A 144,179-nucleotide genomic window follows, 5' to 3' on the forward strand; every position below is an offset into this window, starting at 1 on the left:
TGCTGGCTGTTTGTGGAAATGAGGCTTCTCAGCTGTCGAAGAGAGTCCCTTCCTCATCTTGCACAGAGCCCCACCCACAGAGGAGACCAAAACAAGCTTTTTATGCCTCGTTCACTCTTCTCTGGTTCCAAATAAGAAATGTGCATTCTGTGTTCCTTCCAAGGGCAGCCCCAGAAGTGGGCAGGCGGGGGAGGTCAAGCACCCCCTCAGATAAGTAGTTTGCCCCACTGCCCCTCATTTCTGTTACATAAATGGAAACCCCTGCTAAAACACACACCCACATTTTATGTATGTATGTATGTATGTATTTTTACATTTATATCCCGCTCTTCCTCCAAGGAGACCAGAGCGGGGTACTACATACTTAAGTTTCTCTTTCACAACAACCCTGTGAACTAGGTTAGGCTGAGGGAGAAGTGACTGGCCCAGAGTCACCCAGCAAGTCTCATGGCTGAATGGGGATTTGAACTCGGGTCTCCCCGGTTCTAGTCCAGCACTCTAATCACTACAATGGGGTGAAGAGCCAGGCATAAGCATGAATTGTCCACTTTGCTAATCAGAGTTCACCTTGGTTTGCCTTTGGATGGGCAACTACATGTCTCCTATAAGATATTCCCCTTAGGGGATGGGGCTGCAGCTCATTGGGAGAGTATCTGGATTTAGGATTTAACCTTCTATTAAGTAAGCATGCTTAAGATAGCAGCCTTATTTTAACAACCACTTTATGATATAGCAATAGCAATAGCACTTACATTTATATACCGCTCTATAGCTGGAAGCTCTCTAAGCGGTTTACAATGATTTTAGCAAATTGCCCCCAACATTCTGGGTACTCATTTTACCGACCTCGGAAGGATGGAAGGCTGAGTCAACCTTGAGCCCCTGGTCAGGATCGATCTTGCAACCTTCTGGTTACAGAGCGGCAGTTTTACCACTGCGCCACCATATAGCAGTGAGGGTGAGCTACTTGTTCTACTTCTGGCACCTGTGCAGAAAAATTTCCCCTTTGCACCATATTATTCTGAGCCAGAAGGATATTCAACCCTCCTTTGTATTCTTTTCTAATTGACAGTTTCTTGACTATATAAAGCTCATCAGGAATTTAAGTTTGCTTGGTGCAGAAACATGCGGTAGGCATTCTTCTTGGAACTTTCAATGACCTGGCAAAGGAATTTGGAGAAATATATTGATGGAGACAACCTTCCTGTACTGACAAAGAAGGGAAGGGAAGGCATTAAATGCAGGGATAAAAGGGGAAGAGACCAGTGTTCTCTGTGATGAAGGCTGCATTCGCACGTGATGCAGAACTGGAGTTCAAGGGACCAGAGGTGGCCAAAGCTGCATGTCCAAATGCAGGAAACTCCGGTTCCATGAGGTGACTGACCCAAAGTTCTCTTTTTGTAACTCCAATATGAACCCTCAGGTTGTAGTGAGTTTTGTCATCCCAACTGCAGGTTAAATGCAACCTGCGTTCCATCTGAATTCGGAACTGCAGGCTGAATTCCCTGTGGACAGAGTTGAGGGAGTAAGTTCCTCCCTCCCTTTGGCCATGATTGGCTATTTGGGCTGTCCTTCATGCAACAAGGAAGCCTGCACAGCCAGTCCCCCTCCTCTCTGCAGTCTCACTTTACTGCAGGCTCCCTGCTCTCCTTTACATCCGAACTCAGACATGAGCGAGGTGGGGGATGGGGAACGGAACTGTGGGCCCATACGTGTGAATGTGGCCAGGGATTCCCAGATGTTGTTGACCACTGCAGCTGGGGATTATGGGAGTTGTAGTCAACCACACCTGGACATCCCTGTTACAGGGAACACGGTTGGAGACCTCTTGGTGCAGAGAAGTTCATTTATTACACATGTAGAGTATTGTAGCTCTCTGCCAGGGGCAGGTCAGATTCAGTTCTTTCAAGGAAAGACCAGGATTATCTCCCATGCCATCTCAAGGTTATTTTATCTGTACCTTGAAGTCTCCTTCCTGCTTCTGACACCGCAGAGTCAATATTTTCTCTCTCTCCTAGAAAACAGAGGAGAAATGGTGACAAGCCCTGTAGCAGAGTGTATATGAATTCACTACAGAGTACCTTGGCTACTTGTCTCACCTGAGCCTTCCTGTTTGGCTATGTGTGTGTATTATTTTGCTAAATGCATCGGCTTTCTAATGCTGTATCAGGATTTGTAGCCATTCCTACAATATTCAGGAGTCTTCATTTGTCTGTTATTGTTACTGTTGAATGCTGCCTAAAATGTAAAATAGATTCCATCAGCACAGGAGTTTCAAAACGGCAGGAACACATCGTAAAGTTTCCATTGGCTCTACTGTTTGGCCAGTAATTATTTTTAGCACCAGAACAATGGGCATCATGCAAATGTCATGTGTGGCAGCATGTTGATACACCCTTAGAACTGCATAATCTATGGTGCAGAGTGACTGTGAACGAAAGACACACATGCAGGCATAGGAGCGATGCACTGGCTAGGTGATTACAAGACTACAAAACCAATGATGCAGTGTGGCGGTAAGTTAAATATGCAGACACATTACAAGCCTTCAACCAAAGCAAGACATGTGGGCTGTTCTCATGATCAGCTTTAGGGTAGGAGAAGCCTCTGATCCTAATTTGGGAGCTATGGGCATTCTTGAGTGGCCACTGTGAAAATTCTACAAGCAAGGGAGGGGAGGGGAGAGGAGAGGAGAGGAGAGGAGGGGGAAATGATAGTCTGTGAGCTGGGTATGGAGGCGTGAGGTGTGGGGAGTGGCTTCCCTCCACCTTTACTCTGGAGCTAGATACAGCTCACTGAGCAAAGAGGCACCTTTCTAAGTGGTGACTCTCTTACGTTTAGCAGAGGGCAGAGCAACTGGCCCTGTCCAACCCTAGCACAGCATCCGTCCAGTGGAAGTTGCTGGTGTCTACCTTATGTTTCTTTTTAGAGTGTGAGCCCTTTGGGGACAGGGAGCCATCTTAAGTATGTATGTATGTATGTATGTATGTATGTATGTATGTATTTCTATGTAGACTGCTTTGGAAACTTTTGTTGAAAAGTGGTATATAAATAGTACATAGGAACATAGGAAGCTGCCATATACCAAGTCAGACCATTGGTCTATCTAGCTCAGTATTGTCTTCACAGACTGGCAGTGGCTTCTCCAAGGTTGCAGGCCGGAGTCTCTCTCAGTCCTATCTTGGAGAAGCCAGGGAGGGAACTTGAAACCTTCTGCTCTTCCCAGAGCGGCTCCATCCTCTGAAGGGAATATCTGACAGTGCTCACACTTCTAGTCTCCCATTCATTTGTAACCAGGGTAGACCCTGCTTAGCTAAGGGGACAAGTCATGCTTGCTACCACAAGACCAGCTCAAGACCAGAAGTAGTAATAAAAGTTCTGGGCTTGCTGCTCTTGCCTACCTCTGTACCCAGCTTGCAGATGATTATTTCCCCCTTCTAACCTGGCTTGTAGATGTAGAATTCTCACTGTGCTGATTCTCACAGAGCATACACCATTCCGAAATTAGGGTAGGTGGCTTCTCCTAGCCTAATGCCGATCATGAGAACAGCCCTTACTCGTTTAATCATGAGTTGGGTTTCCTTGCGCATCTTACATGCAGACCAATACCATTCCAATTCCCTCTTGTCTCGTTACCCTTGAGCCAGCAAAGGACTTTTTGGTGCAACAGAAGGATGGATAGTACGTGTCAGCTCACAGCGCTTTGTTCTGCTTAGGTCAGAAATCTGAGCTTTCAATTTGTACGCTCATAATCTTCACATCCTTACCTTTTATTCCTCTTCCCCTTAAAAAAGAAAAAGGAAAAGAAAGAAAGGAAAATACTCTTTATATGGGGGAAAAATGTGATCAAAGTGGGATTTACATCCCCAAATGACTTTAAATGTTCTCAGAGCATTTAAAGGCAGTTGAAATCATTTTTGTTACTCATGCCTGCCAAAGCTGTCTTATTACTTTGGTATATCCTGTCCTATGAAATGGGAAGTGGTTTTACAGACTTCCTTATATAGGGATGAGAGTTTTAAAAGTCTCAAAGTGATTTCCCCCACCCAGAAGTATGATAAGAAATTTGAAGCTGTGTTTACATACTTTTAACTTTGCATCCTTTTATGCAGGAGAAAAGCTTTCTTTCTCTCTGAAGGATAAACAATTAGAATCCTCTGAATAGCTTTATCGGGTCAGAGGAAGGGTCTATCAGGTCTCCAGTGGGTGTTGGCCAGTTGAAAACCCACTCAGTTCCCAAAACAGAAAACTGTTAAAGTAGACATTTCAGCTTCTGCTATTTCCTGCATTCACATGATGACACCACACTGGCTCACATCCTGAAGAACGAAGTGTACATATTTCAAGCGCCTATAGGCATGCAGTACTAGCCACTTGCTTCTCCCTGGGTCTTTGAGAATGTTCAGAGTACTCCCCATGCTCATGCTCAGTAAGACTGGAAACATGTCACTGGCCTTCAGCAATGTGTTTCCAGTCTTAGAGAGCAGATCCAGGAACATAGGAAGCTGCCTTATACTGAGTCATTGGTCCATCTAGCACAGGACTGTCCACACCGACTGGCAGCAGCTCTCCAAGGTTTCAAGCAGGATCCTTTCTCAGCCCTACCTGGAGATGCTGCCAGGGATTGAACCGGGGACCTTCTGCATGCAGGCAGATGTTCTGCCATTGAGCCATGGCCCCATCCCTTCAGGGGAATATCTTACAGCAGGCGGTGCTCACACGCAGTCACCCATCCAAATGCAAGCCAGGGAAGAGCCTGCTTAGCAAGGGGACAATTGATGCGTGCTAATTCAAGGCCAAGCCTCCGAATGGCACAGTGGGAAATGACTTGCCTAGCAAGCATGAGATTGCCAGCTTGAATCCCTGCTGGTACCTATATCGGGCAGCAGTGATCTAGGAAGATGCTGAAAGGCATCACCTCATACTGTGTGGGAGGAGGCAATGGTAAACCCCTCCTGTATTCTACCAAAGACAACCACAGGGATCTGTGGTCACCAGGAGTCTACAGTGACTCGACGGCACACTTTACCTTTACCTTTACTTTAAGGCCAGCTGTCTTTAAATCAGGCCTCCTCAGTTGCCACCCCTAGGTTGTGGAATGTGCTCCCTGTGGATATTATTTTCCCTGGAGGCCTTCAGGAGAGCCTTAAAGACCTATCTTTTAGCCTGGCTTTTAATGATGTCTAGTTTTTAATTTTAATGTGATTAATTTTTTTAATTAATTGTTTTATTATGTGTTTTTTATTTTGATGTAAACCACCCTGAGCCACTTTAGGAAGGGCGGTATATACATCAAATGAATAAATGAATGAATGAATGATGAAATAATGAGGTGAAATAAAAGTAAATAAATAATAAGCTTGATGTGCTGTGGAATTAATTGAAAAGATGGGTTCTCAGTATGGCATGTTGATCAGAGAGGTATGGAACCCCACAAATACTGTTCAGTGGAAGCACCCTCTCCCAGCGAGTTCCTTTAATTCAGTGCTGCAATGATTTACTGAAAAAATGTTATATAAATCCATTGAGAATGGAAGAAAATGAGAACAAAGAGAAAGTGATGAGAGCATCTGAGAACATATGGGCTCAGCCCTGGTATTCCATTAACGCACATTACTTCCTGCATGTGATTGGATTTCCCTGGCAGATGTCCCATGCCTTGGTGCATTCTGGAGTGGAGTTTGATGACCCAAAGCTGTTAGAGATGGGACTCAAATCAAACAGCAGCAGTGACTCTTGCCGCTAGCCACATAACTTGGTTTCAAGGGGCAGGCATTAGTCAAAATTAAATGATCTAGCAGATGGCAGTTTTCCAGCCGGAGCGGATGGGAGCCTCAAGACGTGTCATGGAGGGTAGGTTGACAGGAGCTTTGACATCAAATAGCAGAGGAGGGCATTGTGAGTGAAATATGACAGAAGGTGCTGCAGGTTAGTATCTTCTTCGGTACTTCAACCACGTCAAAGCTTCATGCCCAGGGCAGGAAACCTAAACCACCCGTCACAAATATCCACCATCCTCACAATCTGCACTGATTGGCTGGGCTTTGTGACAAACCCTGGTGGAAGGGGGCCAAACTGCATGCTTTGTGGAATTGGCTAACTCTGACCAAAGCTATGCCTGAAGATTTTTGTCTCAATACTTTCCCCCCAACATTTCCCCACAATATCAAGCCATAAACATCTCCAGGATTGCTTTCAGTAACCACCTGATGCTGATTCCTGGACATTACACACAAATCTGCAATGGAGGGGAGAGAGTAGAGCTGGTCTTGTGGTAGCAAGCATGACTTGTCCCCTTAGCTAAGCAGGGTCTGCCCTGGTTGCTTATGAATGGGAGACTAGAAGTGTGAGCACTGCAAGATATTCCCCTCAGGGGATGGGGCCGCTCTGGGAAGAAGAGCAGAAGGTTCCAAGTTCCCTCCCTGGCAGCATCTCCAAGATAGGGCTGAGAAAGATTTCTGCCTGCAACTTTGGAGAAGCCACGGCCAGTCTGTGAAGACAATACTGAGCTAGATAGACCAATGGTCTGACTCAGTATATTTATTTATTTATTTATTCATCAAATTTGTACACCGCCCCAAACTTTCATCTCTGGGCAGTTAACAATAGCATAAAACAAGTTAAAATAGATACAAAAACTTAAAACATGGCAGCTTCCTATGTCCCTATGACCTTTGAGAGCACTGGGGAGCGCAAAGAGAGAAGGCAGGATAGCACCTACCTTCTCCCCAGACGATCGGGCGTGGTCCTTGACATCATGGCTCATGAACCCACATGACCAGCGGTTTTGCGAGCCACATGGCATTCTGGAAGCTAGGAAAATGCATCCCAGCCTCCAGATATTCCACAATGCACCGTGTGACAAGCATGGGGTATTGGAGGATCCCCCTATGATTCAGGCATTCTAGGCTCCCAGCTCCGTCCTGTCTGAGCATTCACACAACCCTGTACCTGGGTAAAAGCATGCAGTTGCACCCTTTTACACAGGTAAATGGTCACATAATAATCCCAGGCTATATGGGTGGGCAGTGCCAGGATGGGCCTCAATCCTGGTGCTTCACATGACCAGCCCTACCCTGGTAGGGCTGCTCATGTGAACAGCCTTGTAGTCTCCCATTTAAATGCAAACCAGGTAGGACCCTGCTTAGCAAAGGGGACAATTCATGCTTCCTACCACAAGACCAGCTCTCCTCCCTAGACAGGCTCATCATAGGAACATAGGAAGCTGCCATATACTGAGTCAGACCATTAGTCTATCTAGCTCAGTATTGTCTTCACAGACTGGCAGTGGCTTCTCCAAGGTTGCAGGCAGGAATCTCTCTCAGCCCTATCATGGAGAAGCCAGGGAGGGAACTTGAAACCTTCTGCTCTTCCCAGAGCGGCTCCATCCCCTGAGGGGAATATCTTGCAGTGCTCACACATCAGGCCTCCCATTCAGATGCAGCCAGGGCAGACCCTGCTTAGCTATGGGGACAAGTCATGCTTGCTACCACAAGACCAGCTCTCCTCTCCATCCTCATCCTAATATCTGCCTGATATAGAGAATTCTGTTCCCAGTGTGGGTGGAATTTGTGCATCTCACTCAACGATGATCCTTTCATGAGGCAAAATGAGGCAGTTACCTCAGGTGGCAGATTATTGGGGCACCAGCAGGGTGGCAAGATGTTCACAGATGCCGCCATCAGAGCAGCTTTTGGGGACTGACCTGACCTTTGCAAGCTTTGCAAGAAGCATCTCTTCTCACATTCCCTGCAAAGCTTCCAAGAAGGATGAGGAGAGAAGAGGTGGCTGCTGGTAACCTTCCCTCCTCCCTGCCCCCTGAGTCACTTTCAGAGCTTGCAAGGGTTGGCTTTGAAAAGGGGGGGTCTCCCCCACTAGGGGCATGGGGAAAGACAATTTGTTTGCCTCGGGTACAGCAATCCCTTGGGCCACTCATGACCTTACCTGACCACAGGGAAGATGCAGTGCACGGCTTTGTGCTTTGACCATTATTATTTATTTATTTATTTATTTATTTATTTATTTATTTATTTATCTATCATATTTCTATACCACCTGATATGTACACCTCTAGGTGGTGTACAGCATTTAAAATATTTAAAAGTCACAAGAGAAAATACATGACAATAAAAACAATAGAATCTGATAGATATTAAAATAAGGTTTTAAAATTATTAAAATTAATTCTACTTAAAAGCCTGTGAAAACAGAAGGGTCTTGAGGTTCTTCCTGAAAACCAACAGAGAAGGAGATGCTCTTATTTCAGCAGGGAGCATATTCCAAAGCCCTGGGGCAGCCACAGAGAAAGCCCGGACATGGGTCGTCACCAAACAAGCTGGTGGCATCTGTAACCAGACCTCTCCAGAAGATCGTAACAGGCGGCAGGGTTCATGACAAAGGAGGAGCTCTCTTAAATAGCCTGGACCTAAGCCGTTAAGGGCTTTATAGGTAAGAACCAGTACTTTGTATTTCACCTGAAAACATATCAGCAGCTAGTGCAGTTCTTTCAAAGCCAGTGTTATGTGGTCCCTTCATGTTGTCCCAGAGACCAATCTGGCTGCTGCATTCTGTACCCACTGTAGTTTCCGGACTACGTACAAAAGCAGTCCCACATTACATAAAGGAACTCCCACTTTTGGGCATTCCACGGAGCTCTGTCAGTGCAGTCATGACCGACTGGTGCTGCTTTTAGTCACTGGGCCTAGAATAATGCTTGCTTTGCTTATGATTTCAAAACATTCCATGCAGTGACCCGCAGATCCCAGAGGGATCCTTCCGGGACTGCTCCGATCCTATGAAGCTTTGCATCAGAGCAGCTGCAACCTACTCCCACCGTTCTCAATGCTCTGACAGAGCTCCATATGCATGGAGCAGCCCACGCTGGCTGGTGCCAACCATGCTAACTGGCTGGTGAGTGGCTCAGAAGCAGTGAGCGTGGAGCCCTCTTCCATGGCTCATGGTGTGGCATGTCAGCCAATGGTTTTATACATTATAATGACTTCCTTGGACTTCCTTCCTTGGCCACAAAATATAGCAGGGGTTCTCAGACTTAGGCCCCCAGATGTTGTTGGGCTTCAAGTCCCATAATCCTGATGGGGGGGTTATGGGAATTGAAGTCCAACAACATCTGGGGACCCAAGTTTGAGAACCTCTGAAATATAGTGAAGCTAAAATAAATCATTTCATATTATCAGCAGAGTCGCAAGGCTCTGACAGCAGCTCACTGGACATTCGCTGGGGATAAAACCTCTCTTTGATCCAGAAGTCAGGCAAGATACCGTTGCTGTTTTTCTCTCCCAGAACAATCATGTTCTAACCTCTTGTGCCAGAAGTCAGCTAGAGAACGTTTGGCCAGAAGCCTGAAGTCCTTGGCTGATGATTGTAGGGGGGAAATTGTCACCTGGCTAGTCACAAAATGATCCCATGGGACCCACATCGGTGTTTGTTAAACAAGATCAGCTAATAGTTGCACAGCGGGACTTCAAAGAGGACCACAGAACCAACACAGGTTTTGTAGATGCCACATCTCCGCTGGAGCCTTGGACTTTGGATTCAAGAATTCAGACCTTTAAATATCTTGTTTACAAACCTCTCTAGAACAGATAGACGAGAAAAGCCAACGTGCAGGGGGTTGAATTTGCTGTTGACTACACTGAAGTTATTTCCAATTAAACTTCAGTGTAACCAACACCAGAATCAACTCTATACACATAATGCCAGCCAGTTGGAATTTTAGCAAAGGTACATGCTCTGCTGCTTTAATGATGTGAAATCTACCACACAATGGCTGCATTCACACATAAGGTGAAACTGGAGTTTAAGGGACCAAAGGCTGCCAAACCTGTACATCCAAATGCAGGACACCCTGGTGAAACTCCAGTTCTGCAGGGAGAGTGATCAGAAGTTTCCTTCTCCAAACTTCAATTTGAACCCTCATGAGTGAGTTTTGCTGCTCCAACCTGAGGTTTGCCACAGCCGGTGTTATGTGTGATTAAGGAACCACAGGCTTGGTTGTCTGGACCTGGAGCTGAGGGGAGGAAGTGTACCTGCACAGTGAAGTACCTGTGAAGTGTACCTGCACAGTTCCAAGGAAGATCGTCACAAGCCTGTGATATCACAGGCTTGCAACGATCTTCCTCTGAACTGTGCAGACCTGCCTTGTAGTTCACTACAGCCGCTGGGCCGAGAAGACATGTCCAGCAGTCACGCCCCCCCCCCCCCCACTGCTGCCGGAGGGGGGGAGGAGAAGGTCGGCTGCATGGCGGCTTTGGTTTTTTTTTTTAAAAAAGAACCACGTAGGTTAGCCGCGGTGGGCAGTTGCAGGTTGGCTGTAGGAGGCCCCCCAGACATTTGGAGATCCTTCAGACCTTGGAGGCCATGGACCCGGGCCCCAAGGTCTGGAGGATTGAACGCCTCTGTGCCTATGTGCCTGCTTCCTTTCCTGGACTCATGCTCTGGAACTCAGTTCTTGCCTGGTCTTGACAGTCTGTTGCTACTGTTCTTAGATTGCTGACTCTTGGAACTTGGCCTGTTTTGTATCACACACTTGCTTATAACCCACCTGGACCCATAGCCTACTCCCCTGAGTCCCAGAACCCAACCACCTGGGACCTGACAATGTGGGAAATGAACAGTTTGAATAAGCTGGCTTACTTGTGACCAGGTGCAATGGTCTCCGGGTTTTTCACTTGCTTATGAAAGCTGGGCTAGCATCAGGACTAACACTGCACTACTCCAAGAAGGTTGCACTACTAGTACAAAGATGCTCTGCTAACTCGTTCCTCTATGCTGAGAGCTTGCATTCCAGACTAGTGTTGCACTGGTGCAACAGGGTGCCCTTGTGTACCCTAGGGTACACCTCCGGCTGTGAAACCTTGAGGTGAGTCTCACGATTGGTGAGACTTGCTGGAGGGGGTTAGTGAGGAGAGCGAGACCAGGAAAGGAGAGCTGGTCTTGTGGTAGCAAGCATGACTTGTCCCCATAGCTAAGCAGGGTCTGCCCTGGTTGCATCTGAATGGGAGACTTGATGTGTGAGCACTGCAAGATATTCCCCTCAGGGGATGAAGCCGCTCTGGGAAGGGCATCCAGGTCCCAAGTTCCCTCCCTGGCTTCTCCAAGATAGGGCTGAGAGAGATTCCTGCCTGCAACCTTGGAGAAGCCGCTGCCAGTCTGTGAAGACAATACTGAGCTAGATAGACCAATGGTCTGACTCAGTATATGGCAGTTTCCTATGTTTCCTATGTTTCCCTCTCTCCTCACAGATGATTCCCAGACAGCTCTGGGCGGCCAAATTGGCCACCCACATGACGGCCGGCTCCATCACAGAGCCGGTGGAGGCTGTGGGGATTGGGGGCTGCATGGCCCCCAGAAGTTCAAGGATGTGCTGTGCGAGTGCGCGGGGCATCCTGGAGTGACCCCCGAGCCCGGGAGTCTACTCGTGTGTTGCTGCGGCACGGAGCCGTGGCACAGCAACACACGACAAAAAAACCTAGGTTAGCGAAGTGCTCGCTCCGCTAACCTGGGCTAAGGGAGGGTTTCTTCAGCAGGTGACCCGCTTTGAGGCAACTGGGCTCGCCTGCCAGCCTGGTGGTTCTCACGGTCTGCTAAAATTGGACTAGGCTCCCCTAGTCCGATTTTAGCCGATCGTGAGAATAGCCTCCTTTTCTTCAGTCCATATATGTTGCAGGGCATGATGCAAAGCTATCTATTATCCTTGTTGTGCAAGTAGACTGAGATTTCAAGACTGCGTAGCTCTGGGTCTCTGCTCAGCAACAGAATCTTCTTGTATGGGTGCATCTTTGTTCATTGCACTAGGGACTTGTTAGCCTGGAAGTTAATCTTTGGTTTCCGTTTGGCTCCGTTCATAGTCAAGAAACTGGCAGGCAATCATAAGCATACTGTCCAGAAGCAGTTATCATATTTTCATCAAGTCTATTATTAATGCAAGTATGTATGTCCTGCATGTTCCTTCTGTGCCATGGACTTCCTAGTGCAGAGAAAGTCGTATTTGATGCCCTTCAGAGAAGCCCTTCAAAACTGCTTCCACTGTCTTAATTTTATTCTGAGCTCCTTCTGCTGGTGCCAGAATCCCCCCCACCCCCCAGAGTAGTAAAAACAAATATTTCATTCATGACCAAGTAGCTTAGTCATCTGATTCTCCATACTGATGTGATGTTTGGAACAATGGCTAGCTACCTTTCTGTCTGCTCTTAGGAGATTGGTCTCTTTATAATCTCCCCCCCACTTTTTTTAATATCCTTGACTTTTATCCTGGAAATTGATTTGCTAAATGTACACCTGGCGTGTTTCCTCTTAGGGAAGAAGAAAGAAAGAAAGAAAGAAAGAAAGATAGAAAGAAAGAAAGAAAGAAAGAAAGAAAGAAAGAAAGAAAGAAAGAACCGCCATAACTACCCCTCCCCTTAGCCCAGGTTAGTGGAGCGAGTGCTCCGCTAGCCGTGGTTAATGAACAGTGTGTTGCCATGGCGCAGCTCCATGCTGTGGCAACTCATGAGGAGACCCCTGACTGGGAGGCTAAAAAGCAGCCTCCTGGCTTGGGGGTCGCTCCAGCATGCTCTGTGCACTCATGCAGAGCATGCTGGGACTTCTGGGGGCCACGCAGCCCCCGAACCCGTAAGACCCTGCCAGCTCTGTAACGGAGCCAGCAGTTGTGTGGGTGGCCAATCCGGCCACCCAGGGCAGACTGAAGGATCCTCTGCAGGGAGAGCAGGCTAAGCCCACTCTTCCCGCTTAACCCCATCTGGCGGTTCCCGCTGATCGTGGGAACTGCCTCACAGAGTCCTGGTTCACTCACACATTCAAATCTAGGTTTAATGTGAGTTACCGATATTGGTATGATTGTGTGAACCCTCAGCGAGGTGGTTTATGGTCCAAGATGAATCTGAGATTCCCAGCTTGGCATGGATTCACAGAATCATGCTAATGTCAGCAACCCACATGAAACCTTGGTTCGAGCAGTTGTGTGAACCAGGTTAGAACATTTTTCTTTTCAGATCCAGACACTGCCTCTATGGCATTCTTCACTATGGTTATGTAGTCACTGAGGCTGTTCTTATGAGCCGCCTTAGCCTAGGTTAGGGCAGATTAGCCTGGGCTAGGCTGCTCGTGTGGACTGCAGGGATCCATGAAGATCCCGGTGCTCCTGCCCACTTAAACCCTCTCCTAAGCCCGGCTCTTAGCTGAGGTTAAGGGAGCAAGCGCTCCCTTAACCTGGCTGCCAGGATTATGTGTTTTTGCAGGCTGCACACAGCCTGAGGAGACACAGAGACAGGTGCCTAGATCACCTGTCTGATGGGGGATCCTGTCAATGCCTCGTGCCTCCCCCCACCCTGAGCCCACCCACACTGTCGTGTGAATGGCCCCACTTGTTGACATCCTGACTAATGCTGCACCTGCACAGACATGTTGCACTAGCTAAATCTGGAGCTTGCGTCTCGAACTAGTGTTGCACTAACACAAACTTATTTGTGCTGCTGAACGAGGTATGCAACCTGTGGCATGCCTCGGATGTTTTGCAGGAAACGTTCGCACCATCACACAATACCAAACATCTCAGCGATTCAGTTTAGCTATGTGATATTCTTACACTAGAGTGACTGTGTTGTTCAAATGCAGCATTAGACAGTGGGGTGATTCACACGGTTGCCTCGGGTGGGCGGAGAGGGCGCGGGGCAGCGGGGGGGGGGAAGGCTGCTTTCACCTTATCTCACCCTCCACCCGCAGATGACCAAGCAGGTCCTCTTTGGCCTGCCTCCCGCACACCCACACGGAGAAGGGCAGAGGGACCCAGGCCTGGAACTGGTTGTTCCAGCCTCTGAGCATCCTTCAATGGAACACACAGCATGCACATTGCATTGGGGATTCCCCCCTCAGACGGGCACTCTATCTGCCCGTCTCTGTGACTCCTTGGACTTCACACAGTGGGTAGTCGGATAGCTGAGTTAAGGGTGCAAGAGGACCCTTAACCTCGGCTAAAAGCCCGTTTTGTTAAGGGGGTTAGGCAGGTGGGGAGTGGAGGGATTGGCGAGGATTCTACTGCTTCTCACGACCAGCCTAACTCTGCTTGGGGCAACCAGGGTTAGGGTGGGGGCAACCAGGGCTTGGGGCAACCAGGGTTAGGCTGGTCATTACAACAACCTCAGTATACCAGCTTTGTGTTCGTATATGATACATGACAGTTCCGTTGTGGGTCACAAAGGGTTCTGTATGGGTCCATTGTGTGGTTCCATCCACACAAGGTCCTCACCCCAATGTCATACAGATTTATTTTGTGACTGGTTAGAAAGAAACCAAACTAAGACATCATGCTGACGAAGACCAACAATCCATTGAACTAAGTATCCTGTCCTCCAGCAATGATAGCTATTAGCCATGAACTTCCAGGTTGAACAGGAGTCTGTCACTGAATACCAGTTGGTGTAGCAGGAGCAGAAGAGGGCTTATGCTTCCAGGTCCTGCTCATAGGCTTCCTGGAGGCAGCTGGTTGCTTATTGTGGGAAGTAGGATTCTGGGCAAGATGAACCTTTGGTCTGATCCAGCAAAGCTGCTCTTGTGTTCATAAGCACCACCTTCAACCTATATATGGGCTCAGTTGCACATCCTCAACACTTCATTGAGGATAGAGTTGGAGCATATATTGTGTCCACTATAGAGATGCCACTTAAAACAGTGGCTGGCATGGTGCATACTGTTATGGAGACAGTGTGCACTGCAGCAATGCTACTGTGGGCCTCGAAGGCAGCAAGGACACTACTGCTTGCACAAGTAGTGCCCCCGCGTTTTCTTCCATCCGGCATAATACAGCTGATGCTGCTTGCCATGCATCCTCCACCTCCTCACTGCTTTCCAAGGCCACAGTAGCGTCTCTGCAACAGAGACATGGCTGACATGCTGAGCAAGGGTATATCAGCCCAGTAATATTGCATGCGCCACCTAATGGTGCAGCGGGGAAATGCTTGACTAACAAGCAGAAGGTTGCCGGTTCGAATCCCCGCTGATACTATATTGGGCAGCAGCGATATAGGAAGATGCTGAAAGGCATCATCTCATAATATGCGGGAGGAGGCAATAGTAAACCCCTCCTGTATTCTACCAAAAGAAAACCACAGGGCTCTGTGGGCACCAGGAGTCGAAATCGACTTGACAGCACACTTTATCTTTACCTTTAATATTGCATGCACATGTTGCACAAGTTGTGCAAACACAGAGTGTGCACAAATGATGTCATGCAAGAGTAAGCCCATTGCAAATAATGGCTTACCCCTGTGTAATGTCATTTGCATACATTTTGTGTTTCCGCAACTCGTGTACACACATCACTAGTGGGCTGACATACCTTTGCATGGTATCTCTCAGCCTGTCTCCGAAATGGCATGATCATGTCGGTCAATTTTCCTATTGTGACTGTCACATCTGTAAGTGATCACCATGTGGACTGGTGCCATTACACCCCTAGAGGCACTGTTGACTGGGAATGTAGAGTCTCACATGATTGGTGAGTACCTGTAGACATCCATATCTGGGACAGGTATAAGTATCCATGAGCAGGCCATTTCAGCCCTTGCTTGCATATTATATGTTCTGATTTATATCCCTCACTGGAAGCCGTCCAGCAATGATGCAGAAGCCAGATATTACAAAAACACATTCACTCTTAAACCTGCCTCTAGGCACCATCCCCCTTGATCTACAGATGAGCAAAAGAAGCACAGCCAAGTGGATTGTGGGGAGTTCTAATCCTGTCTGAGCTACCGATTTCCTCTGTAACTTTGGGAAAGTCCCATGGCCGTTTCAACTTTTGTCAATCTAGCAGTAAAAGGGGATGTGGGGAACACTGGGACCTTCCTTCATTCTTATAAGAACCCTACAACCTCCAGCATTCACTGTATAGAATTCAAATGTGATGCCATGGTTTGCATTTATGACTTCAGTGATGTGCCCACAATGTTTTCTTAAGAAAACCTTCCAGGTTGAGAGAAGTTATTACTGCAATATAACCTGATTTCCTGCTTTCTGAACAACACAGAGACTTCTGCATTTGTACCTTTTGCAGGGAAAGGTGACATGTATATTCCCATTTTTGGTACTCTTAACAAAAGCCATTTCTAGCAGAAACCAGCTTCTTTCTCAGCACAAATGTGGGGTACACGACTCATCCATCCACCCTGTTCAGAAGTGGTGAACTATGAGTAAAACCTCAAGTCCTGTGAATTAAATGAATAAGACTTGGTTTGGTGCAGCAGTGGTCTCTGTTCCAGCCTATCAGGGATCCATGCTGTACTTGAAGATTGGAACTGCTTAGGGTCAATTCTCCAGACAGAAGTACACACTATGGCCACATTCACACATAATGGGGAACCCGAGTTGCAGGGGTCTGACTGTTACATCCAAACAGATGCAACTCTGATCCTGTCCCTTTTGCAATCTGAGGTTGCACTTCAGAGACTCCACTTTGAACCCTCAGTTTGTAGTGAGTTTTGCTGCTCAAAACTGAGGGTCAACGGAGCCTCTGTTGTGTCTGAATGCAGCATTGAAGCCTGCATTCAGCCAGACTGGAGTTGAGGGAGGAAGCTCCTTCCTATCTCCCTCCATGACTGGCTGGGTGGGCTGTCCTTCAAGCAAGAAGGAAGCCCGCACAGCCAGTTCCCCCTCTTCTCTGCAGTCTTGATGATGCTCTTCTTCTGCAAAGAGGATGCTCTCTCTGTCGTCCGAATGCAAACAGGAGAGTGGGGGTGGAGGACGGAGCGGAGCAGTGGATCCATCAGACCCGCAGTTTCGCATGACTTACAAATGGAGCCTGTATTTCACCTCGGGGTAATTATTAAAAAATAAGAATGTATCCCCTTGTGAGATCATCTCCTTGCCCCTTACCAAAGCAAGGCCATGTAATTTATGTCCTGATGTCATCACATTGTGTGAGTCTTTGCCTCACCCATTCTCTGTTATTTGGTTCCTACTGGTGAGGGGTGAGGGGGTGGGATGCTTGAGGTGCAGGTGTCAGGAAAGAGAAAGCAGAAAAAGAGGGAATGAGATGCACACAGGTAATTTTGGAGCCTGGACCTAAAGGCCTTTGGAGGCCCCACCCAATGCAAATTAAGCATCCTCATGCTCGGCTGGGTGACCACACCACCCGGGACAGACTAAAGAGGATTGTGGGGGACCCAGGGGCTGTGGAGGCCCTGGACTTTGGCCCCAAAGTCCAGGGGTAAGAGTGCCTCTGAATGCAACACAGAGATGCCATTTTTGGTGGCAGCCCTGTGTTGAGTATAACAAGTAGACCTATCCTCCTTTTACATACAGATTCAGGTTTACATGGAGATTTAGCCTGGGATCTAGTTCTAACATCAAAAGAATCCCTTGTGCTCCGTTACGCCAGAAATTTCCACCCGAGCCTGCTCTGATACTAGAATGGAGCCCAAGTGATAGAAAAGCTAGAGGATGATGGGAACTGAAGTGCAACAACATCTGGGGACCCAGCACTGGAGACCCTGAGTGCAGACAGTGCTGAGCTAGGTGAATGCTCTGACTCAGCCGAAAACCCACCCTAAATCTTTTAACTTGCATTATGATTTCCAGCTGCTTTTAATGTTTTACTTTGTCTTGTGTTTGCTGTAAACCACCCAGAGATGTGAGTTTGGGGCAGCATACAAATATACTACATTAAACAAATTTAAATTCAAATAACATATTTGGAAGTGAGTGCTACTATGGCCAGTGGGTCTTATTTCCAGGTAAGTAGATATAGGGTTGCAGCTTAAAGCAGGGGTAGGTACCCTCGACTCTCCAGCTGTTGCTGAACTACAACTCCCATCATCCCCAGCTGCAAAATGGAGTAGTTTGTACTTATTTGGGAATTGTAGTCCTACAAGAGCTGGAGAGCCAAGGTTGCCTATCCCTGGCCTAAAGGTTGCAGCCCTGATGGGGAGGGATAGATGCCAATTCCTCCACATGCCAAGTTCAGCATTTTTAACACACAATTGGCTGTCTGAATTGGCCCTGGAGATAGAGCCTAACCACAATCCATGGAATTCTACACACGCTGCAGTGGTCATTGTGACGTAAACTGGGGTCTTGAATCCAACTACAAGCCTTACGGTCTTAGTCTGAGAGCCTGTGGTCTTTGCTGGCATGGAGAAGAAACCACAGGATTATTGTGTCTTGAGAGAGGCAAAGCTCTCCATGTAAGCGGTCAGTGTATGTGGCGAGCTACTCCCACACTCTTTATTTGCACAGCTGTTAGCATTTACAACACTCACACTTTCAGTAAGGAGAGGGCAACTTGGCCAGGTTTGGTTGCTCTCGCAACTTCCATTCAGCACAACACACAGGACTTTGTTGTAAAAAGAATGTGTGGAGAGCACCTCGCACAATGGGATGCAAGTGGCCTCTTCCATACTGGGCATGTGAATGTTCATACCATGGGAGCCTAGTGAGGTTAATATGGAGATAACTCTTGCCATGCTTTTAAGGATACCACCAAGCTCAGGGTCTGACTTGTGGCCATTGTTTTGTAGCAAGTGGCCAATCTGTTGGGATTTCACAATCAGGCTTGGAAAAGAAAGGTGTTATGGCCCATTTAGTTGTCATTGGCTTAGCTGCTTGCTTGTCACAGAAGGGGTGGGCAGACTCAGGATAGAGAGGAGGGAATAAAGCCAGAGGGGCCACTATATTTCCCTCTGTATTGGTTGGGCTAGCTAGGAGTTTCTATTCTCCTTCCTGTTCTGGTTTGTTCCTTTTCTTAGTGTATAAGTCAGCAAGTTAGTCAGAGGGCTATAGGCCACCTCCAGCCTCAAAGGCAGGATGCCTGTGAGTACCAGTTGCAGGAGAGTAACAGCAGGAGAGCGGGCATGCCCTCAACTCCTGCCTGTGGCTTCCAGCGGCATCTGGTGGGCCGCTGTATGAAACAGGATGTTGGATTAGATGGGCCTTGGGCCTGATCCAGCATGGCTGTTCTTACGTTCTTATGTTCTGTACTGACTTCTGAGTGCCTTGGTCTCCCAAATAAAGTTCTCTTAAAAACCTGCCAGTGGTATTTGTTCTGTGCTCCATGAAGACAAAACACACTCTGCAACACTTCACACTCAGGTCTCAGGATAGAAACTCCTAGCTAGCCCAACCAGTACAAAGGAAACTATAGTGCCTCCTCTGGCTTTATAGTAGATTGCATGCAAACTGTTCAGGAAACTAAGACACAGCTGTTGCATATCCCAACATGAAGGAGGGCAGCGGAAACAGATCCTAAGCTCAATGCAGTGCTGGATTTAAGGACAAGCTATGGAACTTAATCCAGAATTTTCACTTGAGGCACAAATAACCAGGCTCAAACTATCATACTTTGGATACATTATGCGAAGACCCAGCTCCCTTGAGAAGTCTATAATGCTGCGGAAAGTTGAAGGAAAGAGAAGAGGATGACCAGCAGCAAGGTGGATGGACTCAATTACGACAACAATGAACGCACCACTGAGACACCTCAAAGGCCAAGCTGAAGACTGATCATCCTGGAGAGAATCTATGTATGTGGTTGCTAAGAGTCGACACCGATTTGACGGCACTTAATCAATCAATGTAAGCTACAAGCCACCTAATGGCACTGTGGGGAAATGCTTGACTAACAAGCAGAAGGTTGCCGTTTTGAATCCCCATTGGTACTATATTGGGCAGCAGCAATATAGGAGGATGCTGAAAGGCATCATCTCATACTGTGTGGGAGGAGGCAATGGTAAACCCCTCCTGTATTCTACCAAAGAAAACCACAGGGCTCTGTGGGTGCCAGGAGTCTAAATCGACTTGATGGCACACTTTACCTTTGCTTTATGTAAGCTACAGTTTAGGACCGCACACTATGAGGAGCCTCTGAATACCAAAAAATGACTAAATTTCAATCTTTACATAATTGGTTGAGCAATATGAATGGGCAAAAGACTCTGAAATAGACATTATTGTTCTGATAAGGCACAAATGTATTTATATGGCTATACAATTATGTATCATATTGAATTTCTAAATCCGTCCAGAAATAGCTGTGAGTTTTATCAAATTTTTATTTGACCAGGGTCAGCGCCCACCATCATGGTTATAGGCAGCATTCACTTCTTCAGACATGCTATAATCATGAGCAGCACAGCTGGAGGGTGTGAGTCGCACACTGGGGCAGGACTTCTGACCCATTTTATGATGCAATGGGGCCTTTCCAGCTTGACATTGCTTAGGAACTCAACATGGCATAATCGACGCATTTCAAGGATGATCTCTTTCTCAGGAAAAGTATACAGAGACCGAAATACAAATCTTCTCTTCTACAAATTATCAGCACATGCTCACTTCCCCCCAATTCCTACCTTGTGTTTTTTTGAAGCACACAAACAGGAGAGCTGGTCTTGTGGTAACAAGCTTCAATTTCCCCCTTTGTAAGCAGGATCCACCCTGATATGCACTTGAATGGGAGATGATGTGTGAGTACTGTAAGGGGGCCGCTCTGGGAACTTAGGAACATAGGAAGCTGCTATATACTGAATCAGACCATTGGTCTATCTAGCTCAGTATTGTCTACATAGACTGGCAACGGGTTCTCCAAGGTTGCAGGCAGGAATCTCTCTCAGCCCTGCATGCTTAATGTTCGAAGTTCCCTCCCTGGCATCTCCAAGAGCTGGGAGAGACTCCTAACTGCAACCTTGGAGAAGCCACTGCCAGTCTGTGCAGACAATACTGAGCTAGATGGACCAATGATGTGACTCGGTAGAAGGCAGCTTCCTATGTCCCTAGAAAATGGGAGTGCGCACAGTTCCCAAATGTAGGTAGGATGCTTCTCCTATCCTATTTATTATCATGTGAATGGTTTTAATGCCTGCATAGGACTTGTGTGTCCTTCCTAACCAACTCCCTCGGCCCAACCACCCTTCTTTCCAATCAAACCCAACTGCATTTATCTTTGTATTCCCATCATATTTTCAATCCCATTGCAATGCTAGGAATGTTTACTGTTGAGGGATGCCTTGGAGTCACACAGCATCTGCTAGGGTTGCTGGTGGCACTCAGACTTCTTGTTTTGACAGTGACAGTGATGAGGGGTATTTAAAGCTGAGTCAAAATGAGAAGTTACAGAGTCAACAAAAAATCTCAGTGGGCAGATTCCCCGGGGAAACCTAGCCCTCCTCAATGCAAAAGCCGTGCCTTTCCCCCCTGGGTAATCATGAGAGCAACTGAAAGGTCCAGCCTGAGAAGTGAGCGGGAGGAAGGAGGAAAGGGCTATTTACTGACAAGCTTGTGAAAACAAACAAGTTGGATGCATTGATCTAACCTCCTCCTCCTTTTGGCATTTTATATGGCGTGGGTATTTTTCCAGCTGTAGTTCCTATTTGAAGAGAATGCAGTAAGAACCTTTGAAGGGAAGAGGGAGCTTTGTGTGAGATTTCTGGTCATTAAAAACCAAATAAGCCAATAGCCAATGTCCTGACTAATGAAGCAGTCGTGCAAGGGGAGAAGTACCCATGTATCTGAAGAGTTCCAGACTAATGCTGCACTGAGTGTGTGTGTGTGTGTGTGTGTGCGTGCGTGTGCATAATGTCAATGACCTCCCTTTCTCCTTGAAGTCCTCTGTGTCACCTGAAAATGTGTCTCCCCTAGCACTGCATGACCCTCAGGGACATGTTTTCAGATGGCATCGAGTGCTTCCCAGGTAAGGAGAGGACATGAATGGCACGGAGCCAGTAGTGGAGCCAAATGAATTGAACTTTCCCGAAGCTTCATTAGTCAGAATGTCAGCCTGTGATACCACAAATGTTTGGGGCCTATATGAATTTGGGAGGAGGTCTGGCCTTGAGGTAGCAAGCATGAATTGTCCCCTTTGCTAAGCAGGCTGTTCCCTGGTTTGCATTTGAATGGGAGACATGTGTGAGCACTACAAGATATTCCCCTTAGGAGATGGGGCTGCTCGGGGAATAGTGTCTGCATGCTTGCATGCAGAAGGTTCCCAGTTCCTTCTCTGGCAACTCCAAGATAGGACTGAGAAGGACTCCTGCTTGCAACCTTGGAGAAGCCACTGCCATTCTGTGTAGACAATACTGAGCTAGATAGACCAATGGTCTGACTCAGTATATGGCAGCTTCCTGTGTTCCTTACTACAAACTCATATTGGTTTTTATACTCATTTCACTATGATGGGCATCTATTGTGTCTTGTGGGGCTAGGCAATGCCATTCTCACTGCTGCAAGGACTCACCAGGTGAACTAGGCATAAATAAAGCTCAAGGTACAAGCCAGGGTCAGATGCAAAAACGTCAGGTGCACACAGGTGGAAGGGAAATCAGATCTAGTCAAAGCCAAGGTCAGGAGCCAGGAGATCAGGTCAACGGGAGCAGGTAAGTCAGTTCGGTCACAGCCAGGGCCAGAAGCCAGCAGAACAGCTGTAGGCAAAAACAGGCTAAGATCTTGGGCAAGAATGTTGCTGTAGCAAAGACCTTAAGCAGACTGAGCCCTTTTCAAGAGAAGTGAATTCTGGCCATGCCCCCAGTCCGGAATGTAGAAATCGAAAAGTGCCCACACCAGGCGCGTAACAATGATAGGGCAAGGGGAGACAGTTGTCTGGGGGCCCCACTGCCTGGAGGGGCACCCCAGGGGCACCTCATGTGACTCCCCATTGCCCCCTGCCCAGCCCCATAGCCTCTCAGCCACTTGCCCTCTTCGCCGTCTCTCCTGCTTGTTCTGCTGGCCCGCAATCGAGGCAGCAGGCAAGCTGCAAAGAGCTCCTTTTCTCCCGCCTCTCAGCTGATCGGCGGGTGGGCGGGGCTTCCACGGAGGCCTCCGTGTAGGCCGCAGTGAAGCCTGAACTCGAGTAGGGCCCAAGCAAGCCAGGAAGGAGGAGGCAGCCAGAGTGTTCTCTGCAGCAGAAGACCCCTTGCTGCCCTGCTTAACCCAGACCAGCATTTGCCAGGTAGAGTGTGGTTACCTTTCCCGCCCCCCCCCCCATATATAGGGATCTGCTTGCCATAGGGCTTGGATATGGGGGTGGGGGGGAGGGACCGAGAAGTCTCTGAATATTTATTTTGAAACAGCTTGGAAAATTTGCTGACTTAAAAAAAACTATCTAAAAAGTCCTATAAGTGGCTTGTTTCATGGCAGAAAATTGCAAAAACTTCTGGAACAGTATTTTATTAATTTTATTTATTTATTCATTCATTTATAAATGCACTTATGTTCAAGTTGTTTTGCAACCCAGAAGGTCTGAGTGAGAACTGTGAAGCATGTGTGGTGCTTTTATTTTATTTTTCTTGTGTGTGAACTGCTCCCCAATAACTTGCAGGGACTTCAGGGTCAATCTGGCCAACATGTGAATGCAGCACCTCCATTCCAGAGGAGATGTGTCTTAAAGGGCTTTAAAAGCCTCCTGTGAAAAACCTCCTGCAATCAAACTTTACTGAATTTGTTCAGAATTCTGGGAAAACAAACATAGGCTCACCCTGCATGGTTGAAAGTCTCCTTTGCTAATCTGCAGCGAGGGGCCCATTTTAATCATTCATCTTTCTAGTGTGTTCTAGGCATTAAAAGTAATACAAATGTATAGTACTCAATGTATATCACTATATATTGTGACGTGTGTGTGTGTATTCAGTGAAATGTATTTGCAGGCAGCATACTTATTTTGGAATATCAGACTTAAATCCTTGGGGGCCTGGGGTGTGCGGAGGCCCTGGACTTTGGGGGGGGGGGGCATTTTAAAATCTTGTCTCTGGGCCCACTCCAACCTTGCTACGCCCCTGGCCCACACCTTATTCCTCAGTCTCTGGCTGTGGCGCAGGTGAGGTACGGCTTACTCTTCCTCTCCTGAGCAGCCGCCGGAAGAAGAGGAAGAAGAGGGTGAGGGTGCATCCTCAGGATGAAGGGGAGTTTCCAGAGGTACAGAGTCCCCAAGTCCTCTGTGGGGGACCCTCACATCCTGCTTCTTCAACCTTCTGAGTCTGGTTCAGGATCAGGCATTATTAATATTATTATTGTTGTTATTGTTATTGTTTACACAGGATAGGTGTTATTGACTGGTTTGTTTTATCCAGACATCGAGTCCTTTCCAAGGACCTGGGATGGATGAATTTTATTATCAATGTTGTTGCTGTTGTTACAGATATCATCGCAAAATATAGGCTGTTCCCAGTAAAGCTGCTTTTTGTAATTGGCTGGTGGTGATTTGGCCCCTATGGTGGCCCCTATGGTGTTGAGGTGCTCTTCAAGGTGTTTTGGAATTGCACCTAGGGCAGCAGTTACCACTGGGATTATTTTGGTCTTTTTCTGCCACAGCCTTTCAATTTCAATTTGTAGATCTTTGTATTTTGTGATTTTTTTCTGTTTCTTTTTCTTCTATTCTGCTATCCCCTGGTATTGCTATGTTGATTATTTTAACTTGTTTTTCTTTCTTCTCGACTACAGTTATATCTGGTGTACTGTGTGGCAGATGTTTGTCTGTTTGTAGTCGGAAGTCCCATAATATTTTTACATCTTCATTTTCTACAACCTTTTCAGTTTTATGGTCCCACCCATGTTTAGATACAGGTAGCTTGTATTTTTTGCAGATGCTCCAGTGTATCATCCCTGCTACCTTGTCATGCTTTGTTTGTAGTCAGTCTGTGCAATCTTTTTACAACAGCTGATTAGGTGGTCCACTGTTTCATCTGCTTCTTTACAAAGGTGGCACTTGCTGTTTGTTGTTGACTTTTCTACTTTTGCTCTTATTGCATTTGTTCTTAGTGCCTGTTCTTCTGCAGCCAGTATTAAACCCTCTGTTTCTTTCTTCAAGTTGCCATTCTTAAAACATTGCCAGGTCTTGGTGATGTCTGATTTTCCACTTATATTGTGCAATTAATAATAATAATAATAATAATAATAATAATAATAATAATAATTCGATTTCTATACCGCCCTTCCAAAAATGGCTCAAGGCAGTTTACACACAGAGAAATAATAAATAAATAAGATGGCTCCCTGTCCCCAAAGGGCTCACATTCTAAAAAGAAACACAAGATAGACACCAGCAACAGTCACTGGAGGTACTGTGCTGGGGGTGGATAGGGCCAGTAACTCTCCTCATGCTAAATAAAGAGAATAACTGCGGTAAAAGGTGCCTCTTTGCCCAGTTAGCAGGGGATAATATTGACCATGCAGTGGCTTATTTTTCCATTTTTCTGCTCAGTTCTTGACTTGTTCTTTCTTGTAGGGCTGCTTTGTTTCATTGGTGTTGAATAGTTTCTTGATATTGACCATTTGAAGTGCATCTTCTTCACTGTCCTTGATATATTCTGCAAGGCCTCTTTTCTCCTCCTCTACTGTTTGATGGACTTGCAGCATTCCTCTTCCACCTGAGCTGCGAGGGAGGTATAGCCTATCGACATCACTGCGGCGGTGCAGAGCATGATTGATGGTCATGATTTTCCTGCTCTTACGATCTAGTGTCTCTAGCTCTGCCTGGGTCCAGTCTATTATCCCTGCAGTGTATCTGATAACAGGTATAGCCCAGGTGTTTATGGCTTGTATGGTGTTCCCGCCATTGAGTTTGGACTTTAGGATTTTTCTAATTCTCCTGATGTATTCACTTCCAATTTTTCTTTTAACTTCAGTGTGTGCAATGTTATCAGCCTGGAGAATGCCCAAGTATTTGTAATGTTCTTTCTCTTCCAGGTTCTTGATCTTGCTTCCATTGGGTAGTTCTATTCCTTCTGTTTTTCTTATTTTTCCTCTGTTCATTATTAATGCAGCAGACTTGTCTAGTCCAAACTCCATTGCTATATCGCTACTGAATATACGGATGGTGTTCAGCAGTGATTCGATTTCTGACTGGGACTTTCCATAAAGCTTCAGATCATCCATGTACAGCAGATGGTTTATTTTACTTGATGTTTTAGATGTTTGGCATCCGAGACCTGTTTTGTTTAGTATTTGTGAAAGTGGAGTCATGGCGATTACAGACAACAGAGCGGATAGTGAGTCCCCTTGGAAAATGCCTCTTCTAATGCTAACCTGTCCAATTGTCTTGCCATTGATTGTAAACTGTGTAGTCCACATGCTCATTGCTTTCTTAATAAATATCTGAATGTTTTTGCTGACACCAGTTGTTTCTAAACATTTTAGTATCCATGTGTGAGGCAATGAGTCGAAGGCCTTCTTGTAGTCAATCCATGCAACACTTAGATTTGTTTTTCTTCTCTTGCAATTTTCTAAAATCATTTTGTCAATCAGCAGCTGGTCTTTTGTGCCTGTGGTGTTCAAAAAATTTACTTTCTGTTCAACTGGAAGCTGCTTATTGGTTAATTAGTGTTGCATCACTTCATCTGCTATTATTCCAGTTAATAATTTGAACATGGTTGGCAGGCAGGTTATCGGTCTATAATTACTTGGAACTGCACCTTTTGCTGGGTCTTTCATTAGGAGATGAGTTTTCTCAGTTGTTAGCCATTGTTCAATATCACCTCCTTGCAAAATGTGATTGAACTGTTTTCATAGTTGTTTATGAAAGCTTGTTAGGAGTTTAAGCCAAAAGCCATGCAGTTCATCATCGCCTGGTGCAGTCCAATTTTTAATTTTCTTTGCTCTTTCACTTATTAATTCTGGTGTTATTATTATATCTTGCATTTGTTGGTTACATTTTTTGACCTCTTTCACCCAGCCTGCTTTTTTATTATAATCTATTGGATTGTCCCATAGTTTCCCCCAGAATAGCACTGTTTCTTCTTTATTTGGTGTTTCTAGGTTTCTTGCAGTTTCTCCTTCTATGCTTTGGTAGAAATGTCTCTGATTTGCCTGGAATTGGAGGTTCTGCCTATGTTGTGTAGTTCTAGCTTTGTATCTGCTAATCTTCTTTGACACTGCTGTTATTTGCTTCTTTATTATTTCCAGGATTTCTCTAATTTTCCTTGAATCTAGGTGGTATTTTTGGATCAGATACTTCAGCTTCTTGTCTTTCATATCTTTCAATTTACTAGCATCTGACCTAAGCCTGGCGATTTTATTTTCTAATCTAATCTTCCATTTAGTTGATGTACTACTTTATTTTTTTACAGGTCCACTGATCTTATATCTGAGCTCTTGTGTTGTTATTGTTGCTGCACTGTACATTTGTTGGTTTGTTTCTTGCAAATTATTGGTTGTTATTTCTGCAGGTGCAGCATTGGCATCTTTTAAAGCCTGAGCAAGTTGTTTTTTGGCAACTGTTTTTAGAGCGGGAAGTTGAACCCTGGTGGTTGTTTGGTTCATGTGCTCAGTTATTTTTTGCTTTAGTTCTTGTTGCTTTTCTGTTAAACGGCATTTGGGTTTTTGAGTTGAAGGCAAAGGGGAGGTTGCCTGGTTTTGATTTTGAAACAGTTCAGCAACAGTGGCATCCTCGATTTCCAACACCTCCTCCACCTGCGCCTGAGCAACTGCTTCAGTTGGTGGTAATTCTTCTTCCATCTCTTGAGCCTGTGTTGCTCTTTGCAGTTCTTCCAGCTCAACTTCTGTGAATACTTTATTTCTTATTATGAATCTTCTCTGATCTGCTAGCCTTTGTTCTGTTATTTCTGTGTCTGGATGCTTCTCTTTCCAAATTTGGTACATTCTTTTAAAATAACCTCTCCTAGTTGGACTAGACTTGTAATAGCAGATCATTATTTCCTTGTTGGCATTTTTTGTATATTTTTTCCGGTTAAGTGACATTTCTTCCAGTAATGCTGCAGTCTCCAGCCCTGGTTGCTCAACTGAAGATCCTGAGTCCTGTTGCCCACTTGCCACCAGATGTCCAGGGACTCCAGTATCTGGTGCAGTCCTTGTTGACCCGGGCAACGACTGATCTGGTATAGATTTATTAAAGTTACGTCTCACCATATTGTTGATGGGAGAGGCACTCTTCGTCTGGCTCCTCTGGTGAGACCTGTCCAGTATGGTTGGACCTCTGGCATATCTCTCACCTTCCTCAGGGCATGCAAGCCCCACAACCATGCCAAGGTAGTGCCTCACGGGGGGTTGTTGTTGTTGTTGTTGTTGTTGTTATTAATTCGATTTCTATACTGCCCTTCAAAAATGGCTCAGGGTGGTTTACACAGAGATATAATAAATAAGTAAGATGGATCCCTGTCCCCAAAGGGCTCACAATCTAAAAAGAAACATAAGAGAGACACCAGCAACAGCCACTGGAGGCACTGTGCTGGAGAGGGATAGGGCCAGTTACTCTCCCCCTGCTAAATAAAGAGAATCGCCACTTTCAAAGGTGCCTCTTTGCCAAGTTAGCATGGATTTCCTCATCATGTCAGCCAACATAAATAATATGCTGATGTGCTGCTTTGTAACAGAAAGTTCACAAAGTGAACTCGGCCCAGTTTTAGCTAAATCATGTTCCTCCTTTAAACACAATAGCAAAGGGAGACAAGACCCTTCTAATCTCTTTGAATACAAGCCATGATTTCTGGCAACCAAATGACTCCCAGCTCAGAAATTCACCCTTCTGTGTGAGCTTAGAACCAATTTTCCAGTTAATTACATGCAAACTACAATAAGTTAACACTTGGTAAATGGTTTGAATGGTAGGCTGTATCCACCCTACCTGCATGTTACAGCAGAAACAATGAAGGGATTTCCCCCTGTAGTGATCTGAAAGCTAACACTTCTGTTGCAGACTTTCATATGAACAGAAGAAACTGTCTTCTACTCAGTCCAAGCTTTGTTCCATATAGTCTAGTATTATCTACATTGACTGGCAGTGGCTCCTGCAGGGTTTCCGACAGAAGTATTTCCCAGCTCCTACCTGGAGGTTTCTGGGATTGAACCCAGGCCCTTCTGCTTGTGCTACCGTTCTTCCTAGATATAGGCCCTCTCCAGAGAGGCTAAATCCCCGTTTGTCAGATGTACTTCATATAGGCCCAGTTTGGACGACACGGCAATCCCTGGTGACACTTACCTAAGGCTGGCATTTCTCATTGTCCAAATGTGTGGAAAACCTTCATCTGTGGTTCCACTGCTCCCTCCTAACCACACATTGAACCCTTGGCTTGAAGTTAGGCAGGTTGCTGGAACTGGAGCTCTGCTGACCCCATCATGCCATCCGAATGCGGCAACCTGGGGTTTGCACTGAAGCTCCTCCCATGACCACAGCCGCCCTCATTTTACAACCAATGGTTGCTGAGTGAGTGACATGCTTGACAGAAGGGGAAGAGAGAGGTGGATTGCTGGTGGAGCAATTAAACTGCAGCTGCCAGATTGTCTGCGGTATGATTCTTGGCTTCTGAGGTTAACCTCAGGTAAGCCTTCCCGTGGTCTTGGTTGTTGTCCAAATTGGGACGTAGGCTAAATTTGCAAGTAATGTGGAACCTCAGGTCAAAGGGATACATGGTTCCACTCCCCACCCCACCCCTGCTCTCCTGTCCAAATTTGGAGATAACGGAAAGCAGGGAGCCTGCAGTCAGGGAGACTGCTGAAAGGAGGGGGAATTGGCTGTACAGGCTTCCTTCATGCATGAAGGACAACTCGTCCAGCCAATCATGGCTGGAGAGAGGGAGGAGCTTCCTCCCTCCACTCTGGTTACAGAGAATGGAGCCTGCATTCACATGTAATGCCAGGAAACCCAAATCTAGGGTGTGAGCAGTGAAACTCACTACAAGCTGAGGGTTCTAAGTGGAGTTTGCGGAGCAGAACCTTGGGTCATTTTCTAAATGGGACTGGAGTTGAACGCTTTCAGACATACAGTTTTGGCAACCTCTGACCCCTCCAGTTTCCCATTACATGCGAATGTAGCCAGTGTCTTTTATGGTGCCATAGAGCTTCTTGTAAAATGAAGCCCTATTTCCGCTACTTATGGATAACCCCTTTCTGTATAAGGCCAATGTCTCTACCCTGCTCCAAATTAAACTATTGTTCTGTATAACACAATTTTTAAAAATGACGTTTATTTTGATAATATAGTTATGGAGGATAAAAGGGACCATTTGTGACACTAATGATCCTGTTGATAATTGTGCTATAAATTTTTAACCTGGGCATTTTTGTCCCCCAAACAATTGATCTCAATAGAATAACAGCTCTCCCCACGTCTTTCTAATCTCAGTGCCGAGAAAGCGAAATTGCAGCCTTCATTTTGCAGCTTATGACTGACATATTTCACTACATAATCAGATTGCTCCCGCTAAATTAATGTTGGCTCCATGCTGCCTCTTTCAATTTGCAGGCATTAATGAATAAATTTAAAACTACAGATGGTGGGGTTTTAAATTAGCTAAAGGAATAAACATATCTACATTCATAAATATATATCAAGTGAGAGCTTTATATTCTCCCTACAATGGGCAAGTAACGATGTTCCCATTAGCATTAATGGGAGCTAATGAAGGTGTGTTGTGAGCTGACTGCTTCCTTGCCAGGATCTGAAGAAGACTATAACCTTCTTTCTTTCTGTTTGGTTTTCATGATGGCTACTAAAATACAAATATGGGAATTTATTAATCTTATCCTTTTGTCCTGACTCATTCGTAAATTTCACATCTGCAAAGGCAAATTAAGCCTGGCATCCTATTATTTTTGAAAGTAATGTTTGCAGCTATCAGTGGAACTTCCTTATGAGTAAGCATGATTAGCATGGACAGTCAATTAATGACTGACATACAATGCAAGGGCATGTCTGTATGCAAGCTGTGCAAATTGCGCAAACAGAAAAATTGTGCAAATGATGCCTCCCAAGAGGAAGCCCACTGGAAATAATGAGTATACTCTTTGTAATGTCATTTGCACAACTTGTGTACATGCAGTGTTACTGGGTTGATGTATCTTTGTGCAGTATGTCAGCCACCATTCTTATACTCAAATGGCTAAAATGGCTAGATTTTGTGCAAAAAATAAACAACACAAGCCCACAGGTTTCTCATCTAAAACTACACACAAGACACATTCGGAAGTAAATCAGAATAAATCCAACCCAATCCAACTGCAATGAAAAGGAAAGTTCTCATATGAGTAAGAATGGAGCCATAGTGGCCAATATGTCACCGCTATAGTAGTGAGGGCTAGCATCATAGTTCCTAGGGCTTCCTACAGAACTTTAGAATCCATCACTGAAAAGGTAGCCACTGCTTCCCCTGGTTGTTTTGATCTGTCTCCTGCTCAGGGAGCAAAGCGAGGCAGAAACCTCCGGTAGCTGATTGCTGGGGCACCGGTGGGTCAGCCAGATGCCCCCTGCCATTGATTTCAGGGCAGCTCTTTGGGACCAACCAGCCCTTGCCAAGTATCCTTGGAGCACCGGCCCTTGTGCTCATTGCAAAGCTTCCAAGAAGCACAAGGGGAGAGGAGGAGGCAGCTGGCAACCTTCCCTCTTCCCTGCTCCCTGTGCCACATTCCAAGATAGGAACATAGGAAGCTGCCATATAGCGAGTCAGACTATAGATCTAGCTCAGTATTGGCTTCACTGACTGGCAGCGGCTTCTCCAAGGTTGCAAGCAGGAATCTCTCTCAGCACTACTGGTGGAGGGAGGCCAGCGGCAGCCCATGTCCGGCCGTCATGGTGGCCCTCCTCACCCACCCCTTGCATCTGACGTCAGATGTGGGTGGTTAGCCACGCCCCCTGTGTCTGACATCAGATGTGGGGGCATGGTCTAGCTCCCAAACAGGGCCATGTGGCCCGGTTCAGGAGCTAGATTAAGTCAGCACTGCGTTCACCACACAACCAGGAGTGACTCTCCGTGCCTTAAGGAAGGGAGAGCCGCTACTGGCCACACTGTGAATGCAGTGCTGGCCATTTAACTCCCGAATGGGGACACAGAGGCCCGTTCATGAGCTAAACCAACCCCGCCACCATATCTGACATCAGAAGTTGGGGGGGTGTCGGGGCCACGAGGCGTGGCCCCTGAGAGGCAGCAGCCCAGTTTTTTTGAACCCAGATGCCCAACGGTGGCTACGCCCCTGCTCAGTCCTATCTTGGAGATGCTTGGAGGGAACTTGGAACCTTCTGTATGCAAGCAAACATGCAGGTGATCTTCCCAGAGCAGCTCCATCCTCTTAGGGGAAGATCTTACAGTGCTCACACATCTAGTCTCCCATTCAAATGCAACCAGGGTGGACCCTGCTAAGCAAAGGGGACAATTCATGTTGCTACCACAACACCAAGGCAGCATTTTACACCTTGCCATGGGCACCGTAATAGCTCAGGCTGCCCCTGCTCCTTATGCTGTGCTGCGATCCGTTTCCATCAGCTCTGAGTGGTGCAGAGGCTGCAAGAGGGAAGAGCAAGTTCTGAGCAGACATGGCTGCATCTTGGCCAGGGGGCCAATCTTCTGGATTCTCCAGAAGAATCCAGGTAACCAGAGCTAAATTTGCAAAGCTCAGCAAGGAGCTTTCCCTCTTCTGAGTAAGCAGCACTGAGCAACTAGCAGCACTGACTAACTTGATTTTACTTTATTTTAACACATTATATCCCACTTTTCCTCCAAGGAGCCCAGAGTGGTGTACAAGGTTATGTTTATCTTCACAATAACCCTGTGAGGTAGGTTAGGCTGAGAGATACATGATTGGCCCAGTGTCACCCAGTGAGCTTCATGACTGAATGGGGATTTGAACTTGGGTCTTCCCATTCCAAGTCCAACACTGTAACCACTACACAGTTTTGTAGTGGACCTGATGGTTCTTTTCCCTAGATCTCCTCAGAGGCCTGATCCAGAGCCCATGCAATACTCCTCTTTTGCTTCTGAGTAGGCCAGATGGGAGGTGAGGCCTCATGGTATTGCTAGCTCTGAGGTTCAGCATGGGCGACCCATCCATCATCACCACTGCTCCTGAGATTCCAGTGGTGATGAAGCGGTAAGGATGTGAGGGTTCCAATGGCAGGGAGTAGAGAGGAAAACCTTTACAGGGGAAACCCCATTAAAAATTTTTAAAAATAAATAAATAACTCATCCTTTTGTGTTTCAATGCAGAGGTGAATGCATTTAAATGTCTTAAAGTTATTTAAAATTTCAGGTGAGGAGGATGTTAGCATGTGAATTAAAGATTGACCAGTCATCAAATTCGGTATCTACCATGCAGTATGCTGTAATCGTCTTTACATGCTTGTTAATTGTATAAGTATTCTCTGGGATGTTTATCTGGACCACTGTAACTGAGTTTCAGTCTGATAATTGAATCCATGCTAGTTGATTCTGTTGATGGGTCTAATAAAGGGACTATTTAGTTTTCCAAGAAGGCAAGCATTGCCTCTGCTTTCTGTGTGCTCAAGGATCACCTATATCATCAGATTGTTTCTCTTAGCTTTATTTTCAGAATCTTTAACTGGTTCGTTTAAGGGATGGGCAGTCCCAATGGTCAGCTAATGAATGTGGCACATAGTTTTCTCTCCAATGTTGGCAGAGTTCTGTATGTTCCAGATGGAACATGGCTAAAAGTGAGCACAAGCTAACTCAACTATCAGCTACCACCAGGACCCAGGCTTGTGCATGAGTTCTGAGCAGTTATGATTTAAGAAGTGTGTGAGGTCATTCACACAATCAAAAACTGTGTTCTACTTGGATTTGGGAGCTGTGTTTGCTCCCAATTTTGGTTTGTTTGGAAGCAAGGTAAGAGGAAAGCCTGGGTAGAAGTGATTATGGGGAAGCAAGATAGGAGGGAAAACTACCCGGGTTTTCCTCCTACTTTGCTTCCACACAACCAAAAATTGGGATCACACACAGCTCCCAAACCCAGGTAAAACCGTTTTTTAATTGTGTAAATGACCTCAGTGTGTGTGTGTTGTGTGTGTGTGTGTGTGTGTGTGAGAGAGAGAGAGAGAGAGAGAGAGAGATGACATAACCTATTTTAGTTCAGCGTCCAAAAATTTTAACCATAAACTTGAAGATTCATCAAAGCATTGCTCTGGCTTGTTTCTTCGTTTCTTGCTCTCTTTCTTTATATATATGGCCTCTCATGAAACAGTAGTTACTACATTGCTCTCTGGGGAAGCATATGCAAACATGACACCAAAGAGTCTCTTGGCTGCAATGCAACTACTTTTCATTTGAAATACGAACTTGGAATTTCATACAGAAAATAATCCATCTCTCTTCATTTCCTTATTTGTGAAATGCACACAAGACTGCTTGCTTTCGATATTAGATTGGAAAGGATATCCAAGACGACAGGCGCACAGCCTTACTAGTACTGTGCCAATTTTTTTGCTATATTCAGTTATCGATGTAGCATAGCATAATCTTTATTTCAGTCTTTGACCAGCACAAGTTGTTGATGTAAAATTCCCTTTGAGGACTATTGTCCAATAAATCTTGTGTGTGTGTGTGTGTGTGTGTGTGTGCATGCGTGTGTATGAGAAAAATGGTTATTGTGGTTTCATGGTTGATGCTCTTGTTTTGATGGGGAGGGCGTTGTACTATCTATCTATATAATTTTCTAAGGCATACCCATGGCTAATCCCATGTGTAGCAGCTCTCGCGAGAGTTCGTGAGCAGAAGCACCACGGTGATGGGGCAGTGGGGATTCCATATGCAGATAGGGAGGAGGAGCCTGTGATGGTTAAGGCCAGTTGGAATGCAACTGTTACTGGTCAGAAGATGTTCTTGATTGTAGAGGAGAGGAATCTCTCTATATAAAAGGATAACTGGCAGGGTCTGCGAAGAGAGTGGTTGTGAGGGAGGAAAGAGCCCCTTCAGGAGAAGGAGTCTGCTGTTGTGTGAATTAGATGAGGGAACAAGATCTGTTAACTCAGGAAGGGAGGGAGGGAGACAGAGAGCAAAGGGAGGGGAAGAAAGACGGAAAGAGTGAGTGGAGGAGAGAGAAAGAGGGGAAAAGAAGGGAGGGGAAGAGAGAAAGAAGGAAGGGCGAGGGACGGGCCTGAGCCTGTCAGTGGCCTGAGGGGAATGAGTGGCCATGGTGGCGGCGGCAGCAAAGAAGGGCCAGTCAACCACTGCTGCTGTTTGGGGCTACTGAGGCCATTGGCAGAGGCAGGCAGGCAAGGGATGGGCCAGAGTCTGTCAGGGGCCTGAAAGGAACGAGCAGCCATGGCAGCAGCAGTGAGGAACGGCCCGGTCAACCACTTCTGCTGCTGCTCCTGTGGGGAGGAGCAGGAGCGGGGTTTGGGGAGGATGAGGAGGTCTCTGGGGATAGGGAGCTGCAGCTTGGCCAATAGGCACCAGCAACGCTGAAGCTGTGACCAAGAGGGGTGAGGGGAATGGAGTAAAGGAATGGAGGAGTGACCAAGAGGGGTGAGGGGGATGGAAGCAACCAGATGGAGGAGGAGGAGCAGGAGTGCAGCTCAGGTGAGGGTGGAGAGATCTCTGAGGTGAGTGGGCTGTGGCAGAGGGTGAGGGGGCCAATCAAGTACTAGCACGCAGATGCTCTGCGTGGGTTAAGCTAGTAATTCCTATAGTTCTTCAGGTTCCTTTCCAGCATGGCAGTATCTCCTCTTCTTGTGTAGGTACTCTCCAAAAGTGGGCTCAGTTTAAAGGTATAAAGGAGTACTCCCCCCGCTCCTTTTCATGCCATGGAGTGTGAACTTGTAAACTATCTTGCCTGACTTTGCAGACATTCTTAGATCTGCATCTGAGATCCAATAACAAGAGCCAGTGTGGTGTTGTGGTTAGAGTGCTGGATGGAGTGGGTGTGAGGGTAAAATGGGCAAGGAACAGGGTGTAGCTACAGTCAAACCTGGGGGACAAACGTCCCAGGCCCCTGACCTAGGTTCAAATCCTCACTCAGCCCAGGAGCTCACTGAATAACCTTGAGCTATGGCTCAGCCTATCCTACACTGAAAGGTTGTTGTGAGGATAAAATACATGGGCATATGGGTATATCTGCAGTTGTACCTGCTGGGACAAAAAAAGAAAAGAAAATGGATGAGTAATATTAGCCCTGCTCTAATTTAAAATTGATGCATCAACATGATTAGATTATTTGGTCTCACCACATTGTGCAACATGGAAAAGAGATGCTTGAGAAAATGTAGACTTGCAGCAAATTTTGGTAAGGTTAACCACACTGGAAAGGTTAGCAAGACTCTTATTTCATAGATGTGTCACCTGTTTCCATTAAAAGCTTTGCTTCTGCTTTAAAAAAAAATATCTGGAAACATTTCCCCATGCGCTGGTGCCCTAAGCCATGCATCTGGGTACTCCATTGATGGTTCAATCTGCCAAGCTCCAATATTCCTCATGCGAAGCTACGTGACCATATAAGTTGTATAAGCATTTTAGACAGAGGTGGGATGTGGAATAGAGATTCTCCTGATGAACTTAATGGACAGACAGAGGGGCTATTCTGACAATCAGCAAAAACCGGGCTAGCCTCTGCTAGCCCGATTTTTGCTGATCGTTAGAACCACTGGGCTCGGCTGCAAGCCTGGTGGCTCTGGAGTGGGTAACTCGCTCAAGAACCCCTGGCCCCAAACCTGGTTTTTAGAATCGCAAGTAGCCGCGGTGCGGCTTCGCGCTGTGCCTACTCACGAGTAGACCCCCAGAGGGGAGGCAAAAAGCCACCTCCCAGCTCCGGGGGTCTCCCCAGTATGCCCTGCGTGCTTGCACAGGGCATACTGGGGCTTGTGGGGGCCGCATGGCCCCCGAGCTCCCCAGCCCCTGCCAGCTCCATCTCGGAGCTGGCAATCGTGTGGGTGGCCAATCTGGCCACCTAGGGCTCCCTCCCTGCTCATGAGCGGGGAGAGCGGGCTTAGCCCACTCTTCCCGCTCACCACCTCAAACCGAGAGACTGCAGCAAAATAGGGAACTGGCTGAATGAGCTTCATTCTTGACCGCAGGATGGGCTTGGTAGCCAATTGCAGCTTCCTCCCTTAAATCCCAGTTTCAGCAGAGTGGGACTCCAGTACAGCATTCACATGTAATACTGGCACCACCAAACTGCAGGTAGGGGCAGCAAAACCAGCTACAAACCAAAGGTTCAAACTGAAGTCTCAAGAAGGAAACCTCAGGTCTCTTTTGGGTCCAAACTGTGGATGCATGCATTCAGATGTACAAACATTTCAACCTGAGGCTCCTTCAACTGCAGTTTCACATTGCATGCAAATGGAGCAAATGCCTTCTCTAGGAACGGAGCAGGGCAATTAACTCTGTGTAGGCAGAAGCCATAAAATCTGGCAGTCTGCTTTGAGAACACAACATCCCTTGTATGATGACACATCCAGCTCTGGTGTTTCTGCTTGAGGTTCTGGCTCCTTTACTCAAGGAGCTGTCCAAGGCCTGTGTTTCTCCTGGATCCCTGCCTGGCTTAGCCTAGAACAGGGTATGTTCCAACAGTCAGAGGTCGGAATCAGGATTGCCCAGATCTGACTGGCTACAAGGGATGTGCACCAAACCAGTTTGCCAGGTTCAGTTCGAGTCTGAACTGGATTCGAACAGAACTGGTCATGCTCAGTTTTGCACACCCCTGAACACCCCCTGGTTTGGCTGAAATTTGAGCCAGTTCATGGGTCTGAACGTTAAAATTTTTTTTAAGGACTCACCGACTGCCGTGGCAGCAGAGGGGGTCTCTGAGGATTCCCTCTCCCCCTCATCGGCCTTCCCCCGGTCTCAAAGTGACTCGGTTTGGGCAGTGTTTGTTCTGGGCCTCTGTGTAGAGGCAGTGGCCATTTTGGAGGCCGTGGCTGCCATGCATGTGCAATGGACACCTGTGTGACGGGGTTTGCATCTCCTTTGCTTGTGTACTTCATGAGCCAGGCACACACATTTGGTCATTGGTACAATCCCAGGGGACTAACATTCATATTGATTTGTGGCCTACTGCCCTACTACTGCCCTAGAGGCGGAATATAGGTCATAGCATTCTTGCACGTACAGCTTTCTCTGTTTTGTCACCCCTTCTTTATCTCTACCCCCCCCCCAATGACTAGGGTAAAATTGTAGTCATTTTTGCACAAAGTATGGGGTCATGGTTAGGGTTAGAGTAGCAAGGATCAAATTGTTGTACTTTCTTTATGCAATAATCTTGGGAGGACATTCTTGCTCATTTTCATTTCCATCTCTCTGACAAAATTGACAATATTTTATAGTAGTTTTTGCATTTTTAAAGCTCTTAAAACACCATTTGCAAATTTGGCCTCTGCAGGCCCAATGGTCAGGGCAATAAAAGCATTGATAACACACCGAAAGCTGAAAATATTGCAATGCTATTGCCTGTTTTCCTTCACTAGGGCTGTAGACCCTGTCAAAAATCACAGGGAGTATTCATTCCCCCCAAATAGTACCAAGCACCCCAGCGGAGTCATGTACTAGTGAGATCTCACAGACTGGTCAGATGGCTGGCAAGGACCTTGTTTGATGTCTGTAGCATCACCTGCTGGCCAGCTCTTGCTTTCTGTAATACACCCAAACATTTCCCCATTCACTAGAAAAGTATGAAGTTCTTGGAGTGGGTTTATTCCCCCCAAACAAGAGCTGGCTAGCAGGTGGATTATCAAAATTGTGTAAGGTCCCTGCCGGCCATCTGGGAAAGAGGATGCAAGCTTATGGAAGGGTCTGGAGGCTGAGTAAACTCTTGCTTCCAGCTTGTGCACAGGCTCTTCCTGTCACATACAGGAATACCTCGCTATACACGGATCCAGCATCCATGGTTTCACGTGTCCGTGGTTGAGCAATTTACACCCGATCTCGGCATACACTAAAAAATCCAGCATAAGAGGGGTTACATTCATGTATCTGTGGCTAGGAGATGGCTGGAAATTACCTTGGAGGTCATTTCCAGCTGCCATTTTGTCAAACGGAGCCATTTTGTGGCTCGTCTTGTTTTTAAAAATGGGCATTGTTGGTTCACCGCAGGCCTGCAGAGCAGGTTAGGGCACTTTATCTCACCCTTTTTGACTGGTTTTCTTTGTTTTAAATGCAGTTTTTTATACCTCAGGGAACCGAACCCCCACAATCCCATAGACTTAGTAATCCAGTATTCATGGTTTCTGTATCTATGATAATTGTGAAGAATGGAACCCCTGTGAATATTGAAGTATTCCTCTACACTTTTTCTTTTAGTCTGTGTGCGGCCCTAGACCAGCTCACTTCCTCAATTAGAGGGTAAGCATCCAATACTTGATTAATTATGCTTTGAATTTTGCTGATATTGAAAGATGAAAGCACAGCATCAGTCTGAAAGCTTAAGCCACCACAAACCAGTTATCACTGAAATAACCTTTCTGACATTTTTCACTGAAAAGCCAGACATGTGAGTATACTCAGTAACTACTACACAGCAAACTAGGAGTGAGGCAGTAATGAGCCATTTGTTGGTTACAGTGCGAAGAGATCTGAAATGCCCCCTTGTATTGTTTTAATGAGACAGGATCACACATTGAGAAGAGAAACAGCACAGCTCTGTATAAGGAATTAAGCCAAGCTAAAATATGAATTGCCGTGTAGCTTGAAAATCTCAGGTGCGGGAGGGAGAAACTTGTTAGCAGCAATGTAATAATGAACTTCCTGCCATCGCTCTCTGCCAAAGCAATTTTCAGGAACTCAAATAGTAGTTGAGCGCTGCTAATCTTTCATTTATGCAAAAATAATAATAAGGAGCGGCAATTTGCTCTGCGGACCATCAATCCTGAAGTGAAGACAGCTTTTTAAATTGGTAACTGGCACTGCTGGTGGGTGGCGAAACTGCGCCCCTTCTTTAATCTAGACAGGGATCAAGGTTTGCAGTATTATGAATGTGATCAATCCCCTAGGGCAGAGGGTGTTGGGTGTCTGGATGTGGTCAGAGCCAAGACAGATGCAACAGAAGGTTCGGAAAAGGTCTCTATCAAAGGCAGATATATTTTAATTAATTAATTAATTAATTAATTAATTGTTAAATTTGTATACTGCCTTTCATTAAAACAATCCCAAGGCGGTTCACACAAAAATTAAAAACAAGACTACAAATATGACGCAATTAAAATATTAAGCTAAACAATAAAACAAATCTGACAAAAAACGATTTAAAATACAAGCCGTGAGATCGCTTACCATTGCTGAAAAACACTGAGGAGAAGGCTGGAATTTGCTTATTTTATTTACAGTATAAAAGGTAAAGTGTACCATCGAGTCGGTGTTGACTCCTGGCAACCACAGAGCCCTGTGGTTGTCTTTGGAATAATACAGGAGGGGGTGACCATTGCCATCTCCTCCCGCGCAGTATGAGATGATGCTTTTCAGCACCTTCCTGCTGCTGCCCAATATAGGTGTCTTCCGTAGTCTGGGAAACATACCTGCAGGGATTCAAACCGGCAACTTCTGGCTTGATAATCGTCATTTCCCCAGTACTGGTATTTTTATGTTGGTCATGGTAGTAGTGAGCACGTTGCGTTCACTACTATATTGAGAAATGAAAAAATGAGATCTACTACTACTACTGCTACTACTACTACGGCTACTACAGCTACAAATACTTATATACTGCTTTTCAGTAAAAGTTCCCAAAGTGGTTTACATAGAGAAATAAAAATTTCTTTGTCCCCAAAGAGCTCACAATTTGAAAAGGAAACAGAATAAAGGCACCAGCAACGGCCACTGAAGGGATACTTAGCTGGGGTTGGATAGGGCCATTTGCTCTCCCCCTGCTAAATATAAGACAATCTGCTCAGTTAGCAGGGGTAGCTGCTAACTGAATAGTCCTTGTGGTAGTGAGTATGCTAAGCTCACTAGGTAGTGACCCTCTGCTAAGCAGGGTCCATTCTGGTTTGCATATGGGTGGGTGATTACATGTGAGCATAAGAACATAAGAACAGCCCGGCTGGATCAGGCCCAAGGCCCATCTAGTCCAGCATCTTGTTTCTCACAGTGGCAAACCAGATGCCGCTGGAAGCCACAGGCAGGAGTTGAAGGCATGCCCTCTCTCCTGCTGTTACTCCCCTGCAACTGGTACTCAGAGGCATCCTGCCTTTGAGGCTCAAGGTGGCCCGCAGCCCAACTAGTAGCCGATGATAGACCTCTCCTCCATGAAGTTATCCAAACCCTTCATAAAACCATCCAGGTTGTTGGCTGTCACCACATCTTGTGGCAGAGAATTCCACAAGTTGATTATGTGTTGTGTGAAAAAGGACTTCCGTTTGTTGGTCCTAGATATCCCGGAAATCAATTTCATGGGATGACCCCTGGTTCTAGTGTTATGTGAGAGGGAGAAGAATTTCTCTCTATCCACCTTCTCCACACCATGCATGATTTTATAGACCTCTATCATGTATCCCCACAGTCGTCTTTTTTCTAAACTAAAAAGCCCCAGGTGTTGTAGCCTTGCCTCATAAGAAGGTGCTCTAGGCCCCTGATCATCTTGGTTGCCCTCTTCTGCACCTTTTCTAGTTCTACAATGTCCTTTTTTAGATGTGGTGACAAGAATGGTACATAGTACTCCAAGTGTAGTCGCACCATAGTTTTGTATAAGGGCATTATAATATTAGCCATTTTATTTTATTATATTTTATTTATTTCATTTTCAACCCCCTTCCCAATGATCCCTAGCATGGAATTGGCCTTTTTCACAGCTGCCACACATTGAGTCGACACTTTCAACGAGCTGTCTACCACGACCCCAAGATCCCTCTCCTGGTCAGTCACTGACGGCTCAGATCCCATCAGCATATACTTGAAGTTGGGGTTCTTCATCCCAATGTGCATCACTTTACACTTGCAGCAAGTGTAAGCTCATTTGCCACTTTGTTGCCCACTCACCCACTTTGGAGAGATCCTATAGGAGCTCCTCACAATCCATTTTGGATTTCACTACTCGAAAGAGTTTGGTATCATCTGCAAATTTGGCCACCTCACTGCTTACCCCTGCTTCTAGATCATTTATGAATAAATTAAAAAGCACTGGTCCCAGTACAGATCCTTGGGGGACCCCACTTCTTACTTCTCTCCATTGTGAAAACTCTCCATTTATCCCTACACTCTGTTTCCTGTCTTTCAACCAGTTAGCAATCCACACATGTACTTGTCCCCATGACCATTAAGTTTCCTCAGGAGTCTTTGATGAGGAACTTTGTCAAAAGCTTTTCGGAAGTCCAAGTATACTATGTCAACTGGATCACCTTGATCCACACACTTGTTGACACTCTCAAAGATCTCCAAAAGGTTGATAAGGCAAGATTTACCTTTGCGGAAGCCATGCTGGTTCACTCCCAGCAGGGCCTGTTCTTCTAGGTGCTTTACAATTTTATCCTTGAGGATGCTTTCCATCAATTTGCCTGGAACAGACGTTAAGCTAGCCGGCCTGTAATTTCCCGGATCACCCCTGGAGCACTATCTGCTGTAAGACATTCCATTTAGGGGATGGTCCTGCAGCTCAGTGGTAGAGTATGTAGGGCTGGAAAAGATGACTACTTGAAACCTTGGAGAAGCTGCTGCCAGTCAGTGCAGACAATACTAGGCTTGTTAGCAATAGCAATAGCAATAGCACTTACATTTATATACTGCTCTATAGCTGGAAGCTCTCTAAGTGGTTTACAATGATTTAGCTTATTGCCCCCAACATTCTGGGTACTCATTTTACCAACCTCGGAAGGATGGAAGGCTGAGTCAACCTTGAGCCCCTGGTCAGGATCGAACTTGTAACCTTCTGGTTACAGGGTGGCAGTTTTACCACTGTGCCACCAGGGGCTCTTCACATTACCATCTGGGGGTGGGTAGAAGGGCAGGACTTATGACTTCCAGATGACCAGAACTTCTGTTTGCAAACCGAGCACCCACACGACTGAGGCTCCAGCAGCAGACTTCACTGAAATCAGGAGCTGCAAGCCTCGATCTGCTGTGGATGGTCTTCCAAACACACTCCTGTTTTCCCAGCATGCACTACACTGCCAGATGCCTGGAAAAACTGAATGATGGCACCAGCTGCTCCCTACCAACTGCTCTGGCCACGGGAGGCAGGGCAAGGCATCTCCAGAGACAGGACGGCACATATCCTTTGGACGTGTCTGCCTAATTGTAGCTCTGCTCCTGCTTCAACCTAAAGCCTTATGGAAGTGGAAGTAACTGAGTGGAGAGGACACAGGCCCTGAGATGTGTGTTCTCTGAGGCCGATTCCCTTCCCCCAATGCTTCATTTAAGTTGCAAGGAGGAACTTGCCGACAAGAACATTCAGAGGCTATTCCCATGATCCCTGAAAAGGGATTGTGGGAACCACTGTGCTCGCAGGCGAGCCCGGTGCTCCCAAGGTGGCTAGCCCACCTAATTCCCCCTCCCCTTAAATGAAGTTAACGGAGCGAGTGCTCCGCTAACCTCATTTTTCTGCTCATGTGTAGCCATGGTGACACATGAGTAGACCCCCAACCAGGAGGCTAAAAGCAGCCTCCCGGGCTTGGAGGTCTCTCCAGGATCCCATGCGCACCCACACAGGGCATCCTCGAACCTTCAGGGGCCGCGTGACCCCCAATCCCCACAGCCCCCTGTGTCTCCGTGACGGAGCTGGCAGCCATGTAGGTGACCGATCTGGCCGCCCAGCTATGAGCGGCTGCTCTTCTGTGGGGAGACAGGGAGTGGGCTAAGCCCACTCTCCCCTCAGACCCAGAAGAAGCTCTTCTCACAGATCATGAGAAGAGCTTCACAAAGTAGCCCTAAACCATCCCTCCTGGGATTAAATATGTAGCAAACTCCAACACTGGGGAGAGGACTTCAGGCCCCTTAGATATCCATCTCCCTCCATCCATCCCAAAATGAATCCATAATGGTCCTGATCTCCAGATAGGGAACCTGAATGGGGTAGTTTGTGATGATGTCATCCACCCCAATTCAAGTTGGCAGATATCTGAATGCTTCAGACTGAAGTGGGCTAACTTGTGAGGATGGTAATTATCAATTAAGATTATAGTAAAAGGAAAGCAGGAAAATTAGTTCTTACCAGAACAACTTGTTTATCTGTGAAATTTTGGAGAGCATCTTTCGCTGCCCTGCTTTCAGTTCCCAGAACTTCCGATTTATTAGTGATACTGCAAATAGTAGTGAGTAAAAATGAAAATTAAAAATGGAAAGTAAAAATGAGTCTTGGCTTCAAACTGCCTCATACATCATGTTGTTTTCAGCTTATATATCATGATTTGTTTTCTTGAAAGTTGAACTGTCTATGAAATACAGGAGGGTTTTACCATTGCCTCCTCCCACTCAGTATGAGATGATGCCTTTTAGCATCTTCCTTTATCACTGCTGCCCGATATAGGTGTTTCCCATAGACTGGGAAACATACCAGCGGGGATTCGAACCAACAACCTCTGGCTTGCTAATCAAGTCATTTCCCTGCTGCACCATTAGGTGGCTTTGGGGAGCGGGTAGTAGTTATAAAAGCAGCAGTTGAAATTGTTTAAGTACTTCAAAATAGTCAACAAAAATAATTTGCTCCCTTTTTTCTAAAATGTATTAAATAGTGGCTGAACTACTTTTTTTTAGGTAGTCACTGGCAGATGCAGTTAAACTATCTATCTATCTATCTATCTATCTATCTATTTGATTTCTATACCGCCCTTCCAAAAATGGTTAACTAAAAACGGTTAACACTGAGAAATAACAAACAAATAAGATGGAACCCTGTCCCCAAAGCTCTCACAATCTAGAAAAAAAAACACTCCATAAGCTAGACACCAGCAACAGTCACTGGAGGGTAGGTAGGGCCAGTTACTCTCCCCCTGCTAAATAAAGAGAATCACCACGTTAAGAGGTGCCTCTTTGCCAAGTTAACTACTTGTAGAATAGTTTGTGCCCATCCGTAGGAGGGATCCAGAGAATGTTGTGGCAGGTATTGAGATTCGTCAAGACATTCTAGTAGTGTCTACAGATGCTTGAAGCCATGGAGAATGTAATTGCTTTTGTTTCTAGCATCCCTGGATGTTTCCACTATAATATGGGTTCCCAGCCTTGGCCTTTGTCCATCGTGGCAGGGAATGATGGAGGTTTTAGGTCGGCAACATCTGAGGACCCCAGAATAGGACGCCCTGCACTAATGCATAGGTCTGCACTTTCCTGGTGGTTGTTTAACTCCAATATGCACCCCAGCTGCATTGCTCTTACCCTGGGAAAGAGGCACTCAGGTCACTGAGTGTGTGCATGTCCAGGGGCACTCTTCCCGAGCCAAGGGCGAAAGAGAATCAGTAGTAGAGCGCCTGCTTTGCATACGGATGGCTTCAGGCTCAATCCCTGGCATCTCCAGGTAAGGCTGGGGGAAACTCCTCCTTAGAGGAGATGGACTAGAACTACCATACCATACCATACCATACCATACCATACCATACCATACCACACAATGAATATTTATATACCACTTTTCAACTAAAGTTTCCAAAGTGGTTTACAAACAAACAAACAAACAAACAAACAAACAAACAAACAAATAAATATGCCCCCCTGCCCCACAAAGGGCTCACAATCTAAAAAAGAAACAAATAGCAATAGCAATAGCACTTACATTTATATACCGCTCTATAGCTGGAGGCTCTCTTAGCGGTTTACAATGATTTTAGCATATTGCCCCCAACATTCTGGGTACTCATTTTACCGACCTCGGAAGGATGGAAGGCTGAGTCAACCTTGAGCCCCTGGTCAGGATCGAACTTGCAACCTTCTGGTTACAGGGCGGCAGTTTTACCACTGCGCCACCAGGGGCTCAAATGACAGACTCCAGCAACAGCCACTTTGGGGGGGGGGTGCTGTGCTGGGGGTGGATACGGCCAGTTGCTCTCCCCCTGCTAAATAAAGAGAATCACCACTTTTAAAAGATGCCTCTTTGCTCAGTTAGCAGGGGATGGACTAAATGGACCCATGGTCTGACTCCGTATGAGGCAGCTTCCTATGTAAACCTTGGAACCTGACCATTTTCATCGCAACTCGGCAGCCCAGTTTAGTTCTTGCAAGGAGCTCCCACATTCCAGTTCTAGGAACACAGGAAGCTGTCTTATACCACACCAGACCATTGGTCCACCTTTGCTTAGAACTATCTACACCGACTGGCAGCGGCCCTCCCCAGTTACAGGCAGAAGTTTTTCCCGGGCCTACCAGGAAATGGAGATGCTATCCGGAAGTGAACCTAGAACCTTCTGCATGCAAGCATGCAGATGCTCTTCCACTGAACTATGGCCCCATCCCCTAAGGGGAATGTTTACAGTGTACACATGTAGTCTCTCATCCAAATGCAAACCAAGGTAAATCCTGCTTAGCAAAGGGAACAATCCATGCTCGCTACCACAGGACCGGATCTCCTCCCTTTCTTGCAGCTGGGGATGATGGGAGTCGTAGTCCCGCAACAGCTGGAGAGCCTCAGGTTGGCCACCTCTGTTCCAGTTCTTCTTGAGCCCCCACCTTTCCTCTCCATTTCCCACAAGTGTCTCTCATCCTTTTCTTCTTCATGCCTTCCCCTTATGCCTGGAAGAGGCTGTCTGGAAGAAAGCAATCCAAGGCTATTGCATTGTCACACACACACACCCCCGACACACACCCCTCCCTAAAAGCCCACGTCTGCCTGGAGAGCTGGCAAATCACTGGGCTGCTCTGTGGCAAGTCCTGCTTCTTGCATTGATCACAGACTGTCTTGCTGCTGCCTCATATAAACAATCAATATGGAGTAAATATATAAATCATTGTGAGAACTTGTCAAGAGCAGCAGAAATGAGCCGGAGAAGCCACAGAGGACCATGTCATCACAGAGTAGTTTTCCACATTACCTGGGATGGTGGTGTGTAAATCCTTCTGCACTTTCCATCAAGAAGACATCTGACAAAAGTCAGGGTAGTGTGTGTGTGTGTTGTGTGTGTTTTGTGTGTTCCCCCCATCACTAGATGCAGACATTTCTAGAGCAGTCCTCTGATTAAAGGATATTTTAGTTGATTAATCCCTTGCTTTTAACTGATTAATCAATTGAATAAACTTAAGCAAATTTGCAAATTAAAAAACAACAACCAGGAATTTGAACTTGCAAGCCATGGCAGAGCTGTAGCTGAGCTGAGATTTCTTGTTAACTTCACAGCCTTGTCGGTGAGCAATGGAGGTGTCCTCCCTTTTTCTCAATGGGTTTTGGAGCCTTGAAGTTCGCTTCTTGTATGGCATCATTCTTACTGTACTGTAATCTTACTGTACTGCACACCTCAAATATCACCCTGGATATTCTGTGGGGCAATTAATTAGCTTAGTCTCAGGCAGAACTTTTGGGCCACAAAGAATGTGGGGCCGTTCCACTTTCAAACATTTCTTTTTATGGTGTCAGGGCTGAGAAGTAGTCAGAGCAGAGTCTGGAGCCAGGGGACAACCGAGGAGCCAGGAAACAAGGTCTAAACAAGGTCCTAATCCAGGAATTCTCAACTTTGGATCCCCAGATGTTGTTGGACTACAAGTCCCATCACCCCCAGTGATTGTGGCTGAGGAGGATAATGGGAATAGTAATCCTACAGCATCTGGGGACCCAAGGCTGTGAACCCCTGTGAAAGGAAGCCTTTATAAATGGAGCCAGTCCTGAACCTGGGAGCCCGTAATGGCCAGAAAATTGTTCCAGACTGCAGCCTTATAGCTTATGCTGAACAGCCCTGTGATGAGCTGAGGGCTCCTAGTTTCAGCCCTGATGACACCTAACATGACAGAAGATTCGGCACTTGCATTTGTCTTAAAGTAGAGCTGATCCCTGTATTTAGGGGAGACGACAGCTATTCTCTTGCTTTTCTCCCCACAGGGTTGGAAGTGGTATGATTCAGTTGGGAAAACAAAGGAAATGAGCTTGTGTATACCATGGACATCAGTGGCTCTACCCCTCCGCTTTCATCTCTCTGACAAGACTATAGTCTGTCTCCAGCCTGCCCTCCCGTGACAGGTTTGCTAATGATCCTGTTTTCTTCTGCTTTTCTTCTTCTTGTTTACATGATTTCTTTCTTTCTCTTTTTAAAAAGGGCAATGTAGTCTAAGATGATACAATTTGTCAGTCTCTCTGCTTGCTTCACAAAAGGCAAATTCATGGATGCAAAGAAGAGCATGGAGACACTATCAATGGAATTCACCCAAGACCATGGCTGGATTCTGCCAGTCACTCTCTCCAGCCCCCTGCCCCATCCCCAGGTGTGTCGATTTCTTCTGACATTATTTCCAGCTTCATTTTCTCCATGTATATTTCCCATGCCAGACTCTGGCTGCCCTCCTCTGGTCTCTCCATACCTTCACAGGCATCAGTGCCAGCGTCAAATGAAAAGAGAGACTGCTCCATGATAAGCAGAAGAATGAGAAACTGATGGACATCCCAGATGGAACCTACTGGGCTCTGTGGCTTTTTCTGACACAAGGAAAGAAAAATTATTCGGACCCTAAGGTGCTGTTTCAGAGTGGTTTGTGGGTTTTTAAAATCATTAATATTATATTTAAACACATACCAAATATTATTGACTGGATTTGGCACTTTAATTATCGGGCTCTTTCCAAGGGTCTAGGATAACTAAAGGAAAATTAAAGATAGCATCGTAGTATTTGTGCTGTCCCAAGTACTTTGGCCTTCTGTAGTTGATGTGTTGTAATTTTATCGATGCCCAAGGTGTCAAGATGGTGTTCAAGTTCTTTTGGTACTGAACCAAGGGCACCCACAACTATTGGCACCACTATTGTTTTCTTTTTCCAGAGCCGCTCAATTTCAGTCTGAAGGTCCTTGTATTTAGTTACTTTCTCCAATTGTTTTTCGTCGACTTGTCTATCCCCTGGGATTGCAGTATCAATTATCCGACCCGATTCTCCTCTATGACTGTTAGATCCGGCGCATTGTGCGCTAAATACCTATCCGTTTGTATTCGGAAATCCCAAAGGATTTTTGCCTCTTCATTTTCTGTGACCTTCTCTATCATCATCATCATCATCATCATCATCATCATCATCTGACATCCTAACTAATGCTGTGCTTGCACCATGAACAAAGTTGTGTTAGTACAAGAAGACTGCATGGTTGAGTTAAATCATGGGGATTTGGAGGGTTTTGCTCTTGCAATATTGTGCTATTGTGTGAAAAATTCTCTGCAAAATATATAAGGTGTGCCATACATTGTGCATTTTTGGCGCAAACACAAACATGTTTGCACTAGTGCAACATTAAAATGGATTGCAACTCCAGGCTTAGTACTGCAGCTTTGTGCTAGAATCCCCCTACCAGTGTTCTCTCTATTTTTTTTTCCTCATCTGTGTGTGAAATGAGTTTTGTTCTGGGAGGCAGTTTCAAGGCAGTGTGCATGCACTTGCATTCAGAGTGGGACCTTCTTAATTAAACCTGAGTGGGATCTAAAATTAACTGAGCGGACATCAAAAAACATGTGAGTGCATACACATGTGCACGCCTTAGAGGGAACACTGCCCTTTGCTAACGAGCTGGAAAGGCAGCTTTCGAAGTAATGATTGTCTTCTGTTCAACAGGGGGAGCACAAATGGCCCTATTCCACCCCAGCATAGCATCCTCCCAGTGACTGTTCCTGGGCTCTACTTTGTGTGTCTTTTAAGACTGTGTGCGGATAGGGAATCTTGTGATGGAGGTGTTGGCTCTGATTCCCGTTTCTTCTGGGGTGGGGGATTCTGGCAGCACGAGGTCATCTGGGGTCTGGCTCATAGGTTCTTCCCACCCCATCTCCTCACTTCAACTCCCCACTCCAACCCCCAATTGGGGAGGTCCTGGATCCAAAGTCACGGGCCGGCCCCTTGCCACAGTCAGAGGATGAATGAGCCGTAGCCACTGCCACTGAGTCTTTTGGTAGTTTTGGCAAATGTCCTGAGATGCAGCTCCTGCTGCTCCTGCTGCTGCTCCTGTTCCTGCTCCTCGAACCTGCCATCGCTGCAGAGGCCACATCCTTCAGTGTCTTGGGAAGCAGCTCCCCTTCCTTCACCCAGCAGCATAACTGTAATTGGGCGGCCATCTTCTTCTATGAAAACAAGCTGTCCCCGGTCCTCCTGAGGAGATTGGCCGCCAAGGGCCCCTCACCTGCAGCCTCCCTCTTCCTGCTGCTGCAGCGACCACCTTTTCCCAGCCAGTGCTGATGAGGGTGAGCAGACGGCTCCCCTGGCCCTGGTCCCTTGAGTGCTTCCACTTTGCCAGCACCGACAAGGATCGGTGGGAGGGCAGGGGCGTAGCAAGGTTGGAGTGGGCCCAGAGACAAGATTTTAAAATGGGCCCCCCACCCCACTGAAGCTCAGCTCAAGTTTTGTAAATTGTGGACGATGCGAGTCATTTAATGGTACTAGAGAAAGACGTGCTGTTCCGGTAGCTCCAGCTCTTAACACTCACATCAATTTCAGAGGATTAATACAACTGAAGGAAGCCCGGGCGGCTGCGTGACTGGGGGTGTCAGTCATGTTAGTTGCCTCTGGGGGCCCCCCAAGGCAATGGGCCCCCAGACAACTGTCTCCCCTTGCCCTATTATAGTTACGCCCCTGTGGGAGGGTTAGCATCTCCCCTCAGCCCTTCCCATCTGCTCTGGCTCTTTGCTGGGGAGAGGGAAGCAGCCATGGGGGTGGATGGTGACTGTCAGTGGAGGCAGGAGCCAAGAAAATTGAAAAGTAAGTCCCTTGAAAAAATTGGGCTGCACCTATGGTGTTGCAAAACAAACAAACAAACAAACAAGGAAAAAAAAAACAGTGGAGGAGAGGGAAGTAATGTTCAGTTATGGAGCATGGGCCTCTCCAGACCATGCTATGCCACTGCTCCCACACTTGGCAATTCCTGTATCACACTGATGTTCTCCATAGTTCTGCCCCTCTCCCTTGCAAGTGCTGTACTCGAAGTCTGCAAGGACGGACTGCAGAGCACATCAGTGTAGGGGGCTGGACATGCTGAGTATTGCATCCATGTGCACCCTACCTGTTCATTTGTGGGGTTTTGCCTCCATGCAGAACTTTGCATTCGTCTGTGCTGTACTTCAGCTTGTTAATTTCAGCCCAGTCTTCTATTCCGTCAAGGTCATTTTTAATTTTATTCCTGGCCTGAGTGTTAGCTAACCTCCCAGTTCTCTCAGTGAATACTCTTACTCATAAATCTAGCCTTTGCTGCTGTAGGAGTAAAGTGCAGCTCCAGTTTCAGTTTGAAATAAGGAGGCTTCAGCTATAATGAGTTCAGGAAGCAGTGACCCAAGAGTGGGGTCTGATGTATTGAGCTGTGTTGTGCCCTGGTTGCAACCACCAGTTCATTTGCATCTGTGTCTTTGCGTTGCGTGACTGTGCTAGTAGAAGAGCTGCAATCACAAGGAACTGAGCCGCTAAACTAATATATAAAGCTGATGGACCATGTTTGTACCATCAATATTCGACGTGTGTTTAAATATCGGTTGCAAGGAACATCATTTGCAAGTTGAACACTGTCTGAAGTCTAGGGATGTGCTAGCTGGCTCAATTTGGACTGCAGCTCAAATCAAACTGTCCCAGTTTGGGTGGTCTGAGTTAAAATTGACCCGGTCCCCCAAAAGGGGGTGCTAGTCTGAGTTTGAACCAGACCAGCCCTGGTACTAAAAACTGGTTTGTGGGATGGTTCAGGGATATAGTTGTAAAGCAGAATCCAGTGAGGATTATCCTTTACAAGTAAATGGGAAATTCCCTATCCTAAACGCTTGGGCGGAGGAGAGAAAGGGTACTCCATAGCTCAGCGGCAGCAGTGGCGGAGACATCGATGGTGGTGCAGTGTGGTGTACACCCCTGCTAACTTGGCGAAGAGGCACCTTTTAATGCGATGATTCTCTTTATTTAGCAGGGGGAGAGTAACTGGCCCTATCCACCCCCAGCACAGTACTTCCAGTGACTCTTGCTGGTGTGTGTCTTATGTTTCTTTTTAGATTGTGAGCCCTTTGGGGACAGGGATCCATCTTATCTTATTTTTTATTTTTCTGTGTAAAACGCCCTGAGCCATTTTTGGAAGGGCAGTATAGAAATCGAATTATTATTATTATTTCTTGTTTACACAGTCAGACAGGTGTTATTGACTGGTTTGTTTTATCCAGACATCGAGTCCTTCCCAAGGACCTGGGATGCCAGAATTTTATTGTCAGTTCTTATACATATCGTTGCAGAATATAGGCTGTTCCCAGTAAAGCTGCTTTTTGTAATTGGCTGATGGTGATTTCTGTGGCCCCTATGGTGTTGAGGTGCTCTTCAAGGTCTTTTGGGACTGCACCCAGGGCGCCAATTACCACTGGGATTATTTTGGTCTTTTTCTGCCACAGCCTTTCAATTTCAATTTGTAGATCTTTGTATTTTGTGATTTTTTCTATTTCTTTTTCTTCTATTCTGCTATCCCCTGGTATTGCTATGTCGATTATTTTAACTTGTTTTTCTTTCTTCTCGACTACAGTTATATCTGGTGTGTTGTGTGGCAGATGTTTGTCTGTTTGTAGTCGGAAGTCCCATAATATTTTTACATCTTCATTTTCTACCACTTTTTCAATTTGATGGTCCCACCAATGTTTGGCTACAGGTAGCTTGTATTTTTTGCAGATGTTCCAGTCTATCATCCCTGCTACCTTGTCATGCTTTGTTTGTAGTCAGTCTGTGCAATCTTTTTACAACAGCTGATTAGGTGGTCCACAGTTTCATCTGCTTCTTTACAAAGGCGGCACTTGCTGTTTGTTGTTGACTTTTCTACTTTTGTTCTTATTGCATTTCTTCTTAGTGCCTGTTCTTGCACAGCCAGTATTAAACCTTCTGTTTCTTTCTTCAAGTTGCCATTCTTAAGCCATTGCCAGGTCTTGGTGATGTCTGATTTTCCACTTATATTGTGCAAATATTCACCATGCAGGGGCTTATTTCTCCATTTTTCTGCTCGGTTCTTGACTTGTTCTTTCTTGTAGGCCTGCTTTCTTTCATTGGTGTTGAATAGTTTCGCGTTATTTACCATTTGAAGTGCATCTTCTTCACTGTCCTTGATATATTCTTCAAGGCCTCTTTTCTCCTCCTCTACTGTTTGATGGACTTGGAGCATTCCTCTTCCACCTGAGCTGCGAGGGAGGTATAGCCTATCTACATCACTGCAGGGGTGCAGAGCATGATTGATGGTCATGATTTTCCTGGTCTTACGATCCAGCGTCTCTAGCTCTGCCTGGGTCCAGTCTATTATTCCTGCAGTGTATCTGATAACAGTTATAGCCCAGGTGTTTATGGCTTGTATGGTGTTCCCGCCATTGAGTTTGGACTTGAGGATTTTTCTAACTCTCCTGATGTATTCACTTCCAATTTTTCTTTTAACTTCAGTGTGTGTGATGTTATCAGCCTGGAGAATGCCCAAGTATTTGTAATGTTCTTTCTCTTCCAGGTTCTTGATCCTACTTCCATTGGGCAGTTCTATTCCTTCTGTTTTTCTTATTTTTCCTGTATTCATTATTAATGCAGCACACTTGTCTAGTCCAGTGTTTCTCAAACTTTTTGGAGTCAAGGACCGCTAAATTCTTCGTGCAGAGTTTCAAGGACCGCTACATTCTTCATGCACAGTTTCCCGGATCAGCAGTTAGTAAAGGGGTTTCAAGTCTGTCTATCTATCTATCTATCTATCTATCTATCAGACTTCTGTACTGCCCAAAACTTGCATCTCTGGGCAGTTTAGAATGAAAATAATATAAGCATTAAAATAATTAAATTTGGAATCTTTTGCAAACATGGAATATTAGGGGTTCTTAACCTTGGGTCCCTCAGTTAAACTCCCATAACCCCCAACAACAATGGCATTTGGCCATTATGGCTGGGGATTATGGGAGTAGAAGTCCACCAACGTCTGGGTACCCAGGGTTGAGAACCCCTGAATCTAAAAGCCTGGGTGAACAAATTTGTCTCCAGTATGTCTGGAGTGGAGGTGCTTGTGATTACTCAATGGAGAGGGGATGTTGGGCCATTAGAAAAATTCAAAAGCTACATGGGGCCAATGAAAACAACATACAAGCAAGCCCCACTGATGCAAGAGGGAAACAGCGTTCCCTCTCAAGGCGCCTCGACCACAACAGGCAGCTCGGTTTCAATCAACCAACCTTTGGCTGCAAACAATGAGCATGCAAGAACCAGCAGCCCTTCAAGTGGCGCCCACTGCCATACTTTTTCCTCCATGCCCCCGCACCGCATACAGTTTGAAGCTGTAAAGATAGGGAATAAGATAGCTGTAGGAAGATCTCAGCAGCACGTGGAGGCAAGGCACAAGAAGGGTCCCATGCCTCCGTGATACTCTTCCTCTTCCGTGCCATGTGCAAAATTGAGGAAGTGAGTGCCTTGATTTCAGTTGTGGGGGGGGGGGGGGTTGACTCCCAGTCAGGGACCGGCACTCAACCCTTCGGGGACCGGCAGCGGTCCAGGGACCGGTGGTTGAGAAACACTGGTCTAGTCCAAACTCCATTGCTAAATCGCTACTGAATATACGGACAGTGCTTAGCAGTGATTCGATTTCTGACTGGGACTTTCCATAAAGCTTCAGATCGTCCATGTACAGCAGATGGTTGATTTAACTTGATGTTTTAGATGTTTGGTATCCGAGGCCTGTTTTGTTTAGTATTTGTGAAAGTGGGGTCATGGCGATTACAAACAACAGAGGGGATAGTGAGTCCCCTTGGAAAATGCCTCTTCTAATGCTAACTTGTCCAAGTGTCTCGCCATTGATTGTTAACTGTGTACTCCACATGCTCATAGCTTTTTTTATAAATATCTGAATGTTTTTGCTGACACCAGTTGTTTCTAAACATTTTAGTATCCGTGTGTGAGGCAATGAATCAAAGGCTTTCTTGTAGTCAATCCATGCAACACCAGAGCCGTAACTATAGGGGGGGCAGGGGGGGCACGTGCCCCGGGCGCCATCTTTTCTGGTCACGTGGGGGGCGCCGCCATGACAAAAAAAGTTTTTTTAATTTTTTTTTAATTTTTTTGTTAATACAAATGTTTCCTGCTCAGTGCAGCAGCACTGCAGCACTCAAGGGAGCGCGTCGATGACCCCTCCCCCACGAGCGGTCCCTTCTGCGCCGCCCGCACCCCCCCCATTGCTTTGCTGGCGCCTGGCGGCCAGTCAGTGGCCTGGCTTGGCGGCGGCGGGTGCTTGTGAGGAAAAAACCTAAGTATAATGTAGTATGTTGGGGGGGGGGCACCATTTCAGTGCTTGCCCCAGGCGCCGTTTTCCCTAGTTACGCCTCTGTGCAACACTTAGATTGTTTTTCTTCTCTTGCAATTTTGTAAAATCATTTTGTCAATCAGCAGCTGGTCTTTTGTGCCGCTGGTGTTCGGGCAATTTCCTTTCTGTTCAACTGGAAGCTGTTTTGTTAGTTAATAAGTGTTGCATGACTTCATCTGCTATTATTCCAGGTAATAATTTGAACATGGTTGGCAGGCAGGTGATCGGTTTATAATTACTTGGAACTGCACCTTTTGCTGGGTCTTTCATTAGGAGATGAGTTTTCCCAGTTGTTAGCCATTGTTCAATATCACCTCCTTGCAAAATGTGATTGAACTGTTTTGATAGTTGTTTATGAAGTCTTGTTAGGTGTTTAAGCCAAAAGCCATGCAGTTCATCGTTGCCTGGCGCAGTCCAATTTTTAATTTTCTTTGCTCTTTCACTTATTAATTCTGGTGTTGTTATTAGATCTTGCATTTGTTGGTTACATTTTTTGACCTCTTTCATCCAGCCTGCTTTTTTATTATAATCTATTGGACTGTCCCATAATTTTTCCCAGAATTGCACTGTTTCTTCTTTATTTGGTGTTTCTAGGTTTCTTGCAGTTTCTCCTTCTATGCTTTGGTAGAAATGTCTCTGATTCGACTGGAATTGGAGATTCTGCCTGTGTTGTGTAATTCTGGCTTCATACCTGCTAATCTTCTTTGACACTGCTGTTATTTGCTGCTTTATTATTTCCAGGACTTCTCTCATTTTCCTTGAATCTTGGTGGTATTTTTGGATCAGATACTATTTGGTGTTTTCATTCTTCAGCTTCTTGTCTTTCATATCTTTCAATTTACTAGCATCTGACCTAAGCCTGGCAATTTTATTTTCTAATCTAATCTTCCATTTAGGTGATGTACAACTTTCTTTTTTTACAGGTCCACTGATCTTATATCCGAGCTCTTGTGTTGTTGTTGTTGCTGAACTGTACATTAGTTGGTTTGTTTCTTGCAAATTATTGGTTGTTATTTCTGCAAGTGCAGCATTGACATCTTTTAGTGCCTGAGCGAGTTGTTTTTTGGCAACTGTTTTTAGAGCTGGAAGTCGAACCCTGGTGGTTGTTTGGTTCATGTGCTCAGTTATTTTTTGCTTTAGTTCTTGTTGCTTTTCTGTTAAACGGCATTTGGGTTTTTGAGGTGAAGGCAAAGGGGAGGTTGCCTGGTTTTGATTTTGAAACAGTTCAGCAACAATGGCATCCTCAATTTCCAACACCTCCTCCTCCTGCGCCTGAGCAACTTCTTCAATTGGTGGTCATTCTTCTTCCATATCTTATTTATTGATTGATTTGATTTATATACCGCCCTTCCGAAATGGCTCAGGGCGGTTTACAATTGAAACAGAAAACATTAAAAACAATTAAAACAGAGATACAAATATAAATACCAATTTAAAACAACTTAAAAACAATTAAACAATCAAAACAATTAAAACCCTGAAAACCAGGTATTAAAACAATTAAAACTGATTAAAACTGAGCCTGTGTTGCTCTTTGCAGTTCTTCCAGCTCAACTCCTGTGAATACTTTATTTCTTATTAGCAATCTTCTCTGGTCTGCTAGCCTTTGTTCTGTTATTTCTGTATCTGGATGCTTCTCTTTCCAAATTTGGTACATTCTTTTAAAATAACCTCTTCTAGTTGGACTAGACTTGTAATAGCAGATCATTATTTCCTTGTTGGCATGTTTCGTATATTTCGTATATTATTACTATTATTATTACTATTACTACTACTACTGTGCCTGCTGTGGCCCAGGCTGTCCTTCAGGAGGCCGGCCGGTGTCTTGGAGGAGCCCTCGTTGCCCCCACTGCCACCAGTGTCTCCGCCACCTTCGCAGCGGCCTCCGCTAAGGTACAGAATACTCTTTCTCTCCCCCCACCCAGCCTTTAGGATAGGGAATGCTCCCTTTACTTATAAAGAGGAATCATTTACAAATACATCCCCAAACCGGTCTGCGAACTGGTTCCTCCCAGTTTGGCTGAACCCTGAACTGGCCTGAGCTGGGTCAGTTTGAATCTGGTGCAGATTTGAACTGAACCAGCAAAACTGGTTCCGTGCACACCCCACCAAAGTCTCCAATGACAGTACAGTTTCTAAAATGCTTTATATTTTGCTTCCTCCTTTCAGCTTGTTGAGGTGAGCTATTAGATGAGCTATTAGATGGGCTTTGCTCAATTCATTCATAAAAACAGAAGAGTAGGAAATTAGAAATGAAATTTGTTCAGTGGGTTCCTTGAGTTATTTATCAGTGTTTCCTGTTTCTCAAACCAAATGGCTTCTTGACCACAGGGTCACTGCTGTGCATGCATCTAAGAAAGCAGGAAATGGGGTCTGCTGTTCTTGAAACAGGAAACAAGAGAAGGATAGAGCATCATGTTCTGATCTAAAGCTCTTCTCTTCACATGCAAGCCTTCTGCACCTAGCAGGAGAACGGAGCTCTCAGCATTACTCACTTGCATCAATATGGCAGCCCTGCGAGATCAGCATCACCAGCCAAACAGAACTGTATCATCACCATAGCCCTATTCACATGTTATGTTCAACATTCATACAGTCTGTGTACTTGGGTTCAGAGCTGTTCACAGGTGCAGTTATCCCTATATTATGCTGAATGCAGGTACAGCAGTACACTTCCTATCTGATAGGTTTCTTAGTTTGTAGCTTTGTATTTATAACTTTTAATTTTAAACTTTTAAAATGTGTAACTTGTTAACGTGGTTTTAGCCTGGTCTTTTAATTTTTTAAAAAACTTTTATTCATTTTATATTGTTCTATATTGTATCGGTTTTATTAATGATGCAAGCTGTTCTGAGCAGTAGTGTACTAGAGGGGTGGGGTATAGATATTTTAAATCCCCTCCGAGGAAGGGGAGTAACAGGGAAATAGTGCCCCCACCTGGACCCCCTCCAGAATTGTGCTTGTATGGGACTGTTTGGGTACAGGGCTCTTTGTGGGTGTGATGGTGCCATCACTTTCTGAAGAAGTACGGGCATGGTGTGACATTTACTGGGATTTAAATGTCCTATTCATGCCAAGGGCGGGTGGAGCATTCTGAAAATGCATGGTGGTGCTTGGCACATCCCCTTTGAGATTGTGGCCAATCACAGCCGCTCCACTGGTGTGACACTTTGCACACAGTCTGGCCATGGATCTTGCTGGGATTGGCCTCAGTGGCCAAGCAGCAGGGAGGGGCTCCCCTCTCCTGGAACTGGAAGTTGGCGGTCCACGGTTTGCTGAATGTCTGCACTGCTATTTACAGTTTAGAATTGAAACCGCAGGTTCACCAACCTTGTTTTGTATTACATCTGAATGCGGCCAGGGAGAACTGGCTAACAGCTCTACAGTGTAAGAGCAGAACTTAGGGTTGGGTCATGCAAATAGTGGGGGGACACTATCTGCATAACCAGGAAATGGAGTGTGGGAAAGAGGTGGTCCCTGGGCTTGCCTGGGACTGCCAACGGGAAAATAGAAGATGGTTCTGCAGCCCTGGGAGTTCAAACTGACAGAGGCAACAAGGAGAAGATGTGTGGTGAAGGTCATTTTTACCTAAAGGGAGAGCCTGTGGGTATCCTTGGCTGGAAAAGTCAGCCAGAGCCTATTTCTCCTGGGTCTTGCCCTCCACTCCATGCAGGAAATCACTCTCTAGAGCAGAACTGTTCAACTTTGACCCTTCTGCAGTTGTTGGCCTACAGTTCCCATAATCCTTGGTTATTGGCTACTGTGGTTGGAGATTATGGGAGTTGTAGTCCAAACACACACACACACACACACGGACAGGAAAGAGGGAAAGAAGAAAACTCCCAAGAGCAAGGGACGTGGGGGAGGCTCTCTCTGTATTTACCTGTCCAACGTGAAGGGAAGAGAAGCCAGGTTCTCAGTGAGAGGAATGGGATAGGATGCTCGAAAAAGCAAAGGGTCACAGCCTTCAGAATGGATTCCAAAGACTGTGTGGTTTGGGAGGCTTTTGGCTGGCCAATTTTATAGGGTAAAATGACATTAAATCAGTGCCCCCTCAGGTTAAAAATTAATGGGAGTGGTCTTCAGTAGAAAACCATGGGGCAATGGGTAATGGGACTGCTAGACAGGAAGTTGGGATGATCTCGGGAATAAAGTGCAGCTCTTAGGGATTGAGTCTGTTGACTCTAAAGCTTTGAATGATCCAGGAAGTGAGACTGAGTAGCTGGAATATTTGGCCAGGAATACAGATATGTGCAAGGATAGGTTGAGGTGCGGCAAGTGGTCAGAAGAAGCAGAGCCTTTTCTGCTGTGGCACCAACCCTGTGGACTGCTCTTTCCAGAGAGGCTTGTTTAGCCCCCAAAAGAACTGCTTTCCAATACCAGGTGAAAACAGAGTCATTTCAGGAAGTCTTGGGTGGAGATTGCTTGCTTGTGCTGTTTCAGTTCGTAAAACTGAAAAATGTGTTGACAACACAGCTATAGTTATGAGAATGATTGTGAGAAAGTAGCCACAATAATGCAGTTGTTGCTTGGTTGGTTTGTAATCTTGAATCTATCGAAGAGTGAGCCTTTAAACTTTACTGGAAACCTTCCCCCACTTGACACATCTCTTTTTCACAAGCCCACAACCTACTAAAACTTGAAGTTATGCTCCCGGATATATTTGTCCTGCATTCTTAGAAACATGTAACTGTCACTATGGTTATTTTTGAGGTATGAAGATAAATGGCTTCCCCCTATATGACAAGGTTTATTTATTCTGAAGTTAAAATCTCTTATGACAAAGAATATGAGGGGTTTGTGTGTGTGCCTTAGAGGACAGAGCACTACCTCAGCCATAGCCATAGTGGGTACCCAAGTTTCTGCTGTCTCCAGCCAGGGGGCCAGAGGGACCTACCTCGTCATCTCCTGATGCTCTGTGGCATGTGTTACACAGGAAGCTGCCTTATACTGAGTCAGGACATTGGTCCATCTTGCTCAGTATTGCCTACACCAGGCCTGCTCAACTTTGCCCCCACAGCTGCTTTTGGAGTACAGCTCCCATAATCCCCAACAACAGTGGCCAATAGCCAGGGGTTATGGGAGTTGTAGGCCAACATCTGCAGGAGGGCCAAAGTTGAGCAGGCCTGGTCTACACTGACTGGCAGCAGCTCTCCAAGGTTCTCAGGCAGGGATCTTTCCCCAGCCCTACTTGGAGATTCCTGAGATTGAACATGGGGTCTCCAGCATGCAAAGCAGATGCTCATCCATGGGCCTTCCGTAATAATGCCCACAGCAGCTTGACAGTTGAGCTCTATTTACAGGTTGTGTTCAACCATCTGTATACCCAACCAGTGGCGTACCAAGCCGGGGGCAAAATCTGAAGCAGAGCCCCTTGCTCACTCTCCTTGTCACCACCCACTTTGCTCACTGCCTGCCCTCCCACCTGTCCATGCTCTCCTCAACTGCTAACAAGAACTGGCCTGCTTAAAGGGGCTGCCTGTTCGCACTGAGATTGGGGGGCGCGCCAGCACCATGTCAGGGCAAGTGCAGCCCAGTGGCAATGTGGTGGTAGTGGCAGAGGGCTGCAAAGGTGGGAGTGCGCACACTTGAGAGTGGGGAAAACAACAAGAGTAGCCCCTAGGCACTTGTGGGCACACACAGTGGGCACACACCCTTGCTCCATGCAGTGACCACACCACTGCAGTATACACATAGCCAGATCTGTAGGAACACAGTTATTCAGACATTCTGTTCAGCGTACATACAGCAGTGGACTTCCTATCTGGACTCAAGTATTTGAGTGTGGGCAGTACTCAATTTTAAAATGCATCTACAGGTCTCCACACAACGACAACATGTAGAGGTGTACAGACACCTGTAAGCACAGACAGTGTAATGTCTGACTAGGACGTTTGTGACTGATCCATCTGAATCCTTCAAAAAGGCTCAAAGGCACCTGCAACAGCCGGAGTCTTTTCTGGCAAACCAAGCAACCCCTAGCCAAGAGCCCGCCACCACTGCAATCCCTGCCTCCCTGTGATGTTTGCACACTCACTGCATGGCATCACAATTGCCTTATTTCAATGGTCTTGACCAAGCTGCTGAGTGACCATGGTTACAACAGCGTGATAGAGTTCCTGGAATTCTGGCATGTCCGATTTATTTATTTATTTATTTATTTATTGGTTTCGTTAGTTAGTTTATTCAATTTTTATACTGCCCTTCCAAAATGGTTCAGGGCAATTTTTATTTTTATTTATTGACATTTAAAACAAAACCATTAAAATCAATTAACAGTTAAAACAGATATTACAAAACACCATAAAACAACACTTAAACAATCAAACCAGTTTAAAACCCTGAAAAAACCAGGTTACAACATTAAAACTATTTACAACAATTTAAAAACCCTGGAAGGCCAGGCCATAAAGAATTCAGATTATGGATTTCTGGCAGGGAGCGCATTCCACAGCCCAGGAGCAGCTACAGAGAAGGCCCGGCTCTGAGTTGCCACCAGATGTACTGGTGGTAACTGGAGATGGACCTCTTCAGATGACCTTAACATGCGGTGGAGATCATGCAGAAGAAGGCGCTCTCTAAGGTAACCTGGACCTAAGCCGTTCAGGGTTTTAAAGGTAATAACCAGCACTTTGAATTTTGCCTGGAAACATATCAGCAGCCAGCGCAAATGTTTCAAAACAGGCATAATATGGTTTCTCCGGGTTGACCATAATATGGTCAATCTGGCTGCTGCATTTTGAACTAACTGAAGTTTCTGAACTAGGTACAAAGGCAACCCCACGCAGAGTGCATTGCTGTAGTCAAGCCTGGAGGTTACCTGCTAGTGCACCATTGTTTTGAGGTCATCCTCTTCAAGAAAAGGATGCAGCTGTCGAATCACATCACAGAAAGCCCAGGAAGTGTAGTCCTGTCCAGGGGGATAGGGATCACTTTCAGCTAATTTTCAGCAAAACAAACAAACAAACCCTGGATTCCTTCTGGGTTGCCATGGCAGTTACAAGGCTGTAACAATTGTGGGGGGACAAAAATACAAAACAAAACACCAACAAATGTCTTTAAACACTCTGCTCATTTGCAATTTAACCACAAATGTGTTCAGACACCTTTGTTGGACCCCCCCACCCCCACCTCTACACACAATGTCTCTGTCCACACTCCTCCCTCATGGAAATCTAAAATCATACCTCTGACCTCTCAGTGTGGCTTTTGTCTGAAGCCATCCCTTCTCACCCTTCCTTCCTTCCTTCCTTTTCTTCTTATTATAACACGTTGAAAATGAAATCACTTCAGTTTGGCTTTTATTTGGAAAGCTATATATAGATTTAGATTGTACATTCTATTACAAGGGTTTCTCCCCCCCACACACACACACATTTCAAAACCGGTTTCCTGCGTTCTACAAAATCCACCCACAGCCTCCTACAAATTAGCAGCAAGAGCTGATACATTCATCTATGATGGATCCTTCTCTGAGGCAGAAGCTCATAACCTGGAGTCCCCAGCAGTATTGCCTCTAACAAGGATTCCCAGATGCTGTTGACTACAACTCCCGCCTTCACCATCCACAATGGCCAATGGCTGTGGTTGGGAACCCCTGCTCTGGAGCAACTCCTTCAGCACTTCTGCTTGTGACACAATGCTCTGTTCCTAGATGTCCTGTTTTTGGTTAACCCATTCCTTGATCCAGGCCAGCTTTTGAATGGGGCTTTAGTTACTTGTTTTCCAGCCCTGAAGGCGGGGCTGACAAACAGCCAGCAGCAAGAGCCCTGAAAAGTAGTCTGCATTTACCTCTGGTTAATCCATTCCTTGATCCAGGCCAGCTTTTGAATGAGGTTTTAGTTACTTGTTCTCCAGTCCTGGCGTAGAGGCGGGGCTGACAAACAGCCAGCAGCAAGAGCACAGAAAAGCAGTCTGCACTTGCCTCTCTGTAAAGGAAAAAGTTGGTGTGTGCTGCTGAGTCAGTGTCGACTCCTAGCAACTACAGAGCCATGTGGTTGTTTTTGGTAGAATACAGGAGTGGGTTTACCATTGCCGTTTACCGCGCAGTATGAGAGGATGCCTTTCAGCACTTTCCTATATTGCTGCTGCCCAATATAGGTGTTTCCCATAGTCTGGGAAACACACCAGCAGGGATTCAGATCAGCAACCTCTGGCTTGCTAGTCAAGCCATTTCCCCACTGTGCCATTAGGTGGCATTACCTCTCTGTACATAATATCTATTTAATTAAACTATTAATATTTCTGATTCCACTTCACTGCCTGGTCCTTGCATACCACATCTCCTTCCTTTGGATTCTACGCTAAACATATTCAATTTGAAGCAAATCCTATTGTTTTAAATGGGAACTAGCCGACCCGCAAAGAGCATCTGTGCGCTCTTTGGGGCCGCGGTTACCTCTCCCCCTCCACTTTCTGCCCTAGTCTCCACTTCCAGGCTTAGCCGCCTCTCCTCCCCACCGCCACTTCTGCCCCCTTTCTCCCCCCCGGCCTCCTGGGCCTTGCCTCCACGGCTGGGCTGAGCCCTCAGCTGCTTCTAGCCTCTGCAGCCAGGCCTGACACTGCCACAGCGACCAATCCTCCTGGGTGCACCTCAGCCAATCAGGCGGCTCCACCACCCAGCCAATCAGGCTGGGTGCCGGGACGCACATTCTATGGCACACCCAGGAGAAGTAAATATATAGATCACTTCCAGGGTTAATATGTCAAGGCGCTAATATTGAGCAATCTCAGGTGACACAGAGCTAGTGCAATGGGACACCAGGAATTTCTAAAACACCACTCCCTTGGTTTTACCTGTTTCTCTTCACAGACTAAAGCTCGGGGGGCGGGGGCGGGAACCTCATATGAAGCTGCCTGAAACTGGGTTTGATTATTGATCCATCTAGTCTTCTCCAACTGGCAGTGTGACTCCAGGGTCTCAGACAGGGAACTTTCCCAGTGCTCCCACCTGACATCCTTTTAACTGGAGATGCCTGGGATTGAACCCGGGACGTCCTGCAGGTAGGATATGTGCTTTACCGCTACATTGTGGCCCCTCCTTTCATTGTCCTCCATTTTGCAATGTTGTACTTTTCAGTTTCACAATCGAGCCACTAGGGGTGTGCTGGTGGGAATGTCAGACTAGGACCAGGAAGCCCTGGGCTTGAAACCCAACTCAGCCATGAAACGCATTGGATGACTTTGGTCCAGTAAATTAAGTCACCTTAACTAAGCCACAGGGTTAGTTTGAGAACAAAAGGGGGGAACTTAATCAGTCCTGAGCTCCTTGGAAGAAGGGTAGAGGAAAAATGTAGTGTGTATTTTTTTAAAAAAATTATTTATTTTTAGTAAAGTAGAAATCCCACCTCACACAAAAGCTTGCCTTCTAAAATCCTGCTCCACTGCTTGATTTTTGCTTCCTGGATATATGTACGTTTTCATAGCCTCGGATTATGGATTGTCCAGAAGAAGGTTTGAATCAAGCCAATAATAAAAAGGAAACTTCCGTTTGTCTTAAAGGGAATTGTGGTGGGGTGGGGGGTAAGGTTCAGGAACAGTCTGTTGTTTTAATAGAGTTCCCTGTTTAAAGAGTAGGGATGTGTACAGAACCGGCTGGCCAGTCAGTTTGAGTCCAGACCCGGTTCAGTTCGAGCCCAGAACTTCAGTGCAGCAGCCATTTTGGACGCTGCCACACCTGTGCAATTGGCCTCTGAGAGGGCTGGCATGACCCAGGCCTCTCAGAGGCTAATTGTGCAGGCACAGCAGCATCCAAAATGGCCACCGTGCCGAAGTTCAAAGGCCCGAATGGGCCAAAAACCTGGCCGAACAGGCCGCTTGTGGTGATAATAGAAGCCGGCGGCGGGGGGAACCTCTAAGGACCCCCCTCCCCACCCGCTGCCACCCCAAGGAACTCCCCCGAAGGGGATACGGTATTTTTTTTAAAAAAAAATCATGACCTCCCCCGCAAACAGTCGGGGGGCGTTCGGTCCAGGTCAGACCAAACAGTGGGTGGTTTGGTTTGACCCCAGAACCTGTTCAATGTCAAGCCGGTTATCACATCCCTGTTAAAGGGCAATGAATAAGTGGAAGTGAGTAGGAAAGAGTGGTGCTAGCCAATCAGGTATCATATGGTGATTATAATGATATTAAGACACTACATGTGTCTCAAGCATTAACAAGGACACCAGGCGGCAGCAGGAGTTTTTACTGGGAGTTAAAGATATAGGCCATATTTGGATGCAATGCAGAACCGGAGGTAAACAGGGCAGAGGGTGGAACTCAGTTACATCTGAATTCGTGCAACCAGGGTTTTTAGCAAAAATGACTCACAGTTGGCCTCGCAAAACTCCAGGTTGAACCTTTGGTTTGCAGTAAAGTTTGCCACCGAAACCTGAGGTTTGGCGCTGCAGTGTTACGTCTGAATGCAGACGGTGCCATAATCACGGTTCTATGCAGTTTCTGGAAACACAGTCATAGTGACAGCATATGATATATGCCCCTTTCACAAGGACTCCAAGAGGCAACATAAACTGTGCACCCCATTGGAGTGGCTGGACGGAAACGTATTGCAGGGCAGGGATGCCCGGGGTCAGGTTTAAAAGGCAGCTCCAGCCAGGAATTCTTGAATGACCAAGATTTACTTTTTGTACAGTGATGTTGGGGAATGGGGGTCCAGCCTCTTCCCCTTGGGGGTGCCTTTTTGGTTCCTAGGCTTTCTCATGAGAAGGGCTGAGCAGCAGGATCACCATTTCCCCACCATTATTTGGGGCTCTTAGGATGGCGGTGGTGCAGTCAGTGTCAGAATAAGTGCTGGCATGGCATGGCATTTAAAGGGACATTCGGACCATGGTTTTTCCCGTGACACTCTATGGATGCGAAAGCTGGACTTTGAAGAAGCAAGATAGAAAAAGATAGAATTGACACTTTTGAACTTTGGTGCTGGAGAAGACTTTTGAGGATACCATGGACAGCCAGGAAAACAAACAAAGGGATCATAGAACAAATCAATCCAGAATTTTCACTCAAGGCACAAATGACCAGGCTCAAACTATCATACTTCAGACACATTATGCAAAGATCCAGCTCCCTTGAGAAGTCCATAATGCTGGGAAAAGTTGAAGGAAAGTTAAGAAGAGGACAGCCAGCATCAAGGTGGATGGACTTGATTACGACAGCAATGAATGTACCACTGAGAGAGCTTAAAGGTCAAGTTGAAGACAGATCATCCTGGAGATAATCTATCTATGTGGTCGCTAAGAGTCAACACTTACTTGACGGCACTTAATCAATCAGTCAGTCAATCAAATGCCCTTTCCATGCCAAAGGCAGATGAGCCATTCCGAAAAGGCACAATCACATTCGGCATGCCCCCTTTAAGATCGTGGCCAATGGCAGCCACTCCAGTGCCATGCTAATGACTTGCCTACATTCTGACGATGCTAGCACTACGGAGGTTGGCGGATGTGGCCTTGATGGACCAGGAGGAGGGAGAGGCTCCTCTGTCTTGAAACCGGAGGTTGCCAGATCGTAGCTGGATGAACATCTGTGATGCAATTCATGGTTTCAAATTGAAACCTCTGGTCTGCCAACCTCCAGTTTCACGTTACTTTCAAATGCGGCCATACTCTGCCTTCGCTCTGTCTCCTACCCTGCTCCAGCCTCCACCAGCCATCACTGGAGATAACAAAGGTGTGGACAACTGTAGCTACAAGAATTAGTCACAGGGTTGATCCCACCGAACCAGTCCTAGGCAGACAGCAAAAACAGGAAGCTTATTGAGCTCCTGGTGGCCACCATATAGGGATAGTGGGGCATATTTCACTTGGTCGGTCACAAGCTAGGAACACAGGAACATAGCAAGCTGTCTTACACTGAGTCAGACCTTGATTCATGTAGATCAGCATTATCCTACACTAGCTAGCCGCAGCTCTCCAGGTTTTCAGACAGGAGTCTTTCCTAGTCCTCCTTGGAGAATCTGCCAGGGAGGAACCCAGGACTGCACGCAGGCATGCAGATACTCTTCCACTGACCTATGGCCCCACCCGCTAAGGGGAATATTTTACAGGGCTCATATGTAATTTCCAATACAAATCACTGTGGACCCTGCTTAACAAAGGGGACAATTCATGCTTGCTACCACAGGACCAGCTCTCCTCTCCTTTGAATGCCTGTCTTAAAGACAGCAGGAACTTTGGCAAGAATGTCTCCTAACCTTGCCAGGAAATGCATTTCTTTTGTTCATCTTGGTTTTTTAATTTATTTTGATTTTGCAGACAATGAGGCTCAGAGATGGATCTGACATATTCATGGACAGTACTTGTTTATTATCTATCTATCTATCTATCTATCTATCTATCTATCTATCTATCTATCTATCTATTCAATTTATCTACCACCCTTCCTAATGAGGAAAGGCGGCATCATTATCCGGCACGAGCAATTCATTAAGCAGTGTGGGGGATTTCCTTCTCAATTCTGCTTGTGGCTTATTCATTGCTCTTTAAACAGAAAACTCTCTTAATACAACAGCCTGTTCCTCAACCTCAGCCCCATCCACCCACCCCAAATTCCTTAAAACAAAGGGAAGTTTCCTTTTTATTACTGAGTTGATTCAAACCTTCTTCCGGCCAATCCATAATCCGAGGCTGTGAAAACACATACAGATCCACATTAGCATTTGTGAACAATCTGGTTTTGTGTGGCCAATGTTGAGACTGGGCCATTTCGGAAAAGAGACACGTTTTCCCTGTCTGTCTATTTAGGACTTAATTTTCAGACACCTGGATCAACTCCCAGCTCCTAGTGACTTCTGTGCAAGCTGGGAATGAAAAGCGTGTCTATCTAGAGAGATTAGGAGGGAGCGGAAGGCAGGGTGGGGCTGGTGTCTTTGTGTGTGTCAGGTTTGGATAGGAAGCATACATTTTACAGCTGCCGAAGGATAAGTTAACTGACTTAACACTCCTGTCCTAAGACTTGGTGTACTGGCAAACCAATACTTTGAATGGGATGTATCATCTCCTGGAACATTGTGGCGGGGGTGGGGTCACCACTGGGTGAACAGGTTCAAAGAACCCAGGCCACCGCCAATCAGGGGCCACGCCTTGCAGCCCCCAAATGCCCCCAGTGTCTGACATCAGATGCAGGGGTGCTGTTTAGATGCGGGGGGTGCTGCGCGGCTCTGTTCAGGAGCCAGACCACGCCCCCTGCATCTGACGTCAGACGCGGGGGGCGGGGTGAGCGGGGCCACCGCCATGGCTGGACACGGGCCACTGCCGATCTGGCTCTGCGCCTGCATTGTGGTTTCCAAATGTTCTACCTTCAGGGAACCCTTTCCACATCAACCCATCTGGGAAGGATCTCTGCATACCTGCCACAAAATTCCTGCACGATGCAGAGGATTGTGGGATATGTTCGGAGTGCTGCCAGACTGGTAACCCTCTGTGAAGTTCAATGACGATGTGTAATGTGAAGTCACCACATGTCCTGTAAACTGCCATCTCTCAGGGGCTGTGCTTTGTGGCCCCAGACACACACCCCACGTCTGACGTCAGATGCACATGCCGGGGGGGCGGTTGGTTTTGCTCCCAAACGGGGATGTGTGGCCCCATTTGGAAGCAAAATTGGCCAGCGCTGCATTGGCAGCATGGCCAGAGTGGCTCTCCCTGCATTTCAAAGGTTGGGGGAGTCGCTCCAGCCGCTGGCCGACTGAGCTCCTAAACGGGGCTGTGCAGCCCCGTTTGGAAGCGAAACCACGGCCCCACATCTAACATCAGACAAGGGAAGCATGGCTAAACACTCCCTGTGTCTGATGTCAGATGCAGGGGGTGGGGCTGGGGGGGCAATGACTCCAACGCCATGGCCCCTGTTGCCAGCCACACCCTTTGATACCTGCCTGGTGCCAGCAGTGGTGCAAGAACCTCCAACCTGGAGGGCAAGGGGGAGCCTCGGCAGCCCCCAAACATGAGTGTCCAGGGGGTATCCCCCCCAACTCAGTGGTAGCCCCTGCGTGTGTTGAGCTATAAGGGTCTTAGGATAAAGGCTGGCACATAAGTATGAATATCAAACAGAATAGTTATAATAGTCCCTCTCAAGAAGAGGAGGAACTATGATTTGTCTGAGGGTGCCACCGGCTCATCTAGTGGCGACTCAAAGGCAAGCCTTCTCTGTTGTTGCCCCCGGGTTATGGGATGCACTTCCTACTGAGATCAGAGCTTCTCCATTCCTGATGACTTTTAGGAAATAACTGAAGACACATCTCCTCAGCCAGGCTTTTTAGTGGAAGTTTTGATGGTTTTAGTTGAATTTTATTGATGGTTGAAATTTTAAATGTTATATGTATTTTAAATCTATATAGGGGATGGAGCCACTCTGAGAACAGCATCTCAGTTCCAAGTTCCCTCCCTGGCAGCATCTGCAAGATAGGGCTGAGAGAGATTCCTGTCTGTAACCTTGGAGAAGCCGCTGCCAGTCTGTGAAGACAATACTGAGCTAGATAGACCAATGGTCTGACTCAGTATACGGCAGTTTCCTATGTTCCTAAATGTTTAATCTTTTGGGTTGTTTTGTTCTCGTAAACTGCCTAGGGACTTCAGTGTGGTGGGCGGTATATAAATATGTTAAATAAATAATAATAAATATTGGGGGTTGCTGTTGAGGCCCCGTATCCTTCATCATGTCAAGTTCCATAATTTTTTAGTCATTAATTATTGCATACCAGCTGTCAGGTATGCAAAGTGCTGAAAGGGGACTTTGCAGTGGGAGTGGGGGAAGCATGTGTACATGGAGCATTTCTCCTTGGAGCAGCTCTTGGGTGTAATATCCCAACATTTTTCTGAACGTCAGTGGGGTTTTTAAAAACCGTTCAGAGGCCCTGCGACTGGCACCTTTATGGACTGCTGCCTGCATATGTGAATGGTTCTTTTACCCAAAGCCCACCTGTGGGGATGCTGCAAGTTGCACCGCCACCGTGTCGTGGCCCTCCCTGCTGCCCTCCTTTTGCCTTTCAGCTCAGAGCTGCTTCCACCTGGCCCGCTGCCATCGCTGTTTCTGGCTCACAGGCCTCTCTGCTGGATCTCGCGGGGGAACAACCTGCCTGCTTGTGCCAAAGCCGTTGGCTTGCCTATTCCAGCAGCTAACAAGGGAGTCAATCCCAAGTGCCGTGACTTATATACACTTTTGAGAGAGAGAGAGAGAGAGAGAGAGAGAGAGAGAGAGAGAGAGAGAGAGAGAGAGAGAGAAAAGCAAAAAGCTACGATTTCCTATAAAGGACTTAAAAGAATATTAGGTCTGCCTGATAAAAAAGGATTTTTGAGCTGAATAATCAGTGGGCTTTTAATGGATCATTCTGTTCATGAAATGCAGATATCATCACTCTGTCAGTGTAGGTGTCCTTTTTTCAGGACATAGAAGGAAGGACATCTTCTTATCTTAAGTGTGAGATGATTTAAAGGTTCATAAATGAAATTACCTCTCATTGATGGAAGGATAGGCCATCGCCAATTATTCCGTTCAGATGCGCTTCTATATTGGCTTCTTGAGCCACTTTTGGAAGGGTGGTATAGAAATCAATCAATCAATCAATCAATCAATCAATCAATCAAATAAATAAATATGCAGAGGTTACATTCAGTGGGAGAGTGGGCTAATGGACCATGGGGCCACTGACATTAACCCATGTAAAATCCTGGAGATTTCTGCTTGGTGAGGGTTTACCTACCTTGGATCTGTAGACTCCGAGCAAATGTTAGGAACATAGTAAACTGCCTTATATTGAGTCAGACCACTGGTCCATCTAGCTCAGTATAGTCAACACAGACTGGCAGTGGGCTTCTCCAAGGTTGCAGGTACAAGTATCTCTCAGGAGATGCCAGGAAGTGAGCTTGGAATCCCATTGTTTTAAATGGGAATTACTTCCAGGATATGTCAAGGCACGCAAGCATGCAGATGCTCTTCCCATCCCCTAAGGGGAATATCTTACAGTGCTCACACAGTGCTCCCATGCAAATGCAAACCAGGGTGGGCCCTGCTTAGCAAAGGGTACAATTCATGCATGCTACCACAAGACCAGCTCTCCTCCCTAAGACTAGCTGTTATGTGATAGGAAGCTGCCTTATACCAAGTCAGACTCTTGGTCCATCAAACTCAGCATTGTCTACCCTGCCTGGTAGCAGCTTTCCAAGGCTTCAAGCAGGTGTCTCTCCCAGCCCTGCCTGAAGATGCTGCTGGGGATTGAACCTGGGACCTTCTGCATGCAAAGCAGATGCTCTACCCCTGAGCTACAGTGTCCAGTCGGCCACCAAGAGCTGGGCTGGCACATGTGGTGGGCGTAGTGGTTGGGCTAGCTGAGTTCAAGTCTCATTTCCGCCTTTAGCAAGGCGCTCTTTCTTAGCATCAGAGTCCAAAGTGGGATAACCATGTTACCTTCCTTACAGTGTTGTGGTTAGGTTTATTGGGGAAAAGCCATGTGAAGTGCATGGAACACTCAAAAGGCACCATCAGTTATGCTAGCAGAATGCCTATCCTTATGATGTAGGAGGAGGAAGGGCCCCATATTGGAGGCAATCTAGCCTTGCTCTTCTACGGGTAAAGAAATGGAGGAGCACTGCCAGAAACACTGTCGTGGAGAGCTAAAATTATATTTGTTTGATCCCGCCCCCCTTATGTGTTGAGGAGCACATAAAACTCTCTGAGCCGGGTCTCACGATCACGGTTTGTAAAGGTAAGCAGGGAGAGCGGGCTAAGCAGACAAGCAGGGCGGGAGCCCTGGGCAGCCACATTGGCTGCCCACACGACTGCCAGCTCCATGATGGAGCTGGCAGGGGCTGGGAGGATCGGGGGGCCGCATGGCCCCCGGAAGCTCCAGTATGCCCTGTGCGAGCACACGGGGCATACTGGGGAAACCCCCTGAGCCGGGAGGCAGCTTTTCAGCCTCCCGCCGGGGGTCTACTCGTGAGTAGCCATGGCATGGAGCTGCGCCATGGCTACTCACGATTTTTAAAAAACGGGTTTAAGGGGTAGGCTACAGAAGCGGGTGACCTGCTTTGATGGAACAGGGCTCAGCCGCGAGCCCGGTGGGTCTGACGAACGGTGGGGAGCGGGCTAAGAACCCTTCATCTGCTTTTCACTGATTGTCAGAATAGCTACACTGGGTGTCGCTGAGTTGATAATTAGATCTCTACCTAGCTGTCCTCACAGGATTGTTGTGAGGATATAGCAGCATATATGCTACCTTGAATGTTTTGGAGGACGGGTGAGAGAAAAATGTAATTATTAATAAAGTGTTAATTTTGCATAACAATACTTGAAGGGAGCCAATTAGACTCGAGAGGCTGTTTGCCCTGCCCCTTCATTTGCCTGTCCCCACCCCTATTCTGCTTTTTTGGTCACGTTAGAGTGGAGGCTCCCAACTTTGGGATCCCAGATGTTGTACTACAACTCCCATCATGCAGTGCACTCCAACTTCTGGGCACCCAAGCCTGGGAGCCCTGCACTAGGATGTGATAGAACTCTGGGAAGTGGCTTTTATTTGTATTGGTTCCCTTATCATAGCCTTCACCCCTCCTCTCCTCTCCTCCTTCTTGTTCTCCAAGTCAACTCCTACCAGTCACAAAGCTCTCTGACAGCTCTAATGAGAACTCGAGAATTTACAGCCAGCGTTGTGTGCATGGAAACCCAAGCATTATTAATGGTACCGCTTGTTCGTGCCCATCTAATTCCAAATAAAGCCATCCATCGTGAAGCATCCACAGAGCAAAGCATCTGCCAGTGACGTGGAGACAGAGAGAAAGTGAGTTGCGACTGTTAGGCAGGCATTGAGACTTTATTGTGTAGGAGGACCAGAAGAGCCATCTCTGCAAGTGATCCTTCCCATAAATCTGCCGGTTATCTAGCAGATACAACACCAGTCTCTGCAAAATACGTGCAGCTGCCGGTGTGCTATGGGTGTTGCGTATACAGTACATCTCGCCCATTAGTTATTTATACTGAGGTGGGAGGCAAATCTATTAACAGGAACAAGACTCCCTTTTATTGTATACTGTTTTCAGATGCCTTTTCCTCTGCTGCCTGGTGGTAGAGACGATGCTGATGTGCCTGCTTTGTCACATCCTCCCCATTCTGCTTGAATGATGCATACCAGATGGCTATTTTCAGGTCCAGGCCAAAGTGTAACACTAGAGCGCTGGGGTATTATTCTACAGCTTAGCTCTTCAGGCATCGAATCTGCTCTCTGATGCCCATGTTGCCACTCTGAGAATGGATGCTTTCAGTTTCATAAGTTTCTAGTCCCTAGGGTGCAAGAGACAATCATAAAGTCCTAGAGACACTATCTGAAGGGAAATGTGACAGCTCAGGACACAGTGCATACTGGCAGGTAAAAGACCCTTTACCTACTGCTACTACTACTACTATGAATATTTATATACCACTTTTCAACAAAAGTTCTCAAAGTGGTATACATAGAGAAATAAATAAATAAAGATGGATCCCTGTCCCCAAAGGGCTCACTAGCTAAAAAGAAACATAAGATAGACACCAGCAACAGCCACTAGAAGGATGCTGTGCTGAGTCTGCATAGGGTCAGTGGCTCTCCCCCTGCTCTACCTCAAGGTAAAGCATATCACTGTTAAACTAATTATGAGCCCTTTTCAGACATTATGCTGTACCAGTGTCCAGATGTCGGTACATGGTGATAGCTCTTTCTCGATTCTTTGCGGGGTGGTGCATGGCTGTTCTTAGTTGGTAGAGCAATTATCTGATCAATTCTGGTCATGAATGAGACTCTGGCATGCTAACTAGTTATGTGACCCTCAAGAGGATCCCATGTTTTTGTGTGAAAGACTGTACCAGTGTTCATTTTAAAAGAGAACCTAGATACTGGCTCCTCAAATGCATAGTCCAGATAGGAATTGTACTGCTGCACCTATGATCAACATAATGTGTGAATAATTATTCAGTAATTCAAAAACCTTCAGTTTAAAACTGGTATATGATGGTGGCTTTAGAAATGAGGCTCCATGCACCCACACTTTGCCTTGATCAGAGATGCATCAGACACAAAATCATCAGGGGCATCTCTGGGAAGTGTTTAGTGAAACTGTACCTGTTAAATGTCTGTCTGGATGCATCCCTCCCCAGCCCAATGTCCTACAGAAAGACCAGCCCTCTGGGCTGATAGCTGAAGAGTCAGAGATAACCCCTCAAGGCCTAGATTTGGGCTGGGGGCCCTTGGCTTCTGCTTCTGCCTGACACAGTACCCCAAGCTGCTATTCTTTATCCCCCTTCTTCAGCTTCAACATAGGTACCCATTTCTCCTCGGTCATTACTATCATAGCTGCAGTTCCAACTTCCTGGTGGATGAGGAGGACAGTTCAGGCAATGAGACAGGTTGGGGAGAACCTATGACCCAGACCCCCGGTTGACCCTGTTGTCACTGGGACCCCCCATTCAGAAAAACTGGAGGAACATAAGACAGCACCTTCACCACAGACACAGCCTTCATCCTGGGGATGTGCAAAACATTTGCACAGAAACACCAGTGTTCTTGTGAAAAGAACACCAGGCTGTCCCTTTAAATGGCCTCCCCGTAGCTGCACAGAGGCCATTTAAAGGCTTAGATACAGGCAGCTTGTAATGAGGCCAGGCTGGAAGCGGGGAGAGATGGCAGGTCCGGTCGCCACCTTGCCACCACTGCCAGCTCTGCAGTCTAACCGCTCCCACCAGGAGCAGTTCAAAGACATGTCAATGCCTCTTCTTCTTAAAAGAAGTGGCCGATGGCTGCAGGGGGTTGGGTGGGCACCAGCCAGTCAGGTCTCCTGCTTCCCCGCCAGGAACGCTGCCTGCTCTGCAAGGCACCTCTACACCTCTTCCTTGTAAAAGGGGGATGGCAGTCAGGTTGCCACCTCCCCTGCCCCACTGCGCTGCACATTAAAGCTAATTTTGGCGGGGGGGGGATTGGGCAAAGCTCCTTTAAAACATAGATCGTTCCCTAGGGAAGGGATACGCCTAAAGTACTCTGCCCATGCAGCGGCCTTAAAAACTGGCTGTCTGTTCAGAGAAGCTGCTGGAGCAACGTTTGATTAATGTTGCATTCCACAGTTCCTTTGAACCTCCTCAGCTCTAGCTTCTTGCACTTGGAGCTGTCCAAGGTCTGGGGTGCTCTGACTGCTCCTCCTTGGTAGTAAAGTAAAGTTGTGCCGTTGATTCGGTGTCAGCTCCCGGCTACCACAGAGCAATGTGGTTTTCTTTGGTAGAATACAGGAGGAGTTTATTATTGCCGCTTCCTCCCACTCAGTATGAGATGATGCCTTTCAGCATCTTCCTATATCACTGCTGCCCAATATAGGTGTTTCCCACAGTCTGGGAAACACACCAGTGGGGATTTGAACCAGCAAACTCTTGCTCCCTAGGCAAGTTACTTCCTTGCTGTGCCTCCTTGGTAGAGACCCCAGCTAAATCCAGCTCACTCTCCACATTTGTTCCGTTCTCTGTAAAATGAGGATACAAACCACTAATCATTTAGATATGGTGCAAACATAAAAAAAGGATTTTGCACATTAAGAACTAGATATGAAATACTCGGGCCTGGAAAACTTACATCTACTACAACCGTCCCTGTTTACCAGGGATGGTCCCTGTTTCCTGGGCTGTTTCCTTTAACACACTCCAGGTGGGAAGGTTGATTTTTCACAAGATCAGTAATTGGGTAGAAGCAGCATCCTACCCATGTTTGGGAGCTGTGTGCATTTCTGTTTTGTTATTGGATGTGAGTGAATAACAAGGTAGGAGGTACGGGTAGTGATTGTCTTCTGAGTGCCAACTGGGTAGGAGGGCTCCGTCTCACCCAGTATCTGTACCCACCTTTTTAATGAGGGAGGACAGAAAGCCCTATTGCCCAGAGGATGCTTAGCAGAAAATCACTGCCTGTGCCACCTATCTTGTTTTTCACTTACATACAGTCACAAAACAGGAGTGTGCACAGCTCCCAAACTTGGGTAGGACACTTGTCCTACCCAATTATTGATTGTATATAGTAGGGATGTGCAAACAATTCTGAGCTTGAAACAAGCCGTTTTGGGTATTTCAAGTTTGGGGGGGAAATGCCCTTAAAAGAAAGCGTCTGTTTTGAGCTTGAAGCAAAACAATCTTGTTGGGGGTCAAAATGCTTTGAGAGTTCCAAGCACCATTTTGGAGGGCTGATTTTCCAGGGAGAGCTGGTCTACCGATTGGGGTTGGCAAGTAGACCAGACCTCCACCCCAGTGCATCAGCCTGCCTTGGAGGCCTAGTCTACTCACCACATGAGGCGGGTAGACCAGGCCTCCATCCTGGACTTAGCACATCAGCCCGCCTCAGAGGAATGGTGTAATTCTCCAAGGCTGGTCAACACACTAAGCCCAGGGAAGAGGCCTGGTCTGTCTGCTGACCCCAATCAGTAGACCAGCTCTCCCTGGAAAAATAGCCCTCCAAAATGGCACTTAAAACACTCGAAACATTTTGAGTTTTGTTTCGTTGAAACAGCCAGCTTGGCCACTGTTTCGACAAAATGTTTAGAGCATTTTATGTTTTGTTTCGGGCTTGAAATAAAATGCAAAATTCCATTTCGTGCACATCCCTAGTATTTAGTATATGACCACAATGAGCTGGGTCTCACGATTAGTGAGATCCGGTTTAGAAGGGTGAGCTGGGAGGGAGCCCTGGGTGGCCAGATCGGCCACCCACATGATTGCCGGCTCCATGACGGAGCTGGCGGGGGCTGGGGAGCTTGGGAGCCATGTGGCCACGGAAGCTCCAGTATGCCCTGTGCAAGCACGCAGGGCATCCTGGGGAGACTCCCGGAGCCGGGAGGTGGCTTTTCGCCTCCCCTCCGGGGGTCTACTCGTGAGTAACTCACGATTTTTGCACACTCTCCATTACGGAGGAGAACCAAGCTAAAAGCCCCATCTGCAAATGCTCCTGTTATCTTAACATACAAATAGCCCTCTCAGTTTGAATTTAGAGATGCTTCCAAAACTTTCCCCACTAGCATTTTCCCCTAGAATTTGGAATTGTGAATGCCCAGGTCTTATTTGAGTACTCATTGTGCAGGGTTGAAACTCAGGAGATTAGTTTGATCTGCCTGTTCTGGATGGGGTCACACTTCCCCAGGAGGAACAGGAATGTCATCTTGGGGTGCTTCTGGATCCAAACCTATCCCTGGTCTCTCAGGTTGAGGAAGTGACCAGAAGTGTCTTCTCTCAGCTTCAGCTGATATGCCAGCTGCATCCGTTTCTTGAGATAAACTGCCTCAGAACAGTGGTACATATGCTGGTAACCTCCAGACTGGATTATTGCAATGCGTTCTATGTGGGGATGCCTTTGTATGTAGTCTGGAAACTACAGTTGGTCCAGAATGATGTAGCCAGATTGGTCCCTGGGTAATCTTGGAGAGACCATATTACTCCTGTGTTGAAAAAACTACACTGGCTGCTGATACGTTTCTGGACAAAACACAAGGTGCTGGTTATAACCTATAAAGCCCTAAATGGCTTGGGCCCTGGGTATTTAAGAAAACGTCTTCTTCATCATGAACCCCACTGCCCATTGAGATCATCAGGAGAGGTCCGTCTGCAATGGCCACCCTCTCGTCTGGTGGCTACTCAGGGATGGGCCTTCTCGGTTGCTACTCCGATGCTTTGGAACACGCTCCCTAGTGAAATAAGAGCCTCTCCATCTCTGACAACTTTTAAGAAGTCTTTAAAAATGCATCTGTTCACTCAGGTTTTTAATTAAATACTGTTTTCATAGTTTTAACATTGTTTTAAAATATTGTTTTAACATTTTAATTGTTGTAATGTTTTTACTTTTTCTGTTGTCATTTCTGTTGTTTTAACTAAGGTTTTAACTTTCCTGTTGTCATTTATTCTGTTTTAATTAATGTTTTAACCGTTTCTGTTGTCATTTGTTTTGCTTTGTTGTAAACCGCCCAGAGATGCAAGTTTTGGGCGGCATAAAAATCTGTTAACTATGTTAAATAAATAAATAAATAAATAAATAAATAAATAAATTTCTGGAGCAGAACTCGATGTGTTAGAGACATTCCACGAACAAGCCAGGCAGTCTAACAAAGGCTCACAATCATTAAGTGAGAGAGGAGTTGGAGAGACAGACAAGTACTTTCTTTCTCCGCCAGTTAACTTTCTTTTTCTTTTCTTTTTTCCGGAGAGGAAATTCTACAAACACGCCAATGACATCACCAGGAAGGGGTCGTTTGCTCATTCTCTGGAACATGACAAAAGTTAAGAGTGGAGGCCGGCTTTTGCCACTTGTCAGATCTGGCACGCTCCAGCCAACAGCTGGTGGAGGCAACTAATTAGGCCTCTGCTCTGCTCGGTGCCTCGGAGTGCAGCTTTCATTGGCAAAGAAAGGCAGGCTGCTTCGGCCCGCTTCCCTCTTTCTATTAACTGAGGCCTGTGCCATCCGATTACCTTGGCCAAGGGCCAAGGCCTACATGTCCCTTGCCTGCCTGCCTTTCTCCATGGCAACAGGGATGCTAGCTTTGCCAAAGCAGCAGCTGGTAGATGGTTGGCAGATTACCTGCCAAGCAGATTTACTAGCCGCAAAGTATAGCAGCAGGCCTCTAGGACGGGTTAAATAAAGACTAGAAAGGGGGATAGGAAGGAGAGGAGGGAGGATTTTTGTAACAAAAAGATGTTTATCCCTTTTTAAACATTTCCCCCCTTAAAGGTTTCCAGATATCCAGCTGCTGATTTGTGGGCAGACCACATCCCTATTCTTCTGGGTATGAAAGGCATTAAACAAATTAGGTTTTATCTTAATTTCAAGTCCCCCCCCCCAGGCCTTCATTCTACAAACAGAATTTGTAAAAAGCTCTCTTTTTTCTAAATTACTTATTTCCATAACTGGATGCACTTCCTGGTTTTGGCTGACATCTGTTGCCTTTTTATTTGAGTTTGCCCTTTCAGTTTGGTTTGCTCAGTTAGTACCAGGAGATTCTGACCGGAACTGGAATGAGAGCTTGCATTTGCCTAGGCTGTGAGGCTGGAGCAATCAATAAATTATTCAGGCAGCCAAATTAAGATACAAACCAATCTCATAAAACAGGAGATGGTTGGCATGAAATGGGAAGAACATCATGGGAATGCAGATGGTTACACGACAGTATATATTGCGAGAATACATCATGCCTATTAATGTATTCTTTCAACATGAAAACCTCCCAGTCCAGAAAGAATGGGCAAGCTTTGCAGAATTTGGTATGGCCTCCAGAATTTTTGGCATAGGATTGGAATTTTTCAGATCTGCAACAGTTGACCTGAAAGTCTCTTCTTTTTCTTCACAAACCATTGCAGCAGTTTTGTGAAGTTTGAGACAACAAGGGCATAGGAAGCATAATTTTGCAATGCCCAACTGGATGAATGCCAGCTTGCATGCCTGAGGTTAATGCCGTGGTGGGGCAGGTGAGAGCAAGGTGGATGGGATGGGGCTAAAGGAGTGAGAACAAGCTGCAACTGCCCCACCAGTATCAGGGGGGCTTTTCTGCCCCCCTGCCCCACCGGTATCAGCTGCTACTAGTTAATACCTAGAATTAGTCTCTCTCTCCCTCCCTCCTGACACTTCCTCTTCTCAAATCTCTCACAGATAAATTTCTGAGGATGCAGAGGATGCATCTTTAGTGCACATGTGTATAAATGCAAGCACATGAGCATTATGGCATCATGAAGCACACAGCTTGCTATTTCACATGCAGCAGGTGGTGAGGTATATTTTGAATTGTGATAGGTAGATATGTGAACAGAACAATATTTGTGTTCTGTTCCAAGCTCAGAATGGAACGCAAATGCCTGGAACACTCTGTCAGAACAACTGGTTGAGCTGAATGTTCTGATCTGAGGTAATGAGCTTGGAACACTCAAAATGTTCCGAGCGCTATTTTGAAGTCCAAAATGATGCTTTTCTGGTCTCTGCATATGCGCAACAGCCATTTGTATGGTGGTGCTGACCGTGCAAATGGCTACTGTGCATGTGCATAGGCCAAAAGAGCCTCCGCTAGGAACACTCAGAATGTTCTGACTCAGAACAGGTTATTTCATCCCAAGCTCGGAACAGACCCTTCATTCGAAGGGTGTTCTGTTCCAAGCTCAGAACATTCAAAACGGTCCATTTTCAGTTGGAACTTTCCAAGCTCAGAATGTTCTGCACATCCCTAGTGATAGGATATTATTAGACAATTTTATTCCCCTATTCTTTTTGTAACCAAAGGAACAAGCACCATCTTGGTTTTTAAACCAGTTGAGAGATAGCAGAGCAAATGAATACTGCAGATAGGAAGTAGAGTAGGGAATCCTTACTACATTCCCCTTTACAAACAAGGCATTTTAGGCAGTTGAACCGGGCTGAACTAGTTTGGTCTGAACTGGGCCTAGTTCTGTTTGAACTCAGACCAGACCCCTCTTTGGGGATCTGGTCTGGTTCGAGTTCAAACTGATTGAACCGGGCAGTTTGAATTGAGTGTCATCCACAAACTGGTCAAATCTCTGGCTGACTTCTCCCAACGGTTTCATGTAGATGTAAAACAGCACAGGGGAAAGAATGGAACCCTGCAGAACCCCCAAAAAGAACTGAGCAGTAATCCCCCAGCACCACCTTTTGGAAATAGGCCTTGAGGTAGGAGTGGGACCGCCTCCTACACCCAATTTGGCCAGCCTATCCAGAAGGTTACCATGGTCAATGGTATCGAAAGTAGCTGAGAGATTCAAGAGAATTAACCGGGTTGCATTCCCCCTGTCTCTCTCACTGCACAAGTCATCTCATGGGGCAACCAAAGCAGTTTCTCAAACTTGAGTCCCCAGATGTTGTTGGACTACAACTCCCAATATCCCCAGCCAAAATGGCCAAAGGATGATGGGAGTTGTAGTCCAACATCTGGAAACCCTAGTTTGAGAATCCCTATTCTAGGGTATGAAACCAAGAGAGACAACGGGGAGACCAGAAACCCACAGAGGTGAAGGAAACTTGAAGTTCATGTGCTGGTTTGCAATAACCAGCCAAACATTGGGTTGCAGGCATTGAATGTAATAGTAAGAGGTTTTTTTACTTCCTCTTCTTGGTTAGGCAGTAGCAGATGGTAGTGACACCTGTTCTTTTCAGATCATCTTTTCCTTCTTTGTTCTGTTAGTTTGTTTTTGTCCTAAAGTGTATTTATTTGTTTACGATGAATTAAGGCTGTCCTCCAGGAGAAATGCTCAGATTTTTCAAAAGCAGTTCTTTTCTGTCTGCATTGCTTCTGCAAGCTCACATCCAGCTGGGTTGTCTAGGGTTGTGAGAGGGCCCCTCCCCTCTCTCTATATGCCCCTACTCCCTTGAATGAGAATTTGGATCCATCAGTTACCCACTGCGATATTCTTAATGAGTTTTTTTGCAGATAAAATGTCTTGTATTTGAGCTGAACTAGACTCTAAAGTTACTGCAGAGCCTACTGTGGAGGGGTCCAGCAGGTTCTCTTGTATGGTTAAATTGGATCAATTTCAGTTTGTGACTCCTGATGATATCAACAAGGTACTTGGGATGCTTCAGCTCACCACCTGTTGTCTTGATCCTCACTATTCATGGTTTATATGATCTAGCAAGGAGGTTATTGGAGAGGGTTCTCTGCTTCTCTGAGGGAGGGCAGGATGCCTCCTTGCTCAAGGAGGCAATTATTAGACCACTGGAAGAAACCTTCATAGGATCCCTCAGAATTAGGCAATTATAGGCCTCTCTAACTACCCATGTTTGAACAAGGTGATTGAGAGGGTGCCTCAGCTCCAGGCAGAAGATTAGAAGCAGATCATCTGGACCTGTTTCAAACAGGCTTTGAGGCAGGCAATGGAGTTGAGATGGCCCTGGTTGTGTGACTCTGTTAATCCTTTTGGATCTCTCACCAGCTTTTGATACTATTGACCATGGTATCCTCCTGGAGCACCTAAAGGGGTTTGGAGTGGGAGGCATTGATTTGCAGTGGTTCTACTCCTATCTCTCAGGTAGATTGTAGATGGGATCACTTGGAGATTGTTGCTTTTCAAAACGAAAGCTATTGTATGGGATCCCGCAGGGCTCCATTCTATTTCCAATAGGGATGTGCACAAATTGATTTTTTCATCTTGATTTGTACCTGAATTGAAACACCCCCAATTTCTTTTGCGTCTGAATCTGAACCCCCGAAACACCCAGATTAGATTTGTGTCTGAAATTTACAAATTTGAATAGATTCAGATCCAAAAAAAGGATCCCAAGGCCAAAAGAGTGGAGAGGAGTGAAAGCAGTGCCCAATGGGTGGGAGCTACCACCCAAATTTCAAAGAAATTGGACAAAGGCATGATTTTAAAAGAATTTTTTGAAGTTTACACATCTTTAAGGTTTTTCCCATAGGGAATAATGGGGATTCCAGCAAACTTATAGCTAAATGTGAGGGGCAATGGGGTGGCCTAGGGTGTGGTGTGGTGGGTGGTAATGCCCAATGGGTGCAAGGAAGCTACCACTCATATTTCAAAGGAATTGGGCAAAGGGCTGATTTTTAAAGAATTTTTGAATTTGGCATATCTTTGGGGCAGATTTGGGGCAGAAAGGGGGCTTTTGGGGCAGAAGAGTGGGTCAAGCGGTAGTGCCCCAGTGGGTGCCTGCTACCATCCAGATTTCAAAGGAAGTGGGCAAAGGGGTGATTTTTAAAGAATTTGTGAAGTTTGTGTGTCTTTAAGCTTTCCCCCCATACGGAATAATGCAGCCCCATAACTCCACTTGGGCACTGGGGTGGCCCAGAATAAGTGGTGGTGTAGTGCACATAGGGTGCCAACCATCCCCATACCCACAAGCCCATGGGTATGGGGGATTGTTGTTTCTGAGGTGTTCTGAGTATAGATTCTCTGGTAGCAATGAGAGTGGATTCATTTTCAATGATGAACAATTCCTTCATTCACAGTGTCACTGTGTCACACACCCTCTACATCCATTGTGTCCTATCCCCCCCGAAATCCAATTGATCTACACACAACAGTGTGAAACAACAAGGAAATGCATTGCCCCACACGCCCCCTCCCAACTCAGGGTAACAGCAGCAGCCAGCTACAAGCAAGCAAGCATGATATCACAGATTCAGCAGACTACGGCAGCAGACTAGGGCCAACAACAGCATCAAATGTGCCCTGCCCTCTCTTCCCCAGGCATTTTTCACCCACAAGCAACAGACACAGCTACATCTGTGGCACCCGACCATAAAAGTGGGTTAAGGAAGGAAGGGTGCAAAACAACATTCTGCCAGTGGAACAGCAAGGTTTGCCCCCCCCCCCACCTACACAAGTAGAGGAGTGATGATGGCATACAAATTTTTGGCACTTTTTTTGGGGGGGGGACATTTCTGCAACATATCAGAGCCTGTGGCACAAGCACAACCTATTGTAGATGTAAGCAGTCTAGTTTGAATAAAAATGATGATGATGATGATGATGATGATGATGATGATGATGATGATGATGCTAGAAGTCACAATATGACCCAATCTTCATTGCAAAGAAGGAGAGAGAGAGAGAGAGAGGGAGAGAGAGAACCTGGGCAGAGAATATTAATATGGATATATTATGGGCACAGAGGGCAGAATGAATGAATGATATGCTGATGACACCCAAATCTATTGCTCCATATCAGTTTAATCAGGAAATGGCCCAACTTCTCTAAATACCTGCCTGGAGGCAGTAATGGTCTCGATGAGGGAGAACAAACAGGATGAATCCAAGCAAGACAGAGGTCAGAACTTAGGAAGTGGCTTAGATCTTCCTGTTCTGGATGGGGCTACACTCCCCAAGAGAGTGGATACATAGTCTGGGAATACTTCTGGACCCAAACCTCTCCATGGTATCTCAGGCTGAGGCAGTGGCCAGGAGTGTTTTCTATCAACTTTGGCTGATACGCCAGCTACATCCATTTCTGGAGATAAAAGGCCTTAAAACAGTGGTGCATTTTATTTTATTTTATTTTATTTTATTGATTGATTGATTGATTGTTGCATTTATATACCACCTTTCGTTAAAAGACAACCCGAAGGTGGTTTACAAAAGTTAAAACATACATGCATATGCTTATAACAGCCGGACTTGACTACTGCAATGTGATCTACATTGGGCTGCTTTTGTACATAGTCCGGAAACTGGAAATTGAAGTTGGTCCAGAATGCAGCAGCCAGCTTGGTTCCTGGGGTTCCTGAAGAGATCACATGACACCTATTTTTAAAGGATTACACTGGCTGCCAGTAAGTTTCTGGGTGAAGTACGAAATGCTGGCTCTTTCAACATAACTGCCAACCTATAAAGCCCTGCCCTGCTTGGGTCCAAGGGATTTAAAAGAGCGCCTTCTTCTTTATGAACCCCACCGCCTATTATCTGGGGAGGCCTGGTTGCAGTTGCCACCAGCTTGTTTGGTGGCGACCCAAAACCGGGCCTTTTCTAGGGTCACCCTCCCCTTCTCTGGATGTCTTTAAGAAGGGCCTGAAAACATACCTATGTCGGCAGACTTTTAGTTTATCATTTTAAAGTTTTAAGTTTTAGAGGTTTTTGTCTGTATTTTAAGTTCTTTTGATTGTGTTAATGTTTCAACTGTTGTGTTTTTAGATTGTGAACCACCCAGGGACATTCGTATGGGGTGGTATAAAAATGTGTGCTAAATACATACATACACACAGACATACATTCAGCATAACAGAAACTGCACAGTTTAAGAGCCCAACAACAACCTCACAACAACTACAGAAGTCACACTGTGCCCCTTGGCTTGGTCACTAAACAGCTCTTTCCATCCTGTCCCCTTCAGATGGGCGGAATTGATGTGAAGCTCTGCTGCCTCAAATGGTCAGCAGGGCCCAGTTTAAGGAAGCTGAATAAATCCATCTGCCTTAATTGTCGAGCTCCCAGGGCATGAAAGACAGAGACAAAAGAAGAATGCTAAATGGGCCCTGCCCATCCCCCTCTGGGAAATGGAAGTTTAAGGAGCCAAAGCCGAGAAGGATTCATTATTGCCAAGGCTTTCCTATTACCCGGCGTGAGCTCGCTTGTGTTGCTTTCTTGTGGAGACAGCAGTTGTCAAGGTCGTGCCTTAATTACTTACAGTTTGGGGTGGGAGGAGGGAGAGGTCATCACTCCAATGTCAGCATCAAATCCCAAAGGGTAATACGCAAGAGGGCTGAGTGATACAATATTTATGAGTACAACAATGTGTGTTTTCACGGTCTTGGAAAGACTTTGCATGCCGTTTCTTCGAGCTGGGAACTTCAGATTTGTCTGATGCTTGGTTTAATTGGCCAGTCAATCCACTACAACTTTAATTGATTAAAATTTGACCATTGATTAATCAGAGGTGCTGCCTCTTTCCCCACCTCCATGCAAGTCACTCTCTCTCTCTCTCTCTCTCCCTCTCTCTCTCTCACACACACACACACACACACAGACACACAGAGGCTCCCTCCTCTTTCTAACAAATTTCATGGAAGAATAAGTATGTGAAGATGGCAGTACATAATTTAATAAAAACAATCTTGCACTTAAGAGAAACTCTTGACTTTCTTCAGGATCCTCACAAAGGAATAGTGACAATATGCAAATTTATTTAAATCTAATCAATTAAAGAATAAATTTACTAATTAAAAGCCAACTGATTAATGACCTTTATTAAGAGGCTTGTTATAGGCAGTGGGAAAGTATGGAAGGCAAAGGTAGAACAGAAGAGTCTCTGAATAATCATTTGTCCTGGCTCTTTCAGTGTTACTGCCGATCTATGGGTGGGTCCAGTGCCCTGATGCCAAATTCATCATTCCTATTCCACCACCCTTATCTACTTCATGGATAGATGTAATTTGTAAAATGAGGTACCTCAAATTTTGCATACTTCACCATTATACAATTATGCAATGCATTGTGAAAAAAGTGGTCAATGAGATTAGGATGGAGAGAGAGAGGTGTACCACATTCACATGTAACACAAAACCAGTGGTCCCTTCACTTCTGGTTTCAGAAATTGTATGTTTGAATGTGGGCAACCGAAGTTTTGCAAAAAAAAATGGACCCAGGCAGTTTCCCTCCCTGGACTCTGATGTGTACCTTTGGTCTGAATGCAGTTTCATTGTCTGTACCTCTAGTTTTTAATTATTTTATTTTATTTTTATGTTATTGTTCAATTTATACACCACTTTTCATTAAAACAATCTCAACGCAGTTTACAATATAGTTAAAAATAACACAATTAAAATACAAAAAGTAGAGCTATTGATATAAATACAGACATCTCTATTTAAAAATTAAAAAACCTCTATAAAACCTCAGTTCTGTGGTGCCAGCGTTCCGTCCGAATGCTGGCAACACAGTTTCTCCCTTCTGCAACTGGAGTTGAGGGAGGAAGACCCGATAGTCAGTTCTCCTTCCTCTCTGCAGTCAGCGAGATTGGAGAGAAGGAACTATCCATTCCATTTGAAATTCAGATGGGAGAATATGGGGAGTGGTTCATGTTACGTCTGAAGGCAGATAGATAGATAGATAGATAGATAGATAGATAGATAGATAGATAGATAGATGCATCAAAACAGATGAAGAGCCATGTCCCAGGGGTCACTTCCATTTATGTTTAGGTTAGGAACATTAAGATGAAATGCATATTTGTTTTTTCCCCTCAAATCTAACATATGGGACACACACCCACACTTTCTGGTGTATTGGATGAAGAAATTGAGATGCTCAGTCATGCTGTGAGTAAGGTAAACCACCCAGAGATGTTAGAATCCAGTTGACTGGACAGCTTAATTGGCTTGATCCAGTTCCCATTAATTAAGAACTGCTTCAGAGACAAAAAGGGCAGAGGAGAACATAATACACAATTAACTAGAGAAATTATTTTGAATGAGACAGGGAACAGGAAGTGCAACTCATTCGTGTTTCCTCTGCTTCACGGTCTAGACACACACACACACACACACACACAAGCAGGCCTTCTGGAGAAGTGCTGCATGCACATCAACAATATAGGAACATAGGAAGCTGCCATATACGGAGTCAGACCATAGGTCCATCTAGCTCAGTATTGTCTGCACAGACTGGCAGCGGCTTCTCCAAGGTTGCAGGCAGGAATCTCTCTCAGCCCTAGCTTGGAGAAGCCAGGGAGGGAGCTTGGAACCAGATGCTTTTCCCAGAGCGGCAGCTCCATCCCTGGAGGGGAATTTCTTACAGTGCTCACACTCCTAGTCTCCCTTTCATATGCAACCAGGGTGGACCCTGCTTAGCTAAGGGGACAAGTCCTGCTTGCTACCATAAGACCACCTCTCCTTTGTAGCCCATAGGTAGCGCATATCCAAACTGGTGCTCTAGCCACCAGAGCACATTGGCAACAGCTTGCTATCTAAGTGTATTGGCGGCAGCAGGGGTGGCTCTCCCATGAGGCAAAGTGAGGCAGTGGCCACAGGTGGCAAGTGTTCCAGAGGACGGCACGTGCAGGTAGCAGTTGCAGCGGTGGCAGCTGTTTCATTAGCTGCAATGCTGTGCAAGCACCATCTCTCCCTCCAGCGGTGATGGAAGGCCAGCCAGCAAATTGCCACTGCTGCCTGCATACTCCATGCTGCCTCTTGAACATGCAGGCAGCAGTGACAGGGGGGCATCTGGGCCAGTGACACGGTGGTGGGCTGATACTGAGTGAGGTCAGTGAGAGGGGTGGCAGAAAAGCCATCATCATCAATTTTATTACAGCCGTTGGCCAGCAGAAATAGAAATAACAAACATATCCAATACAACAATACTAAAACACAATAAAACAAAATACAGTCATTCATAAAAAATTAGTTTAAAAAGCATAAACAGCTCCCACAGTTAAGCCCTTAATTGAGACTTTAATCTAATGGCAATATAAAAAAATTTTGCTACAATTTTTGTAATATCAGAGCTTACATCTGTGAGACAGTAATATGTATAAAAACGCTCACACCTCCCAGGAAATTTGAGTAACAAAGAGGAAATAAGTTCTTCTCTAGCATCCCGATACAAAGAACAGTACAGCAGGACATGGGTGACAGTTTCCAGGAAGCCAGCACCACAAGGGCAAAAAACCGTAGCAGATTGGTCTTTAGCAAACCTCTGTTCCAAAAGAGAAGAGGGCAACACGTTTAACCGAGCCTGAGCAAATGAGACCCGAAATTTAGAAAAGTGCAACGTTGTTAAGTAATTTGCACCTCTATCTCCCCTAGGTGGCAAAAACCCAAAATGCAGAGGGGAACAAGTCCTGTTGGCCAAAGACATTAGTTCCTGACGTTCAGTGTCATGCAACCGGAGAAATAGTATTTCCTTCACCTTATTGCATTCCCGAGTGAGAAGTTCAAAAGGAGAAAGGCCCAGTTGCATTATTTTGTTATTTACATATGTTAGCCAAGGGTTGGAATAAGAATCCACCCATAAGTATTGAAAAAAAGAGAATTCCTGAATCTCTGAGCAGAGTTTACACCATCTGGCAAAGGTAAGCTCCCAGGCTTTACAAGCTATGGAGAAAGACCCAGATTCCAAGCATAGAACAGAGTATGACACGCATCTAGGCACTGCGAGGATTGCTCTTAAAAAAAATAGACTGTACTCTCTCCAGTTCAGCTGACACTCCCTGGATCCATAGCAGGACTCCAAAAAGTAATTGGGCCACAATCTTAGCACGGAATACCTGAAGAGCCATGGGAACAAACTGACCCCCTTTAGAATAATAAAAACGCAAAAAGGCACCGAGTGTATTACGGGCTATATGAATTGAAGACAGCCTATGGACATTCCAATTAAGATTATATTGAAATATACCTAGATATTTATAGCTGTATACTTGCTCAATGCGATTCTGATTTATTACCCATTTGTATAATTTCCTGGATTTTGAAAAAATCCAGGAAATCCAGGACCTTTTTTTTTATAATTAACTGTTAGTTTGTTATCATTATAGTAGCCAGCACAGCGTGCAACAGTCTTTGCAGACCTAAACTGGACTGAGATAGCACAGCTGCATCATCGGTGTAGAGTAAAACGGGCACTCTTATATTCGCCAGCTTCAGAGCATGGGAATCCACCCTTTCCAGAAATGGTGCCAAATCATTAATAAAGAGATTAAACAGAGTCTGGGTCAAGACGCAGCCCTGTCTGACGCCTCGAGGAGAGGGAATTGGATCAGTTAGGGCCCCATTGGTAGCATATCTGACCCGCAACAAGGAATTAGAATAATGCTTCAAGCAGAAAAGCCCATAATATGGGGTGGTGGAGGTGAGCCAGGGACAGTAGCCTAGGGCAGGTGACTGATGCCAAGGGTGGTGGGAAGGGGGTTAAGGTGCCTGTACTTGCCATCCTGTGATTCACTCACCACCTGAGCCCATTGCCTCACCTTGCCTCACCCTGTCACTGCCTGTACACCAAATAGCCAGCTGTTGCCAATGTGCTATGATCGCCAGAGTGCCAGTCTGGATATGTGATCAGTTCCTTTCTCTCGTATGACTTAACAGTGAATTGCCGACAACCACACAGTCTTTTGGCCTCAGTGTTCCCGATTGCAAACTGGAAGTAATGTTATCCTATCTGTTTTGTGAGTGTACACACTAAGGATTGCAAAGTGCATTGCAAATCATAATACAACATAGAACCATAGGGTTTTAGAATTGAAGGGCACCCCTGCTTGGTGCAGGAAACTGCTACCGCATCCCTGAGAGATGGTTGTCCAACCTCTCTTTGAAAATCTCTAGAGCAGGAGAGCCCACCACGGCGTGAGACAAACTGTTCCACTGTAGATCAGTACTTACAATGAAGGAATTCTTCCTTGTCTCTAGACTAAATCTGCTTTCTTGTCATTTCAATCAGTTGGTCCTCGTCCTGTTCTCAGGAGCAACAGAGAACAAGTCTGCTCCTTCAGATTCATGAGCCCTATTCAGACATTATATTCAACACTTGTACAATGAATATACAGTGTACTACGCAGGTGCAGCACATATAGCTGTACATTCATACAACATAATAGCCCAATTTGGACATTTTGCTATACGAGTGTACAGAAGTCTGTATACTCGTACATGTGTTTGTGTGAATGACTGTACCTGTGTTCATTTTAAAAGTGAACCTGGATATAGGCCCTTCAAATGCATGGTACAGATAGGAAGTGAACTTCTGAACCTGTGTTCAATATAACATGTGAATGACTGTACCTGTGTACAGATCTGTACCTATGTACACTGTACAGTCGTACAAGTGTTGAACATAAGCTGTGAATGGGCCTTGTCTGAATGGGGTATGAATGTTCTATCAAGTGATTGCAGCATATTTAAAAGTAATAAGGAAACTCCAGCTCTTGTGATGTTTCCAGGTCAACGTGAACAATAGCAACAAAAACTCTGTTGCATTGATGGTATTTTAAAAGATTCTTGGGTATAGCTCCCAGGGTGTTAGTTATATCCTCAACTCATTGTTTAATTACAGGAAAGGCAATTAATCAGGTTAGAAACTCCAGTTAATAACTGATAACTACAGAGCAAATATTATTAACATTAATCACAGCAAGCAAAACAACTGACAGGAGAGCTGACAGAAGAGGAGAGCTGGTCTTGTGTTAGCAAGCATGACTTGTCCCCTTAGCTAAGCAGGGTCTACCCTGGTTGCATATGAAAGGGAGACTAGAGCACTGTAAGCACTGTAAGATATTCCCCACAGGGGATGGAGCCGCTCTGGGAAGAGCATCCAGGTTCCAATTCCCCTCCCTGGCAGCATCTCCAAGATAGGGCTGAGAGAGACTCCTACCTGTAAACCTGGAGAAGCCGCTGCCAGTCTGTGTAGACAATACTGAACTAGATGGACCTATGGTCTGACTCCGTATATGACAGCATCCTATGTTCCCTAATCCTGTGTCCATAACCCTGTGGCTAACCCCGAAAGGCCTGAGAACGCAAAGAATACTGGAAGCACCAAAGGGGGCTAAGGGGGAGCAAGTGCCCCACATACAATTAGCAGCCAGCCCCATTCATTCATTCATTCATTTGATTTCTATACCGCCCTTCCAAAAATGGCTCAGGACAATTTACACAGAGAAATAATAAATAAACTAGCATCTGTGCTCTCTTTGGGGCCGGCTGTTCCCCGCTCCCTCCTGCACCATTCTCCCTCCCACCCCACTCTCTTACCCCCCTCCCCTCCCACCCAATTCTCTCCTACCCTCCCTCCTCCCCCCACCCAATTCTCTCCAGCCCTTCCTTTCCCCTCCTGGCCCACTCTCTCCTGCCCTCCCTCCCCTCCCCCCTGCCTCACTCTCTCTTGCCATCCCCTCCCCCTCCCTCTTGCCCTCACTCCTCCCCTTCCCACACTGAGTACCTTACCTCCGCTGCCACAGGCCAGGCCCTCCTTACCGGGTGGCGGGCGGCCAAAAAGGCCCCCGCCGCCGCCGTTCCTCCTCCCAGGAGGCAAACAGGGAAGTTCTGCCGCCCGGTTCCCTCCTGCCCTGGCCTCCTACAGGTGCCTTGGCTCCACGGGCGGCTCTGCGGCCGGCCCACCACCTCGCTTCTGCAGCCAGGCCCGCAGGCTCGCCGCCGGGCTGAGTACCGGCTCCGTGCCCCGCTGCTTGCCTCCCAGTACCAGCCATTTCCAGAGGGCCGGCCCGCTGCCATGCCACCACGGCTGGGCCCACCGCCGCCTCGCCTCCGCTACCGGGGCTGAGTACCGGTTCTGCGACCTGCCGCCAGCCTCCACAGCTGCCACTTGCCTCCCAGTCACAGTGCCAGCCGGTCCCAGCTGGCCAGCCCACCGCCGCCATTGGCCTGCACCCCAGCCAATCAACTGGCTTGCCGGGACGCACATTCCATGGCACACCCAGGAGAAATAAATATATAGATAAGATGGATCCCTGTCCCCAAAGGGCTCACAATCTAAAAAGAAACATAAGATAAACATCAGCAACAGTCACTGGAGGTACTGTGCTGGGGGTGGACAGGGCCCATTACTCTCCCCCTGCTAAATAGAGAGAATCACCACGTTAAAAGGTGCCTCTTTGCCAAGTCAGCAGGGGTTTAGCTTGCTGGACTCCAATGGACTACTTAAAAGAAAGGCAGTTTTTCATACGTACACACAGCGACCTTTTCTTTACTATCATCAATCAATCTATATCAGGGCTGCTCATCTTCGGCCATCCTGCAGATGTTGACCTACAACTCCCATAATCCCTGGTTATTGGCCACTGTGCCTGGGGATTATGGGAGTTGTAATCCAAAAAACAGCCGGCGGGGGACTAAGTTGAGCAGGTCTGATCTATATAAACAGTGTTACAGGATAGATAGATAGATAGATAGATAGATAGATAGATAGATAGATAGATAGATAGATGGATAGACAGATGGATCTAGTGTTCATAGACATAAGGCTAAGTATAAAGTGTAACTCCCCATGGGGTCACTTTCTGTTTGTGTTCCAGAGGGGAGCATCAGTGGGAGCCTCATATTTATTTTATTATTAGTTCAAAGAATTTTTACCTCACCCTTCATTATGGTCTCAGGGCGGTTTAGAAGAAAACACAATAAAACAACTGGCTGACATTCAGACTAAAATGACTCATAAGAACAACCCTGCTGGATCCAGCCTAAACCCTATCTAGTCCAGCATCCTGTTTCACACAGTGGCCCACCAGATACCTTTGGGAAGCCCACAGGCAAGACTCATGAGTAGTTCCATTGAAATTAATGGGACAATTTCATTGTGAGTCTATTCATGAGTCATTTAATCTGGATATCAGCCAATAAAACCACAAATCAATAGAAGCACTGGATAAAAAACAATTGGAGAGATAAAACCACTATAAATGTGGTTTGCCTGCAGTGGGAAAAGATTGTCTAAACAAGGATGTTGTTATCATCTAAAAAGTGGAAGAGGGGAAGCAACCAAATCTCTGAGGAAGGGAATTCTGCAAATGTGAACATTACAAGGGGGTAATCGACTTGAGGGCACACTTGACCTTTACCCATGGAAGATGGAGGCAGAGGGCAGTGTTAGAACTGGCCCCAACTGATCCAAAGCTTCTATTAGCTTGAAGGAGAAAACTTACAGACTTACTTAAGACAAAACTTACAAACTTACAAACTTACTTAAGACACATAAACATAGAAAGTTGCCTTCTACTGAGTCAAACTATTGGTCCATCTAACTCAGTGTTGTCAACACCAGTGCTGCACAACTTTGGTCCTCCTGCAAATGTTGGACAACGACTCCCACAATCCCTGACTTTTGGCCACTGTGGCTGTGGCTGATGGGAGCAGCATTCACAATAGCTGGAGGGGCGAAGTTGTGCAGCCTTGGTCTATACTGTGCAGCCTTGGTCTATACTGAATAGCCCTGCTATCTAGGGTTTCAGGCAGGAGTCCTACCTGGAGATGTCAGAGATTAAACCTGGGGCCTTCTGTCTGCAAAGCAGATGCTCTACCACTGAGCTGTATCCCGTATCTGCATTTGGGCAATCGGCACAGAAGGAAGGGTTACACCCTATCACATGCCTGGGCCTTGATCCAAACTGGGGTCCAAGCAGCTGCATTTACAAGAGTAACATTATATTGGGAGTTCCAAACAAGGAGCTTCAACTGAAGGTGCAATTTCTCCTCAGATGTCACAGTCTGCAGGCTTACTGACCATTCTTTTCCTAGATAGATAGCTTGATAATAGCCCATTATAACAGTTGGTTGATATCTCTGCAGTGGGAGCTAATTGTTAGAAGATGGTCTCTTGATCCCTGGAGATCTCCTTTGAATGAGACAGGCAAAATTGCTTGGAGAAAGAAAGCTCCTCCCCAGCTAAGGGGAAATGGCTGGGGAGAGAGTATAGGTTCTATTTGATTGATTGATTAATTGATTGATTGATTGCATGTATATACCTCTCCATATAAAGTCTTTGGGCAGTTTACAAATTTAAACACAACAGTGTGTGTGTGTGTGTGTGTGTGTGTGTGTGTGTGTGTGTGTGTGTGTGTGTGTGTGTTTGAATTGAGAGGAGAACTGAAATTGAGAAATTGAATTGAGAGGAGAGCTTGTCTTGTGGTAGGAAGCGTGACTTGTCCCCATAGCTAAGCAGGGTCTGCCCTGGTTGCATCTGAATGGGAGACTTGATGTGTGAGAACTGCAAGATCTTCCCCTCAGGGGATGGAGCCGCTCTGAGAAGAGCAGAAGGTTTCAAGTTCCCTCCCTGGCTTCTCCAAGATAGGGCTGAGAGAGATTCCTGCCTGCAACCTTGGAGAAGCTGCTGCCAGTCTGTGAAGACAATACTGAGCTAGATAGACCAATGGTCTGACTCAGTATATGCCAGCTTCCTATGTTCCTATGTATGTGTGTTTGTGTGTGTGTGTGTGTGTGTATGTGTATGCATGCAGATTAATTGGTGTGTGGGGGTGTCCTCCTGCTGGTGTCCAGGCCACCCACAGCCCCCCCCCCCGCCTTGTGGGTTCTTGCTTCTGTACAGGCACCTGATGTTGCTGTGCCACACCTGTTTTTGTTCCAGCATGGCCCTGAGCTTGTCACCCTCTCACTGCACTGAGCGCTCTCCACTGGTTCAGGCCCCAGGCTGGCTGCATCCCAAAGCCTGCATGGAGCTGCCCCAGGCCAATGAGAACAGAGGCCCTCTGCTCTCGCACTGGCAGCCTGGTCGCAGCAGCATGGTGACATTATCACCACCACATAAGTGCAGCTGATACCTGACAAAGGCAGGCTGGTGGAGGTGTTGGTGGCAGGTGGGCAAGCAGGTGAGCGGGGGGTGGCTGGAGGGGGGCCATGGGTCACAAAGGAAGGTGGCGGGGGGGCATCCTCAAATCTCACTCCAGGGTCACCTTCAACCTTGGGGTGTGTTCATGTGTGCATGTGGAGTGGAGAGCTGGTCTTGTGGTTGCAAGCATGACTTGTCTCCTTAACTAAGCAGGGTCTGCCCTGGTTGCATATGAACGGGAAACTCGAAGTGTGAGCACTGGAAGATATTATCCTTAGGAGATGGAGCTGCTCTGGGAAGAGCAGAAGGTTCCAAGTTCCCTCCCTGGCAGCATCTCCAAGATAGGGCTGGGAGAGACTCCTGCCTGCCACCTTGAAGAAGCCGCTGCCAGTCTGTGTAGACAATACTGAGTTGGATAGACCAGTGGTCTGACTCAGTATATGGCAGCTTCCTATGTTCTTTTGTTCGTGTGTGTGTGTGAGAGAGAGAGAGTGGGGTAGAGAGAGAGAGAGAGATGGCTGAAGGCTGGAAGCATCTTCTCTCTGAGGACCTGATACAGGCATAGTGGATCTGCAGCTTGGTAGGAACTTCAAGCAACTGCTCCTTGCCTCCACTTATGCTATACCGGCAAACAAAGCAAACATCACAAAGAGGAAAGAAAAAAACCTCTCCAGTCCTCTCTTCAACACAGAAAACCAAAGCTAGGTCGCAGTGCCCTGGAACGTCTCAGTGCTTGGAGAAATGGAAAGTGCACAGCATCAGTTTTAAGCATGCCATAGTTTCATTTCATTGTGCATGAACTTGTAACATCGAGCATGGGGATGATTTTGATGAATAACTAAGATTTCATTATCTGAGCAGGCAAGGGGCTGAGTGATCGAGAGCATATTGCATGAATCACTGTGAAAAATGACTGACTTTGCATGCCAGTTCTAGCCAAAAAAATGGTAAATCTCTCGGTTTCAATAGGGATTTATTAATAAATCAGTGCAGAAAGCAGAGATGGGACATGAAACTCAAGAGCAATTAACTAAGCAAAACGCCTTACTCTACCGTTCAGTTTTATGTGGGCAACATGTTGTACATTTCACAGGTTTCCGTCTGGATAATTTCTTCAGGCAAATTGTGAAATGGTAAGAAAACAAATTTATTGTCCTCCCCCGCCCCCTTCAAGGGGTTGATGTTTGCTGTCATTAAGGTGTATCAGAAAGCTGAAATAACAGCAATTTGTTGTAACTGTCAAATACACTTAATGTAGAAGTTTGATTCCATTGCTGAGACATTAAGGAGTATGTTGCTCAGTGTGGTAGGGAATCTTTCCTTGCCCTATACCATAAAGAGCTGGAAATGTTATGATCTTTATGGATGCATAACCACAACACTTACAGGTGAAAGGGAGGTACTGGCCAACCCAGAAGAACTACAGACAGTTTCACAAAAATCTGCAGAAATGTTTTTGAAAGACCTCCAAACTTCAATGTAACTCAGTGGGATGGAATGCTTGTGGACTCAGAGGACACCTAATAGACAACTGGGTGGGTGTTAATGGAACTCGGTGGTGAGAAGAGGGGGAAGGAGGGCCTATACAAAAAGAGTGGGAAATTTCTCATCTTGAGGAATACTACCTCAAGACCATCACAACCCCTTCTGTTTCTAGGAGAATAGGTGTCTAAAATTCATATTTTTTCACCAGCCATTTCACACTTTCGTGTTTCTGTGTGGAGAGGTTAATCCCACCCACCCCCAATAACATAAAACTAACTGTATGGATGTGAACTCTCCTGAGAAACAGAAGGGGAAGTTGTGCACAGAATCTATTAATCTGCTAATCACTGTATGCTTGCGTGTGCACGTGCATGCGCACACACACACACACACACACACACACACACACAGTCACACAATAAATACACAACATTCCCCATCCCGCCCCCAGACACACACCTGGGATATACTGCAACATTTTGTTGTGGGTCCATACTTGTATTATACATTGTCAGGAATAAAGCAGCTAGAAGTACTGCGAAATCATATATTTGGGCATGACTTTCCCTATTAAGTTTCCAACTCATTCTCTGAGGGTGAGGAGGAGGAGGAGGAAGAGCAGTTGCTGTTACAATTTCATCCCCGCATCTGCCAAGGGGGACAGGGGAGATGCCATGCACCTGCTGCCACAGAGTTCCCCTCCCCATTATCCAGTACGTCTGTGGGGTATACTGGTGGCGTGCAGGAGGAGGGCTGCAGTGCAGGACTTTGCCTCAAGACCCTTCCCCACAACCTGGCATCCACACTGGGCCTGATTCCACAGAACAGTTCTGATATCTCCTTTCCTCTATGCTGAGAACTCAATATCATATCTTCAACTCCAGGGTACATAAAACTGGGCCACAAGATAGTGCGGCTTTGGTTTGATAGGCGTGAACATAATCATCACCATTGTCTTTTTATTACAAAACATTTCCTCTGGGTTCCCTCCCCCTTTTTTTTTAAGGTGATGAGATAATGCTTTGAAATATTCGACTCACAGACTTGCTGAAACGGGAGAGCTTTCCCATCTTTTGTCTTCACTCTTCTGGGTAATCCTATTGTGGTTCCTTGGAAAGAATGTTCCTGTGAGCGGTCTTTAGCCATTTGCTGGCTGAATGGTAATTGGCTCCTGTTTTTCAAAGGCCTGGCTTCTACATACCCACCCGTTTCTATATCTTGGAACTTCCTGTGAGGTCCCTTGAGTAACCCCCAGGGTCCTTTCTGAGAACATATGTAGGCAATCATCCTGAAGACCCACCACCCCAACCCCACGGAAACGAAGGGGCTACCTTTGAGATAAATATCTGTAGAGATATCGCACTCACTGAAAGATACTTGCATCCTGACCGACAAGCCAGTTACTGGAATTTAGGGATGCTTCAACTGGGATGCATTTCCAGTGCAAATAAACACTTCCATGCAGGAAAAAGGCTCCAAACTGTAGGGCACAATCTAGCCAGAGAAGCTCTTGAACAGCCCAATCCTATCTCTGTTTTCTCAACTAAATCCAAAGGAACTTACTTCCAAATCAATATACAGCCTTATGCCCCACTCACATTCTTAACTCTGGGACTCAACAGTACTGATGGGGTCAATATCTAGCCTCAGAATGCCTTGCCATTTATTCTACTTCTGGCTCTTTTCTTCTCTCTGTTTCTTTCTCTCCCCCCACCCCCCTTGCAGGAAATCAGTGGCCAGCCTCCAGACTAACGCTGCACTAAGACAACAAACAAAGATGCACCCAAGCAAGAAGGTGACATAGCAGATGATCAACACGACACAATCTCTTGAGCTCTTGTTCCACTTGCACAAGCACTGAGCTTATACAACAAAGATGGCAAATTGCTTTGGATCATTCCTTGCAAGACATGGAATGAGAAAGAAGTTTCACAGCAGAAGGAATGCCACAGGTTGTGCCAGTGCACTCTGTTGTGCCCGCACAATACTAGTCTGGGATGCAAGATCCAGACTGAGTGGAATTAAGTAGTGCAACCGAAGAGGGCAATCAAGATGATCAAGGGCACCTTCCTTAGGAGGCAAGGCTACAACACCTGGGGCTATTGAGTTTATAAAAAAGACAACCACGAGGAGACATGATAGTGGTCTATAAAATCATGCATGGTGTGGAGAAAGTGGAGAGAGAGAAATTCTTCTCCCTCTCACATAACACTAGAACCAGGGGTCATCCAATGAAATTGATTGCCAGGAAATCTTGGACCAGCAAACAGAAGTACTTTTTCACCCAACGCACAATCAACTTGTGGATTACTCTGCCACAAAATGTGGTGACAGCCAACAACCTGGATGGGAAGGGTTTGGATAACTTCATGGAGGAGAGGTCCATCAACAGCTACTAGTTGGAGGGCTATAGGCCACCTCCAGCCTCAAAAGGCAGGATGCCTCTGAGTACCAGTTTAGGAGAGTAACAGCAGGAGGGAGGGCATGCCCTAAACTCCTGCCTGTGCCTTCCAGTGGCATCTGGTGGGCCACTGTGCGAAACAAGATGCTGGACTAGATGGGCCTTGGGCCTGATCCAGCAGGGCTGTTCTTACATTCTTGTGTTCTAACATCCTTGCATTAGTGTAACATCTTTGCACTACTAGCAAAGTGTTCATCTGGATGTCAGTAGTAATGGCCATGTATTGAGCCCTTCCTGACAATTCATGAGAAAGGGCTTGAAGGGCAGGGGAGGAAGCCTCCAAAAGCTCACCTCCTCCACAGACGATCTCCGTTGCTTTGCTGGGGAGGCAGATTGCCCGGACAATTGCCAGCTTCTGCGAGCAGCAGGGAGGTTTGGGGGCCGGGAGGCCCACGGAACTCTTATAGTGAACTGCACAAGTGGGGATTCCCCCGATCCCAGCCAGGAGCCCCGCAGTTTCCCAGCCCCAGCTGCAAGCAGCTGGGGCTGGCAGACAATTAAAATTTGGGGCTTGCTCCCTTAACGCCATTTTAAAGGTGGGCTCCAGAGGCGAATTTACTGGGAGTTTTCTGGAGTTTACTGGAGGCGAATTTACTTTGCTGGGAGTTGCGCGTCTCCCGGAGGTTCTGACGCTCAGCCAAGACCAGGTTTGGCTTTCTTAGCCTGGTTTTGGCTGATCGTCAGAACAGCCTCATTGTCTCCTTTGGTCAGCAGGGTTTGCTTGGGTTTGCATTTGAATGGGTGACTACATGTGAGCACCGACTGCTGCAAGATGTTCCCCTTAGGGGAGGGGTAGGCAATGTTGTCTCTCCAGCTGTTGTTGAACTACAATTCCCATCACCCCCAGTTGTAATAAATTGTGCCTTGGAGTGATGGGGGTTGTAGTTCAGCAACAACTGGAGAGACAACATTGCCTACCCTTGCCTTAGGGGATTGGCTGTTGCTCAGTGGTAGAGCATCTGCTTGAATGCAGGAGGTTCCAGGTTCACTTGCCGGCATCTCCAGCAAGGACTGGGAGGGAAAGCTTCTCCGGGTAGGGCTTGCCTGAAACCTTGGAGAGCTGCTGCCAGTCAGTGTAGACAATACTGAGCTAGATGAACCAACGGTCTGACTTGGTTTAAGGCAGCTTCGTGTGTTCCTATGTTCTTTTAACTCACTATAAAAAGAGGGCCCAGCAATTGGTTTGGAGCACAAATTTGACAGCAGTGGTGATGTCTGGACCTGGTGGGTACCAGATACCTAGATGGGAAATCATCAGGAGCCCCACAAAAGCCAGGTTTTCCAAACAAAGATTGGGATATATACATTTAAATATCCGACATTTCAAATCAGAAGGATTTTGACTGGATAATATACATGAGCATGTGAAATTGAACTTGTTTTATTCTGAATTTTTTACTTTCCAAATTTTAGTTCTAATAAGGACAACTAAGAAAAAGATGAAAGCAACAGACTCAACTGAGACTTCACTTCGCGGGATACAATGAAGTGTGTTTCTTTCCCCAAGGAACAGAGAATTTCCTCACCCTCCTACAAATAAACCCCAAGGTTTGTTGTCGGTAGACAAATCGTGCCTTGTCTTCTTTAGAACTCAAGGAATCCCCTCATGTTTTGAGCTGCCATTTTCATTAGAGGCCTTCCTCTCTAGGGATGGAGTCGACTTTAAAGGCCTACATTCCATTGGTGTTTTTTTTTGTCTTGCTAATGACCTGGGGCCCAGCAAGATGTCCAACTGTGTTTCTCTATTTCTTGCATGTCTAGGGACCAATCTTGCCCACAGAGGGAGAGCAAACTGTTACAATCATGTCCTAGGGAAGCCCTTCTTTATCGGCTGTGGAGGTCATGCGCAGCTCTGCAATGCCAGATAGCAAGCCCATTTAAAGCCTAGGATGGGAAATGGGGAACGGTTGGGGTTAACAATGGGATGAAAGGCATTCTCGGGAGCCACTAAACTGTGAGGAAATGGCAGGGCCGCCAATTGTGGTGCGCACAAAGGATTAAGGGGCATGAAGTGGGAAGTTATACGATGAAGGGACGCCAATTATAAAGTAATGAACCTTTGATGGGTTTCTGCGGCGAAGGCATTGCATTTGTGTGGCACATGGAAAGTGGTGAGACTCAAGCACAATTCTCTGCTTGGAGGGCAGAAGGCAACCTTGCATGGCTGCATGGACTTCACACAGAATCCATTGCAGCCATACCAATGAAGGCGCGAGGCAAACTGAAGGGTGACAACTTTATTCATTAAACAAGCCAATAAGCAAAAGTAAGAGATGGGCTTTTGTGCAGATAGTAGAGACTTATGTTCAGAGTTCCCTGTAATAGGGATTCCTGGATGTTGTGGACTACAACTCCCATAACCCCCAGCTGCCTTTGGCCACTGCAGCAGGGAATTATGGGAGCCGTAGTCCACAACATCTGGGAATCTCTGTTACAGGGAACACTGCTTACAACCCAGAGTGTGAATCACCTAAAATGCATTGGGCGGCATGCCTCGGCTCCAAGCAGCATTGTGGTTCTAGGACGTGGTGTAGCCACCATTGAGCAAGGGAGGGACAAATGTCCCTGGGCCACCAGGGACAGGGGGCTGCCTCAGCACCCCCTCCCCCGGGGGACCCCCTTGTCTTCCTCCTGCACCCAGCTGGCCAATCAAATGCTTGCTGCTAGCAGTGTGAGGCGCAACCCTTCACCCTCTCCTTCCCAGCTGTTGAATGAACTGCCAGCTGGGAAGGAGTAGAACAGGATTGAACCTCTGTTGAAAAGTGGTATATAAACAGTAGTAGTAGTAGTAGTATAGAGGCCATAAGGCCCCTTCCAGGTGCTGACTATTCCCCTGCATCTGAAGATGATATAGGGGGCATTGCCAGCATGTGCATGGATAACGTTGCAGAGAGGGGCCGCTGGCAAATTCCCTATGCCCCATTCCCTGTGGCTGCTGCTCTGATCAGACCTGCGGTCAAGGCACCCACAGAAAGCATCACCCATCTGTCCCCCACCAGCCATCAGGCTTGTGCAATGCCCCAGCAGGCTAGAGAAAGCCTCAACCAACACTCCCTGAGCTGCAGAGTATCCAGGGGACTGATCCCAGACTCCTCATTACGCCAAACATGTGCTTGGGTTGCTCACAAAATGCTACACTAATATTTCTCATCCCACAAAGTATTTGCTGTTGTGACCAGGGAAGACCCTAACGAATTATGGAGAACAGCGTGAGGCAGGAGGAAAAAGACCTCCATCATAAGCAAATTCAGTGAGGGCCAAAACATTCCTACCCGGCCCCCAAGAAGATGACCAGCCAAAACCCACACCATGTCCAAAGATGGGAAGGGAGGGGTCATTTCTCAAATGCTGACTGACAGGCCAGAGGAGTGACAGCTGCCACGGCTCCTTAACTCTCGCTCCTCCAAACTCAGCAGCCAATAGATTAGCCCAGATCACCTTCTGTTCCATTCAAGGTGAGACTGGGGCAAACAAGCCTGAGTGGGCAAGCGGCTGAATTTTGCCAGCTCAGCATCTTGCAGTCAAGAAAGAGAAGGGTTCATTAAATGTATTTACTGGTCCTGCTCTTTACTGGTCCTGCGCTTTTATTATTATTATTATTATTATTATTACATTTATATCCCGCTCTTCCTCCAAGGAGCCCAGAGCGGTGTACTACATACTTAAGTTTCTCTCTCACAACAACCCTGTGAAGTAGGCTAGGCTGAGAGAGAAGTGGTTGGCCCAGAGTCACCCAGCTAGTTTTATGGCTGAATGGGGATTTGAACTCGGGTCTCCCCGGTCCTAGTCCAGCACTCTAACCACTACACCACGCTGGCTTTTGTATGTGTGTTGCATTTCCTGAAGTGTGTGCCCAGACTGGACACACAAAACAAGGACAGCAGACAAAACAAGGGAAAACCAAAGCTTGAAACTGGTCTCACTGGACCTTCTGAACAAGAAGTCAATCATAGTTTGAGACTGGTCTATCCAGACCATTACTGTGGCCTGCAAATGCTGGACTTTTGCAGTTTCATAAAAACTGTTTTATCAAACCATGGTGGGCTGCCTGTACCAAACCGGGTATGCCTACGATAGACTGCCATGGGCCATTTACAAAGGTTGGAAGTGGAAGTTGTATGCAGACACAGACAGTTTACAGAATTTCAAGTCTCAGAGTTCCTTAGTGGTATGCCTCAGCTATGTAGGCTAGATTATTGTTGTTGTTGTTGTTTACACAGTCAGACAGGTGTTATTGACTGGTTTGTTTTATCCAGACATCGAGTCCTTCCCAAGGACCTGGGATGGCTGAATTTTATTGTCAGTGTTGTTGCTGTTGTTATAGATATCGTCGCAGAATATAGGCTGTTCCCAGTAAAGCTGCTTTTTGTAATTGGCTGATGGTGATTTCTGTGGCTCCTATGGTGTTGAGGTGCTCTTCAAGGTCTTTTGGAACTGCACCCAGGGCGCCAAGTACCACTGGGATTACTTTGGTCTTTTTCTGCCACAGCCTTTCAATTTCAATCTGTAGATCTTGGTATTTTGTTATTTTTTCTATTTCTTTTTCTTCTGTTCTGCTATCCCCTGGTATTGCTATGTCAATTATTTTAACTTGTTTTTCTTCTTCTTCTTCTTCTTCTTCTTATTATTATTATTATTATTATTATTATTATTATTAATTCGATTTCCATACCGCCCTTCCAAAAATGACTCAGGGAAGTTTACACAGAGAAATAATAAATAAATAAGATGGATCCCTCTCCCCAAAGGGCTCACAATCTAAAAAGAAACATAAGATAGACACCGGCAACAGTCACTGGAGGTACTGTGCTAGGGGTGGATAGGGCCACTATTCACATCTGTAGTGTAAGGTATAACCCCAATCCCAATCCTGTTAATGAGCACCAGACAGCCCTGTCTCCTAGTCTCAGGCAGAGAGGTCTTGTTCAGATCTGCTGCTTGTGATTACGGGTGTACACAGAACCACCAGCGGCAGTTCTGTTTGAATTTCAACCAAATTTGAACCAAACTGCCTGTCCATGAACTAGTTTGTTAGAATCAGTGGTGTGGTTTGGTTTGTGTACATGAATCGGGTCAAACTGGTTTGGCCCAGTTCAGGGAGCTTGTAAAGGGGAATCTGGTAAAGATTCCCCTTTACAAGCATCAGGAGGATCCCTAGCGACTGAATTAGGCTTGAAAAGAGTGTTGGGGGAGGTCTCCTTACCTACAGTGGCTCCACTGTGGTGGCGGCAAATTTGTGTGGTGATGCAAATGGTCTCTGCACATGTGCAGTGGTCACACAAATGGCCTCTGTGCATGTGCAGAGGCCAGAACCGGGCCACACTGATGGGGAGGAGTGCTGGTGGGGCATACAGAATTCACCGCTGGCCCACCGCCACAGTGGCACCACCATGGGTAAGGTGACCTCCTGCCTACCCCCACCCATGCCACTCTTTTCAAGCCTAATTAAGTCGAATTCCCCTTTACAAGCATCCCCAAATGGTCAAACTGGGCCAAAGTTGTCCAATCCAAACTGGGCCCGGTTCCGTTCAAACTTGGACTGTCCCTCCTTTTTGGAGTTCGAACCAGTCGAACTGTGCTGATTTGAATAGAAGGAGGTTCACTTCGAATTGGTTCTGCACACCCCTACCTGTGATCCTTTAACTGGAGATGCCAGGGATTGAATCTGGTGGGACCCTCTGTGTGTCTTCATGGAGGCAGGTCTGATCAATAACTGTGCAATGAAACTCCAAGTTCAGAGATAGGATGTCGCTGAACTGCAGCTACTGAGGGTAACAAGTGAAGATGTTGATCTCAGCTACCATTTGCTTGGCCATTGTAGGAAACAGGATGCTGTACTAGATGGACCTTTGGCCTGCTCTAGTGGGGCTTTTCTTACATTCACAGTGAAAAGGGATGTAAGGAGACCTTTCTAAACAAAATCAGCAGCAACCCTCAGGGCTGCAATTAGGATGTGGTGGATTGGTCCCTTCATTTGCCCAGAATCAATGGTGTGAAGGTTGCAGCCACAGCATCCTTTTCCACTCCAACTTCTGCTGTGCTGCAGGCTAACATCTCTGCTCAATGCAAGGGCATCTATTACTCTGCTGCAACTTGACACAGAGCTGTGGGAAAGGACAGGATCTTAATGTTTTCCATGTGGCCCAGCAGCCTCAGCTAATTCCCTCCCCTTTTTCTAATTTAACACGGTGTTGTGGCTGAAAGGCCTAATTAAGGTTCATGTCAAAAATGACAAGAAGGCCAGCTCAATGGAGTCCTCCTGACAAAAAAAGGCCTTTACGTTCCGCTTCCTGTTTGCCTCGGTAATATCAAATGGTTGGTTCATTTCCAGATGGGATTGCTGCTGAGCAATCATTTGTCTCAATCATTAGAGGAGAGCTGGTCTTGTGGTAGCAAGCATGACTTGTCCCCTTAGCTAAGCAGGGTCTGCCCTGGCTGCATTTGAATGGCTAGAAGTGTAAGCACTGTAAGATCTTCCCCTCAGGGGATGCAGCCACTCTGGGAAGGGCAGATTTCAAGTTCCCTCCCTGGCTTCTCCAAGATAGGACAAGATTTTTTAGGACAAGATTTTTTTTTATTGAACCAACAAACTACCAAAGATTCCTGTCTGCAACTTTGGAGAAGCCGCTGCCAGTCTGTGAAGACAATACTGAGCTAGAGAGACCGATGGTCTGACTCAGTATATGGCAGTTTCATATGTTCCTATTTCCATGAATAAGGGCACAGCTCCATATTATTTTATTTTATTTTATTTTATTTCTATACCGCCCTTCCAAAAATGCCTCAGGGTGGTTTACACAGAGAAATAATAAATAAATAAGATGGATCCCTGTCCCCAAAGGGCTCACAATCTAAAAATTGTGAAAATTATTACTAAAAATCTAAAAATTATTATTATTATTTTCTACTGCCCCATCCAGAGGCTCTGGGAAGTGTACAACATCCAAACAAAAAAACTAACAATCATTTAAAACAATCAACTAAAAACAAATTTATGACAGGGTCACTTCATATTCAAAATGAGCATTATAAGTCTCTACAATTCGCATTTCTAAGCAAGGAAATATGAAACTCAGTGGTCTCAGTCATGGAAACTAATATGAATAAAGCACCTTGAAACGAACACACATATAATAAAAAACCTAGACATATGAATAACACCCAGATCCAAAAGATTTGTGGTGGAATTTGAAACGCACTCAATGGCCTCATTCAAAATGAAGCGAAAGTATTCCATTAGGAAGGCGGCATCTGAAGGCAATCAATAGCTGTTAATTGCCCATGCCTTGTGTGCTTGTCTTGTCGTAGAGAACCAAGGACCCCGAAAGCTTGCCAAGCGCATATATGATCACTTATCAAAGTAAGTGGATTAGGCGGCAGCTGTTGTTTCAAAAGAAGAGGCTTTTATACCGGCAGATTGCATCGCTGCAGTTTTCCAGAGTAAGTACACCTCTGTGTGATAGGGGAAGAGAGCACTTTGTGATCCTCTGGGATCCAAGATGCTACGCAGAGATGGGCTGTGCTGTTTTGAAACTATAAGCTACAACAGGACGCCCACTATGGATCACAGGAGCATAGGGAGCTGCGATATACTGAGTCAGCCCATTGGTCCCTCTAGCTCAGCAGTGTCGACACTGACTGGCAGCTGTTCTCCAAGATTTCAGGCAGGAGTTGGGGAGATATTCCTACTGGGAGATGCCAGGGAGTGAACCTGGGGCCTTCTGTATGCAAGCAGATGCTCTTCCACTGAGTGATGGCCCCCATTTCCTAAGGGGAATATCTTATATAGGCACATAGGAAGCAGCCTTCTACTGAGTCAGACCATAGGTCCATCTAGCTCAGTATTGTCTACTTCTTAGACTGGCAATGGCTTCTCCAAGGTTGCAGAGAGGAGCCTCTCTCAGCCCTGTCTTGGAGATGCTGCCAGGGAGGAAACTTGGAGCATGCAGGTGCTCTTCCCAGAGTGGCCTCATCCCCTAAGGGGAAAATCTTGCAGTGCTCACATGTAGTCTCCCATTCAAATGCAAACCAGGGTGGACCCTGCTTAGCAAAGGGGACAATTCATGCTTGATACCGCAAGACCAGCTTTCTTCCCCTGGCCAGCTCTCCTCCCGTAGAATGCTCTCCTCTCCTCACTGTGATATGTCCATTTTTGTCTTTCCTCTTCTGTTTTTCTTCACCATCGCAGTCTGCCTTCCTCTTCCTTAATGCCCACACCATCTCTTTTCTTCTCTTACCCTCACATGGCAAATGGCATCTTTAAATCAGGGCTGCACAGTTTTGGCTCTCCTGCAGTTGGACTACAACTCCCATCACACCAGACTATCGGCCACGGCCACGGTGGCTGGGCATGATGGGGTCTGTAGTCCAACAACAGCTGGCAGGCCAAAGCTGTCCACATCCAATGGACAGAGGCCTTCAGCTTCCATATCTTGTCTCTTGGTTTGCAAAATGCCCATGGCAGAGTCAGATTTATGGACCCATTCTCAGTTGTTTTTCTTCAGATGACTGGTCCCATCTCAGCCAACAGCCAGCTTTTGCTTTTTAAATGGTGCTTTGCACCCCACAAAAAAGTGTGTCTCAACACCCCCACTCCCACCTCTGATTATTTACAGAATGTTTATTCAATAAAAGCTGAATGATGGCATCACACAGCCTGTAAATCTAAAAACAATTACCTGCAATGTGTGTGGGGTGTCGCTTGTGCTGGAGGAAAAGACTCTTCTATTTATTTGACTGTCAGAGGAGGCAACTGGGAGGAGAAGATGGCTTGGGAAAACAAGCAGCTCCACCAAAATCCGTTTAACTCCGTTCAATTAAAAAAAAGTGGGGGAGAGGGGAAGAGGATTAAATGGCAGTGGTAAAATTCACACATGGAAGCAGACCACAGGCTTATTTTTCCGGGAACCAGATGAAGATGGCACTTGCATCATGTACAGTGCTTCACCAACGAGGTTTGGCTTCCCATACTGCTTGCAAGAAAAGGAGCAGAGGATCTGATATCAGGCTAAGCCCACCTCCCTGCAACGACTCCTGCGTGCTGAGAGCGGAGGACCTAAGCAGTTCGCTGGGTGGGTGGCAGGTACACTGGCAGTTGAATCTTGACTATCAGATCCAGTATCCACACAGGTGATGGTAACGAAGCAGACTTAATACACAAGGTGGTATTCCATTCCAGGGGCGGCCCTTTCATGAGGCGAAGGGAGGCGGTTGCCTCAGGCAGCAGATTATTGGGGCCCTAGTAGGATAGTATGATTAGAGATGTGAAAGCCTGGGGATAAAATTGGGGGGTAACAGCAGAAAATGGAGGGGACATTTTCCCCAGAAAAAAAGGGAAAAGTCCCCCCACCCAGTTTGCCCCATTCTTTTCCAGCGCGCACACACCCCACCGCAGGCCTCCTCATCTCTAAGAATGTGCCAACTTTGCTCCCCACAACTGGTTGTTCTAGCCTAGAGACATCCCTGGGTGCACACAAGGGTGTAGAATAATGGGCATCCTTCCTGCCTCAGATGCACAGAGGCTTGGAGTCAGCACCGGCTGTTGCCTTTGTCCCTACTTGTAAGCTTCTCAGAAGTATCTGACTAGCCCCTGTTGGAAACAGGATGCTTGTTCCAAACAAAATTCCCCTCATGTTCAGAAAGCGTTAAGGTCACTTCCTACCTGAAAGTTTCATAGTGCAACACCACCAATTCTGTCCAATGAATGGAATGTTCTTATGTCCCAGGTCATGATCCCATCCAGAGAAAGCTGGCCAAGCTCAAGTCTCATTTGATGGAACTAATGGACAAAGTAAAAAGCAACTTTACCCATTGCAATGGGAGTTGTGGGCAACCAAGGGCTAAACTGGAGAAAATGGAGATAGCTGCACAGCTTGTTCACTTGTCTTCTCCATTCACGGATAAGGTGAGGTGAAGGGCGAGGATCTCATTTTCACCTCAAAATGGGCACACAGATGAGGGGAACTAAACACTTCCCCCCTTCCTGGCCCTAGCTCTCTGCAGCCAGTTATTGGAAGTCTCTCTTTAATGGGAACTTGTTTTTGTAACTGGAAGTACACCCAGTTGGGAGGAAAGTGCCAAGGAGAATGGACCCCTGGGACGTGGTATGGAGAGAGTTCAGCTCCCCTCACTTGTAAGCCTTCTTTGATATTGATTGACATAATGTGCAACATTACATGTTTGTGGTAATGTAATGTTCACCCAGCTCTGCAAGAGTTCTCTTGTGCCACATGCCAAATTTTCACAAATGCCACCATGCAGTGGTTGGCCATTGGAAATAATGGCCAGCAATAGAACAATTATTGTGTGTAGCACAACACAAATGTTATGTTCTGATGCACATGTAGTGTTACACAGTATGTCAGTCATTACCATTTGAGCACACATGCATTTGTGCACACACACACATGCATGCACGCGCGCGCGCACACACACACACACACACACACACACAAACACACTTCATTTTATCCATTAGTAATGCAGACATGTAGCCACCTAATGGTGCAGGGGGGAAATGACTTCATTAGCAAGCCAGAGGTTGCCGGTTCGAATCCCCGCTGGTATGTTTCCCAGACTATGGGAAACACCAATATCAGGCAGCAGCGATATAGGAAGATGCTGAAAGGCATAATCTCATACTGCATGGGAAATGGCAATGGTAAACCCCTCCTGTATTCTACCAAAGACAACCACAGGACTCTGTGGTTGCCAGGAGTCGACACCGACTCAATGGCACACTTAACTTTTTACTTTAATGCAGACATATGGATAGCTAAGATGTCCAACTTCGGCCCTGATTTTCCCTTAGATTTGCCATTTCTGTATGCAGTGTTGAAAAGTAGTTGTTCAATATCTGCTCATTTACTACCTGCAAAATTCATTTATGGTAATGTTCAATTGATTTTAGTTAATTAGAAGGGCTGCTTTGCACCATTTAGTGCTGAATACTTGTGGTCAGCAGGAATATTGCCCCTTCTGTGTTCAGATCAGATGGGTTAATGAGTCTCATGGTTCTCTTCTCGCATTCCTGTTCTGGAGCGTGTGGTTTGGCTCATGCTGGTGTGCCATCTGGATGATTTTGCTCACCTGTGTCTCACTTGCAGGGATCTCTGGCCTGGGTCTGCTGTGCTTTTTCTAGCTTGCTTTGCACAATTTAAAACCGAGTCATGTGTGCTAAGTCTGGAAGGAGATTTGATTTGTTAGGGGAATGTGGGCAAATGGATGTTGGATTCTGCCTATAATGCTACAGACAGACACCAGCACCAACACAGTAGCAAAGAATCAAGGCTGGCATCCAGACTAAGCCTATGCTAATGCAATGAACAAAAAAGCACCTATGTAAGAAGGCTGTATAGCTGAGTGGACGTTCAAAACTGCTCAAGGGCCCACCATTTTAGTGATCTCCACACCTGCGCAGAAGCCCTAATCTGGCCCGAACCCGCCCTGCCCACCCTGAGGGAGGCTGGCGAGGGTGGAGGGGCCACCGCTGGTGGCTCTCATAAGTACTTACTTACACCCCTCCCACCCACTCTGTCTTTAGGGAAGCCCCTCTGCCCCCCACCCTTTACTGAGGAGAGCTGGTCTTGTGGTAGCAAGCATGATTTGTCCTCTTAGCTAAGCAGGGTCCACCCTGGTTGCATATGAATGGGAGACTAGAAGTTTGAGCACTGCAAGATCTTCCCCTCAGGGGATGGAGCCGCTCTGGGAAGAGCAGAAGGTCCCAAGTTCCCTCCCTGGCTTCTCCAAGATAGGGCTGAGAGAGATTCCTGCCTGCAACCTTGGAGAAGCTGCTGCCAGTCTGTGAAGACAATACTGAGCTAGATAGACCAATGGTCTGACTCAGTATATGGCAGCTTCCTATGTTCCTATGTACTAGTAAAGTGGAATCCTCATCAGATTCCCCTTTATCAGTAGAGATTCGAGCCCTTTCGAGCTAGCTCAGTTCAAACTCAAACCGGGTCCGGCTCAACGGTGCACAAAACTGAACTGGGCCGGGTCGGCTCAAATCCAGATTTGAGACAAACTGGTAAAAACAGTTTTGTGCACATCCCTAGCATGCAAAAAGTCAAAGGTGCAACCCCTGTTATCAGGGGCATAGGGAGGTTGGGGGGGGGGGCAAGGGACAAAATCCGATCGCCCCCCCTCCCCCGGTTTATTAATCATGTACACAATGTGTGTGTGTGTCCAAAGCCATGCCCCCTTGCATCTGACGTCAGACACAAGGGGCAGGGCCAATGCTGAGGACAGGGCCATCAGCCCTGACAGAGTTTCATTTCTCCTGTCCGATGTTGGTGGAATCACTGAAAGGAAGCTTCTTTCCCTCAGGGAAAGGAGCTCCCTTTCAGTGATTCCCCCAACCACTGGCAGGGGAAATGAAACTCGGACAGGGCTGACGGCCCCATTCTTGGCACTGGCCCTGCCCCTGCATCTGACATCAGATGTAAGGATGGAGCCAATGTCTGGGAGAGGGTCCATCCCTCCCCTGCCAGTGTTTCATTGAAACGCTGGCTGGAGAGGAGAGCTGTGTGCCTCACGCTCCCAGCCGCTCGCTTTGCTTGCCAGCTGAATGTGGGAGGGGACAAGGGGGCACTATGGCCAAGGGCATGGGGCAGCCTGGGGGGGCAGACCTTGGGGGCCTAGGGACTATTGTCCTCTTTGCTCCATAGTCACTATGCCCCTGCCTGCCATCTCCAATTAAAGAGATATCAGGTAGCTGTGCTGGGAAAGATCTATCTATCTATCTATCTATCTATCTATCTATCTATCTATCTATCTATCTATCTATCTATCATATTTATATACCACCTGATATGTGCATGTATGGATATCCATTGCCAGGAAGGTAAAAAGTGCTGGTTGCAAGGACCAATGAACACTCAGGCTGACCACCGAAGCACTTATGCAAACATAAGCAATTGCAAGGCTGCTGGACTGGCCCGGCACACTGCATTGGGAACTTGTGTTCCAGACAAGTGTTGTACTGGTGCCAACATCTTTGCAATTACACAACGTGGCGCAGAACCTTTATGCATCTCCTGCTGGGCAACCTCCTCCTCTGTTTACATGTGCGCAAGAGTGCAACTTCCAGATTTTGTGCAACAACATTATTTCCTTGCGCACGGGCAACTTGGCTCATTGCACAACTGCAGCATCCCCCTGGAGGTCAACTTTAGTATATAAAGCTGCTTCATAGGTACAATGCTCTGACACCTTAGGCCAGGGATGCACAACTCCAGCCCTCCAGCTGTTGATGGACTGCAACTCTCATCATCACCAGTCACAATGGTCAATAATGAGGGGTGATGGGGGTTTTATTCCAACAACAGCTGGAGGCCAAAGTTGTGCAGCCCTGCCTTAGGCTTTCCTTGAATTTTAAGGCACCACAGACCACTGGATGGGCCAACCATTTTGCACCCAATCCATACCGTAGGATGTGTATTAAGCAGCAGCCTCCTTGCCCTGGGTTATGTCCCAGTAAATGTGGCAGTCCTGAAGTACATTGCAATTTAGCAGATTATACCATCCTGTAAATGGGTAATACGCTGCCCTGGGGAGCATTGCTGTACTTCAAACACTGCTGTAAATATATACTGCGGTGCTGGAATGAACCGTCTCTTATATGGTAAAGCAAATGATGGTCGAGAGCTGCAGTTAGGCTGGACGCCCAGCTCCCTTGTTCTCTGAATAAACATTTCACTTTTCTCTGCTTCCAGTCCACAACCAAAATAGGATAGCTCTGTCTAAAATTAACTGAGGCCCTTTCATCTTCAAGACGTTTGGATTTGTAATTTCAAGCGAGGCCTTCTTCATAAAAGAAAAAAAAAAGGAGGTTTTTCTTTTCCTCGCAACAGACTCCTAGGAATTTCTGGGCTAGCTGCCCTTTGCCAGATCAACAGGAGGCCTTCCTAAGTGGGAAATGGTTCTTATCTCCATTTATCCTCTTTTGTCATTTTCAAAATATGTCGGCCCAAGTTCCATTTGTCAAAGTCTGCAAGAAACACCATTTTAAGGGTTTAGGCATCTATTAATATACAAGACCTGAACAGGAGCACCCCTACAGTGTGGAATGTTTGAACAAACTTTGATGGGGATGAAACAGAAAGATCAGATCATTTCAGACACTAAGGGGGACTTCCCAAAATCTTTCTCAGAGATGTTGCATTATGGTCCCTTAAAAAATGAAAAAGAAGAAGGAAAGAAAGAAATGCAGAACTGCAAAAAAAATTTCAATTAGGATTTTGGTTGGATAGGCTTCTGTGGCCTTCTGAGATGGTTCTTGATTCCAGCATTCCCAATGCATTCCCAATGCAACACATGAATTTGCAACCGTTCTGTGCCCCATAAACATGTGTCCATTTGTTCCTGTTCCCCTCCTGGCTTCCAGGATACAGGCTTGTGCTCCTAGAAAGAGGAGCCTGAGACCTGTAGACAGACATTTACTAGTCTGTGACATACAGAAACTCTCTACAGCAGGGATGGTCAACATGAGGATCTCCAGATGCTGTTGGGCTACAATGTCCATCATCTGAGCTGGAATACAATGTGACTGAGAGATTATGGGAGTTATAGTCCCCAAAAAAGATGGAGAGCCTCAGGTTGGCCATCCATACCCTACAGTAAGGTGCAGTTCACAAGGCCATGCAGTGGTAGCTCAAGCATTTCTTGTGTCTGAGATGCTGTGTGAAGAAATATATTCTCTTCTCCATCCTAAATCTGCTGCCAGTCAGTTTCATTGGATGACCCTTGGTCTGGTGTTGTGTGAGAAAGGGAGGAAATCTCTCTCTCTCTCTCTCTCTCTCTCTCTCTCTCTCTCTCTCTCTCTCTCTCTCTGTCACAAGGTAAGAGCCACTCATAGACATATTCAAAATTAAGGCTGCATTCCTAAACACACTTACTAGGGAGTAAGCATGGTGAGACAACATGCACAGGTTTGTACTGCACGAAGAAGAAGAGGAGGAGGAGGAAGGGGAGGAGGAGGAGGAGGAGGAGAAGAAGAAGAAGAAGAAGAAGAAGAAGAAGAAGAAGAAGAAGAAGAAGAAGAAGAAGAAGAAGAAGAAGAAGAAGAAGAAGAAGAAGAAGAAGAAGTTGTTGTTCATGTCCAGTGGAGTTATTCAGGGTTGTGAAGGGGCTAGTGTGTGCCCCTTCCCCCTTGAACCAGTACTTGGAGCCAACAATTACTCACTGTGATGTGTTTAATGAGACTTTTGTGGACAAAATCTATCAAATTCGGGCCAACTTGATTCATACTCCACAATTGTTATAGTGTCTGATGACAAGGTGTGCAGTAGCTCCCCTTTTGTGATTACTCTGGATCAGTTTCAGTTCGTGACTCCTGAGGATGTGGACAAGTTGCTTGGAATGGTGATGATCCCCCAGCTCCAAGCGGTCTTGGAGGAAACTGATTATCCAGACCCATTTCAAACTGGCTTTTGGGCGGGCTATGGGGTAGAAACTGCCTTGATTGGCCTGATGGATGATCTCAGATTTGGAATTCATAGAGGGCATGTGACTCTGTTGGTCCTCTTTTATCTCTCAGTGGCCTTCAATACTATAGACCATAGTATCCTTCTGGAATGTCTGAGGGGGTTGGGAGTGGGAGGCTTTGCAGTGTCTCCGCTCCTACCTCACAGGCAGATTCCAGCTGGTGTCTCTTGGAGATTGCTGCTCTTCAAAATCTGAACTTTGTATGGTGTCCCTCAGGGCTCCATGTTGTCTCCGATGTTGCTTAACATCTACATGAAACCACTAGGAAACATCATCAGGAGATTTGGGGCAGGATGTTATCAATATGCTATTGACACCCAAATTTATTTCTCCATGTCAACATTATTAGGAGAAGGCATAACCTCCCTAAATGCCTGTCTGGAGGCAGTAATGGGCTAGATGAGGCTGAATCCAGATAAGACTGAGGTGTGCAGAGTTGGAACTTGGGAGATGATTTTGATCTGCCTTTTCTGTATGGGGTCACACTCCCCAGGAAGGAACAGGTGCACAGTCTGGGGGGTGCTTCTGGACTCCCTGGTGTCCCAGGTTGAGGCAGTGGCCAGAGGTGTCTTTTATCAGCTTTGGTTGATACGCAAGCTGCGTCTGTTTCTTGAGATGAATGACCTCAAAATGGTGGTACATATGCTGGTAACCTCTAGACTGGATTACTGCAATGCCCTCTATGTGGGGCTGCCTTTGTACATAGTATGGAAACTGCAGATGGTCCAGAATGTGGCAGCCAAGTTCATCTCTGGGTCATCTAGGAGACACCATATAACTTCTGTGCTGAAGGAACTACACTGGCTGCCAATAGGTTTCCAGGCAAAATACAAGATGCTGGTTATTACCTATAGAGCCCTAAACAGCTTAGGCCCTGGGTATTTAGGAGAACGTCTTCTTTTCCATGAGTCCCACTGCCTGTTAAGGTCATCTGGAGAGGTTCGTCTGTGGTTGCTCGTCTGGTGGCTACTCAGGAACGGACCTTTTCCATTGCTGCCCCTGAACTTTGGAATTGCACTCCCTGTTGAAATATAAGCTTCCCCATCTCTGGCAATTTTCAAAAAGGCACTGAAAACATATTTATTCACCAGGCTTTTAATTAGATTTATAGTTTTAATATGCTTAATGTTGGGTTTTAAATGATTTTAATGTTAATGATTTTAAAGTTTAAATGATTTTAATTGTAAACTGCCCAGAGATGCAAGTTTTGGGCGGTATAGAGTTATGTTAAATAGAGGAGGGGGGGAAGAGGAGGAGGAGGAGGAGGAGGAGGAGGAGGAAGTTTTTAAACGTATTTGCTATGGTTACATTTTAATACTGTTTAAACCCTTGCTCAATAACAAGAGATTTAGATACTGCTGAGCAAACACCTCATGTGGTTTGACACATGCAGGGTGCTGGGGGTGTATATCTGGGTCAGAATAGCAGATATGGAACAGAGACACATGAGTTTTATGTCTGGATGAGCAGGCTTTAGTATAGACTATTATAGAGCTTTTTTTGTTTGTGACCTGAGAGGTTTCATTTGTTGTAAATGAATTTGTTGTTAAAAAAATTCTACAAAAGTTTATAGGATGTTGAGAAAGGATGAGAGAAGAAAGTGAAGGGCTGGTGATTTTTGTGGGGGGGAAATTTGTAGAAGAGATACTGTTAAGATTTTTATCCAATAAAATTCTGAACAAGTAATGAGGAGCTCTGGCCACCTAATGGCACAGTGGGGAAATGACTTGCCTAGTAAGCAAGAGGTTGCTGGTTCGAATCCTCACTGGTGTTTCCCAGACTATGGGAAACACCTATATCGGGCAGCAGCGACACAGGAAGGTGCTGAAAGGCATCATCTCATACTGTGTCAGAGATGGCAATGGTAAACCCCTCCTGTATTCTATCAAAGACAACCACAGGGCTCTGTGGTCACCAGGAGTTGACACGGATTTGAGGGCACAACTTTACTTTACTTTACTTTACTTTACTTTAGTGAGGATATTCAGAGGCTCAAGGGCTCCAACCACAAAATAGCAATAGCAATAGCACTTACATTTATATACCGCTTTATAGCCAGAGCTCTCTAAGCGGTTTACAATGATTTAGCATATTGCCCCCCAACATTCTGGGTACTCATTTTACCGACCTCGGAAGGATGGAAGGCTGAGTCAACCTTGAGCCCCTGGTCAGGATCGAACTTGTAACCTCCTGGTTACAGGGCGGCAGTTTTTTTACCACTGCGCCACCAGGGGCTCATATCTTTGACATCCGGAGCACGAAGCATAACTTGTCCCCCTAGCTAAGCAGGGTCTGCCCTGGTTGCATATGAATGGGAGACTAGAAGTGTGAGCACAGTAAGATATTCCCTTCAGGGGATGGAGCTGCTCTGGGAAGAACAGAAGGTTCCAAGTTCCCTCCCTGGCAGTATCTCCAAGATAGGGCTGAGAGAGATTCCTGCCTGCAACCTTGGAGAAGCTGCTGCCTGTCTGTGTAGAAAATACTGAGCTAGATGGACCAATAGTCTGACTCAGTACAGCAGCTTCCTATGTTCCTTCCTATGTTCCTGCTCCTCCTCCTCCTGTTATAAAATGTGAGCTGATCTGAGCTTCTGGGATTGGACGAAGCATACCTTTAAACAAACGCATAAATAAATACATCTGCCTCTGTGAAAAAGCGTCAGCCAGAACAGAGCATTTGGCTGAGTGCCGAGGAAGAAATGAACTTTCCCCTACAATCATTCTGCCGGAATTTCAGGCACAGTGCAGCTCTGTCAATTTACTCCTGGAAAGGAAGAGCTGTCTGGTCCTCTTGGCAGGCTTTGCGTTTGTTCGGGTGACATTATTATGTTAGGACATTATCTTTGATTTGCAAAAAGGCTGTGTTCTCTTTCCAGTAATTGAAGATGGTGTTGTCTCTTGCATTTCCTCCTCAAGTCAAGCTGCTATTTCTTTTTTTGTTCTCCCCACCCCCATCTCATGGCCAGCTTTGACAGATGTCTCCCTGCTTTGCCTTTGCTGACACCTGCTGATTGCCCTGGGAGGCCACGTTTTGCAAAGGTTGGCATCTCAGCCTGTTCTACTGACCTAAAGCAAGCGAAGCAAAACATGGACCCTGCCATCATTAGCTCTGCGATTTTCAACCAGTGGTCTGGAATCCTGGATTGACCCATTCTGAAGGTCTATGTGGTTCTTGTCATTGCCACTGTCCTCCTCCTCCTCCTCCTCCTCCTCCTCCTCCTTGTTTTAAAATTGTTTTTTAACTGATTGTCTAATGGTATTTTAAAGTTTTTGTTTTTGTCGATGACTGATTTTAACTGTTTTTGTTTTGTTTTTAAACCACCCTTAGCCAAATCAGGAAGGGCGGTATAAAAATTCAACAAATAAATAATAAATAATAAATAATTATTATTATTTCTTGTTTACACAGTCAGACAGTTGTTATTGACTGGTTTGTTTTATCCAGATATTGAGTCCTTCCCAAGGACCAAGTCAATGAAGTACCTGTAGACCCTTTGGGGGGCTTGCTGAAGCTGCGGAGGTGTGTGTGTGTCCACGTGGGTTCCCTCTCCCCGCACTGGCCTTCCTCATCACCACCGCAGACGGGTAAGTAAAGCCTTTTCAGCCCTTTCGGGGTTCCGTTAATAGCGAGCGGCCACCATTTTGGTGGCCGCTGTGCATGAGCAAATGCTGAAAAAGGCTTTACTTACTTGGCTGTGGCGGTGATAAGGAAGGCCGGCAGGGGGAGAGGGAACCCACGTGGACACACACACACCCATGGCTTCAGCAAGCCCCCCGAAGGGGCTACAGGTACTTCATTGACTTAAAAAAAATTTGTTTTAAGTTCGCGGACCTGCCGGACCGGACCCGGCGGGCCTTTTCTGGTCCAATGGAACCGGTGGGGGTGATTTGGTTCAACCAGGGTGGGACTTCCTTCACCCTGCATGAGACACTCTATGTGAGCACAAAGTCTTCTCCAGAATGATAGATAGATAAGCTTTATTACGGTTTTTGACCAGTACAGAAGCAAGCAGAAAAACATAGTATCATACACATACAGCATAGCAACAATATAGCTTTACGAATACACAGTGGCATGATAAATTATTCCACTACAGTGGTTATTAATGTACCAGCAATTATCTTTAACTCTCCTGGCAAAGGTCATTATCTTCGTCTTTTGGTAGTTTATTAGCAACTTTTCCTCCTCACAAAATTGCACAAAAGACTTTAGGGCTCTTTTTAGCCATATCGCAGACCGTGAAAGAATAACCATGTCATCAGCATATAGTGTACATTCACTTTAGTGTCCATGCACTGCAAAGTGCCTTAGTGTTCATGCACCTTAGTGTCCATTCACTGCATGGTGCCTTAGTGTTCATTCCCGTTAGTGTTCATGCCCCCTAGTGTTCATGCACTCTAGTCTCCATGCACTGCATGGTGCCTTAGTGTTCATGCACCTTAGTGTCAGCTCCTTGGAGTGTCTTCCTTGACTTAGAGAGAGAACTGTTACCTTTGAGGAAGAGGCCATACCTCAGTAGTAGGGCACCTCCTTTGCATGCAGAAGGCCCCAGGTACAATTCCTGGCATCTCCAAATAGAACTGGGAAGGACTCTTGTCTGAAACCCTGGGGAGCTGCTACCGGTCAGTGTAGACAATATTGAGCTAGATGGACCAAGGGTCTCTGACGCCATAGAAGGCAGTGCTGGTCGTCGAGGTAATTGGCTGGTCACTGGGAAGCAGGATACTGGACTAGCTGGACCTTTGGGCTGCTCTGGTAGGATTCTTCTTAAAAATATTTTTTAATTTTTAGTGCAGATTCCGGATAGATTTATATGGAGAAGTGTGTCTGTGTCTGTGTGTGTACATGTACGTTTAAGTAAATAAGTATCTTGAGATGCTTTGCACACCTTTCTGATGAGTGGCAGTGTGCGCAGTTGCTAAATTCACCCTGAAAAGAAAGCCCTTGCTAAAATTAGCCCGAGGATCATTGGCTTCTACTACTGAGCAAAGACTCAGCTGTGCAGCATCAAACTGCACAGCAGCTTGATTCTAGGCTTCCTCACTTCTGAAAGTTTCCAGAGGGCATATCCTTATGTCTGAGGAAGAGCTGGTCTCCAGCAGGTGTGAGGGGTGCAGGGCCATCTTTCAAGACGTTAAGTAGGAAGGTGATCTATTTTATTGGAGCAGCTTGTGTGGGTGAAACAGACTGTCAATGAGGCTAAGTGACTGCTGGCTGGGAAACTGTGTTAGGAGCTCAGTGCTGCTTTAAATGCACTTGCCTATATGTGGCCCTACTAGTTATATAGCCCCATCAATGCCAAGGCACTCAAGAGAGTAAAAAATACAAAAGGAAGGAAGAGAAAGCAAGCAAGCAAACCCAGGTCTCTGGTCCCAGGAATTTACAATCTAAGTTTTGGCAATGGAGAGACAAGAGAGGTGGGGAGGAAGAGAGAGGGCTGCGGGTGCAAAACTAAGCAGGCATGATGATGTGCAAATGCAGTTCAGTGCACTTTGTCCATTTCAGCCTGGAGTGAGCCCCAAGGGGTTAAGCCAAAGGTTTCAAAGGCAACTTAGCCACTGCTCTCAGCTATCCCCATATTATCAACAGAAAGACAGTAATACTGGCCTCTCCTAAAGAGTTATGGTAAAGTACGTTAAGGATCTTGGATGCTCTAAAAGCACGGCTTCAATGCTAAGCGTTATAGTATTATGAAATAATGCAAAACGCTGCTGTGCTTCATGTCAGGGTCAGTGGTGCAGCCAGCCCAGTTTAAGAACTGTTTTGTTCATTCGCTCCTTGGTAGGATTCTGACTCCTGTGTACACAGTGAATGGAACAAGAAAGGGTGCGTGTAATTATATGTCAAAAGAGGAATCCATATGCCCTGCATATGCAGACACCACGTTCTTTTCCGATCGGAGTGTAGCTAGCAGTGTTCAAAGGTGCCCAATGAACATAGGCCACCACACCCCCAGGGGCCCCTCTGTCTGCCCCTTGGTCACCCCCCACTCCTGTGGCTTGCCCCCACCATTTGCCTCCTCCCCTGCCACTCTTGACCGCCACTGCTGCCCACCCTGCCACTTGGTAGCCAGTTCATGCAGTGGCGGTGCTGGGTGTTCCGTGGCCTCTCTCCTTGCTTGGACAAAGAGAGGAGCCATGGAACCCCTCCGCGCAAGGAGTGGCAGGGAGAGCAGGAGGAGGAGTGGGGGCAGCAGTAGGGTGAAAATGAAAATGAAAATAAAACTAGCTGATCCGGTGCAGAGCATCTGCTCCCCTAGTTCATCCCCGCCTCCAGCCCCAGTTCATTCTCCTCCCACCCTTCAGCCCGAGCCCATTCTCCCCCCTTCAGCCCCAGTCTGTTCTCCTCCTCCCAGGCTGCTTTCCCTCCGGTGGTGCCTTCTCTTGCCAGCCGACTTTCCTGTCCTCAAATGGCTCACAATCTAAAAAGAAATGTAAGGTAGACATCAGCGACAGACACTGGAGGTACTGTGCTGTGGGGTGGATAAGGCCAGTTACTCTCCCCCTGCTAAATAAAGAGAATTACCATGTTAAAAAGGTGCCTCTTTGCCCAGTTAGTAGGGTTAAAAAGGAGATGATGTTTATTTACTGAATACAGGCCCCACTGACCTTTCTACACCCTTGTGCTGCACCCCTGTGCTACACCTAATACTCTCCAGGTCTGGGGTGGTGTTCCCTCTAACATGGATCTCCAGATGTTGTTGACTACAACTCCCATAATCCCCAAGCAAAAGCCATTGCAGCTGGGGATTCTGGGAGTTGTAGTCAACAATATTGTTATTGTTGTTGTTGTTGTTATTGTTGATAGAGGGAACACTGGACTGAGGTCCAGAAAAATGAGTTCTGCTGTTTTCAAGCAGATGCTGACAGTGTGTGCACAGCACTGATTGTCCAGTGTCTGTAACATGATAAAACTCCCTCCCCAGAAAAATTTTGCAGCATTTAATAAATTTACTATCTACACACACACCTTTGATGACTTTTTATTTTTTAAAAAAGTGATAGATCACCTGAAGCATAATGTAAGAGCAAGACTAAATCAGTGGCAGAACCTCTGCTAAGTACATTTGCCAGAGGCCTGGTGAAGGCAGTGGGAAGACAGGCTCATTCCATGAGAGGAAAACAACCCAAATGACTCTTGTTTTGGATGTACATTTGTATGCATTCAAAGTGTTAAAGATCTTACCTAACTCAGTTTGGTTAGATCTATGCATTCAGGAATGCTTTGAAAGAAATTTGGTGGTGGCTGGGGGCGGGGAAGGAGGGAGTTAAAAAAATCTCAGAGTCTGTGTTCAGAACACATTCCACATTTGGTCATTAAACTCTAATTGGTACCACGCTGAGCTTGGTATTGCCCTTTGACTACTCCGCATTTCCTAGGTCATGTCACTTCAAGATGTTCTTTGCCCCCACCCCCCTGCCCTCCAATGGCCTGCCCTTTTGAACTCTTAATCCTGTTTCTGAAAAAAGTATGAGTAGCTTGGCTTAAAACTCCTAGAAGGGGTTCCTCCCCCCCCCCAATTGTGCAATTTCTCTCTTCCTTCCTCTCTTCCTTCCTCACTTCATAATTATTCAAGGTTGTCTTTTGGGAGCCTAATTGAAGGGCAATGGGCAGGACCTGGCCATTTCATGACGTAACTCTTGCCCTTGGCAAATGTTAGAAGGCCTAGTCTCCTGTTCCGTTGAGAATACGTTCCTCCTCCATCCATCTGTTGCATTCCTGAGAAATTAAGACCTTGGTTCTGTTGTTTGTACCCACCTAATTTTATCTGTGCATAAACTACATCCACGTCAGCGCAGAAGTCCATCAAGAAAATGATATTTAAAGGGGAGCATGTACAATACTAGAAGCATTGTCATATGGGAGAAATTCTGGATCTATCTGAAATGGATGGGCAATCAGTTCAGGACAGACAAATGAAAGCCCTTTGCACAAGGGATAATTAACGGATGGAATTTGCTGGTGATGGCCATTGGCTTAGATGGCTTTAAGATGGGATTATTATTATTATTTTACACAGTCAGATGGCTGTTATTGACTGGTTTGTTTTATCCAGACATTTATCCAGACAAGGACCTGGGATGCCAGAATTTTATTGTCAATGTTGTTGCTGTTGGGATTATTATTATTATTACTATTATTACATTTATAGCCCGCTCTTCCTCCAAGGAGCCCAGAGCGGTGTACTACATACTTAAGTTTCTCTTTCACAACAACCCTGTGAAGTAGGCTAGGCTGAGAAAGAAGTGACTGGCCCAGAGTCACCCAGCTAGTATTATGGCTGAATGGGGATTTGAATTCGGGTCTCCCCGGTCCTAGTCCAGTACTCTAACCACTACACCACGCAGGTTCTCAAACTTGGGTTTCCAGATGATGATGGGCTACAACTCCCATCATCCCTAGCCACAATGGCTAATGCTAGCACTGCCTAGTCCCACTTTGGAGTCCAACAGGTACCTGAGATTAAGGGAGCGAGCGCTCTCTCAACCTGGGTTACTGGATCATGTGTTTGCTGGGGCTATGTTTAGTCCCAGTAGACACAGAGATGGGTGCTTAGAGTGCCTGCCTCCTGGGGAAATCCATCATCATGCATGTCACACGGTGCATTGTGGGATTCCCAGAGCCTGGGATATGTCGTCCTGGTTAGGGGTGTGCACGGAACCAGTTGGCTCAGTTCGATTCGAGTGCAAACTGCACTCGAACCTGACTGGACTAGTTTGGTCCTGCCCCCTTTCAAAACCCACCCCCATATATATAGGAAGCCCCTACAGCGGCTTTAGGAAACCCCCTGAAGGGGCTAGAGGTAAATACAATTTAAATGTATTTACCTCTAGCCCCTTCAGGGGGCTTCCTAAAGGCCATGGGGTGTGTGTGTGTGTGTGTCTGTGAAGGTTATCCCTCCCCCTGCCAGCCTTGGTAAACACTGCCGCTGCCTGTTTTACCATATCTTCTGGCCCATTCAGGCCTCAGTAAATAGGCGTGGTAGCCATTTTGCCTGCTGCTACAAATGTGCAAATGGCGGCAGGCAAAATGGCCACCGTGCCTACTTATGGAGGCCTGAATGGGCCAGAAAGTATGGTAAAAGAGGCAGCGGTGATCACCAAGGCCAGTGTGGGGAGGAAGAACCTTCACAGACACCCCCCCCCCCGTGGAAGCCCCTCAAAGGGGCTAAAGGTAAATATATATCTTTTTTTAAAAAAAAATTAAAAATGTGAACTGGCGGGGGGGGGTTGTCTCGGTCTGGACAGAACCAGGGGGGTTCGGTTCAACCCCGAACCATTGAACCCCAGAACTGAACCCCCAAACCAGTTCCCAGTTCACACATCCCAAGTCCTGGCCCCTGGAGCTGCGTGCTGCAGGCACTCAGCACCACTCATCTGGGAGTGTGGTCTGCACTCCAAGCAACTGGACTCAGTATAACAGTTCACATGCGCTGGAAAAACTGGGCTGGGCTCCCGTAGCCCAGTTTTGCATGTCCGAGTGAATCACCTCATTGTTTTTTCAAGGCTTTACGTGGCTTTATTAGCCAATTTTTGGCTGAAAAGCAGGGAAATCATAGACTTTGACTTTAGACGTTATTATGGTCAGTAACCAGCAGGTAATCATATTATACATTAATTAATCTATAATTTCAAATTCAAGTGTAATATGCTTCTCCGAGGCTTTCTGTTCTATTGGCGGAATCTGATGAAGCCACTTGAAAATACTACAGTTCTCAAATCTCTTCCTTGAAACTGCACTTGATTTCCGTTCCCATCATCGTATCAGTTTCCTCGCCTTCTGAGAACATCTTGTTTGTTTCTTAGAAGCCGCCGGCATGACAGCCACGGCCATTCTTAAGCATGTGAACAACATCTGCTTTCCTGAGATGAGGAAAGTAAGAGACTGGCTAGGTTCAGGTCAAACATTTCAGAGTGCCGAGGAACTACTCTGTGGAAAGGTTCAGCCCTTGAGATATTTTCCTTCAATTTTGACTAGTAGGGATCTGAAACCAAATTTGGCCTGCACTTCAGAATGGGAAACATGAGAGCCACATGCTCTGTGCTGTCATTCTTGGCATAGAACGTCTGAAAATAGACTTCAGATATGATGACCACATCTTGCTCTTGAAGAAATCTGTTAAGTTATAAAGAGAAGCTGGAATGCCGATGTGTAGTACAACTGTTGTAACGTCTTTTTGTGTTTGCTTTCATGAGTATTGAAAAATGCCTCTATTTCCAGTTGCTTTCAACACTCAATGGCCGCATTTGCACATAAGGTGGAACCAGAGTTGAAGGGGACAAAGGTTGCCAAACCTGAACATCTAAATGCATGAAACTCCAATCTCGCAAGGAGAGAATCCTGAAGTTTTACTCTCCAAACTCCAGTTTGAATCCTCTGGGTGTAGTGAGTTTTGCTGCTCCTACCTGAGGTTAACAGCCACCTGCAGCACATCTGGAAGCAGAAATGCAGACTCAGAAGCTCCTCCCTCTCTCCCGCTGTGATTGGCTGTGTGGGCCAATGCAAGAAGGAGGCCTGCACAGCCACTTTCCCCTCCTCTCTGCAGCCTCCCTGACTGCAAAAAGCCTGCTTTCCGTTACGTCCAAATGCGGACAGGAGAGCAGAGTTGAGGAGTGGAACCATGATTCCATGTTACATGTGAATGCAGCTATAGTGAACAAGCATTTCCTACATAGGAACATGTAGGAAGCTGCCTTATACTGAGTCAGACCATTGGTCCATCTAGCTCAGTACTGTCTACACAGACTGCCAGCAGTTTCTCCAAGGTTGCAGGCAGGAATCTTTCTCAGCCCTATCTCACAGATGCCAGGGAGGGAACTTGGGACCTTAATGCTCTTCCCAGAGCATCTCCATCCCCCAAGGGGATATCTTCCAATGCTCACACATCAAGTCTCCCATGTGTTTGCAACCAGGGCAGACCCCGCTTAGCTAAGGGGACAAGTCATGCTTTCTCCCACAAGACCAGCTCTCCTCACTCCTAAAAGTGAGTGACTTCCAATGCTTTTCTTCTCTGCACAATTGACGTTCTTTTCCTATGTCCTCACTGTCCTCCACCTCATTTGCTCATGACTGCTATTTAGTCCTAATGGCTGCCATTTAATCTTATTGTCCCACATAATTCTGTTAATGACATCACAATACTATGTGTGATGTCATAACATTACAGATGCTCATAAACTCTCAGGTCACCACAGCCAATTTGTTTAAAATGACAGTGAGGGCAAATGAAGGTGAGGTCAGTGAGGGCAAATGGTGTCAAGGAGCAGCTGCAATGAAGGCAGCAAAAGAAACAGCACAGAACCACAACAAAAAAAGCACAGATGCTCAGGGAGGTGAGGTTTTATTTTTAATTGTCTAGCTATATCAAATATTTTGCTTTCAATGGGAAATTAAAATTAGAAGATTTTTGACACAGTCGTGTGTGTTTGAAGCCTATAGAGTTGCCACAACAGCATTCAGAAACTGGGTTTCTGTCCTATGTATTACTAAGGAGTAAATACAGCCAGCACTAAGGAACATTCAGAGAGCTATTCTCACAATCTCTCAAAAGCGTGGCTTCCGGCAGCAAACCTCACTGAGTACCCCCCCACACACACTCACACTTACCTTAGACAAGGTTAATGGAGTGAGCGCTCTGTTGACCTCATCTTTTTGCTCGTGTGTTGCCGCAGTACGTGGCAACACACGAGTAGACCCCCAACTGGGAGGCTGCAAGCAGCCTCCTGGGCTCGGGGGTCTCTCCAGGATGCCCTGCATGCTCATGCACGGCATCCTGGAACTTCCGGGGGCTCTATGGCCCCCGATCCCTGCAGCCCCTGCTAGCTCCATGACGGAACCGGCAGTCGTGTGGGCAGCTGATCTGGCCACCCAGGGCTGCCATTGGATCATCTGCGGGGAGAGTGGGCTAAGCCCGCTCTCCCTACAAAACCCCTTATGGCTCTTCACACTAATTGTGTGAAGAGCCTCTCAGTGTCATCTGCGGAGCTCCTAAATTCTGAAATGGGGTGGGGGGTGGGGAACCAGAGCTGGAGTAAGCAAGTGCAAACAGAATTCAATATGACAAATATGAATTGTACCCAGGGCCGCACCCAGGCAGGGAGAGACTAAGAAAGGAGCATAGGAAGCTGCCATACTGGGGCCGCCATTGCACATAATGCTAAACCAGAGGGAATGAGCCTGAGGTTTGCTTTCATTGTCCTTGAATGCGTGAAACCACAGTTTCATTATGAGAATGAACTGAGGTTTTGCTCCTCAAACAGTAATTTGAATCTTAGATTTGTAGTGAGTTTCACTGCTTGGATCTCAAGTTTGAAGGCAGTGTGGTGTCATCTGAATTCTGCCGCCATCGTAACCTGGGTTTCACACTGTGACTGCTCCCCAAACCATAAAGAGGATGGCTTAGACCAGCCCCTAAACACTTCAGCTCTATGCCTGCCACACTTCTCGTTGGCCACCTTTTGGAGCCTTAGTCCTGTCCTTCCTTTCTCCTCCCGTTACTGCCTGGTAACAGGGATGCTTTGTCCCTCAAGTCACAGCATTCCCCCAGACCTTGGGGTGCTGTTCCGTAGCCTCCTGTCTCAGGGCTGCACCAGAACTCCTGTGCATGCACAAGGTGGCTGACCACACCCCTCCCCTGCAGTGTTGGCCAAATGTGCATGCAACAGATGCCCACACCCAGCCACCTTTGGATTTTGGAACATAGGAAGCTGCCATATTCTGAGTCAGACCATTGGTCTATCTAGCTCGGTATTGTCTTCATAGACTGGCAGCGGCTTCTCCAAGATTCCAGGCAGGAATCTCTCTCAGCTCTATCTTGGAGAAGCCAGGGCGGGGGGACTTGGAACCTAGATGCTCTTCCCAGAGTGGCTCTGTCCCCTGAGGGGAATATCTTACAGTGCTCACACTTCTAGTCTCCCTTTCATATGCAACCAGGGTGGACTCTGCTTAGCTAAGAGGACAAGTCATGCTTGCTACCACAAGATCAGCTCTCCTCTCTGTGCATGAGGACAACTGGTTGGCATCGCATGCCCTGCTCCTACAACACCTTACTGTGGAAGTGGGCACCAGCTGTTCAGTCCCAGTCTTTCCACTGCCTCACCACCCACTATTGCCGCTGGCAATGTCAGTGCCACCAAGAACATCCAGGCTGGGGATGGAGGCAAGAAGATCCATGACACGTTGTGGAGAGTTGTGGAGACAGAGGTGTTCATGGACCTCTGGACCTGTGATAGTGCACAGTCTGCTCTGTCGAACTGGTTCAGGAATGAGGGCACGTTCAACTGGATATCCCAGCAGATGGCAAAGTGAGGATTCCAATGTACTGGTGCCCAGTGCAAGTAGAGACTCCAGCACCGGGAGGGGGGGATTCAAGGAGATCACAACTCACAGCAAGATGTCAGGAGTGTTGCTGAGGATTATGGCCCACTATGAGCAGCTGGCATCAGCCCACCTGAATAGGATGGATGTCATGCCCAGGGCCACTGCAGGGACTAGGCCAGTTCTCCCACTCCCAATTGAAGGCAGGAGGCAAAGGGCTAATCAGATGGCAGTAGTGACAAGCACTCAGGGAAGCAGTAGTCCCCTTCCGCAGGGAGCTGCTCTGGCCACCACAGCAATGCCTCTGCCCCCCGTTCCTGACCAGGGCTACAGAGGTCCCAAGTTGTTCTGGAGTGGTGCACCTCAGCCCGCCATGCAGCACACAGGTGTGCCTGCAGTTGCTGAACCTTCCGGAGAAGGCAGAGAGCACGCTTTGTGGACAGCCCTCCAGACTGGGCTCTGCTCCATGGACTCAGGTGAGGACTGTGATGAGACAGAGCTCAAGTCCCTGCTGCACCTCCCTCCCTCCTACCACTTCATTGAAGAGAGACAGGGTTCCCTGCTGGAGCAGGAGCTTGTGCAGGGCGCAACATTTGGCGCAAGCAGCCCCCTGGGGCAAATATTGGACCGTTGGCACTAAGAGATTGTGGTGATTTATTTATTTTATTATTTATTTATTACATTTATATCCCACTCTTCCTCCAAGGAGCTAAGAGCGGTGTACATGTTTATTTTTATCCTCACAACAACCCTGTGAGGTAGGTTAGGCTGAGAGAAACATGACTGGCCCAGAGTCACCCTGTGAGTTTCATGGGTGAATGGGGAATCGAACCTGGGTATTCCTGGTCCTAGTTCAACACTCTAACCACTATGCTTTGATGTGGTGTCCGGGATGGGGCGTGGAATCTAGAGAGCCAAGAATCTGAGTGGATTCTTTGGTCATTCATCATTCATCTTGCACCAAAGAATCCACTCAGAACACCTCAAAAATTGAAAATAACAGAACCCAGTACCTCATGTGCATGTGGTTTGGGGGGTGGTTGGCATCTCATGTGCACTACACCACAACGCACTTTGGGCCACCCTGCTGCCACCTATGCAGAATTATGGGGCCACCGAAATCCCCATTATTCCCTATGTGGGGAAGAACAAGCAAATTTCAGAAATTTGTCAGGGAAATTTCCCCTTTGGCAAATTTCTTTGGAATTTGGGTGGTAGCCGCTACCCATTGGGCACTACCATCCAACCCACTGTGCCACTCCTAGGCGGCACCCACAAGTAGAAATGGGCACTTGTGTCCTTATTGTCCCCTATGGGTGGTGCAGTGCACATCCTCAACAACAAATATTTATATACCGCTTTTCAACAAAGGTTTCCAAAGATTACACACCACATTCACACACTCCCCCTCCCCGCAACAGACATGCAATTGGTCTATATAACAGTGCGAAACAACAAAATGCACTGTCCCCCTCCCCCAAATGCAGGATAACAGCAACAGCCAGCAGCCAGCAAGCAAGTGTGATAGCACAGACTACTAGGACCAAAATCAAATGCCCTCCCACCCCCAAGCATGCGTTGCAGCCTCCAAAATGGCCACCACGCCAATCTTTGCAGGCCCGAACAGGCCCGAAAATCAACCCAGGATGGGCTGCGGTAGTGAATTAAGAGGTCAGCGGGGGGAGGGGGAATGGTGAGTTTATCTTTGAATCAGTGTGAAATCTTTAATATTAAGGCCCACTGGGAGTTTCTTGCTCTCTTTCTCTCATTTTAACTGACTTTCTGAAATACTAGAATATATTTCAAGCCATGACACAGTTTACTCTGCATATCCTTTAATTATTTTCAGAGTATCTGGGAAAAGTCAAATTCTCCATTTATTTTTAAAACTTATGTAATAGTGATGCAACAATGCATAGTAGAGAATTAGACAGGGACTAAAACTAAAACTTCTGTTTAGTTTTCCAGGTACACCTCCACATAGTATTTGGGTATTTCATGAGCCCCTGCATACTGAAATTTGTAGTTTTCCAGCATTTTATATTATGGTAAAGTTATCTGAAAGATGGGTGTCAGATGCTTGGACAGGGGGTGCAATTTCAGTGTTTGCCCTAGGTGCTATTTTCCTAGATATGCCTCTGCCTCTGTGTGACAGGAAGGCTGACACCTGTGAGGGCACCAGCAGCAAGTTCATCCTTGGTCACAGCTGCGGGGGGGGGGGGTGTTGTATGTGTATGACATGTATGTGCTGCTTCAGTCTCAGTCCTTCCATGGGAGGGGGGACAGCAGAGTCGCATACAAACATTAAAGAAACAAGTGAAAAGCCATATTACAAATTCAAACAAAGAAATCATCACCATCAATCATATATCATATTCATCAGTCATATCAGCATCAATTAATCAATGAAATAAATTCATATTAGCATGCAAGTACTTCACAGCAAAAAACAAAACAAAACACCCTCCTGCCTGCCTGCCTGCCCCACCACACCACAGCCTCTGATGCTAGGCCATGGTGGCACCAGTCCACCACTGATTTGAAAATCTGTCCCTCTGCATCTCTACCCCGCCCTTGTCCCTTCCCCCTAGCCAATGCTGGCACAGTTACCTCTGGCAACACAACATTTGAATGGAAACAAGCCAATCTGGAACCAAGGGGGATTCGCCAGCCAATCATTCGCACTTGTAAGTCACCAATCTGAAGACTGGAGGATGGAATTCTCAATATATATTTTTTTGCAGGGAAACAAAATGAAGAGCAAGAGAAATCGCCACAAAATGGAGGTCCAAATCTTTGTTTTCCCCCGGGTCTGAATCTAGGTGATTCATTTTGGACCCAAATCTGGGCAGTTGGGCACAGGGGTGATTTGTTCTGTCTACAAATTGCCCCAAACAGCTAGATTCAGGCACAAGTCATTTTTGTACCCAAATCAATTCATGTACAAGTCATTTTGTACTCGAATCGATTCGCACATCCCTACTGCCCTTTAACTACCAGGCATATGTGTGGTAAATGGGGGGTGGGGGAGTGTCTGGACCTGGTCTGGATCTTTGCTTCTTTTCCTCTGCTGGCCTTATACTGGGGAGTCACCCCACAGGCTTAGCGAGGGGAGGCAAGTGTGATGGGGAAGAGGTTTGCTGCTTTGCAGGGCTTTGGCCCCAACAGGAGGAATGCCCTGTTACTAGGGACCATGGGCAATCATCTTTGTGCTGCTGCCGGGAGCCGAAATAATCAGGAGCAAAGGTGGGAGCAGGTTTTGTGAAAACTGTTGCAGTCTGTCAACACACAGTTGCAGCACGCAGTTGTGTGAGGATCCAGGCCTCCCCTTTATTCTCTCCCCTTGCCATGAGAACCTTTCCCGTTTTGTAAACTTGAGCAGAATGGGTAACTGGGGAGGAAAGTCCCCAGCAGGCGTGGATGTGATCGCAAGGTGCATTCAGTCTGTCTTTGAAAGGTAAAGGTGGAAAGAGAGAGGCCCAATCCTCGCTTCCCAGGGGCAGGTGAAGGAACGGTGCCCCAAGTCCCTGCCTCTCCAACTGGTGAAAATGGTTTGCCTTTCCCCAGAGAGATTAAAAGAGGACCCCCATAAGGGGGACCCAGAGATCCCCATATTAACCAATGAATAACAGTGTTTCTGGCTATTTATTGATAATCATGGCCGGAAGGTCAACAAGTAAGGGAGAGTCCCCTTGCTGCTCTCAGGTTGCCATCGAATGGCAGGGATGATGGTGGTGGTGAAAGAGACGGTGACGTTTCCATCACCACCACTGAATTGCAGGGTATGCTTCAGCACAGTGATCGCCAGGTTGGGTATCCCCAACACAGCCCTTCCCAATGCTGTGATCACAAAGTAAGTGCAGGAACGGCCCACCCTTCTCTAAACTGTGGATCCACAGAACACAGGCCAATCCCCCAGAGCAAAGGTGGGGACCGCATGCCTTCAGGAGGCACCACCTTTCCAGTTAAGTAACATCTCCCAGAAAGACCTTCACCGATTAATTTGCATAATACCTGCCCTGGGCCACAGGAGCAGGTGTGTGGTTGTGTAACTCTTTCTGGCACACTGCCCCTTTCACCACCCATCCCCTATAGGCTGCCATTCTGCAGGAATCCCCCAAGACCCTGTTGCCATCTGGAAGGGCCACTTGCCATCCCCTGGGTACTAATAATTGTGCTTGTACACGGCTATGTGGCTTGGAAGTTCCTGCAAGGGCAATGCTGTGAACACAGTATGAAAGGGGTTAAAATGTTTTAGCACTGCTAAAGGTGGTTGTCAAGGCCAAAAGAAATGCCCTCGCAGAGATTGTGCCCAATGGCAGCCACCTTATTTACATCCTGGCACCCTGCCCACACTCTGGCAATATGAGCAGCCTGTTGATTCTTGGGATTTGGCCTCAACAGACTAAGAAGAAGGAGGGGCTCCTTCTTCCAGAAACTGGAAGTTGCTAGACTGGTTTGGCAGTCATCTGTGGGACGATTCCAGGTTTCATGCTATGTCTGAAAGATGACCTTCTCATTGGCTGTTGCTGGTACCTTCCTTGTGTTTCTTTTGTAGATTGTGAGTGCTTTGGGGTCGCCCACACACTGCCCAGGATCTTGTCCACATCCTCAGGCTGCATCAACTGAAAAGAATCCAACACACAGGGACCAGATGGTACCAGAGGCACATCTGCCAGAACTGCCAAAACTCTGGAGCTCAAATCGACACAGATGCGAGCGACTTTATCCGCAAAGTGACACACAAACTGATCACAGCGGGCTGTAGATTATTCCTCCCCCATTGTATGGGGGGATGAATGCAGCAATGTCTTTGCTACACGAAACAGCTCCACCGGTCTACACTGAGCAGATGAAATGGAGGCGGAGAAAAAACATTTCTTTGCTGCCCCCACTGCCACGGAGTAGTCCCTAAAATGGACTCTAGCCTATGTTAGGTCGGATTTGTCATGACTCTTCCCCCAGCATCATTCCAGCCATCGCCTGAGTTGTTTCATCACCCTAAGCGCCGAGGAAAACTAAGGAGCAAGTCGGGCTCTACCAAGCTGGAGAGGGCATTTAGGAGCAACCATGTCAACAGCCCGGGCTTCTCTCCATTCCAGAGATCGACCAGGGCCTCAACAGGGTCACCAGCTCTGGACACTGGAAACTCCCTGAGGGCCATCTGGAATCTAAGCGGATCCATAAGCCTCTGGGGGCAGACCATCCTAATTGGCCCACTACCCCTGCAGAGGGCAGATGGAGCAGTCAAACTAAACCCCACCGGATGATGATCTGTCCATGACAAGGGAGTTGTCTCAAATTCCCCCACCTCCAGATCATTTATTTCCCGGTTGGCAAAAACCAGATCCAGAGTATGTCCTGCCATGCTTAACCTTGGGCCCCCAGATGTTGATGGACTACAACCCTCATCATCCCCAGCCACAATGGACATGGTGGGGGATGATGGGAGTTGTAGACGATCAATGTCTGGGGGCCCAAGTTAAAGAAACCCTGATTTAGAATATTTATATACCACTTTTCAACAAAAGGTTCACAAAGCATTTTGCATAGGGGAGCAATGAAAAAGATTGAAAGGTTTCCTGCTCAGAGGTCCACTGGGTTGTGATGCATTGGAAGGCTGCCTTCATATTGCCACCAGGATGTAGCCCCCTTTTTCTTGGAGATCTGCTGGAATCCAGTTTCCCTGCCTTTTGTCATCTGTTACAAACCTAGTTAATTTGACAGGCCTTTAATTAGTTGGTTGTGTTTACTTGCTGGCTCTCAGTTTGTTGTTTCTGGTTTTTCTACGGCTTTTTAATTTATGTTTTTGATTATGCTTTGTTGTATCTGTTTTGCTTTGTGTATTTAGGTAAGCCGCCTTGCATTTTCTTCAGCTGGAAAGGCAGCATAGAACTCTCTGAAATAAAACAAATAAAGCAAAATAAATAAAAACAAGAGGAACCACATGTAGTATGAAGCATGTGACATCTGGCATTCCGGGCAGGCAGAAGAAAGGGAGCCAGTTCAGTTCAGAACTGAATCCCAGGGCTGAGTATCTCACAATCCAGCAAAAAATTAGTTGGCACCAATGGAACGATGGAGCCAGTATGGTTTAGTGGTTAGAGTGTTGGATCAGGACAAGGGAGGTAAGATATAGTTGTGCTGTTGAGTCGGTGTCGACTCCTGGCGACCACAGAGCCCTGTGGTTGTCTTTGTTAGAATACAGGAAGGGTTTACCATTGCCATCTCTCATGCAGTCTGAGATCATGAGGTCATTCACACAATCAAATACTAGGTTTGGAAGCTGTATGTGCTCTCACTTTTCGATTGTGTGAATCAAGATAGGGGGGAAACCTGGGTAGAAGTTTGTTTGTGGAAGCAAGATAGGAGGAAAACCTGGGTAGCTTTTCCTCTTACCTTGCTTCCACACAATCACTTCTACCCAGGATTTCCTCCTACCGTGTTTCCACACAACCGAAAATTGGGAGCACACACAGCTCCCAAACCTGGGTAGAACACAGTTTTTGACTGTGTGAATGACCGTGATGCCTTTCAGCATCTTCCTATATCCCTGCTGCCAAATATAGGTATTTCCCATAGTCTGGGAAACATACCAGCGGGGATTCGAACCAGCAACCTCATGCTCCCTAGGCAAGTTACTTCCCCGCTGCGCCACAAGACCCAAGTTCAAATCCCCATTCAGCCGTCAGCACTGTAAGATATTTCTCTTAGGGGGTGGGGCTGCTCTGGGAAGAGCACCTGCTTGCTTGCATGGAGAAGGTTCCAAGTTCCCTCCCTGACATCTCCAAGATCAGGCTGAGAGAGATTCCTGCCTGCAACCTTGGAAAAGCTGCCTAGGGAAATAGCTGCCCATAGTGTTCTCATTCCCTGCTTTTTTGGAGAGTGACTCTGCTTTTTCCTGATCTCCTCCTGAAAGCAAGAACAGAATGGAAGTGCATTGCCTGCTTTTACCCAAGTGGCATATTTTCAAGCAGTAGTAGTATAGAGACATACCTGCTGTCAAAAGCCATGTGCTTTTGGGTTAAATTGAGATTTAAATCATTAAAATTAAGTTCTGTGAAGTGGTTTAAATCATAGCAGCCAGGATTGCAACCATTCTATACAGTTTCTAAGTCAAAGCCTTAATGAACCCGTGGGGGGGGGGTTACTCCCAGGTAACTGTTGTGTGCTTAGGTTTTCAACCAAAGGATATATATCCCAGAAATGTTTATATTGTGAGACAGCAAAAGAAAAGTCTTGCTTTTAAAAAGTGTGCATGTGCGTATTTGTGAGAAGAAAGGAAGTTAGTGGGCTTTGGTGGAAACTTCTCATCATCAGAACTTGTGCTAATAGAATGTTTTCTTGGGCTGAGGATTACAACTGTCAGGGGTACAAGCTGGCTCCAGTGATCTCTCTGGGGACCCCATGATTGCACAGACAGTGAGTCTGCAAAAACAAGATGGCTCAGAGAGACGCGGACTGTTCCTACAGAATCAGGATGGCCAGGCGTGTTCGTAGAGGGATCACTTGACCCCGATTCGGTCAATAAAGTTACACAAAATGGCCGCCTGACCATTATCACACCTGCACACTCGGACCTTGCCGGGGCCTGAAACCTGTTCCCATTGGTCCAGGGTGGCTAGGCGTGTTCGTAGAGGGGTCACATGCCCACCTTCGGGACATGTCTGGACATATTCTGGGGGGTAGGAGTGGAAGGTGGGGGCCAACCTTCCGGGGTGAGGGCGTACCCCTACTTCTGACCCTTTCCGGCTATGTGGGGGTCTCCTCTGACTATTTCCGCTGGCGTATTTCCACTGACGCATATCCGGTGACGTATTTCCGGTGACGTCAGCGCCTTATGACAGCTGCACGCCCCGCCCCCTGTGACGTCACTATGATATCATCCTCCAGCCACATGCATTTGTTTGTAAACAAAAGCACATGGCTTTTGACAGCAGGTATGTACTAGCAGTGATTGCAGCCTTGCATCTAACCAGTTAAATTGCAACTCTTTGCAGATCCTTCTCTGATGCCAACAGCAGGTTACAAACTTGGCACTGATGAAAAGCTCGGAGAATTCTCTCCAGCAACCACTTGACTCAACTTTTGATCCTGAGCCATGGCAGGAGCTTGGCCAGGCACCCTGTGTAGCCAATCCGGCTGCAAGGGAGACTCATTACATATAAAGTGGCAGTGGATTTCCAGAATTAGCATCTCCTTTTGCTCAGACATTCTAAGAATCTGAGGCATCCATTTTCGCTCCTTGCCAGTGGCCGCAGATGAACTTTGGACTTGAGTGACATCTTGCAGCTGGGAGAGCTATTTATTTAGCATTTACCAAGAAGGAATATTGCAACCGATTCAACTTTCATCATTGGTCTGAATTTAGATGGAAAATCAAAGTGGCTAAGAAGCAACGTTTTGATAAATATTTGCATTGTCAATAATGGAAGTGAATTTGTATGGTTTCTGGATAACGGTGAATTTGGATAGTTTCTGGGTAACGCACACATCCTTAATTATATCACACCTTTCCTCCAAGGACCTCAGATCAGCATACTGTATCCTCTGTGGGAGGTCAGAGAGTCCACAAGCCAGGCACACAATTTTTGGCCATTGGTGCCACCTCAGGGGATGAATGCTCATAGTTACTTTTGGCAACGTCTACCATCCCTTCCCCCTGAGATGGAAAACAGGCGATAGCATTGCTACACACACAAAGATAGCTTTGTGTGTGTTATCACTCCATCTTCATCACTCCATCTTCATCCCTGCCCCCAAATGATTAGGGTAAATTGCAGTCATCTTTGCACAGAGGAAAGGGTTAGGGTCAGGGTTAAGGTAACAGTGAACACATTGTTGTATACTCTCCATGGAGTGATCTTTGGGGGATGTTCCTGCTGATTGTCATTTCCAGTCCTCTAATATCTATCTAATTTTGAGGTCTTATGCTTTAAAAATGTTTAAAAGCTTTTAAACTCCATTGCAAATTTGGCCGCTCCAGGCCTGATAGGGCAATGGAAGCATAACACACTGAAAGCTGAAGGTATTGCAATGCTATCATCTATTTTCCATCTCTAGGGGTGTAGATGTCAAAAACCACAATGAGCATTTGTCCCTCTAGATCAGGGATTCTCAATTTTGGGTTCCCAGATGCTATTGGACTTCAACTCCCATAATTCCCAACCAAAGGCCACTGGGGCTGGGGATTATGGGAGCTGAAGTCCAATAACATCTGAGGACCCAACATTGAGAACGCCTGCTCTAGATGGTACCGACCACCCAGTTGGCCCATATTCTAAAACTGAGGGACCATGACCAACTCAAGAAGACTATCCATGGCTTGGCTAAGCTAACTGGAATCCAGGCCTCCCCAGTCTAAGTATCTACTATGCCACTCTGGCTCCTCATAGCTTGCTCTCCTCTGCTTGTACATGACCCAAATTTCCTAAACTCAGCTATGGACATAATTCAGAACCATTTAAAAAAAAATGCTGCCTATTGCCATCCTCCAATTGCTAGCCAAAAGGTAAGAAAGAATCTTGCTGAATTGGGTCCAATCTGACCTTCTTTGATTCGGCAGTGATTCAACCACTTCAAGGCTTCTGCCTTTCTCTCTTCTCTAATCCCTGTGCTACTTACCAGTATGGGCAGAGGGCAGCTGGCTTTAATTCTTTTTTCCTTCAGTAAGGAGATGGAGCAGTGGCCGCAGGGCTTGACTCTGAAAAAGATGCTCCTGGAAGATAGAAGCAGCATCCTCTGGAAAAACTACCCTATACCTTTCCCAGGATGGCAAGGGAAGTGGGGGTGGGGGGACATATCCCAGGAGTGCATTTTTCAAATGGAAGCTGCCTTATACAGAGTTAGATCATTGGTTCATCCAGCTCTGTCTGTATTGTCTACACCAGGGATTCTCAGCGTTGGGTGTCCAGATGTTACTGGACTTCAAATCCCATAATACCCAACCGAAGGCCACTGGGGCTGGGAATTATGGGAGTTGAAGTCCAATAATATCTAGAGACCCAACATTGAGAATCCCTGGTCTACAATGACTGGCAGCAGATTCTCCAGGGTTTCAGATGCTTGAACTGGAGATGAATGTGGGATGTTCTTCATGAAAACCAAATGCTCTTCCATGTCCCACCATCAACATAATAGCATAGGAAGCTGCCTTATGCCAAGTCAGACCATTGATCCATCTAGCTCAGTGTTGTCTACACTGGCAGCAGCTTCTCCAGGGTTTCGGGCAGAGGTCTTTCCCAGCCCTACCTGAAGCTTTTTCAGACAGGGCTTTTACCTCGAATCTCCACCAGAAGGGAGTATGTGCACTCACGCATCGGCCAAATTCTCACCAAAGTCCATGCGAGATCTTTGGGAGCACTGCACACACAACGTGGGTTTTCCCTTCAGAATTTAAGCTTAGCCCAATTTATGTATGGGTTTAAAAAATCCTGTATTTCAGCAACTTTTTCTGGATAAAGCCAGAGCAGCTGCTTGTCAAGCTTTTGGGATGCAAGCTTTTGAGAGGCAAATAGGAAGCTGCTTTCTACAGATGCAAATAGTGGGAAAACCAATTTTCAGTCAGCAAGCTACATTTTGCTGGCTGGCTCTAGGAAGCCATTGGCCAGAAGGAAAACCAGAAGCAAGCAGTGCAAACATACACAAAAGAAAACTCAGGGAGGAGAGGAGCTGCTTCTCTACTGCCATAATTCTTATTCAAAGTGGCTTTGCTTGTTGGATGTGCCAAGAGCTGAAAGCACTATCTGTTGTTTTTTTTAAACCCCAGACATAAATCAGGGTAGGTTCCAATACAGAGGGGGGGAACCCAAACCATGTGTGAAGTGCTCTCTGAAATTTCACATGGACTTCAGGGTAAATCTGGCTGATATGTGAATGAACACGTACCCTCCCAAAGTATAGTCGCAGTAAAGTCACCGTCTGAAAAAACTCCCGAACACTTTCCAGATTAGACCCTGCAATGGGGTCACATTGTATCTTGGAAGTGTGCCTCCACACTTTCTGCGTTGTGACACCGCAGTTCCTACGCGGACAGCAGGGTGCCATTCACATTTCCAATGCTTTGTTTCAAATTTAATCGCTGCGATATAGAGCTAGGATGTTGTATATCCAGCGTAAGAAAGTAGCTGGTTTTTTGAGGGGGGGTTGTTTGTTTCTTCAAGACTGCTCCCCTTGCTGTTTACATTTTGAATGCAACTTTCCTGAATGAAAGCATTTTGCTGCTGTTGAGCAGCTAGTCAGGAAAACGCCCAGGAGAGATGCCAAGGAGTGAACCTCCTAAGACCTTCTATTCAAAGTGCAGATGGAGGGGGGAGAGAGAGAGAGAGAGTCTAAAGTGTTCATGACATGTTGTTGCCTGAAGCAGAGCACCAAGTGGTGCCTCCTTCTCCTCCTTGAGTGTCTTCTCTTTTTTTTTCTTCTATTAGAACCACACACCTTATTTGTTCTTCCACCTTTTTCTATTAGGAAGGGAAGAGGCAAAGCAGGATGGTGCCATTTCCCCTCCCTTCCCCTTCCAGCCATCTAGGGAGTGGGGTGCTGGTTGAGCAACACCCCAAAGAACAGGCCCTCAGTCTCTTGCTTGAGACTGCTCACTCCCCCCAACCCCGCTTCGTGGCCTTGCAGGTCAAAAAATGGAATGGCAAAGTGGAGGACAAATACTGGCTGACATCTTGATGAAATTACTCATTTGTGCTTCTCGGGAGTTACTTTAAAGGACTTCTGGATTTCAGTAGGACTTTTTCAACTAAATTTAACCAGGACGTCAGCCACTACGTTTTTATTACAGGTTGGTTTGTTTTCTTAAAAAATGCAAAATACAATTTCACTACCAAGTTCATCTAGAGATTGTTTGTTGTAGAAATAAATCATTACAATAAATATCAGACAGCTTATTCTTATAAATGCTTTAAATACATCTATCCCAGGCCTTCTGAAATCTTAAGAATTACCAGTAAACATCAAAACTCACTGCGTTACTGACATCAGCCATTAAACAGATTGATAGGCGTGCCACGGTAGGTTCATGTTTCCTACTATAAAGTGTTCCTTTTCCGAGTAGGTTAAGAAAGTAGATTAGACATTTGGGCTTCAGTAGCTTTTAATGAGTAGATTTGCACTCTCTCAGTAAGGAAAATAGTGCTGGCCTCTTCCAGCTGAGACAACAACTGGTTTTAATGTAGCCGTGACATCTGGAAAGGCCATTTACTCTACTTTGGTAGCAACTGCAGCCATGAGCCTGAGCAAATTTACTTGAGAGTAAGTTCCACTGGATTCAGTGGCTGACCTCTAGAGCACTGGACGACTTGGGCAGGGACTTTATGCTAGTGGAAAATTGTTGCGCTAGTTAGTAGTGCTAAGTCTCGAGTTTGTCATCTGCAGTGCAACAGATGGGGGTTGTGCTACTACAAGCCAGCTTGTGGTCACACGCTGTGTGGCATGCCTAATTATGTTCAATGGAAACCTTTGCACAAAGGTACAATAGTGCTCTTCCACAATCACAATATTTAGTGCCTCTGTGCCATCCCCTTCCACTAGCACAGCAGTGCTCATTCCACATGAAGTTCTTTGCTCTGGATGCCTACCAGAAGGATTTATTCCTAGGGATATGAATTCAGGATAAGGATTCCAGCTGCCTTCAGAGGCTCCCTCTTTTGTGATCTCTCTTGGTTATTCCACATGTGTGGACTCAACCACACTGGACTCAGGTCCAGGTGGGGTGATACCTCCACCCCTGCAACCAGCCCATATGATTAAGAATGGGGATGTACTGAGAGCACACCCATCCTCATGTCTTTTCTGGACATCCTGGACATTATGGGAGGAGAGCTGGTCTTGTGGTAGTAAGCATGACTTGTCCCCATAGCTAAGCATGGTGTAGCAGTTAGTACTGGACTAGGACCAGGGAGACCCAAGTTCAAATCCGTATTCACCCATGATACTGGCTGGGTGACTCTGGGCCAGTCAATTCTCTCTCAGCCTAACCTACTTCACAGGGATGTTGTGAGGAGAAACTTAAGTATGTAGTACACTACTCTGGGCTCCTTGGAGGAAGAGCAGGATATAAAATGTAATAACAACAACAACAACAACAACAACAACAACAACCCCCAGTGAGGCACTACCTTGGCGTGGTTGTGGGGCCTGCGTGCTCTGAGGAAGGTGAGAGCTATGCCAGAGGTCCAACCATACTGGACAGGTCTCACCAGAGGAGCCAGACAAAGAGTGCCTCTCCCATCAACAATATGGTGAGACGTAACTTTAATCAATCTATACTGGATCGGTCGTCGCCCGGGTCAACAAGGACCGCGCCAGGTGCTGGAGTCCCTGGACATCTGGTGGCAAGTGGGCAACAGGACTCATAATCTTCAGTTGAGCAACCAAGGCTGAAGACAGCAAAGTTACTGGAAGAAACGTCGCTTAACCGAAAAAAATATACAAAAAATGCCAACAAGGAAATAATGATCTGCTATTACAAGTCTAGTCCAACTAGAAGAGGTTATTTAAAAAGAATGTACCAAATTTGGAAAGAGAAGCATCCAGATACAGAAATAACAGAACAAAGGCTAGCAGACCAGAGAAGATTGCTATTAAGAAATAAAGTATTCACAGGAGTTGAGCTGGAAGAACTGCAAAGAGCAACACAGGCTCAAGATATGGAAGAAGAGTTACCACCAACTGAAGCAGTTGCTCAGGCGCAGGTGGAGGAGGTGTTGGAAATAGAGGATACCACTGTTGCTGAACTGTTTCAAAATCTAAACCAGGCAACTTCCCCTTTGCCTTCAACTCAAAAACCCAAATGCCGTTTAACAGAAAAGCAACAAGAACTAAAGCAAAAAATAACTGAGCACATGAACCAAACAACCACCAGGGTTCGACTTCCAGCTCTAAAAACAGTTGCCAAAAAACAACTTGCCCAGGCATTAAAAGATATCAATGCTGCACTTGCAGAAATAACAACCAAGAATTTGCAAGAAACAAACCAACTAATGTACAGTGCAGCAACAATAACAACACTAGAGCTCGGATATAAGATCAATGGACCTGTCAAAAAAGAAAGTAGTACATCACCTAAATGGAGGATTAGATTAGAAAATAAAATCTCCAGGCTTAGATCAGATGCTAGTAAATTGAAAGATATGAAAGACAAGAAGCTGAAGAATGAAAACACCAAACAGTATCTGATCCAAAAATACCACCTAGATTCAAGGAAAATTAGAGAAGTCCTGGAAATAATAAAGCAGCAAATAACAGCAGTGTCAAAGAAGATTAGCAGATATGAAGCCAGAACTACACAACGCAGGCAGAATCTCCAATTCCAGTCGAATCAGAGATGTTTCTACCAAAGCATAGAAGGAGAAACTGCAAGAAATGTAGAAACACCAAATAAAGAAGAAACAGTGCAATTCTGGGGGAAATTATGGGAGAATCCAATAGATTATAATAAAAAACAGGCTGGATGAAAGAGGTCAAAAATGTAACCAACAAATGCAAGATCTAATCATAACACCAGAATTAATAAGTGAAAGAGCAAAGCAAATTAAAAATTGGACTGCTCCAGGTGACGATGAACTGCATGGCTTTTGGCTTAAACACCTAACAAGCCTTCATAAACAATTATCAAAACAGTTCAATCACATTTTGCAAGGAGGCGATATTGAACAATGGCTAACAACCGAGAAAATTCATCTCATCATGAAAGACCCAGCAAAAGGTGCAGTTCCAAGAAATTATAGACCGATAACCTGTCTGCCACCCATGTTCAAATTATTAACTGGAATAATAGCAGATGAAGTGATGCAACACTTATTAACTAACAAACAGCTTCCAGTTGAACAGAAAGGAAATTGCCCAAACACCAGAGGCACAAAAGACCAGCTGCTGATTGACAAAATGATTTTAGAAAATTGAAAGAAAAGAAAAACAAATATAAGTGTTGCATGGATTGACTACAAGAAAGCCTTCGATTCATTGCCTCACACATGGACACTAAAATGTTTAGAAACAACTGGTGTCAGCAAAAACATTAAGATATTTATTTAAAAAGCAATGAGCTGGTGGAGTACACAGTTAACAATCAATGGTGAGACACTTGGACAGGTTAGCAGGAAAGTCCCAGTCAGAAATCGAATCACTGCTAAACACTGTCCGTATATTCAGTAGCGATATAGCAATGGTGTTTGGACTAGTCAAGTGTGCTGCATTAATAATGAAAAGAGGAAAAATAAGAAAAACAGAAGGAACAGAGCTGCCAGTGGAAGCAACATCAAGAACCTGGAAGAGAAAGAACATTACAAATAGTTGGGCATTCTCCAGGCTGATAACATTGCACACACTGAAGTTAAAAGAAAAATTGGAAGTGAATACATCAGGAGAGTTAGAAAAATCCTCAAGTCCAAACTCAATGGCGGGAACACCATACAAGCCATAAACACCTGGGCTATACCTGTTATCAGATACACTGCAGGAATAATAGACTGGACCCAGGCAAACCAGACAAACCAGTCAATAACACCTGTCTGACTGTGTAAACAAGAAATAATAATTAATAATAATAATAATAATAATAAAATAAGCAGAGTCCACCCTGGTTGCATATGAATGGGAGACTTGATGTGTGAGCACTGTAAGATATTCCCCTTAGGGGATGGAGCCACTCCAAGAAGAGCACCTGCCTGCTTGCATGCAGAAGTTTCCAAGTTCACTCCCTAGCAGCATCTCCAAGATAGGGCTGCAGGGATGTAAAAACCGGTTGGTAACTGAACCAGTTTGACATTGCACCGTTTGGTTAGATGGCTCAATGATGAGCCGAACCCCACCCCCCATAGTTCGGCATCCAGCCGAACCCCCTGACCTGTTCACCTGCCACGCAGAGTTCCAGGTATACACGGCAGCCTCCAAGACGGCTGCCGCGATGGCGGGCAGGCCCAGAACAGGCTGAAGACTGCCCAGACTGGGTGATATCTGACAACAATGGAGGCTGGCAGGGGAGGGTGGACCTCTGGGGACATCCCCCCCCCCCGGTGGCTATGGCCGTGCCCCCCAGAGTGGGTAAGTTGATTTTTAAAATATTATTATTATTTTACTTCAAACCTCCCCGAACCGAACCAAGGGAGTCCAACGGGGTGCAAAACTGAACTGACCCAGTCCAGTTCAAGTCCTATTCAGACTCCAACCGAACCAGGCCAACTGGTTTTGTGCACCCCCTATAGGGCTGAGAGAGACTCTCAGACTCCTGCCTGCAACCCTGGAGAAGCTGTTGCCAGTCTGAGTAGACAATACTGAACCAGATAGACCAACGATTTGACTTGGTATATGGCAGCTTCCTATGTTCCTATCCTAATATCCTCCAGGTGGCCTCCTTTATCACATAGGGCAATGGTTCATATTTTGGTTACGTATGGAACTGTGGTTTGGACAACCTCCTCCCCTTCACACACAAGGAAGGAACACACTAGGAGGATGTCAGGATGGGTACGTTCTTGGTACATCCTCTGTCTTAATCATGTGGCATTGGTGGTCAGTACAAATGATCTTGGAGGGCTGTTTAGTGAATCTGCAGTTAGGTTTCAGTCTGTACATTGAATTTGTCAAGCTGTTGTATCGGCTAGCTTTGTTGTTACTCCATGAAAAGGCTTTGTTAAGAGCTCTGTTTCTCCCTGGAGTTATTTTGTGGAAATGGTACACAAGATCTTTCAGGGGCAGCAAA

At 46.3% G+C, this 144,179-nt stretch overlaps 1 long non-coding RNA gene across 1 annotated transcript; it reads left to right on the top strand.

Annotated features, from left to right (window-relative positions):
- Positions 1 to 22,853: 22,853 nt before the first annotated feature.
- On the top strand, positions 22,854 to 100,214 carry LOC128324178 (uncharacterized). The gene is made up of 3 exons (XR_008306705.1): positions 22,854 to 22,948; positions 97,933 to 98,002; positions 100,082 to 100,214. It is a non-coding gene; the product is annotated as an uncharacterized LOC128324178 (long non-coding RNA).
- Positions 100,215 to 144,179: the final 43,965 nt, after the last annotated feature.

This window comes from Hemicordylus capensis, chromosome 4, assembly GCF_027244095.1.
Source record: "Hemicordylus capensis ecotype Gifberg chromosome 4, rHemCap1.1.pri, whole genome shotgun sequence".
NCBI classification, from domain to species: domain Eukaryota; kingdom Metazoa; phylum Chordata; class Lepidosauria; order Squamata; family Cordylidae; genus Hemicordylus; species Hemicordylus capensis.